Genomic DNA, 144,179 nt, shown 5'->3' on the forward strand with positions numbered 1-144,179 from the left:
CCCCATTCGAGGTGGATCCCCATGGGGATCAGGGTCCTCATGGGGCGGGGAGTGCTCTCCCCATCCCCGCTAACATGGATGAAAATTTCCCCATCCCCATCCCTGCCCCATTCAAGGTGGATCCCCACGGAGATCAAAGAAATGGGGAAAATTTCCATCCCTACATATGACTTCATTTTAACATAAACATGTCTAGTACTTAATAAAAATTGTTTGATCTATGGCTTTGATTTCAGGAAGCACTTAAGTGATTCGTAGAAGAGGAAGTTCTTCTTCATGTTTAAGTAATGCTAGCTTGGTGATTGAAAATTGAAATATACACACACAGAGACTGGTTGGCCTCAGTTTTGACCTTAGTTGATTCTAGGCCTACTAGTTTTTGCCCTAGCTCACCTACTATAAGTCCATAGGCCATGCAGGGTTATTGCCAACTTCGACCAAAAAGCACTTTTAAGTTTTGATTTGAATGCATTATCCCTTTGAGAGTTGAATTCATCATTATTTTTATTTATTTCTAACCACATCTTTGCTTTCTTATCAAGTTGTCTCACTTTTCCTTATCAAATTTGGGGTTTAGGGGAGAGCCACCTCCGTTGTGTACCCCATTTTGCCTAGTAAAGAAAAAATAATCCATGGTAGATCATATGATGCCTGGCTCACTGCCCTCTGACTTGCCCACGGTTTCTTACCAATCAAGCCAATTACCCTTTTTTATTTAAATCTTAGTTCGTAGCCAAACAGAGCCTTAATCAGAGCTATTCATTATTAGTTTTTTTTTTACAAAAAAAAAAAATTAATCTTGACTCTTGAACCTCTTCAAAGTTTTAACAAAGAACCTATTTATTCAAGTAAGTTGGGAAACTTTTTCCATGTTTTTATTTTTTAGATAAATGTGGGATGTAGGATAATGACATTTTCTTTGGAGATTAGCTTCAGTGCTTACAAGACTGTGCCCACACCGTTCATGCAGCCTTTTACAACCATGCATTGGGAATATCTCCATATTTATATGTTTGTTTTATGGGGAGATATTTTCCAAATTCTTTTCTTAGAATATTTTTTTTTGGCTATTTCTCTAAAAAATTCTTACCCTTCTTTCATGTGGTAAATGCTAAATTAATAAAATAAAAATTCCCATTAAATAGGCTTTAAAAACAAAATAAGTATAAGGATTAAAATAACAATAGTGAAAAATTACCTAAGGTTATGTTTGGTTTTAAAAAAAATGAAGGGAAAAAAGGGAAAGGTAGGGAAACATTTACAAACCCTGTATAGGTTTCCTTGTCTTTCCCTTCCTTACCCTACCTTTTCCTTCAAACCAAACATAACCGAAGGATTCGACTATGATATGGAAAAGGGGTTCGACTATGACATGGAAAAGATATAACATTTGAAAAATAATTGACCAATAAAATGGAATCATAAACGTGGTAGCGAATAAGGTGTTGTTTATCAAAATTCATGGGTGGATTTTGATTGGTCAAAACTCTTTCCATACCATATTTTTCCCACATAGAGAAAAAAACAGGTGAAAATGTGATAGGCAGATGATATATATTTTATGGGTTTGATTGATACCAAAAAAAACATAATATCCAAAAAATTTATGACCAATCAACCAATATCATAAACAAGATAGTTAATCTGATGGTATTTGTTGCCGCACAAATTGACCGGGGCAACGAGGTAAATTCACTCTCTAAGTTCCGAAAGTAGGCTAAAGACTTCAGGGCCTCGGAAGAGGTGAGCCGAAGACGAGGACCGTAGGCCGAGACGAGGTATTCCTTCTGAGGACCATAGAAGCCAAGGACTATAGGTTGTTCCTTCGATGATGAGGTTCCTTGAGACCAGGGGTACTACAAAACAGGGAATATCAGAGGCCTCGGGCGGAGACCTGAGGCAGAGGCTCCGACGCTCAAGTTAGCACAAGGTGTAAAGTAGGAGAGGGTGTAGACGAGGTCTTGGTGACAGCCCTTAGGTGCATTGGATCTACCAAAGTAAATGTTAAGGGAGCAAGGTAGGTGCGGGGAGTAAATGAGTGAGCTTTGTTAGAATTCCCTGTTTCGAATCCCTTTTAAGGAAATAGGGCTCCCCCTGCTATGGCTAATGCTATCAGGCGTTAGTGGGCTGGGCCTCCCAGCCCGCGATGGGCTAGGCCAAGCCAACCAACATCATTTGCCCCCCACTTCCTGAGGCCAAGGCGAGGCCTTGGCTTCGGCTGGCAACGAGGGTAGTAGTCGAGGTAAGGCATCGGCTTCGGTTGTTGGGAATAGTGGTCATTATGCCTTTAGATTCATCAGCCATGGCGTGGGTGCGGCTGCCTCGGTTTGGTGGAGGTGTCCCGTATCATGCACAGGCCGATCACGTTAGGGGGCAACCATGCAGGGGACGGTTATTCCAATAGTCATGCATTTTCCGAGTTGAGGGGTCTGCCCGGTGGTTTGTGATGGGCGGGCCCTATAGCTCACTTAGCGGTCTGCCATGGGCAATCTTCGTGGTCCACCTAGCATCATTTCGTTTTTCGAGGGCATGCGCTAGAAGGTGCAGTAGAATTGGTTCGCAGAAGCGGAGGGCTCCTATGACCGTTGGATCCGTATTAATCTGAATCATTGCTTTGGTGTCATTTCTTATTCCGAGGATGAGCGTCAGGTCGCGCATTTAGTTTGGTGGTGGAATCGGAGACGTCTTAGCCGTCAGATTTAGTGAGATCCAGGCTGTCCATTTTCCTTTAAATAGGGGCCTTGGTGGTGACTTCCCCTTCATTTGGAGTTAGATGCCTTTGCTATCAAGTGAACTCATCTCCCCAGCTCTCAATTCTTCAAGACTTTCCACGTTCCTTTGTTCTTTAGGACATTTCTTCTTCACCTCCTTAGGTAATCGATCATGTCATTTTCAGATTCTGGTCTTGAATGCCATGAACTCCCGAACACCTTAGGAGGGAGCTCCTCTTCAACCCCTTCCCCTCTGTCTTCTCTAGGTTCCTTAGCCATAGCCCCCCTTCAGTGGGAGGTGGCCATCCTGAGGGAAAGGTTAGCCCCGGGGGTGCTGAGGGTAGCCGCCGAGGGAATGACTCCCCCATGAAAGCGTTGTGTCGACACCGCCGAGGGAGCCCGAAGGGTCTCCTCTCTCCAAGGAGGATGTTGTGGAAGTCAACGCCAGACCGGTGGGAGGGAGTGCTGCCCAAAGGGTGGCTAACGCTGGTGTTCCGCGTTCGAAGTTTGACAGCTCCTTGGAAGTGAGCTAGGTCAAATCCCTAGCAAGGAGATTCCACGAACCCCGATCTTATGACCTGAGGGTCCCCGATGTGGGCAATCGGCTGTAGACCCCCGAGGAGGGGAAAATCTGTGTCTACCAGCATTTTTTGGAGTCTGGCCTTAGGTTTCCCCTCCCTTCTTTGATCTCCGAGTTGCTGGAGTGGTACGGCATCACTATTAGCCAGCTCATACCCAACGCCCTCAAGACTATCATAGCAATGATGGTGTAGGCTCAGCTCAGGGGCGTGGGTTGAAGTTGAGGTTGTTCCGTGCCATGTTCAAACCGAGGAAGCATGCTTCTGAGGCCAACATGTATTACTTCCACCCAAGAAGGGGGAAGCCAGTACATAACCCCTCATCTGTACACGGGTGGAAGGATAAGTTCTTCTACGTCTCCTGCTCTGAGGGCTGGCGGTTCAAGTCTGACTAGGGGGAGGCATGTGTCATCATCGAGAGATGTCCCCCACCGCTCCGAGATGAAGAGGTTGTAGTTGTACCTCACCTACTTGTGATGGGGACATTCCAGGCTAAGCCGTTGGTGGAGGAGGAGGTCTCCCTAGTCTTCGCTAGGATTAGCCCAGCCCCCCTCGCTAAGAGAGGTTTTGTGGTTAGTACGTCTTCTATATTTTTTCTTTTTTCACTCTAATGTATTAACTGTTTTCCTTTGCTTCTTTGTACAAGTGCCAATGGATGCCAAGCAACATTTGTTGGAGAAGGCTCGAGCGAAGCAAGCCGTGAAGAAAGCTGAAGGGCAAACGCTGAAGAGGCCCGATGATGAAGCTACCCCCCCTCCCGCCCTGGTGAAGGGGGGAAATCTGCAGGTCCCCGCCAAGGGGAAGCAGTCGATGGTGGCACTCCAGGAAGTCGCTAGTGTGGTGAAGAGGCCCTTGGTGGGGGGCAAAAAGCTAACGGAGGCGTCAAAGAAGCCCATAGACGGGCCCGAGGTAGGTAAGAAGAGGCCCGTAGTAGACATGTCGAGGGAGGAGCAGTTGGAAAGGGTGGCCAACACTGATAGGCATGCCGAGGAGGTGGTGCAGAGGTCCACTCCCGGGGAGCCCATCCAAGCCTTCATCAGCCCCTCCATCAGTATAGGGGCTCCCCGAGAGAGTTGAGGGAACCAGGAAGATCTTCCACCCATAATGATAGCTCCGAGAGGGGGACTCCATTCAAGACAAGGGGGTCAGCCAAGAGCTGGTGAATGGGGCCACCCTACCGAGGGATCATTATTGTCTACTGCAAAGCGACCCCAAGGCCATTTGTGATGAAGGCATGTATCACTTGGTTGAGGTAAGATGTTCTTCGGCTTCGCGTTTTCTTCTCTCCCCATCCTTTTGTTTGCTCATTGGTTTTGTTGTAGACCTGTCTGCACTTCATCGGTTTGGGGGACCCGACACGACTGGCCATGTCTCGCATTGACAAGGTAGAGAAGTTAACAAACTTTTTGTAAAGGTGATACAAAACAAGAACTAAGTAATGAATGAAGCCATTTTTTGTATCTATTGTGCTTTGTGCATATTGTCTCTTCCCCCTTCTTTCTTTTTTTTTTCTCTCTCTCTCTCTTTTTTTTTTTTTGAGAGGTCCTTGCCCCTCTAAATAATCAAGGCCATGGTTCACAAGGCACACACAATTCATCCATAATATTCGTTTATTTGCATGCTCGCCTCAAGTAATTGGGATGTTGGGAGCCAAGGCAATGCCACACATCTGAAGTGGGGATCACCTGGCTCCTAAATCTCTTAGGTGTCAACTTAGGCAAGGACGAAGGGACCTGGCACCATGGCCGAGGTCGAGGGCCAAGATATGCCACCAAGGTACTCGGGGAGACGAAGAGCCAAGGTGGAGTAGCACCATCAGGGTGCAGTTCTCCTAACTCGTTCTTACCAAGTGTTTTCTCGGGGAAGGCCAAGGTGCCCCATTGGCAAAGCTGAGGGCTCGATCTCATTATTTTCGTTGCGATGAGTGTAGGTAGCCAAGGGGGTCACCACGCTCTGAGGTGACGAGGCATGTAGAGGCCTCTTTCGCCCTGATGTATATGGTCTTGGCAAGGTGCTTGTCCTAGGGTCGTCATTGTTTTCCATGACGGACCATGCCGACGGGTTGTCCTTCAGAGGAGGGCTTCTCACCTCTGCAGGTACCGAGCATGCATGCTTTTTTAGAACTTAGGACACATTCATCAAATCATTTGAGGTGAAGAGAAAATTTTCTTCATTCATTCATCATTTATCCATAGGTGAATACATTCATTGGAAATGCATTCAAAGGTTCTCCGAGTTCCATGTCCAAGGTACGTGTCTTCCATCCAAATGTTCCAAGTGGAAAGTGTCAGGGCCGAGGACTCGCTTGATCCTATAGGGGCCTTCCCAGTTCAAGCCCAGTTTTCCTACTCCGGGTTTGGGGACCATGACTTTTCTAAGGACAAGGTCTCCTTCTCGAAAGCATCTTTCTTTTACTTTCGAGTTATAGTAGTAGGCCACATGTTGCTGGTAGGTAGCTACCCTAATATGCGCCTACTTTCGGGCTTTCTCCAACAAATCCAGGTTGGCTCTAAGAGCTTCGCTATTTTCTGCTTCACTATAGGCCTCGACTCGAAGCGTCGGCTGGCCGATCTCTACAGGTATTACTGCTTTGATACCGTAGGTCAAGCTGAAGGGAGTTTCTCCCGTTGCTATCTGAGGTGTGGTTCGGTATGGCCAGAGGACGCTGTGTAGTTCGTCGGCCCACAAGCCTTTAGCTCTATCCAACCTGGTCTTTAGTCCATCCAGGATGGTTTTGTTCATAACCTCGGCTAGCCATTTGTTTGGGGGTAGCCCACCGAGGTGTACTGCTGTTTGATGCCGAGGGAGGCACACCATTCTCGGAATTTGGCATCATCAAACTTCTTCCCATTGTCGGTGACCAGAATATGGAGGAGGCCGAAGCGACAGAAAATGTTTTTCCAAAAGAAGTTTTGGATTGCCCGAGCAGTGATGGTGGCTAAGGGCTCAACTTTGACCCACTTTGTAAAGTAGTCCACTACGACGTCGGGGTACTTCCTTTCCCTTGTTTCTTGTGGGAAAGGGCCAAGGAGGTCCATTCCCCACTTACCGAAGGGCCAAGGGCTGAGAGAGTTGTCACAGGCTGATGGCATATATTGGCGTGCCTCTGGCATCAATCACATCTTCGCACCAGTTCGGTTGTGTCTTTGTGAAGTGTTGGTAAAAAATATCTCTGCCTCAATGTTTTCTAGGCGAGGGCCCTACCACCGAGGTGGTTTCCGCGGATGCCTTCATGAATTTTCTTGAGCACATACTCTCCCTCCTCGCGGCGAAGGCATCGGAGGTAGGGCAAGGTAAAGGATTTTCTATATAGCTTCCCTTCAAGCAACGTGTAGTGGGCTGCTTGACACCGGAGTCGTCTGGCCTCGTTCTTGTTGTTGGGTAGCCTCCCCGTCAGTAGGAAGTTGATAATGGGGTCCGTCCAATACGGTTCGACCTCTATGGGGAGGGTTTGGATATCCCCTATGGAGGGTTGAGGTAACCTTTCCACGTGCACAGTGCGGCCAAGGGCCGCGTCTGAGGTGCTTGCCAATTTGGAGAGGGCGTCAGCTCGGGTGTTCTCGGCTCGCGGGACTTGCTGTATGGAGAAATGTCATAAGTGGCAGGCTAACTCTTGAACTTTGGTGAAGTACTTATCCATGCTCTATTCTCTGGCCTCATACTCACCATTGACTTGATTCACCACCAACTGTGAGTTTCTGAGGACTTCGATGTGCTTAGAGTCGAGATCTTTGGCGAGTTGTAACCTTGCCAAGAGGGCTTTGTACTTGGATTTGTTATTGGATGCAGGGAACTCGAATCTCAGCACATACTCTATGACGACACCGTCGGGGGTGAGGAGAATGAGACCCGCTCCACTCCCTTTGGCATTGGATGAACCATCGGAAAAAACTCTCCACACAGGGGGGCTCTTCGACTGGGCATGCTTCTTCTGGTCCACCTCCGTGAGGCCGGATGAGGGGCATGCTGAAGGTGCATTCTACTACGAAGTCAACCAAGGCTTGCGCTTTGATCGCAAGCCTCGACTGGTACTGGATGTCAAACTCTGATAGTTTGATTTCCCACTTAATAAGGCATCTTGAAGTCTCTGGCTTGGTGAGGACGGCCTTAAGGGGTTGATTCATTAGGACCAAGATGGTATGGGCTTAGAAATATGGCCTGAGCTTTCTGGCCGAGGTGACGAGAATGTAGGCTAGCTTTTCCACTTTGGGGTACTTGGTTTTGGTGTCGTAGAGAACTTTGTTGACATAGTATACTGGTCTCTTGACTCTATCATCTTTCACCAAGACCAAGCTTATAGCCTCATCTCCAGCTGACAAGTACAAATATAGAGTTTTTCCTGATGTCGGCCGAGCAAGGAGCGGGGGTGAGGCGAGGTATAGCTTGAGCTCATCGAAGGCACACTAGCACTCCTCCGTCCACTGAAATTTTTTTAGCTTCTTGATGGCGCGGAAGAAGGGAAGACAGCGGTCTGCCAACTTTAACATGAAACGGTTGAGGGCAGTTGTCATGCCGGTGAGTGTCTAGGTCTCCTTTACTGACCGAGGGGGTTCCATGTCTAGTATGGCTTGTACCTTGTCCAGGTTGGCTTCAATGCCTCTTGGAGTGATGACGAAGCCTAAGAATTTTTCTGAGGTAACTCCGAAGGCACACTTGCTCGGGTTGTGCTTCATATTGAACTTACATAGAGTATCAAAGGTCTCGGCCAAGTCCGAAGTGTATGCTTCGGCCTTCAAGCTCTTCACCACCATGTCATCCACGTAGGCTTCAACGTTCCTCCCCATCTGATTCTTGAAAACCTTGTTAACAAGGCGCTGGTAGGTGGCCCCTGCATTCTTAAGGTCGAATGTCATTACCTTGTAGTAGTATGTGTTGTGCTTAATGATGAAAGAGTTCTTTTCCTCATCATTGGGATGCATCTGGATCTGGTTGTTCCCGGAGAAGGCATCTATGAAGTTGAGTAGTTCATACTCTGTAGTGGCATCGATGAGGTGGTCATTGGCAAAGGAAAACTGTCCTTCGGGTAGGCTCGTTTAAGGTCTCACGGATGAAGCTGACGTCGAGTAGCTTATCAACTTCCTCTCATATGGCCTTCCATCATTCTAGTGCAAAATTCCCCTTCTTTTGTCGGACTGGCCTAAAGCTCAGGTCCACGCTCAGCCTGTGAGTAATGATCGAGGGGTCAATTCCGGGCATGTCAACGGTGGACCAAGCAAAGACGTCGACGTTAGTTCTGAGGAAATTTACCAGTTTGGGTAGGCGTTTAGGGGGAAGGTTGGACCCGATGCGAACTATCTACTCTTGGGCTGACTCGTCTAGGAGAACCAAGACGAGGTCCTCAACTCGCTGGCTCCTCTCGGAGGTTGAGGCTTTCCAGTGACAGGGCCTCCTTATTCTTTCCTTTTAGCGTCACCACGTAGCATTGGCAGGCGATCTGCTAGTTCCCACGAACAACTCCGACACCGTGCTCGGTGGGAAACTTGAGGGCTAGGTGATAGGAGGACATGGCTGCCCCTAGTGCATGAAGGGTTGGTCGCCCCATTATTGCGTTGTTGGGAGAGGTAACCTTCATCACTAGGAACTCATGCATCCAGGTCACCTGGTGTGGTGCTGTCCCTACCGTGATGGGTAGGGTAATTTTTCCTTCTGGCCTGATGATGCTACTAGAGAATCCAACAAGGGAAACATCGACAAGCTGGAGCTGCTTTGGCACAAGCTTCATTCTCTCATAGGTGTCGTAAAAAAGGATATTGGCTGACAAGCCACTGTCCACCAAGATCTTCTTCACCATAAAGCATCATCGTGGGGAACTGTGACCCCCTGTAATCCCCGTTGGTGAAGACGAAGGCATGTGGACATCTTAGTCTCTGTGGAGCGTCCGAGTACTTCTATTTCTTCGGGGCAAGCTCCTAAATGTTAAGCTGCCTAGCATAGGCTTTTCAAGCTGAGGCTGAGGCTCCACCCAAGGCCATGCCCCCAGCGATGATGTCGATGACGCCTGCCACTTGATGATGTTGCTGCTACTAGGAGGACAAGGCGTCAGCCTCTCCTTCGACGAATTGCTTGAGGTGTCCGCAACAGATAAGGGACTCTATCTCAATCTTTAGATCGTAACAGTCTTCGGTGTCATGCCTGGTGTCATAGTGACACTTATAGTACTTCATAGGGTTCCCCCTCTTGGGGTTCCACTTCACAAACTTCTCCTCCTCGATTTGCATCAGTATCTGAGTGCAGGTGGAGTTGAGTGGTGTGTAGTCCTTGTAAGCCAAGGCTGGGGCCGATGGCTTCTCGTTGTCTTTGCCGCCATGGTTGTCAGGGTGGTGCTGGTCTCCGCCTTTCCTCTTCTTCTCTGGGGGCCCGTCGTGGTGCTCGGCTGCCCTTTCTTGGTTGTCCCTGGCCAAAGCCTCTTCAACCGCGATGTATTTTTGAGCCTTCTTGAGGAATTCAAGCTTAGTCTTCGGCAGGGTCTTGGCGATCAAGCACTTGAGCGCTGAGCCGAGGCAGAGTCCATTAATAGCGGCCTGCATGGAGACCATAGGGTCGAGGTCTTGAACTTCGAGCTCTTCCTTCTTAAAGCGGTCAATGTAGGACCACAAGCTTTCACTCGACTCTTGCTTGAGTGACATAAGAGAGACTATACTCTTATGGGATCGTCTACTGTTGATGAAGCGAGCAAGGAACAAAGTTGTAAATTGCTCCCACGAGCTGATTGATCGAGAAAGGAGGCTGGAGAACCAGCAGTGAGCAGCCCCCCTGAAGGTGGCTTGGAAGGTCCAGCACGTTGAGGCGTCGGAATACTCGTAGAGTATCATGAGCACCTTGAAACCCTCTAGGTGGTCATCGGGGTCGGTGCTCCTGCCATATGTTTCTAGTGTGGGAGCCTTGAAGTGTGGGGGAAGAGGCTCCAAAATGATTTATGGGGTGAACGCGTCCATGCGACCAGTGGAGTTGTTGTGACTGGGTGAGGCGTCGGCTAGACTCTCCTTAATGGCCTCAATCTCGGCTCGCAACTCAACAATCCCTGGGTCAGTACGAGCATGGGCTCCGCTTCTATCCTTGCGGACTTGGTGGGCGTCGACTCAGACTCCCGAATACTCTGAGATAGGGTCACGTGTTCCTTTGCGGGCGTGACGGTCATTCAAAATGTCCTGGAGTTCCGAGGCGGGAGGGGGAGTGGCGTTGCGTCGGCTCTCACCTCGGGAGCAAACTCCAGGGCGACTGAGATGCCCGTCATCATCCCGGGGGACCTCCCTCCGGCGGCGGTGGTGTTGCTCTAAAGGTTGATGACTATCTTCGGATTGAGCGGGCATGCTTTCCCTTTGTCTAGGACAAATGTTCCTTCGTGGTGAATCCATGGGACGGTTGTTGCCCAATTCTGATGGCTCAACTAGCGAGTTACCATGGGTGAGGGCTGGTGGCTCGACATTCTCATGTCAGCCCTGATCCTCTGACACCCCAGTGAGGCGGTCGATTCGAGAAGGACCTCATGCTCGGGGGCAAAACTTCTTCTATTCGTTGAATAAGGGGTCCAAATGATCGAAGATAGCTTGAAACTGTTCATAAGTGACCAATTGTTCCTGGTTCTCCGCGCCATGGCTTTCAAGCTTAAGAGGGCTTGGATTTAGAGTATGTTTCTTTTTTTATTCTAAAGTGGGGGTCGTCTTAGCAACGCATTCCCACAGATGGCGCCAATTGTTGCCGCATCGATTGACCAGGGGCAACAAGGTATATTCACTCTCCAGGTTCTGAAAGTAAGCCGAAGACTTTGAGGCCTCGAAAGAGGTGAGCTGAAGGCGAGGACCATAGGCCAAGGCATGGTATTCCTTCCAAGGACCATAGAAGTTGAGGGTTGTAGGTTGTTCCTTCATTGACGAGGTTTCTAGAGACCGGGGGTACTGCAAAATAGGGAATGTTAGAGGCCTCGAGCAGAGGCTCCAACGCTCAAGTTAGCACGAGGTGTAAAGTAGGAGAGGGTGCAGATGAGGTCTTGGTGACAACCCTCGGGTTTACCGAATCTCCTAGAATAAATGCTAAGGGAGCAAGGTTGGTGTGGGAAGTAAATGAATGAACTGTGTTAGAAGTTCCTGTTTTGGATCCCTTTTAAAAGGGAATTACCTCTTATTTATACTTGAGCGTGTTGGAAGTAGGTACAGATAAACACCCCGAATGAGAGTCGTACAAGATCAGACGATAGGCCCTGATGAATACATTTGACTATCATACAATTGGCTCCATACGAGAGAGCATAGAGCTGACGCTGTACGTTAAGGGGCTGGGCCAGGTCAGTACCTATAAAAATTCATTCACGGGTACCATATCTTTTTGGCATCATAAATTTTCTCATATTCTACATACACAATTGCAAATAGGGATACTATATACTCTTGACGTCATTCATTACAAGTCAGCAAGAAATCATAGAATTAAATAGTGGGATTCCTTGAATGTCAGTTGCAATAGCACGAACTTCAAATAAGATAAACATTGATTAGTTGTTGCTAATGAAATAAAGTAGATGCTTTATCATGTTATTAGTCTCTAAAACGCAATTAAGGTGTGGATTTGGTGGTTTATCCATGTGCTCTGATAGCTATTGGAACAAGTGTCCTTAAGATCGTCACAGGTTGGTCTGTCCAATCCAATCTTCTGATTCCTTAATTATAAACTTACTCAGAAGAAAAGAATAAAGAGAAGCTAGCAGTGGGAACAAATCACAAATTAACAGAAAAATCTTTCTTATTATTCCTTCCTAATATCCTACCTACCTATTATATATGCTCTGCACATGCTTGGTTGGACCTTAATCTACTATTTCCTTGATTTTCATTCTTGGGTCCCATTTTCATTTTCAGTCATAGAAATTACATTATTATTAATCATTTATTATCTATGATCATGAGAGCTGATAAAAGTTTTTGTGTAGTTTTATCTAAAATCCATAGTGTAAGACAAATTTATTCAAGAATTTAAATAACAAATTGATATGCCAATTGAGCACCTAATCTCCAATCTAGGTGATGTATTTATCATTTTCATGAATATAATCGGTTATATAAAGAGGATGCTAAATATGTTGATGGAAAATTAATTTTGCAATGGTAAATGAGATTGCATATATGACCTCAGACAAAGATCTCCTGCACCTTCTCAAGGTTTTGAGTGAAGAAAAGGTGGAATGCATGCTAATATGTTTGGAGACAATATCTTATTCTAAACCCAACAATGAGATATCTAAGAGTCATGCTTATGCTTATGTTGGAAGGAACAGTGATAAAGGATGGAATTAGAAACATAAGGATCTTATATAAATTTCTTAGAAACCATCTCCAGCCAGAGGTCCTCTCTCTGCATGTGCAGATACAGGGTTATCCACCATTAATTCTCCACTCCTATACGACCAATGCCACTTTGATAGAGCTGGACATGTAAGGGTGTTAATGGACCGGTTCTGGATTGGACCCCGTCCAGGCCAAAAGCAATTTGGACAGATTGAATGGGCCAACAAGACATATTGGATTGGACCCGGTTCATTTATAACAAGTTTATATTGGATTGGGTTGGATTAAGCTAATATCTGGTCTATTGATATAAGATAAGAATATATGTGTCGATAGATTGAGTTTGGGCTGAAACCAATCTAAATCAAAATGAATTTAAACAGACTGGATGGTCCAAACATTGAATCGGATCGGTCTAAATTGGTCCAAAACATTCATTGGATTGGATTGAACCTGATCCATTCATAATGGACTCACACTGGACTGGATTGGATTGGACCAAATCCAGTCCAATTGACACCCTTATGGACAAGGACCCAGATTCACACACAATATAATAAGAAATGAATCTGCTACAATGGGGGGAGTTAAGGAATAATCCAGGGTGTTTTCTTGGGGTATTGAGGAATCATGTGAAAGCATGTGCATTAATGAGTTGGAGAAAATGCCCAAAGCAACAAGCAAACCCTAGCTGGGGAGGTCTGATTGTTGGTGATCAACCCACCTTTGATTGGCCCCATACCCTTGGAGTTGGAAGGCTTGGTGATGAAATTTGTTTGTAGGCCCCACCTTGGCCGCCCCAATTGATTCCATGCACAAATTAAAGGTCACCTGCCCATTTTTTATTTAATTTTATTTTTCAAATAAGAAGCCATCATCATCTGGCCTTAACCTCCTTCAGCAATTCTGCAACTGGGTCTTCTTCTCTGTAATCAAATTCAAAGGAGGAGAAGTTGTTGTCTAGCTTCAAGGTTTTATGAGAGTTGGGTTTGTTTTCTTTAGTATTGTTAGATCATGGGCATTCCTCCAAAATCCTTCTTTCTATCCCTTGATTTGAATGGTGATATCACAGAAAGAAGGGGCTCCTTCTGGTGCAAAATTTTTGAAGTGAGAGCCATGAGAAGAAGGCAGGAGAGGAAATTCAAGCACAGGATGAAGAAGATCTGTGGAGGCCATGGATGGAGCACAAGACCCAGAAGAAGTTTGATGAAGAGAACAAGGCGAATGAAGGGGATGGAGAGAAAAGTTAGAACCCTAAGGAAACTTGTCCCAAATGGAAAGTCCAGAGGCTTGGGAGAGCTTTTTGAGGAGACTGCTGATTACATATTGTTTTTACAAATGCAGGTGAAGGTTCTGCAGGCTCTGGTTAAGGTGTCGACTGATTCTAATTTCTAACCAGTGATTGAGATTCATTCATTTGTAGAGATTGATATTCTATTCTTTCTTTTATTTATTTTTTTTCATTTCAATCATTTTAGAACCAGATTTGTTGTATTCTATTTCTATCTTATCTATGATTTGAAGAGAAACAAGCTTTGTTGTCATGTACCCATTTGAAGTTGTAAATGGATTTTTCTTCTCTTTTATTATTGTTCAATTCTAGGCTTCTAGTAGGAATGGCTTGAGCTTTCCATTTACCAATACAATAAATCCAATGGTTTGTTGCCAATATGGGATCAAGTGGATGATCATGATGCATACCTTCCCTGAACCCTCCTTAAATTGCCGATGGCGATGGTTGAGAATCTGGATTTCTTCCTCATAGAATCCTCCTCACACCCACCTCACAGTATGTTGCAGCCGTACATTGGAAACATCTCTCATATACTTGTATGTTTTCATTCATAGAGAGATGTTCTCAATGCATGTCTGCAAATGCCGTGAGATGGGTGTGAAGAGGAAACCTGAACTCCATCCATGACCATGAGTGAGGAAAAAAATTAAGGTGGGCCTGGGCCAATAGCAGTAATGGGTTGAAACTTGGACTTCACCCAAGCTATGCCTAACTTGACAAAATCATGGTTTTAAATGGGTTTATATTTAAGATGGGCTTGGACTTGCAAAATAATTTGGGCTTGATCTAAACTTTTTGGGCTTACGGTAAGACCCTAGCAAGCCCAACCTTCAACTGAACCCGGTCAAATCCAATTTGAGCCTGACCAAACCGCTTAGCTTAGGTGCAATATTTACTATATAATATAATGACTATATTTGCTCTGGCCTCACGTCCAGACGACTATCTCAAGATTTTGTCAGTCACTCACATCTCCACGTGCTACCCAACTAATCACTGGGTTGGGGTTGGAATTGGGTTGAGCCTAAACCCGACTCAACCCGTCCGAGTTGGACCAATAAAAACGGGTACTATGCCACTCCTTTCTTCCTTCGAGGCGTAGACCAGAGAGTTTCAGAGTTCAGTTCTAACTTCTAAGGATGGAAGAGTGTAGTGTATTCTCCTCCTTTCTGTCTCGAATGGCTTCTTCATCGTCATCCTCTGTGGTTTTGGAACGGAGGGGCATTCCAGGAACTGCATTCGTGGAGGATGTTCAAGCATATCTCACACAATCAGGCTTGGATTTGAACTCTTCCCCCTGCATTTCTTCATGAAAGGTCAGGCTTTTAATTTACTCATGTGTCCGTGATCTTAATCGGTCATTATGTCTTGAGAAGTTCAGTTCAGATTCTGAGTTTCCAGCTTCTACCTACGATTTTGTTGGAGGTTTTCATGATTAGTCGTGTCGTGGTGGTTTTGGATGAATGGACAATTTGATGATTTTGTGATCATCTGTGTATTACAGCAATTTGATTTCTCTTAACCTTGATTAATGGATTGATATGGACGCGCAGAAAATAGTAAAAACTTTTCTTTTTGTCGCTTCGAATATGCTTTTTGCGTTTATATATATTTCCTTCTGTTATTGGTGATTAATATTGGAGTCATAGACATGGGGGTCGAAGCACATCCGGTCAACTAATTAAGTCATTAAATAGTCTATTACCAGGTTAAGTGAATAGCATTTTCTTATACGCAGTAATCAAACAACCATTACCTCGAACTCGGTACCCACGTACCAAAAGCAAAAGAAAGAAAAGAATTTGGACACAATTTCTTCCCAAATCGTTACTTCTTGATTGTTGGAAAGTTCAGTTTCTTCTTTTCTTCGTTGAATATCATTCCATTTCCAAACTCTGATTACTTTCCTTTTTTTTCTCAAGTTAGTTACTGATCTTCAACCTTTAAAGTTGTTTACTCCTAGATGCTGATCTAGTATCGCAGTCCCAGATTTGACACCTATAAATTCTCTAAGTTCCTTCTGCAGGGGAAACAATGGTTACTTTAATGTACAGTTCTATTTAGTGAATTAGGCCTTCTGAGCCTCCTGATGGCTGCTTCTAATTAACAAATTCCTATCCTTATTAAGAATACATTCTCCCACCTAACCACATGCGGATTGCAAGGTCCCAGCCTAGAAACTCAAAAGGAACTTCCATGACTGAACTGTAGAGAAACCTAAAATGAGAGAATATGGCTCTTCATTGGACCGAACTTTTTGTTCCTTTTAAGCAGTGAATCTTACCATATTTTGTTGGATTTCACTGAATTAATAATATGTATGGTAATTTTGTCCAATGTTTAAATGTGCAAGAAGCATGAAATGGGGCACCAAAACCTTTAGATTTGTGTGGTTTAAGCCTTGAGGTGTAAGGATTAAAATGAAATTAAAATGTTAGAGGTGCATGGTTTCTACATGAAGACCACATTAATGAAATGTTGATAAAGTAGACAAGAACCATGGGAATGTTATGAGCTTTAGAGAAAGCAATTGCATTTAGAAACCATTTAATAACTAGAAAAAAAAAAGATTTAAACGTAAAGTAATACCTCTTTAAAATGTTAGAGCAGAGGTACTATTACAAATATATACATAACACACACACACACATAGGCATCTCAAGGTAAAACTTGCAATCCAAATTACTTTATAATGTTGATACTTCCTTCTTTTCATGCACAGATGACCATCTCAAAATTTTAGTCCACTTTCCACTCTCGTCTCTTCTCTTGCTTTCTTTCTCTGCTCACATGCATTTGCACATGCTACTCAACCAGAGCTCCTTTCCACTGCCACTTTTTTCCCCTGTTTCAAATCCAAAAACCGAAAACAGAAAGAGAATAAAGGAAGATATAATATTAAGATGACAAGCATAAGAATGTGAGTTTTTTCTGAGAAGACCTACTTTGTACAAAAACTTTCAAAGGTTAGGTCCATATCTAGTCCACCCCTCCCATGAGCTTAAATAGCTAGGACCAACATTGGTTAATGGCCCAGTATAGGATGGTATAACTTCATGTACATGATGAGTTTTAAAGCCAAAATAAATAAATAGATAAGCATTACCTGGGTAAAAATGGTCTACAGCCCACTATCTCCTGCCTCTGAATGGTCTACAGCCATTCATCATTTCATCCACAATGCCTTTGAATTTTCTTGATTAGGTTTTAATTAGTAGCAGAGAAGGCAGAAAGGTTATCATTCTTGCATCCCTTCTTAAATACCTTAGGTTGTCTTTCTCTATGAATTTGTGGTTTCTGAAACATCTGGTGGAATATAATCAAATCATTAGTTGGGTATATGGCTCATTTCAGGGCCTTGTAAGCTTAGCCTTCCCATTAGAGAGGCAAGATCCTTATCCATGAGGTTGAACTCTTTCTCCTATCTCCCTATCCATGAGGTTCGGATCTTGAATTCTAATGTATTTTTTATCATTTTAATTCATATTTGATCTTATTACTGATCCAGAAAAAATCAAATTAACGAGGTGAGGTAATGACCCTTTTCTCATGTTGATTTGCTCTATTGTCTAAGAGCTGAAAATTATGGGAGAAGAGGTTCAGTGTTCAAAACACATGACCCATATTGAGTTGTTCATTTGGTGCTTAATATGGAAAAGGGACCAGCTTTAATGAATGCAAAGTTTTGTGTAATGCATTCAAGAGTTTGACTTACTGCTGTTCTCATTTTATATCTTATAAAGAAATTCATTGAACTAATTCTAGAGGGAATAACGTCCCAAAGTATGTAAGTTAGAATTTGAGCAATCTATTAACACCTTGATACGTTATTGGCCAGAAAACAAAATGATTCATTTTGGACTTATTTGTTGCCTAATTTGTATATGCTCAGCAGAGGGATTTCGGGTACTTTATCTTCTTGGTCTAGTTTACTGATGTTCAAACTTATCAATCTCACGCCCATAACACAAAACTCAAATGACCTGACTTAACTTTGTACTTGTTGGGTTTGATAAACATATAATTGAACCTGATATTAGCTTCTTGGTATTTTTGAGTCAACTTGGAAGAATTGATAAACTGATTTGGGAAATGGTTGTTTTTTGTCACATTTTGTTGTAGTTTTAAGTTGGAAGATAAAATAGTAAATAGTTTCGTTGTGTCACATTTTGTCACAACGTTGGGAAATGGTTGTAGTTTTTTCAATATTTCGTTGCTTAAACAGACAAATTAAATCAACTTTTGTTTATATTTTCTTGTTAGACATTAAATTTGATGCCAAAATTGGCTTTCAGTTGCATGTTGGATTAAATTAGAAAATCCTCTTCTCTCAAGTGGTATTCATTCTATTGAAGCTTAACAAGTAGAGATCTCCATTTTTATGTTAAATATTAAATAAAAGTTCTTGATGCTCAAGTTGAATGATATCATTCCATTTTTCAAATACATAGTTACTGCTTGGTTTCCCTGTGAGTTTCTTTTATAACTTGCATTGTTCTCTCCGCTCTCATAGTGCTGTTGAAACTCACTTTTTTGCTTCTTGTGTGTACTAGGCAAAGGTACCTGACATAGGGAAGTGCTTAGATAGCAATCTGAAAAGGGTACCAGTGAGGCCTGTTTTTCATAATTGTATTTATGTTTTCCTGCTAGATTGTCATTACATTTTGATACTTCTATCTAATATATTCTCCTAAATTTCATGTCTACCTAAGGTTTTCATATTTTTTCTTATTATATCTTTTCCTTTTGTTGGGAGGGATCTAATATATTCTCCTTACTGTTGACATGGCTTCTCTTTCTTTATCATCTGTTCTATATGTCCCTAAGTTTCCATTCAATCTTATGTCTGTTAGTAAATTAACCAAGACTCTTAACTGTTCTGTTACTTTTTTCCCTTCCTCGTATTTTTCAAGATCTCAGGACGGGAAAAAAGATTGGTGGGGGGCATGAAGCTGGTGGATTGTATTATCTTGACGGTGGTGGATCGTCAGTTGCACTTCAGACTTCACTCACTCCTCTACAGTGGCATTGTCGTCTGGGACATCCTTCTCTCAAGGCACTCAAGATACTAGTTCCGTCTTTGAGTCGTTTGTCAGTGTTACAGTGTGAGTCGTGTCAGTTTGGGAAACATCATCGTGTTTCCTTCAGCCCTAGAGTTGAAAGTCGTATGTTGAGTCATTTTGCTTTGGTTCATTCAGATGTTTGGGGCCCGATCAAAATAGAGTCTTATAATGGTTACAAGTATTTTGTCACTTTTATTGATGATTGTTCAAGAATGACATGGATTTATTTAATGAAAAAAATGAGTGAATTATTTTCCATTTTTCAAAAATTCCATGCTGAAATACGTACACAATTTGGTGTTCCAATCAAAGTTCTTCGTTCAGATAATGGTTGTGAATATTTTCTTACTTCCTTTCAACAGTATTTAGAATAGCATGGCATCATTCATCAAACTTCATGTGCATCCACTCCTCAACAAAATGGGGTGGCTGAACAGAAGAACCGTTATCTCCTTGAAATGGCTCGGTCTATTCTTCATCATATGAGTGTTCCTAAACGGTTTTGGATTGATGTTGTACTTACTGCGTGTTTCCTCATTAATCGGATGCCCTCCTTTATTCTTCATGGTCGGTCTCCCTTCTCTATCTTGTTCCCCACCTTGTCTCCCTTTCCATTAACACCTCGTATCTTTGGCTGTGTGTGCTTTGTTTATAATCTGAGTTCTGGAATAGACAAGTTGGATGCACGCTCCATTAAGTGTGTCTCTCTTAGCTACTCTCAGACTCAAAAATGATACAAGTGTTACAATCCCATTACTCGGAAGTGCTATGTCTGTCTTGATGTCACATTTTTTTAGTCTGTTTCCTTCTTCTCAGGAACTGAAGCATCTTCGTCTCCACCTTTACTTCCTCTTCCTCTTCCGGTCAGTGATCCCGTTCCGAGTGTTCCTGTTGAAGTTGACTCGTCACCTCATCCAGTGCAGATATCTGCTGAACGACCACCAATTCAGCAAGTGTATGAACGTCGAACGACACCGGTCCCTCCTCCAGCTTCTACCTTGTCCGCGGATCCTGTCGTTGCTCCTTTTGCTAAATCCTCAGGACTTGATCTACCCATTGCCTTACGGAAAGGTAAACGTAGTTCTACTCTCTATCCCATTTCCAATTTTGTTTCAGTATCTCACCTTTCCACCTCACATCGCCAGTTTGTTTCACTATTGTCATCTATTTCCATACCTAACAATGTCCAAGAGGCTCTTAGTTCACTTGGGTGGAGGTAGGCAATGGAGGAACTCTCTGCTCTTCAGCATACTCACACGTGGGAGCTCACTACTCTTCCTCCTGATAAGCATGTCGTGGGTTGTAAATGGTGTATACTGTTAAATACTTGCCAGATGGTAGTGTGGAGCGTCTGAAAGCCAGACTTGTTGCTAAAGGTTATTCATAGTTGTATGGAGTGGACTATATGGAGACCTTCTCTCCAGTGGCTAAGATTAGCTCTGTCTGTGTGTTAATTTTCCTAGCAGTTATGTATGATTGGCCCCTATTTCAACTTGACATAAAAAATTCCTTCCTTCATGATGACCTTATAGAGGAGGTATATATGGAGCAACCACCTGGGTTTGTTGCTCAGGGGGAGGTTGATAAAGTGTGCAGACTGAAAAAGGCAATTTATGGGTTGAAACAATTGCCTCGTGCTTGGTTCGGGAAGTTTAGTGAAGTGGTGAAGAATTTTGGAATGAAACAATGCTAGGTTGATCACTTAGTGTTCAGCTATGACTCAGAAGCTAGAAAGATTTTATTAGTGGTCTATGTGGATGATATTGTCATAACTGACAGTGACAAATTGGGGATCGACAAACTAAAGGTCTTTCTGCAAAATCATTTTCAAACAAAAGACCTTGGGACATTGAAGTATTTCTTGGGTATAGAAGTTGCTAGATCAAGACAAGGTGTAAACCTGTGCCAAAGAAAATATGTTCTCGATCTATTGGACGAAACATGACTGTTAGGTGCAAAACCGGTTAAGACTCCTATGGAACCAAATGTTAAGTTGAGCAGTGATACAGGGGAAATATTTGATGATCTTGGAAGGTATAAACGATTAGTGGAGAAGCTGAACTATTTGACTATCACGAGACCAGACATCTCCTTTGCAATCAGTGTGGTGAGCCAATTTATGCAGAATCCTCGTATATTTCACTGGGATGCAGTTCTTAGAATTGTAAGATATCTGAAGGGAGCTCCGGGCCGTGGGCTATTGTATAAATCAGGAGGAAAACTTGAAGTAGTTGGGTACACGGATGCAAATTGGGCGGGCTCTGTGTCTGATAGAAGATCTACTATAGGTTACTGCACATTTCTTGGAGGAAATCTTGTGACGTGGAAGAGCCATGGCACACGCTACATGTGAATTAGTGTGGTTGAGGAATCTCCTACAAGAAGTCAGGTTCCACATGGATAAACCTATGAAGTTGTACTATGACAATCAAGCTGTGCTCCATATCTCATCCAACCATTTTTTCATGAGAGAACAAAGCACATAGAGATTGATTGCCACTTTGGGAGGGAGAAGGTTCTTACTGGAGAGATAAGCACAGAACATGTAGGCTCAGGTGATCAGTGGGCAGATTTGTTTACAAAAGTCTTAAGCTCAAGGAGAGTGAACTATATATGTAGCAAGTTGGGATTATATGACATATTCTTCAGCTTGAGGGGGAGTGTTAGAGTTAGCCGAATAAGGGTAGATTAGTCAACTCACCTTGGTTAAGTTATGAGCTTATGTGGTAGTCTTATTAGAGGTTCTTTGTCCCATACTTAAGTAGGGGCAGTTTAGTCCTTGTACATTTTAATTAGAGCCTAATCACTATTAAGAGGTCGACTGATAGGGTTTAGCTATCTGGTTCGACAGTTCTTTCATCTTCTTCTTCTTCTCCTTCTCTTTCTTCTTCTCCATACTAGTTCGGACTACTGTAGCAACAGTAGAAACAACATCTATATTGATGGTTTTGGAATCCCTAAAAGTTATGTGTTGAATATGTTACTTCGATTATGACACGACAGTTGAGGGGAATCTTTCATCCAAAATATTTCACTATAAAATCTTGCATCTTGAGACAAAGTTTTTTTTTTATAAAAACTAACATTTTTATTAATGATCAAAAGGAAAACCTGAAGTACCCAAGAAGGTATCAAGATCAATACAAGAAAACAGCAAAAACTGACCATACAAGAAAATACTCATATAGACACCCTTGTTACAGCAGAGCCCCAGGACCTGGCATATCCCAGTCAGAACCTTGTCTAGATACTCCTGTTCTGGCCAAAGAATCAGCTAGGGAATTAGCAGATCTGGGAGTCCACTTGAATGAGCAGTTCAAACTTCTACCCAGGAAATATGCTTCTAACCAAAAATCTGAATCTCCATGGAAGGTCAGGTCCTCTTCAGAATTTAGCCAAATAATAATCACCTTATTAGTCCCCTTCAATTAGTATGTACCACCAGTCCTGTGACTTAAGCAGCTTAAGGCTTTGAAGCTGGGTCATCAACTCTTCTGTCAAAGAGTTACAGATATCAATCCAACCTGAGAAGCTCAGCATGATGTTTCCACCTTGGTACCTTACAACCTCCCACACCAGACTCAACAGGATAGCTGGCCTAAAGAGCACCTATCAAAATCAAATTTGAGCCTGCCTGCTTCAGAATGTTGCTAAATAGCTTCTCTTAGCGGTCTACATTCAGATTTGGGAACCTGATAAGCCTGGTATAATCAGTTAAGAATTACTTTTTATTTGTTTAGCTTTTTTGCATTTATTTGTACTTGTATAAGGTTGTTTTGTTTCAATTAATTATTGCAATATTTACATAGGTAGAAATTTACTAAAACATACGTTATACCTACCAAGTTCTTAATCCCTTTTACTGAGCTAGTTAAAGTGTAACTCATCTTGCCCTTGTCTGATTCTGAAACACATCCCTGCATCCATGTATGATTGCTCAAGGTGCATATGTTCAGTTCAAGAATGTTTAACCATTAATAAGTTATCTATTTTATTAAAAAAAAAAAGAAACAGATTGGGTTATGGATCCAACACCAAGCACAAATATGTAGTAAGAAAATTGTTTTTTTTTTTGAAAAGGTAAGGTAATCAGTGTTTTAAAAGGCGCGGGAAGCGTGCCTCCAGGCGAGGCGCTCCCAAAATGCCCCAAGGCGTATGCCAGAGGCACACCTTTTTTCATGAGGTGTGCTAGAGGCATATGCCTCATGTGCCTCATGCACATCTTTTATAAAAAGACAAAAAAAAAAAAGAAAAAAGAAAAAAAAAAGGAAAGGAAAGGAAAGGAAAAGAAAGGGAAGGGAAGGGAAAGGAAAAGAAAGAGAAGAAAAAAAAGAGAAAAGGAAAGAAAAGAAAAGGGAAGGGAAAAAAAGATAAGGGGAAACAAAGTGGTTTGCCCCCTGCCCCTTCAGCTAGCGAGTCCAGACCCTCCTCCCCCTTTTCGATGCAGCCCAATTTGTTTTTTTGAGTCCCTAGGAATCCAAGCTAATTTTGCATTTAAACAGTCCAAGGAGTCCCTAGCCTCTGCCAAGTAGTGGTTCAGTCTCCAAGGTCCCCCCTTCCCTATCCCTTAACCATTTTATGGCATTTGCTGAGTCACCTGCAATGATTAAGTTCTGGATTCCCAATTTTTTTATTATTCTGATTCCTATGAGAGCTGCCATCACTTCAGCCTTTGTGTAATCAGCCAGTCCGATTGAAAGTCCAGCATATGTTACCCCTTTCATCCCTTACTATGCCTCCAATTCCAGCTAAGCCAGGATTTTTTTTTTTGATAGATAAAATATCATATTTCCATTAAATCAGAAAGAAATTACATAATCAGTCCCTTGGGAAGGCACGAGATGTCGCCTCTCCAAACATGAAGCACATAAAATCTTAAAAAACAGAATCTAAAGCAAAATGTTCATGTGTACTAAAACAAAATTACAGCTCAGCCCAAAATAGTGTTTCCCGAGTTGTGCCTTGTTTTTCCAAGCTATTAGCGAAAGCATTAGCTGATCTCCTCACCCACTGTACAGCAACAGTCATATTCCTTGCATAGTTGTCAAGGTGACGCCTAGGCGACTAGGCGGTTTTACAGTGTTGCCTTGCCCAAACACCTATAGTTTTGTATACTAGGTGACCGCCCAGAGACTTAGGCAGGTGCCTAGGCGACTAGGCAAGCACCTAAGCACAAGGCAAGCACCTAAATAAAGTTAAGAAATATTTTTTTTCATATTTATTATTCTAATATTTTTATTGGCTATTATGTTGTTTTAAAATACAACTGGTTACATGTTAACATTTTATTATTGTAGAGAAGATGGGCCGAATGGCCCATAGGCTATTTATTCTTTCTTGTTATTTATGTCTTTCTGTAATGGGCCTTATTCTGGCTCCATCCTGTCTATTTTATGTTCTTTGTAAATTCTTGCCCAACTAAGGGCCTCCTTGTAATTATTCAAATCTATCTTAATAAAATAGTGTTAGGGTGCTAAGAGAATGTTAGGTTCGAAACTCTCATTCTCAGACTCTCATTGCCGAACTCTCAAGCTCTCCTCTCTTCAGTTTTCTTCATGGTATCAAAGCAGGCCTGAACTTCAATATTCTAGGGCTGGAAGCTTAGGCTCGTGTTGCCTGATTCTTGGAGGTCATTGGAAGTGCCCAAGACTAGAATCTCTTGGAGAAGTTGTTCGGTGGCCAGGAAGAATCAGAGAAAGAAGGGAAGGGGAACAACTCGGTTCTGGTTTGAAGCTCGAAACTGTAAGTTGTGCTCAAATTTCTGGGTTAGTTTCTGATGTGTTTGGATTGTTGAAGTGTCCGAAATTTCTGGTTGTTCTGTACTACTTTCAGCTACCATTTAATCTGGTTTAACCCAGAAATTTCTGGGCTGTTTCTTGGACTGTCAAAACTGTCGAAACATCCTTGTAACAAGGCTGTGGATTGTTACTTCTATTTGGCTGTTTTTGGGGGCTGTACGGACTGTTCTTGAGACCTTTTTTTCTTTTTTGACTGTGGGGTTGTCTCTATTGCCCACACTGTGTTTGTAAAAGAGCCTTTTTAGCAATACCAATTGGTATTTACTCTTCTTGGCTATTTCTTTGATGATTACCTTGAAGCCCCAGATTTGAAAAGGAACTTCGATTGAGTGCACAGTGCCTAGAAGTTTTTAGTTACTTCTTGAAGGCTGAACCAAGCTGTTTTTTGGTGCCTCGTGTAGAAGTTTATGCTTGGGTCTTGGTTCTCACAACTTTCGGGTGTAGTTTGACCTTGTGTATTGCCTTCTTGTGGTCGGCTGAACTCAGTTCTTGCTTGTCCTCATTCAGTATACTTGTAGAAGTCATTTGAAATCATATTTGAAGTGTTTTCATGATGTACTCCTCAGAGTTTGAAAACAAGAGTGGTGCTGAATATGGACTGGTTCAGGGGACTCCAAGTGATTCCTTATTGACTGTGACCACAGCTAAACTAGATGGAACTAATTATCTGGCATGGTCACAATCAGTACAGATTTATGTATGCAGTTGAGGAAAGTGGGGGTTCATTTCCGGGAGTAAGAAGGCTCCCCCAGAAGATGATCCATCCTACGAGAAGTGGATGCAAGAAAATTACATTGTCATTGGGTGGCTTGTGAACTCAATGCAGCCACAAATTAACCAACACTACCTATGGATGAATTCAGCAAAGGAAATTTGGGACAGTGTTGCAGAAACCTATTCCCAAAAACCCAATGTGGCCCGAGCATATAAATTGAGAAGTGATGTAAAGAGTTTAAGGCAAGGGGAGAAACCTCTAACTGTATATTTCTCAACCCTGAAGTCTCTATGGCAAGAAATTGACCTAATAGAAGTTGTAACTTGAGACACCACCAATGATGCAGAGACCTACAGAAAATTGGTTGAAAGGAACAGGGTGTTTGAGTTCTTAACTGGACTAAACCCAGAATATGATATCACAAAACAAAATATTCTTTCCAAGGAGTGTGTCTCATTGTCACAAGCTTATGCATTGGTGAGTAGTGAAGAGAGCAGAAGGGCTGTCCAGGTTCAAGGGGCTGATATTAGTGATCACTTTGCGAATATGGGGATTAAACCTAAAGGGAATGCTGGAACTTTTGGTGGCACAGGAAAGAAAGAAGTTATATGTGAGTACTAAAAGAAGCCGAAGCACACCAAAGACAAGCATTGGAAATTACATCATAATCTATTTCCCATTCGGTTAAAAAAAAAAACATGATAGTAAAAGACCAGGAAGTGCAAATGTAGCTGTCGGGCCAGATAGTGACAAGTACTATACTGAAGAGATGTCTACTTCTACACAGTTGGCAGCCATGAGAGCAGAATATGAAAAGTTTGGGAAGATGTTCAGTCAGCTGGGTGATGTGACTTCTCCTTCCAACCCTTCAGGAAATTTTGCTTCTTTTGCATTTGCTCATTCAGGTATAAAGGCTTCTGCCAATCATGCTACCACTTCAGGTAATCTCAAGATCCCTTGGATTATTGACTCAGGTGCTTCTGACCATATGACCAATCTTTCTACCTTGTTTGTTTCATATGACTTGCTTCCTGGACATGATAAAATCACTTTAGCTAATGGTTCACTTGCCCCTATCTCTGTTTAGGGAACCATCAAGGCTACAGATTCCTTGTTTCTACTTTTTGCCCTTCATGTACCTAAGCTAAATACAAATTTGTTGTCTGTAAGTAGTTTAACCAAGTCACTAAATTGTTGTGTAACATTTTTTTCTTCCTACTGTGTTTTTCAGGATCTGGAGTCTCAGAAGGTGATTGGGAGTGGCCATGAGGCGAACGGAATATACCTGCTTGATACTTCGGGACAATGCACTAATCATCTTGGGAATATTGCTCTCGGATCTGTTTCTTCAGAGTCTGTCAGTCGGATTATGTTGTGTCATCGTCGTTTTGGTCATCTGTCTTTTTCTGCCTTGAGTCATTTATTCCTTGAACTGTTTAAGGGAATTAGTTTGTCCAGTCTTCATTGTGAGTCTTGTGAGTTATCAAAGCATTGTAGAAACAATTATCCTTTGAGCAATAAAAGATATTTTCCTTTTAATATTATGTGCTCTTATGTGTGGGGGCCTTACCACTTACCCTCCATGGGTGGCTACAAATATTTTATCCTGTTTATTGATGACTTTTCTCGGTTCACTTGGATATTCCTGATGAAATCCCGTGATGAAGTTCTAAGACTTGTAAGACAATTCCATGAATTTGTTCTTATTAGAATGCTCGGTCAGGGGTATTTTGGTCATTCTGGTGTATCTTATTGAAAGTGAAATGTCTATTGTATCTGAGTTTAAGTTATGTGTTCCATATTCTATGAGGGACAAAATTGTCTTTCTTGTAACTTAAGTTTTATGAATAAAAGTCAAGTGGGTCGGCTAGGAGAGTGACTTTTGAACATCCTCTCTTCTAGTTTGGTCGAACACTCTTCTCCTCTCCTTCTTTCTCTTTTCTTTCTTTTTCTTTCTTCTTCTCTACTTTAACCTAGAAACAACTAGGGTTTATTCACATGGTATCAGAGCATTAAGGTCTCGTGTTCTTTTTCTTGCTGTTGTCTTCTTCCTGGGTTCGCCGCCAGCTTCACAGTAGGTTTCATCATCCTACAGCTGATCTGATTGAAGATTCGATAAAGGGTTGAAAAGGAGTTGTCGTTTTGAGGGCCTGGAGGTGAGAATGCCTCTGGTCGGTGCTGTGGTGGTCGTTGAAGTGGTATACTAGACCCTCTATTCAGTGTACAAAGAGGGTTGGACGTATACAGGTATGGACACTGCTGTCGTGTGTTTAGAAATTGACTGTGAATGCTGATTTTTTTTTTGTGTGCTTCAAAAGTTAGTTGTTGTGGTGCTGGGTGAAACTAATACACATATCAGTCTTTTTTTTTTATGTGTTTTCTTGCTCGCATGTGTGCTGAAAGAAGAGTAGTAGATTGCTGATGTCCACGATAGCAATGGTGTGGTGTTGATTGTGTTGTGGTGGCTGACATATCTATGATTCTAAATGCTTAAAAGTGAACCCCTAGACCTCGTGTATAATCAGTTCTGCAGTATGAATAACAAGTGTTTGATGAAATGACTGAGTAATTTCAGTAGTGGTCTATTGGTGGTAAATGGTCCTGCAGTGTGCAGTCCAAGTGTTTGATGTATTGACTGAATGATTTCAGCTTTAGAGTGTAGTGTGTAATGTGCAGTTGAAGAAAGTGGGTTGGTAGTATCATAAGTGAGATAAGTCTTGTGACAAGTGTAAGATTGTGGTGTATATTCAAAGGAGAAATAATTGAGATGGCTTCAACTGTAGTTGGGAATGACAACAAAACAGGCATCATGCTTTCTTCAGGTTATCTAAGTGTTCAAATGACAACAATTGTGAGAACTATGTACCATGGGCAAAATCTGTGGAGGTGTTCTTGAAGGCCAAGAGGAAAGTAAAACATGTGAGGGAGGAAAAACCTTCCTCTGATTCTCCTGGGTTCAGTGATTGGGAACAAGATGATGTACAGATAATGACATGGCTTTGAAACAGCATGGAACCAAAGATTAGTGTGAACTTCATGTTCCTAGATACAGCAAAAGAGATCTGGGATCATGCTAAAAAGTTGTACTCTGGACAAGACAACACAACTAGGGTATATCAGTTATACCAAGAGTACTTCAATTTGAAGCACGGAAGTCAAAGCTTAGAAGAGTATTATGCAAGTTTGAGGAACATCCGCAATGAGCTAAATGTGTATCACCCTCTAACATCAGATGTCCAGATCCAACAACAGCAACGTGAACAGCTTGATGTGACTAGGTTTCTTGTGGGCTTGAAGGCTGAGTATGAGCCTGTTAGAGTACGGATATTGGGGGATCAGCTCTCCCCTCACTTGAAGTTTTTGCCCATCTTAAGAGGACATCCATTGAGCCGGTGGAACATTCTTCCTTTTCTGATAGATCTGGTTTGGTAGTGACTAAAGGGAGTGGTCGTGGAAGTAGAAGTGGTGGTGGTAGCAGTGGCCCTCCAAGCAACCGTGGTGGACATGTGTTTAACCGGGCCAGTGGCCGGACTGGAGGCCATGAGTCAGGGGGAGGCCGTGGAAAAGGAAGGGGTAATACTCAGAGAAAATGTACACATTGTGGCTTAGAGGGGCACACAATTAATTTCTGCTATGATGTGCGTGGTCCACCCAACACTTGGGCTAACCATGTTACATCTAAGAGTAGTAGCACAATTACTGAAAGCCAGCAAACTGCCCCAACCCCCTCCACACCCACTTGTGCTTTCGGGCAGGAAATGGTGAGTGTACCACGGGCAATATATGAGCAGTTCTTTCAAACATCTCAGCAGAACACAACTACACTTGCCCATTCAGGTATGACTTGTTTAGCTTCCAAAGCCTCACCCTGGATCATTGATTCTAGAGGCTCGGACCATATGTCTGGGACTCCTGACGTATTTTCTTCCCTTTCTCGCACCTCCACATCTCAGACAGTTACACTTGCTAATGGTTCTACATCTCCTATTTGTGATGTTGGTGATGTTGATCTCTCCTCATTGTCCTTAGCATCTGTTTTATATGTTCCTAGGTTCCCTTTTAACCTTATGTCTATTGGCAAATTAACCAAGCCCCTTAATTGTTCTGTAACCTTCTACCATTCTTCCTATGTGTTTTAGGATCTCAAGACGAGGATGAAGATTGGTGGAAGGCATGAAGCCGGTGGTTTGTATTACCTTGATGGTGGTGGCCCTCCAGTGGCTTTTCAGTCGTCTCTTACTCCTCTCCAATGGCACTGCAGACTTGGTCATCCCTCTTTCAAGGCTTTGAAGCTGTTGGTTCTTTCCTTGAGTCATCTTTCATCATTAGATTATGAGTCATGTCAATTGGGAAAACATCTCGAGTCTCATTTAGTCCTAGAATTGATAGTCGTGTCTCAAGTCCTTTTGCTTTAGTTCATTTTGATGTCTGGGGTCCAGTTAAAGTGGTGTCATACAATGGGTTTAAGTATTTTGTAATCTTTGTTGATGACTTTTCAAGGATGACATGGATCTATCTTATGAAAGATCGTAGTGAATTGTTCTCTATTTTTTAGAAATTTCATGCTGAAATACGCACTCAATTTGGTGTTCATATGAAAATACTTTGCTCCGATAATGCCAAAGAATACATCTCCTCATCATTTCAGCAATACCTAGACCATCATGGAATAATTCATCAAACTTCTTATGCCTACACCCCGCAACAAAACCGTGTAGCTGAACGGAAAAATAGACATCTTCTTGAAACTGCTCGGTCCTTGATGATCAATATGCATGTCCAAAGCATTTTTAGAGTGATGCTATTCTTACATCCTGTTTTTTGATAAATCGGATGCCCATGTCAATCCTTGGAAGTCATTCTCCTTTCTCCGTGTTGTTCCCCACTTTGTCTCCCTTTCCTCTCACCCCAAGAGTCTTTGGTTGTGTTTGTTTTGTTCAACACTTGGGGCCTGGAGTAGACAAGCTAGATGCTCGAGCTACGAAGTGTATTTTTCTTGGCTACTCAAGGACTCAAAAAGGGTACAAGTGTTATAACCTTAAGTTTCATAAATAGTTTGTGTGCCCTGATGTCACCTTCTTTGAATCAGTTCCTTTTTTTCTCTGATGTCGGGGTCTCTTCTTCTCCCTCTGTGGTTCCTCTTCCTATTCCGGTTGTGGACCCCCTTCCCGTAGCCTTCTTTGAATCAGTTCCTTTTTTCATATGCCTGTTACTATAGAGAGGCCGCCAATTACTCAAGTGTATACTCGCAGAAGTGCTTCGGTTCCTCCTCCACTTCAGCACCATCGACAGATCCTGCTACTGCTCCTTCTCTCTCAGATCTTCATCTCCCTATTGCTTTGCGGAAAGGTAAACATACTTGTACTTCTCATCCCATTTCGAACTATGTTTCCACTACTCACCTTTCTGCTTCTCATTGCAAGTTTATATCATTACTCTCATCGATTCCCATTCTCAAGACTGTACAGGAAGCCCTTACCTCTCCAGGGTGGTGGCAAGCCATGGAAGAAGAACTCTCTGCCCTACAACATAATCATACGTGGGAACTCACCACCCTTCCTCCTGGTAAGCACACTGTTGGGTGTAAATGGGTCTATACAGTGAAGCATCTTCCTGATGGCAGTGTGGAACGATTGAAGGCACGGTTAGTGGTCAAGGGCTATTCTCAGCTATATGGTGGGACTATATGGAGACATTCTCTCCTATGGCTAAAATTGGTTCAGTTCGGGTGTTGATCTCATTGGCTACTATGTATGATTGGCCTCTCCTACAACTTGACATCAAAAATGCCTTCCTACATGGTGATCTTGTTGAGGAGGTGTATATGGAGCAACCACCAGGGTTTGTTGCTCAGGGGGAGGCTGGTAACGTGTGCAGACTCAAAAAGGCAATCTATAGACTGAAACAATCTCCTCGTGCATGGTTCGGCAGGTTCAGTGAAGTGGTGAAGGCCTTTGGGATGAAACAGTGTCAAGTTGATCATTTTGTGTTTAGCTATAACTCAAAAGATGGAAAAATCTTGCTAGTCGTGTATGTGGATGATATTGTCATAACTGGAATTGACAAGCTGAAAAGATTCTTACAGGACTACTTCAATACGAAAGATCTAGGGAAGCTAAAGTATTTCTTAGGAATAGAAGTTGCGAGGTCAAAACAGGGGATCAACCTATGTCAGAGGAAATATGTTCTTGATCTACTTGAAGAAACAGGGTTGTTAGGTGTTAAACCAGCAGAGACTCCTATGGAACTCAATGCCAAGTTAAGTGTGGATGCAGCTGAAGAGTTTGATGATCCTGGAAGATATAGAAGGCTGGTGGGAAAGTTGAACTACCCGACCATTACCCGACCAGATATATCATTTGCTGTGAGTGTGGTGAGTCAGTTTATGCAACATTCTCGGGTTCCTCACTAGGAAGCTGTTGTGAGAGTTGTTAGGTACCTAAAGGGTGCTCTGGGTCGTGGTTTGTTATACCAAAAGGGAGGAACTCTTGAGATAGTAGGGTACACAGATGCTGATTGGGTTGGCTCTATATCAGACAGGAGGTCAACCACAGGGTATTGTACCTTCCTGTGTGGCAATCTTGTAACTTGGAAGAGCAAGAAGCAAACAGTGGTGGCAAGAAGTAGTGCGGAAGCAGAGTATAGGGTTATGGCCCATACCACATGTGAACTAGTATGGCTGAAGAACCTACTACAGGAGATGAGTTTCTCAATTGACAAACCCATGAAACTATACTATGATAACCAAGCTGTTGTTCACATCTCATCCAATCTTGTCTTCCATGAAAGAACTAAACATATTGAGGTGGATTGTCACTTTGTGAGAGAGAAAGTGATAAGTGGGGTAATAACTACATCTCATGTGAGCTCAGGAAATCAGTGGGCAGATCTCTTCACAAAAGGATTGTCTCGGGGAAGAATAGATTACATTTGTAACAAGTTGGGACTATATGATATATACTCTCCAACTTAAGGGGGAGTGTTAGAATGCTCGGTCATGGGTATTTTGGTCATTCTGGTGTATCTTATTGAAAGTGAAATGTCTATTGTATTTGAGTTTAAGTTATGTGTCCCATCTTCTATGAGGGACAAAATTGTCTTTCTTGTAACTTAAGTTTTATGAATAAAAGTCAAGTGAGTCGGCTAGGAGAGTGACTTTTGAACATCCTCTCTTCTAGTCTGGCCGAACACTCTTCTCCTCTCCTTTCTCTTTTCTTTCTTCTTCTTCTTTCTTCTTCTCTACTTTAACCTAGAAACAACTAGGGTTTATTCACAGTTCTAACCCAATTTGATACCAGGATTAAAATCTTCAGATCTGACAATGCAAAAGAATACTTTGAGAAGAACCTATCCTGCTATCTCTTTGACATGGGGGTTATTCACCAAAGCTCATGTGCTAGGACCCCAGAACATAATGGAGTTACTGAAAGGAAAAATAAGCATATTGTTGAAGTTGCAAGTATCTTATTTGCCTCATATGTTCCTACAAGGTTTTGGGGTGATGTTCTTCTTACTGCTACCAACCTTATAAACCGTATGCCATCCAGGGTTTTGGGGTTTAAGTCTCCTTTCAATCTCCTTCATCCGGACAAGGACCTTTTTCTTGTTCCTATTCGTGTCTTTGGCTGCACCTGTTATGTACATGTTCCAAGTGTCCAAAGGCATAAATTTGAACCCAAAGCTCAAAAGTGTATCTTCCTTGGTTATTCCCCCACACAGAAGGGTTATTGTTGTTTTGATCCAAAGACTGGCACTCGGTATGTCTCAATGGATGTCACCTTTGATGAGCTTTCCCCCTTTTATGGTTCCTCTCCAGAAGGGCATTGTCCACAGGGGGAGGATTTGTTAGAGGTGTTTGCTCTTCCTCTTCCTATCCCTGTTGATTCCCTTGATGTATCTGCTTCTCCTTCAAATGTACCAAGGGTGGATCAGTCGTTCTATTCTCCCCGTCCTAGTACTCTACCTCCTCGTCCTATCATCAATCCCAAGGTGTATCAAAGGCAAAGATCTAGAAATGTGCAAGTTGTTTCTCCTACAATACATGAGCTTCATACACTTCCAGTCACAGAAGAGGCAACAGGTACTGTTTCAGCACCTTTGGAGTCATCATTCCCTGACCTTGATATTCCCATTGCTGTTAGGAAAGGAAAACGGAAGTGCACTGCACACTGCATTTCCAAGCACATTTCTTACAGATTGCTTTCACCTTCATACTTTGCATATCTCTCTTTTGTTGCTTCTAACCTTATTCGTAGGTCTGTGTTAGAAGCTCTTAAGATTCCAGAATGGAGGGATGCTATGAGATCTGAAATCGATGCCCTACACAAGAGTGACACATGGAAAGTGGTGGATTTGCCTGAAGGGAAGGATCCAGTCGGTTGCAAGTGGGTCTTTACTATCAAATACCGAGCTGATGGCACCATTGAAAGGTACAAGGCCAGGCTGGTTGCAAAAGGCTATACACAGACATATGGGATTGATTATTTGGAGACCTTTGCACCAGTTGCCAAGATGACATCTGTGAGGGTTCTTCTATCTTTAGCTGTTCACTTTGACTGGTCCCTTTATCAATTGAATGTGAAGAATGCATTTCTGAATGGTGAATTACATGAGGAGGTTTATATGTCTCTTCCTCCAGGGATGTATGGAACTAATATGAAAGGGAAGATATGCAGGCTGAAGAAATCTCTTTATGGACTAAAACAGTCCCCCAGAGCATGGTTTGAGAGATTTAGAACAACACTTGTTAACTTTGGTTATGTGCAGACACAATTCGATCATACTCTTTTTGTGAAGAGGAGTGGACCTCTGGCAGTATACCTCATTGTTTATGTAGATGATATTGTAGTGACTGGTAATGATGTTTCAAGAATTCATGATCTAAAATCTTTTCTCCATACAGAGTTTGAGATTAAAGATTTGGGGGAATTGAGATACTTTCTTGGCATAGAAGTGGCTCGATCCAAGGATGGGATTCTTATCTCCCAAAGGAAGTATGTTCTTGACTTGCTCTCTGAAACTGGAAAGATGGGTACTAGACCAGTTGCTACTCCTATTGATATGAGTCATAAACTCTCAGCCTCAAATGGGACATTGTTAGAAGACAAATGAATCTTTTAGAGACTTCTTGGGAAACTTTTGTACCTATGCATGACTCGGCCAAATATTGCATATGCAGTCAGTTGCATTAGCCAATTCATGCATGCTCCTCGAGACACTCATATGGCAGCAGCAAAGAGAATCCTATGTTATTTGAAGGGCTCCCCAAGAAAGGGTATTCTGTTTGCCAAGCATGGTCATATGAAACTTGAAGCCTGCACCGATGTTGACTGGGCCGAAAACATTGATAATAGAAGATCTACTTCTGGGTATTGCAGCTTGGTGGCTGGTAATGTTGTTTCTTGGAGAAGCAAGAAACAATCAGTTGTTGCTCGGTCTTCCGCTGAAGCAGAATACAGGGCCATGGCACATGGAGTTTTTGAATTATTATGGCTAAAATCATTGATGGTAGAACTTGGGGTTGAATATAACAAGCCAATGATGTTGTACTATGATAATCAGGCTGCCATCAACATTGCTCACAACCCAGTGCAACATGATAGAACTAAGCATATTGAAGTTGATCGACACTTCATTAGGGAAAGGGTCTCTTCGGGTGAAGTGTGTCTTCCTTTCATCACATCTGAGGGACAGTTGGTAGATTTTCTCACCAAAGGCATTCCCAAGGCAAAACTTCAACATGATACCAACAAGCTTGGCATGATTGGCATCTATGCCCAACTTGAGGGGGAGTGTAGAGAATATGGGCCGAATGGCCCATAGGCTGTTTATTCTTTCTTGTTATTTGTCTTTCTGTAATGGGCCTTATCCTGGGCCCATCCTGTCTATATTATGTTCTTTGTAAATTCTTGCCCAACTAAGGGCCTCCTTGTAATTATTCAAATCTATCTTAATAAAATAGTGTTAGGGTACTGAGAAAGTGTTAGGTTCGAAACTCTCATTCTCAGACCCTCATTGCTGAACTCTCAAGCTCTCCTCTCTTCAATTTTCTTCAATTATTAAGCCACACTAATAGAATACATCTCATTTTCACTTCTTTAGTTCATTTGTTGTCTTGAAAGGGTTTTTCCTCGACTGAAGAGGGAGGAGAACTGAAGGCTTCTAGTTCCAGCTCCATCTCCAGCCCAACTTCGAGCTTCAGTTGGTAAGCTGCTGCTGCTGCTTCTTCTTCCAATCAGCTTCAATGTTTTTTTTTTTCTTTTTCTGAAAAAACAGGGGCTCCACCCCTATACTCCGCCCCTATACTTCTTCTTCTTCTTTTTCTTCCAGCCCAGATTCAATGCTTTTTTTTTTCGAAAAAATAGGGCCTCCGCCCCTATTCTCTTCCCTTATTCTTCTTCTTCTTAAATATATTGTAGTATAAATATAGATTTCATGCCTAGGCGCCTGGGCACCCAATGGTTTCCTAACCTCGCCTAGTGCCTTGACAACTATGATACCTTGTCAACCATTTGTATTTCTTTAGCTCATTCTTGTAACCCCACACAACGATCTCCGGGTTATTTATCCACTCCACCACTACCTTAGAGTCCCCTTCAATCAGCAAGTGCTCCACACCCAATTCTTTTGCAAGGAGGACCCCTTGCATAGCAGCTAGCAATTCTGCCCTAACAGAATTTCCAATGCTCAATGGGCCAGAGTATAGAAGGATAACCTCTCCAGCCTCATTTTTCAAGACACCTTCCATCCTAGAAGGCCCTGGGTTGCCTTGGTTACTCCCATCAAAATTCAGCTTTAGAAAACCTTGAGGGGAGAAAGTTTGTACAGACCCTTTCCTTTGAGAATGAACAACTTGCTACTACTAACCAGTTCCTCCATAAATCATTAAAGGAAAATTGGTGAAACAGTTCCATAGTCTTTAACCACTGTATTGCCCTATTCAAAATGCAGTCTTTTAGGGCCTGGCTGCTCCTCCCCTTCTCTTGGAAGATTCTAGCATTCCTTTCTTCCCAAACTGTCCATATCAAAGCAGTTCTCACACAGCTCTACATTCTTCTTCCTCTTTTATGGGGCCAAGAGAGAGTAAATGGGTTAAACGACATGCTTACTTCTGATGGCATCTCCCACCTGCACCCAAACAAAGAGAAAAGCAAACCTAAAGCTCTGTAGTGACACTACAAGATAAAAATAAATGGTAACAGTCCTCACTGTGTGATCTGCAAAGAGTACACCAGTTAGGTGAGATACAAAGAAAGGGTCTTCTCTTTTGTAGGTTATCCATAGTGTTAACTTTCCTGTGACACACTTCCCAACATAAAGCCATAACCTTAGGGGGAACTGACCTACACCAAACTTATTTGGAAGGGAAAACCTGTTGAGAGGGTGAGTTGCAAAGTGACTTATAAAAGGAACCATAGGAAAAAAAAACCCTTTTGGAAGAGGGGCCTAAATCCTCTTATTTGGCTTTAAGGGGTCCAACCAAATCTTTTCAAGGAGACAAAGCAAATTAGACAAACACTGGATTTCCTCATCCCTTAACCCTCTACGGAAACCAAAATCCCAATTCAAGGCTGACGGGTTGATATGACCCAGAAATTTGACACGCAATTCATAGACTCACAGAAGAATCCAAACCACTAGTACATCAACAGGGAACTGATATTCATTCAGAAGAAAAGAAGATCACTTACAGTAGGTCGGTTCTTCGAGAGACCGCAGGCTCTCCCAAGCACTCTCAGAATTCTGTACTCAACAAAAGTTTATCTCCCCCATCCCCCAAAGCCCCTTCTTATACTCATAGCATAACTGACTCCCTCAATAAATGCCCAGTTGGCCAAGTTATAAATGCCCATACTCTTCTTATTCCTAACTGACATAGCTATAAATGCCTCAAGACTCTCCTTATTCCCTCCAGCTATAATTGCCCCCATGTTCAATTATTTCCCCCCTTAGCCGAAAGTTGACCTTTCCCCTTCCTGGCATATGTAAAGTTAATTGGGGGCCTATCATTACCCGCCACCCAAAGTCTAACCATGTCCTCAAGGTTAAAATGAGGAAATTGGTCTCGAAGCAAGTCAAAAGGCTCCCAAGAATCTTCAAAATTAGGTAGGCCCTACCAATGAATAAGCACTTCCAAACCAGTAACTCCAGGCATAGTGGATGGATGCACACTGCACACTGATATGTCCCTGCACAAGCCAAGCAGCAGCATCGCCCAATGCACAGATGGTGTGTCTGCTTTGTCACCTCTTGAAGCATGTCTATTTCTTCCAGCTTCACGTTTCCAACCTTCAGCCTCTCCATGATCATCCACAGCCATCCTGTCCCCTCTCTGCATGGCGTGCACTGCCCACAACTTTCATGCTTATAGAAGTAAGAGAGCCTAGCAATTGCATCCACAATATCAGTTGACTTGTCCATCACAATTATAGCAGCTGTCCCTAAACCCATTTGGACAGCCTTGAGTGCATCATAATCCATCAGCACATCATCACATATGTGCTTTGGAATCAGTGGAACAGAAGAACCCCCTGGTATCACTGTAAGAAAATTATCCCATCCACCTCTAACTCCTCCACAGTGCCTCTCTATCAGCTCCTTCAATGGAATACTCATCTCCCCTTCAACTGTACAAGGCTTATTCATGTGGCCTGAGACACAAAATAGCTTTGTCCCATAATTGTTCTTCCTGTCAAAACTAGCAAACCATTCAGGACCACGCCTTAAAATGGTGGGGGAAACAGCCACAGTTTCAACATTTGTAACAGTTGTTGGACATCCATATAGCCCTGCATTAGCTGGAAAAGGAGGCTTCAACCTTGGTTTTCCTTGTTTTCCTTCAAGGCTTTCCAACAACGCCGTCTCTTCTCCACAAATGTAAGCATCAGCTCCATAGTGGATATGAACATCAAAATCATATCCAGATCCACAAGCATTTTTTCCCAAAAGTCCATCTTGATAAGCTTTCCTCCTTGCCTTCTCAAGGTTTTTCCGCTCATTTACATACTCTCCCATTATGTAGATATAAGCAGCAGTGGCCCGCATACCAACCCCTGCAACCAGGCAACCCTCTAGTAGTTTATGTGGGTCATGGCGCATAATTTCTCTGTCCTTACATGTTCCTGGCTCACTCTCATCAGCATTGACAACAAGATAAGAAGGACGACCATCAGATACTTTTGGCATGAAAGACCACTTCAGGCCAGATGGAAAACCAGCTCCACCACGACCTCGAAGACCAGATTTCTTCATTTCATTGACAATCCAATCAGAGCCCTTAGGTACCAAGTCTTTGGTTCTATACCAGTCACCCCGCTTCATGGCACCGTTCAGGAAAGGGTCATGCAACCCATTAACAAATGTTGCTTCAAGGACCGACTCCGGTAGGTCACGTAAGGGAGCAGAGATCACCTCGAATTGGCGACGATATCCCTTAATAGTAGAAGACTGATGTAACGAGAAGAGCTACTCCTATAAATTACCCTCTTGAGTCGATCAAAAATGTTCAAGGAGAAGCTCTTTGAATTCTGTCCAACCACGAAAAGGTCACCGACCAACTTCCCGATAATACCACGCCAATGCATCGCTCTCTAGACAAACAACTGCAGCTCGCAGACACTCTACCTGAAGCAATCCATTAATCTCAAAATAGCACTCCGCACGAAAAAGCTAGCCGTCTAGATTTTCCCCATCAAAAATAGGTAACTCCAACTTCCGAGGAAGTGAATCAGGAGTATGTTCCGGCACCAACATCGAGGAAGACATCGGAAATGCCGCACTCTTCCCTTTGTCAGCCGCATGACTCGATGCGACTAAAGGAGGAGCAATGTCAGTCGTAGACAAAGGAGCTGAATAGGCCTGTTGCTGAAGCAACAAATCAAAACGTCTCACCAGATCTTGAACACCTCCTTCCAGAGATTGTACCAAGCTCTCCAGAGAGACGAGATCTTCGAAAGTCCAACTGCTACCTTATCTGGATCGAGTCGCTGAATCTCATTGCGTAAGCCATCCATCTCCACGCGAATTCCAGACTGCAGAGAAGTCAAGCGTTCTTCGAAACCCTCCACCTGCGATGCCACTTCCTTAGTTGTCACCATGGCCGACTCTGATCCCACTGATATGACCCAGAAATTTGACACGCAGTTCACAGACTCACAGTAGAATCCAAACCACTAGTACATCAACAGGGAACTGACATTCATTCAGAAGAAAAGAAGATCACTTACAGTAGGTCGGTTCTTCGAGAGACCGTTGGCTCTCCCAAGCACTCTCAGAATTCTGTACTCAACAAAAATCTATCTCCCCCATCCCCCAAAGCCCCTTCTTATGCTCTTCTCACAGCATAACTGACTCCCTCAATAAATGCCCAGCTGGCCAAGTTATAAATGCCCATACTCTTTTTATTCCTAACTGACATAGCTATAAATGCCTCAAGACTCTCCTTATTCCCTCCAGTTATAATTGCCCCCATGTTCAATTATTTCCCCCCTTAGCCGAAAGCTGACCTTTCCCCTTCCTAGCATACGTAAAGTTAATTGGGGGCCTATCACGGGTTTAACACAAAAGGAAGGAATTTTGAAATAACCTCATTTTTATACAAAGAAACAGAGAACAAGGATGGAAAGAGGTCTTTAAGAGGAACATCCCCTGCCTAAGTGTCTTCCCAAAACCAAACAGAATTACCAGAGCCTACACCATACCTGACATAACTAATGAATTGTGGGGGGAGTTTGTGAATTGCCTTCCATGGAGTTGCTAGATTAGCCCTCCTTGATGCACCAACATCCCATCCATTTTCTTCATACCCATGAATACTCTTCACCACTTCATGCTAAAGCCTCTCTCGCTCCAAAGGCCACCTCCACAACCACTTCCCTAGCAGTGCCAGATTCTTTTTTACCACATTTCCTAAGCCTAATCCCCCTTCCTCTTTGCTTCTACCCACAATCTCCCATTTGATTAAATGATCTTTTTTACCCTCTCCCAGTTCCCAAAGAAAGTCTGTCATCAATTTTTCTAATTTCTTCACTTCCCTAGGCAATATCCTAAAGACAGAGAGGTAGTAGGTAGGTAGATTCGTGAGGGTGGCTTTTATCAAGGTGATCGATCCTTCCACCCAATGAGATATAATTCTTTTTCCACAAGCTAACCTCTTTTCGAATCTCTATTACTGGAGTCCAGAACCTCTCTCCCTAGGATTTGCCCTTAACGGAAGCCCTAGATAGGACATAGGCCAAGAGGATACAGTACACTCAAGACAACTTGCAATAGCCTCAATCTCCAAGTTGACCCCCACTATGCAGCACTTTTCTAAGTTGATTTTCAAAAGGGAGATTTCTTCAAAAGTTTTAATCAACTCCTTCAGGTTTTCCACCTTGTCACTATAGCCCCTATCACAGAAAATCATCAAAAGATGGGTAACAGGAATTTGGTTTCTGCCTATTCTCCATCCCTTTATGATCTCTTCCCTATCGGCTCTAATGATAATACGACTAAGAACATTGGCTCCAAGTAAAGAGGAAAGGTGATAGAGGATCCCCTTGTCTTAAACCCCTACCGGCTAGAAAAAAATCCCTTATCATCCCATTTACAAGGATGGAATAATGATAACTGCTAACACATCCAACCATCCAACTACACCACCTTTCCCCAAACCCACACTTCCTTAAAACCTCCATTAGAAATTTCCAGTCCACCAAATCATAAGCTTTCTCAAGGTCTAGCTTACAAACAAAGCCTCTTTGCTTGGATCTCTTCATCTCCTCCACACATTCATTTGCAATCAAAATATGATCAACTATTTGTCATCTTCGAATGAAATCCCCTTGTACCTGACTAATGATGGAGGGGAGGGCTTCTTTAATCCTCAAAGAAAGAACCTTGGCCAGAATTTTATAGATACTTGTCACCAAGCTAATGGGCCTGAAGTCTTTAGGATGGATTGCACCAGATTTCTTAGGGATTAGCGCCAAAAAAGTAGCATTAATGCCTCGAATAACTAAGTACTTATCTGCAAACTCCTTAAAGACATCACACAAATCATCTTTAATGACCTCCCAACAATCTTGGTAAAATGCTATGGTGAATCCATCTAGACCTGGAGCTTTCGATCTATCTATTAGGAACACCACCTATTTAATAATCATCTTTAATGACCTCCCAACAATCTTGGTAAAATGCTATGGTGAATCCATCTAGACCTGGAGCCTTGGATCTATCCATTAGGAACACCACCTGTTTAATCTCTTCTTCCTCGAACTTCCTTTCTAGCCACCTCTTTTTCTCTTCATCCAATCTTGGCCAATCTGTCCCTTCTGTTTCTCTCCTCTCATTAATGGGTCTATTATAAATCGATTTAAAGTGGTCCATAAACTTCCTGGCAATCTCCTCCTGATTAGTGAACACCACCCCTCCAATCTCTAGCTTAGACACAAAATTCTTTCTCCTCCTCCCATTAGCCACATCTTGAAAAAACTTAGTATTTCCATCACCTTCCTTAATCCACTTGTGCCTTGATTTTTGCCTCCAACTTATTTCCTCTTTTAGAAGTACCTCTTCTAGGTCCTTTTTCAATTGTTTGCTCTCTTCTCTCTCATTCTCAGGCAAACCATTTTGAGATTCTTTCTCATCCAGCTCTTTTATCCTAGAAGTTAGACTCACTTTGTGTTCCTCAATTCTTCCAAATTGATCCCTATTCTACTCTTTTATTTTGGATCTTAGCCTCTGCAATTTCTTGTGAAGCCTTACCTCTTTCCACTTTGTTCCCCTCAGTTCCTCATTCCACCAAATCTTTACTTTGTTCACAAAGTCCGGGTGGATAAGCTACATGTTCTCGAACCTAAACGGTCTAGGTCCACTAATGAAATCCTTCAAACCTATTCTTTTGGGACAATGTTCCGAGGTTTCCCTAGGCAAAGCTCTAGACACCAAGTTTCCCCAATAGCTTTCCCATGCTAAGTTAAAGATAAACCTGTCCAACTTTGACCACAAAGGGGTTTCCTGTAGATTAGACCATGTGAATCTAGCTTGTAAAAGTGGAATTTCCTTCAACTCACAATCCGCAATAAAGCTATTAAACCTCTGCATAATAGTTGTGATGGACTGTTGGGGTTACTAGTTTCTTCAGAAAATCTTAAGACAGTGAAGTCCCCTCCCAAACACCATGGGCCTTCCCACAAACCCTGAATTGCATATAACTCATCCCACATGTCATTTCTTTCCCTGTAGTTATTAGGACCATTGATGTTGGTTAAAATCCAAGTGAAACCATCCGCCACATTCTTGAATTTGATGGACACTAAAAACCGACCTATCAACTCCTCCACTGCTTCTACTACATCTTTCCAGAGTGTAACAATCCCCCCCTGAGGTCTTGGGGCAGAACTCCAACTTACTCCTCTAGACCTCCATACACTTCTCACCCATCTTCTGTCCAATTCTGGCAATTTTGTTTCTTGCAAAAGCACAATGTCAGGCTTTTCCCTTCTCTTACCTTCCTTTTGCTTGCACTCCCCGAACCTCTTACATTCCAGCTTATTATTCTCGTAGTCACCGATCATAGAATACCCCTAATCCATAGGCCACAACTCCTTACCTCGCACCCTTCCTCCTATCTCCTCTACCACTAAACTCTAAATCCCCTTCAATATCAAAAATTAATCTTTCAACCTCAGACCTTTTCTTCTTTTTCTTACTCTTTTTTTCCTCATTTTTCTCAGTAATCATTTTCGCTTCTCCTCTGCCAGCCCTTGCACCCATTTGATCCCTCTCATCAATGGGATCCACAGATAAAGGCTGGAAACCTCCTGTATCAGCATCAGCCCCTCCCTTACCATCATCCCCCACCATCTCACAGTGACTGTCCCCATAACCTTCCTTCTGTCTGAGTATCTCAAGGTCCGTGCAAATCAAACCCCAGATTCTATCTGCCACCTCATCCTTCCCTTCAATACTGCCCTCCCAAACTCTCCCACCCCTTCCCCCTCCATTCTTTCCTTTGGTGCACCTTCCAGATGGGAAGCGGGTACATCTGTTTCAGGCAAAACACACTGATTAGTAACCAAAATCGAATTGACAATGATACCTGGGTGGACAAGGAGAGCACAAAGATTGCTAGGAATAGGTTGTTGGCCAACTACGCTTGGTTCTGGTATCATTCCCCTACAAGGCGACTTCTGCAGAGTGGTCATGGTAAGGCAAACACCATTGTCTTGCCTACCTTCTTGAAAACCCAAACCCTATTCTAGCCTTCAAGGATTTCCAAAAGCACTTCCATCGAAGTTTAGGGTCACCACTCCACTGAGAAAATCTGGTTGTCTCAAGGTTATTTGATGAGGGTGAGGAAGAAGCAGAAAGGGGTGAACATCTCTATTGAGGTCATTGACTGAGAGTCCTTTGAACAGATCTGAATTGACAGTTCAGAGGTTGCAAAGGTAAGAAATGTCTGAAATTAACTCTTCAAGGGGCCTGAATTTATTGTCAAAGAAGCGTTTATTTCTTTCATCCCAAACTCCCCACATAACTGCATGTAGCACAGATTGCCAATAAACTTTACCCCTTTTACTTAAGCCTATGCTTTGCCACTGATTCAAGAAGTCCAGAATGAGCTCTGATATAACCCAGCTGTATCCTGCCATTCTCAAAAAATGAAGCCAAATGTTTTGGGTGAACTTACAGTGAAGGAGAATGTGATCTGTTGATTCACCTTCACTGAAACATAAAATGCAAATATGAGGAGAGAGAGACAGTCTTCCCAAATACTTCTTCTATGGTCCAGATAAATGGAGCTGTCAAAATAATGGAAGTTTAAAAGTTCTGGGTTGTAAGTTTTAAAACAAGGGGGAGTTCTGAATGAAATTATTTTTCAGTTTGTACTAGCCCTTCTGAACCCTTGTTTTGGTTTGTTTATTTTTTTTATCAGTCCTTGTTTTGGTTTGTTTGTTGTTAATTAATTTCTTTTTTTTTAACAAAAAAAGTGACCTCAACTATTATGACTGTCTCTATGTAAGAAGAGAGCAAAACTTGTGAGAGGGTCCCCACCGTTGATGAGGTTTTCAGTGACTGTAGCCTCAGTTCCATCTGAGGCTCTGGGTGATCGATCTGTGTTTCTTATAAATGGCAGCCAGATTAGCAGGCTCTGTGAAGCAGGGATCAATTGTTCCCTTCTTACTCTATTATTGATAATAATTCTTGTTTGGTGGCACAAAGACCCACTACTACTGGTCCATTGGTGGTGCCATGGTGGTCCAAGTAGAGAGCAGAAGGGTGGAGAAGGATGACAGTGCAGTGACAGACAATTTCTAGTGTTTGAATCCTCAGGAAATCATTGATGAATGGTGGAATCCTGTTTGGACATGACTAATCTGGACCCTAAGGAGAAAAAAGACATTGATGCATCTTTTGGTGAGAATGTGATGCCAACAAGAGTATATAGTACATACACAGTTTCCAGTGAGATTTGGCATAAAGGAGAGAGTAGTATGGTGGGAATTAAACTGAAGAATGAGGCTTTAATTCAATGGTTGCTGAGTCAAAGAAAGAAATGCACAGCTTGATGAAACCTTTGAGCTAGGCTAACAAGTTCTTACTGGTAAATTGGTGGATAAATCAGTGAAAGTGACCAAACCTTGGGGATTTTTTTTCTTGTTTGGGGGAGGGGGGTTGGAGGGGTGGAGAAGTTGCTCATTCAGTTCAGAAAATAAAGAGAGGAAGACTGGTGGCTGCAAAGGAGTTGTGAACTTATGATATAGGGTTAGGAATGCTTCCATGTTATCACCTCAGGCAATCAGGCCATATCCAAAGATGTCAAACCCTTAGAATTGGTGTCAGCTTTTGTTACACATTCTCAACTTCTATTTTCGTTTCCATCAGTTAGGTATTCCATTACTAGTGTTTTATATGTGCCAGGTAAATATTAGGTACCATTTATTTCTATTTGGTAGATGAGATAACTGGCTCCATTTGTTAGCACCACATGTTTTCTGTGCATTAGGCATCATCTATTTTATCAAAAAAAAAATCTTTTCTTTTTCTTTTCTTATTTATTACCAAAAGAATTTTATGAAGTATTCTTGTAAGGCTTCCTGGTGAAACCACCTCATACTTCATGAAAGTTGAAACTGATCTAATTATGACCTTTTAAATGTCTAGCCTTACCTGATTGGATGAGTGGTCCTAGCGTCTCTTGGTATCCTTGTTGTCCTTACTGGCAATGATAGTACCTCTTGGATCAAATGAAACAGCCAGAAACTCAAGAGGTTCGCCTTTGGAAGCATTCAGCAATAACCAAAGTGTCACTCCTTCCTGATGTAGCCAAGTATCCCAATTTTTAGCTGTTCTTGTTTCAGCATCCTGTATTAGAGTGACCTTAGTGCACTAGGCACCAGATATGGCACATAAAAGAGTTAATTCTGTTTCTTAACACTGGCGTCTACCCTACTATTACATATTATGTCTATTCTTTGGTAAAGACTACTACATGTTATGTCATGTATTAAGTTTTCAAATTTTTGCTTTTCTTGGACTGATGTATGAAGGTGCTGGTTGCTGATTTTGAATTATCTCTACGTTCCTGAATCAAGGACACAGACACACAGACTGTCTGTGGTTGGGAGGAAATGTCATGCTTGAGTACTCATGTCAAGAGGTCTTCTAGTTGTAACTGGAAAGATTGTTGGCATTTCTTTCCCTCCTACAGGGAAGCAAGTGTAATCTAAATGATAATTTCTGCAGGCTACTGCTTTTTTTGCAAAAGAATCTAGAAAATGCTAAACCCAGCATGCAAGTACTTGTTGCTGACCTGCAGTTCCCAAGGGACCAAGTAACAATAATTCAGGTGCATCTATTGTTAACTGACCTGATCATCTTTTTTAATTTCGTCTGTAAGCTACACAGGTAGGTGTTTATTTCCTTTTTTTATTTTTGGCTCTTGGCTAGTTAATTTCCATTGATCAGGTTACAGTTGCCCGTGTGTATAATTGGGATGTTCATCAGTGCAGACTCAAACAAACACCTACTGCTGTGAAAGACTCCTGAAGGTTATTATTTTACTAGAACAGGTAAAACTGGCTTTTCTGTTTTGTTCTGTTCGATAACTCATATTTTCTTTATTTTTGTCTTTATTTGGAGTAAACATTTATCTCTCTCTTCACAGAATTCATTAGTATATCCATAAAATGGGATCTCTTACTTTGTTTGGTCCAAAGTTATGCTGGATTGATATATACTGCAAACAAAAATCAGTTTTGATATATCAATTTGGGCCAGAAGTAGACTTGAACGTACTTTAGTATTGAATTTAATGATTGTGTGACCTGTAAATATTTGATTGAATCGAAGAGCTAATTAAGTATTTGATTTTCAATGAAGCTAGTACAAGTTGGACCAACTAGGAGAACTCCCTTTCTAAGTTTGAAATCTACTTTCAGTGGAGAGAATGGTGGGACCAGATGCAGTTTCAGCGTGAAAGCAATTTGTCTTCCCCATTGCAATTTGCACTCAATAAAGTGGCATTGTCAGCATCGTCGACATGGGATGATATCGATACCATTTCTATCAGAAGAATTGCAAATATTTGATTTCCTATGTATGAGTCATGGGATATTTTGTATTCAGTCACCTATTTCATGGCTGGGTCAACTGATTAAATCGAATAATCTTTAATTCTTTATTTACAAAGAAACAAAAAAACTGTATTCCCAACTCCCAAGCTGCAAGTTACTGCCTCACAGTTTTGTCTGTCTGCATTTGATGAGTTCCCCTAGTACAGAGGCCAACACTTGGGGGGAGGGTCCGTTTGGTTCACAGTTGGAATGGGAATTGGAATCAGAACCAAAATCTTTTGGAATCAGAATCGGAATCGTGAGTCTATTTGGTTCAGGCAGGAATGGGATTTCATTCCCGAAGGGCAGGGAATGATCATTCTCTTAAATGGAGAAATGCCATTCTAGCAGGAATGGGAATGGGATTCCGGTTCCATTCAACCAAACAGTTGGAATCGGAATAATCCATTACGGTTCAGATTCCAGACCCCTATTCCTGTGAATCAAGCAGGGCCTAAATGTTTTGCAATGCCAAGGGTCAGTTAATTGGAATCAGAATGATCTATTCTTCCTGTCTGTTTGGTTTAGGTGGGAATTGGAACTGGAATGAATAGATTTCCATTCCCAAAAGAGGGGGAGGGAATGATCATTTCTTTAAATCAGAGAATGCCGTTTCACCAGGAATAGGAATGGAATTTCATTCCGCCCAACCATACGATTGGAATTGAATTCCAATTCCATACCCCTATTTTCATGATCCAAAGGAATTCTAATTTGCTATTTCAACCCATGCAACGCTATTTAATAAATGTTTAAGAAGTTTTCTTCTTTTTCTCTTCTGTAACGCCCCAGTCCTCACCCCTCTCTTTCCCCTTTATACTCTTTTTTTATTTATTTTATGGGTTGGTTGATCTATCATCAAACAGTGGAGCGCTGATCTCACCTAATGTTCTTACGATCCAATTGACCGGCATTTGCTCCATGACGTTAAAGTTATAGACAGGCTTCAACAAAAATATATAAAAAAGAACAAAACAAGGGTTATAGATAGGCCCACCCATAACGAAATAGGCTGGGAACCACACCCACTATTCAAATCGCAGCCCCATGAATAATGTAATTTATATAAACAAAGTCAAAACCCTCGTCTCCAGACTCCGGTCGGTGGCATCGGCATCCCATTCCTATCCACCATGTAGGTCAAAGAAAGAATTGGCCGATATTCTGGGTTATATTTATATAGAGAATGAGTCAAAGGCGTTTGGCTGACGCCTGCTGTTTCTACTTTCTACTTTATACACTCCCTCACGGTGCCCTGGTAATAAAAAAACTTTCTATTTGTTGGTATTTATGTGGAGTGTTGTTAAACATTGATAATTGATGTAAAACTTTACTTCCGTCGAATTTTACATCGATAAAATTTTGATAAAAATGATGTAAATATTTATATCGATAATCATATTTCCGATTTACAATGGTTCATAGTTTTAAATTGATCATAGGTGTAATTTTATTTTTATATTGCAATCAAACGCATCTTAAGGCTTTGCTTGGGAACGATCCAAATAAAGTGTGAATACAAATATGCATAGTACAAATCAGTTCATATAAATGCAAAGATGGATTGATTTTGCATTGACAAACTTACCTTCTTCCCAAATAGACAATAAAACGAAATTAAAAAGGGGAAAATACGCTTATAACCTTATTCCATATACAACAGCACACACACACAATTGTGAATAGAAAGACAGATGCACGGTACCCAGGGCTGATGGTGTCGTCAATTGGATTATTTAACCATCTTGTCCTTTTGGGATTTGACCAGCCAAGCCCCCTATTACCTGTACATATCAAAATAAGTGTTGACTTTGACTTCTCATGTGCCATACCTCCTCCCCTCTCATGGGTTTGCTTTTCTTTTCTTTAAAATATTCAAATATTAAATTCCACTGGATACCCGTTGATTGTTGAAGTTGAAGAGAAGAGAACAACTTTTTTCTTTTTATTTTATTAATAGTTTGGGGTGTCACCGCAATTATCTCTTGCGCTTGATTTCGAGTGTATGTCTTTTCTTTCTAGAAGGGTTGATCTTTTCTTTCTCCCCCAGCAGATTACTTGCCAGAAACTTCAACTCAACCCAACCACTCAATTCAAAAGAGTCTAGACACAGTCAGGGGGATAAAGAGGACGTTGAATGCTGAAATCAATAAGTTAGCAACCTTTTAGATTTGTTAAGTTGATTCTAGACATTATTTGTGCCTTAATATCAGTTAACAATGTTAAATCAGAGATTCATTATTACTGCTACTACTACTACATCATGTCTGATGTCGATCAGGAAATGGATGGAATCATAAATCATGTTAAGTAAAGAACCCATATATAATTTTTCTTCTTTCTTTAATGTTTTAGTAAGCTCACTTATTAGGAGCCATGAAAGCGAAATGTGGTCCAATGAATCTTTCCATCTTCATCACCTTTATTTCTTCTTTCTCTTAGATGGATAATTCTGATGTAATTCCATTTTTTGCAATGAAACGATCTTGTGACCTCTGGCCCTCATGATTATGACATATTGTCGACACTTCAACTAAACCCATGTTCAGTGTTGTATGTTAGAAAAGCCTAATTTAACGTCTATTAAAGGGTGATAAAAAACAAGAAGAAGAAGAAAATGAGTGAATGGGGGAGGAGATGCAACCCAAGAGGGTATAGGGCCTCTGAGTGTTTTGTGTGTGTGTGTGTGTGTGAGAGAGAGAGAGAGAGGTGACTAATTATGAATTAGAAGAATTTGGCTTTTTTACAGTCCACTCCACTTCAGAATTGAGAAATTATTTTTCCAAATGTATTCATCCCCGGATCCCCTGCTATAAACAGCATCCCCTCTTGAATTGGAAATCTTTTCTCTTTGACACTGGCCCAAATTGTACGATCGAATTATGAATTCTGAGGTGAACTGAACTCAAATTACCCTTTAGAATTTTGATATGTTTATATGCATATAATAGATAGAAGAGTCTATTCAAATCAGGGATTAAGCAAATACAAATCTAGTTATATCCATTCATTGATGCTTTGATAATATAAATATTTCATTGCAGCTACCTAGCTAGTTTAGATGAGGAGCAGTGGTTAACCGTTATTTATATTTAATCAATGTAAATACAATTCATAGATTCATACCTCAGCTGTCTACTTTGTTAATGAATAGACCCGACTACCCTACTACCCTACCCTACCCTACCTTTGACATAATATTATTCCCTGGGAAACACTTGCTAGCTATGGCCACTTCAGTTGTGTTTGGTTGCAGCACATAAAAGGAAGACAAACCACAAAAGAGAATGAATGATTTCTTTCAAATTTGATATTCAACAGGAAAAACAAATCAATTTTCTAGAACCCCGATTCACCTTTTAGTAAAAAAATAATAAAAAAAAATCATTTATTTTCCATGATCATATCCTTGCAAAACCAAACAGAACTCTTATATATGTATCTATATAAAATCAGATCATATGCGCCTATGGTTTATCTCCTCGAAATCTCTGCCAACCAAACAATAGAGTCAACGTAGGTAACCAAACACATGGTGGGCATTCACGGGGTACAAGTGTCGTGGATCACTCACTCATTCACTCACTCATTCCCATTCATCTTCACATAATCACTTCACAGCAATTAATCTGTAACAGAAGAAACAGAAATAAAAAAGAAAAGAAGATTCTCTGCAATAAACAATTTACAAAAAAACAAATCAGTGTATCATAGGATGATGAATGATGTTCATTTCATCCCATTACATTATATACTTGTAACTTCCTTTGCATATGGCGATGACAGTGGCTTTCCATCACCATAATCTACTTATTATAAACCCTTTAAATGCTGGAGCGCCTGGAGGGGACCATGTCACTATTCACACTTCTCACACATACATTCAGCTGTTTCTTTTACAATAAATTAAAAACATCTCCTCATGGATTAGTTAAACGACCGTTTCCCTCTTTCCTTCGTTTTTTTCCTTCTCCTTCTTCAACCACGTTCACATGAACCAACAAACAAACAGGTGGTGTTCGATTCAGAATTTCGAGAGATTTGACCGGCCGGGGCGGCATGTGTTGTTTGCTCGAGGATCGAGGCATCCATCCATCAGACTCACACAATCCGGCCAAGGAGGAGAAGGTAGGTATCGGCCGATACGTAGCCGTAGCGGAGACTCGTGACCGTAGTCAAACAAAGCTAGGGTTTTGGGTCCGAGAAACCAAGCTGAAATAAATAAATAATTTTTTGTTTAATATAAAATTAAAATCAGAAGCAGAACAGAAGAAGTACCAACCCCATTTCCGTTTCGATTTAATAATGTCTCTTTTGTCTCTTTCGAAACCCCCAAACTTGTCCATGAAGCAACATAGTCAACACTTAATTCTAAATAATTTTATTTTATTTTTTAATTTTTAACTTGATTTCTTTTTTCTTTAAAGAAAAAAGAAAAAGCGCTATTATAAGAGAGGAGCACACTATTACTGCACACAAGATCTCGAGAGCGTGTATTACAAGCAAACGTAGAATATACCGAAACCGCGTTAAAGGGACACGTGCTTTGAAAGCTGGGACAGCTAGCATGGCCGTCCGATCGTACACGTGGAAGGAATGACGCGCTTTGGGGCATTTCGATGTGTGGATTGAGATGATTACACGTGTGCGATTCGGAGGGGCCGATTGGTCGGGCATCGAATTCTGAGACGACGTCGACCCGGGCCGTGTATGGTGGCGAGTTGGTTTCACGAAAAGGGTTTAAATAATTTGCCCCCTTTTTCTGACAATCCCGCTTTTGTCCCTAATCTTTCATTTCAGTGGGTCGACGAATCAAAACTCAAAGCCAAAAAGGCTCGTTTGTTTTGGAATTGGGCCTACCTATTGATTGGCCCATTTCTACTTTCACTGGACCTACTATTGATGGTTCATTAGGATTACGTGGATTGGTTGTGTGTCTGTTTGGACTCCAGAGAGAAACGAAAAGCCAGAACCGAGCGAAGCGGAGGGTGGATGACGCGGGAATCGTGTCAGCACACCATCTGCCTGTCAGACGAGAGACCATACGTGTATAAAACCTTTTTCACACGATCTGAGATAACCTGAAACCTGAACCTCCCTTACTACCGATCTCACCGTTTCTGTCTAATTAATTATGCCTTTCTCTTCGAAAATCTTTTTCACCGACTGGGGTACGGGGTATCCAACTATCCATTTCACACGTTTTCCTTCCTTTCCTACCTTATCTTTCCACGGTACCATTACATCATTTAAATTACTTAAATGCCCTCCGCATCACTGATAAAAAATCAGAAGGGTATTTTGCTTTCGGGGAGACAGTGCAATTGGATGATCTCGATCTCGACTCTCGACCAATATTTGTGGTGTGGCCAACTGCCATGCATGTTCCCTGGCCATGGGCCTCCCTACCGTATCCATATTATGCATGAATGGATATGGATATGATGAACCCAGGGAGAGGAATGTACGTCGCGAGCTACTTTAATAAAGTGAAATGTTTTTTTTTTTCTTTTTAATTTGGAGATGCAAGTTCCAACAAGGGGAGATAGATCCGACAACGCATAGCCCATGCTGTTGTTGACGTTAGCCGTAGCCGATAAAAAGTGCAGTCGCTTTATGTCACCGAGCACGCTCGGTAACGCAAAAGATTACTCGGAACAGGCAAGGGCATTTTTATATTGTGTCCCGAAAGTACGTTATCATCACTATCCCATAAATGGATTGGGGACACTTTGGTCATTCTCTAGTTAAAAAAATAAATAAATGCAGAAAATGAAAAATGAAAATCTTTAATATTAGGGTTGGAATTTAGAGGTGTAAATCGGGTCCTGCCTCGCCCAGCACGGTCCAGTACAATCGTATGGGCCGTGTTGGGTCTGGAGTTTTAGGTTCGTGGGCCAAACCAGCACAGCACGACCGAGCGAGTCGTTTCTCTCGCAGCCCGATACAATCGTGTGGGTCGCCGAGCGGGCCGGGCTGCCCATGGCCCACGTGCCAACATGACCCAGCTTAGCCCATATATATTATTTATATTTTTATATTTTTATATTTTTATATATAATATATAATATATTATATAAGTTATAATTATATAATAATATAGTATATAATATATTAATAAAATAAATAATTATTTTCAATTTTATTATATACTAATTTATTTAATTATTGTATATATTAAAATTTTAAAGTTTTTTTAATTTTCTAAATAAATAACTTTAACCCGATCCATAACCTCAGATTTGGCCTAAGATTTAGCCCAAGGCTAATCTGACCCACGACATGATAGAAGATACACGGACTTAAACCATCGGCCATGCCAAGCCGACACCCCAAATTATCCAGAGGTAAGCGCCGTGCCATGCGTACCGACCCGACATGACCCGTTTTATACATTAGGAGAATAGAGGAAAGTAAAGGAAATAAGGAATCACATGCACACAGACTCATTTTTCCAGCTTTACACCGTGATGTAACACACGTATAACCGGAACCAGTTGGGGAGCGTTCATACTTCATCTTCGAACCGATCCGGTTTAGTGGTTAAAAACCGTTCAAACCCCGCGTATGTATGAAAGCGTCGACCGGATTGTCGGACCGAGTGGACGCCACCTGGCTCCTGCATTCATTACCACCGGCCATTGGATGTTCCGTACGTACTGTTGACCGTTGATCGTCGGTCAATTATTTTTAGAGAACCTAGCCAACCTGTTCTCTTCTCCCTCGAACCTCTCTCTCCATGTTCACACTATAAAATCCAGGCACTCTTGTAGCTCTTTTCTCTCTCTTTTCCTATCTTACAGCGCAAGATAGAGAGCATAGACACAGAGAAGGACAGAGGGGCGAGAGAAATCAATTAACAGCAGAAGGGACAGCAGCAACCAAGCAACCGCAGAAAGAAATGAAAGATCTCTCGTTTTGATCGGTTGATGGAGAAGAAAGAGACAACAATGGAGACAGAGAATTCGATCGGAGCTACGACATTTTCCGATCAGATTCCAACCACTTTCTCTTTATCCAGCATCTTTGACATGTCCTGTGAAGGTGAAAAAGGCTCTTTAGGCTTCATGGATTTATTGGGCATCCAAGATTTCACTCCTTCTATATTCGATTTGCTACAGCAACCGTCGACGCTACTACCACCATCACCACCACCGCCACTACCACCGACGTCATCACTTCCGGAGTCGTCTGAGGTGTTGAATTTGCCAGCAACACCCAACTCTTCTTCGATTTCATCATCATCGACTGAAGCAGCAAATGATGAACAGACCAAAGCAGTGGAAGAGGAGGAGCAGGAGAAGACTAAGAAGCAGTAAGCTTTTTCTTTTCGTCCTTTTTTTTCCTTATATTTTCTGGGACACTGAATTGTAATCTAATTTTGCTTTTCTTTTTCAAGGAAATTGAAAATTACTGGATGCTTGATTTTGTAATCTATTGGATATCTGTTTCAAATATCAAATCTTTTGCATGTGGTTTCAGGCTGAAACCCAAAAAAAAGAACCAGAAACGGCACAGAGAACCGAGATTTGCTTTCATGACAAAGAGCGAGGTCGATCATCTGGAAGACGGGTACAGATGGAGAAAGTATGGACAAAAAGCTGTGAAAAATAGCCCTTTTCCAAGGTACTAACCTGCCCACCTTGTCCCATCTTTCTCTGGTAGTTCTGCCCATTTGCTTCCAGCCAGAGGAATTAGATCAGTACATGACATAGACGATAACGAATAGTCATTTTCTTAAGTGTTTGTTTATGTTTTTCTGGGTTTTGATCATTTGTCTATTTTCAGGAGCTACTATCGTTGCACCAGTGCCACATGCGGTGTGAAGAAGCGAGTAGAGAGATCATCAGATGATCCTTCCATTGTCGTGACAACGTACGAAGGCCAGCACACACATCCAAGCCCAGTAATGCCTCGTGGAAGCTCCACCGGAATCTCTTCGGATTCCGGCAGCTACGGTGCGGCCTTTGCCATGCCAATGCAATTGACGCAGTCTCACTTCCAACAACAGCAACAACAACAACAACCCCATTTCCACAACTTACCACCTTTGAATTTTAATTCTAATATTTCTTCGTCTCCTACTTTCGTACAAGAGAGACGATTTTGCACTTCAGCAGCTTCCTTCCTTAGAGATCATGGCCTTCTTCAAGATGTCGTTCCTTCGGATATGATGATAAAAAAGGAGTAGAAGAAATCCCCATTACTGGTATGTAGTCATCTTACTGACTTACAGAGATCACCCTCAGAGAATAACCCACGTCGATCGTCACATATATATACACAGTCCACTTACCGATACCTCTCCTTTTTTTCTGTTCTTGTCTATGTACCATTTTCTCTCTTGTTTTTGCACCATCACTGTGTTCCGATGGGAGTACTAGTTTCCTAATTGGGTTCTTTGTATTATTCTTGTATTTATGTAGAGAGATTATTCATATTTGGAACTCTAGGGTTTTGTGTTCTTCTTTCTTCTTTCCCTTCACTTGTCTCGCATATATCTTCGTTGTTTTGGTTGATGGAACGTGCATTAATTTCATTTCCAGTGTTGCAGCGAGGGTTTTAGTGTTTTCATGGGTTAGAGCCTTCTTCTCCATGGAGCAAGTTGGATACAACCTTTTCAGCTTTTTCTTTGAGTGGGAACCCTGATCAGGACCCACTTATAGGAAAGTGATGAGACATCTACAAAAATGACTTAGAAACTCGATCAGGTTTCTGATTCTAGGTGCCTGAGTTAAAGCCTAAAGATTGGATGATTATTGTGATTTGTGAAGAACTGGTGATGAGGTATCTAGATATGTATAGGGGGAGTTGCAGAATGGGAGAACAAGACACTGATACAAACTCACTTTTGATCGTGTTGAATATTTAATTTATGGCTCTGATTTCCTCTTCTGGGATCTCTTAACTACTCAATGGGTTTGGATCCATTGAATGAATAGTTATGAGATCATGGTGGAGGTATGGACTTGTTATTTTGTATTTGATGGAATGGATGGTTTCTGTACCTCTTGGGTTGAAAAAGCTATATTGTCCATGTGACATTGTCTTTGCCAGGAATGTTGGGCTTACTTAAATTAATGCCACGCTGCTCATGACTATACATGACATGTACGTAGCTAGCTAGCACAGATCGATCAATGCAGAGCTCCCATAATACTATTACAGCCTCTCTATCTGATGAATTTAGGGAGATCAAATAATACAAATTAAATATTTTCTTTCTCTTTCTCTTCTCCTGATGCGTTCATATGGTGTTTCTATAAATAATTAATTAATGATATATCTCTTCTGCATGTATAGATGTGAAAAAGAGAACAAAATATATTAGTCTATTAGATTAAAACAAAAAAATGTGTCAACCACAGACAATTTGGACGGATATCCATGTGATGTACTGCTTATGCATCTATGTGTATGTGCATTAATTGTTCACATACATCAGTCATGGGTAACAGCAACGTTAAACCTGTAGAGGGGTCTGACTCTACTATGGAATTTATTCAGATGTTCTGCAACCTGGGCTTCTGCATTTTTTCTGTTTACTACGTAATATGACCACAATCATGTTTTCTATTTACTGTTTGAATTAAGATCACGGAAGCGTGAACCATGGAGTGCATTCAGAACTCAGAAGGAAAGACTTATCGAGTACCACCATGGCTTTACCTTTTGAGTTTTGACCTACTCTGTGCATGGATCATGCAAATATTGAAACCTCGATTTGTGTCAATGTGTTTGCCTTGAAAACCCACGTCTACAATGATCTTCTCTATGTTTAGGTTGTGTCTAGCCACATAGCAGTAGAATTGAATTAATTGGGAGTGTAAATTAGGCTGTCAAATAATCAAATTCCTTTTGTTCTATTATTTGTTTTGTTAAACGAAGGGTGAAAATTAAATGAACCAGAATAGTTCCTCTTAAATTAGTCATCAATCATTGCATCTGAAAGAACCAGGAGTTGTATATTTATGATTTATGAACTTCAAATAACAAATAGGAGATGCATACTTAAAATAGGACTTAACTGGGCTCTATAGTATTTGATTTGGATCCTGAGTTTTATGATATTTAACTGATAACGTCTGTGCATTCTCACAACAGAAAGTATCAACAAGGTCGTCAGCTAGTACATCTTCTCAATATAGATGAGGAGGGCTTAATTCTCTAGCCTTCTTTTACAAAGGGAGAGATTAAAAAGAAAAAAAAAAAAAAAAACTCCCCATACTTGTTCTTCTCTTCTTTCTTTCCTTTCTTTTTTTTTTCTGAAGAACAAAAATTCTTTCTGATGAGGGCAGAATTGGCCCTACAGTGAAATTGCGACACATGGCACCTCGTGACAACTAGGCAAACACCCAAGCAACAATTTACCAAGTTGGACACCCGGGCACCGGTCTGGCCGACCTAGCACGGCCTGGCGCGGCCTACGCGACCCGGCCGGATCAGCCTGGCACATGATCCGACCTGACCGACCTAGCCGCCCATAAGACGCCCACCGATGAACCACAACGGCTTACCCCGCGAGCTCAGTAGCTCACCAAGGAGCTCAGTAACTCACCAAAGAGCTCACCAAGGAGCTAGGCAGCTCTCCAAGGAGCTCGCCACCAAGGAGCCAGGCACCTTGGCAAAGCTCGTCACAAGCAGCTCGGCATAGCTCCCCCGGGCAGCTCGCCACTTGTAGGGTAGCTCGATACAGAAGAGTAGTTTGGCGTATCGCAGGAAGATCTCCTGCCTGGCAACCTGGCCCAGACACCGACCCGCCAATTGACACAGCCGTTGACCTGACAACATAGCCTAGACACTGACCCGCCGACTGACACAGGCGCCGACCTGACAACCTGGCCTAGGCACCGACCTGGCCGCCTGACACAAGCGCCAACCTGACAACCTCGAGGAGTTCACCATCGTACCCCGGTTCTAACGGGATATGATGAGTCTTACCGTTTGAAGGCTTTTCACCCACCTAACCCGCGAGGACACCACTATATAAGGACTCCAACCCCCAAAGCCAAGAGGGGAAAAAAAAAGGATGGTAACCCTTGCTCTCTAGCTCTCTCATTTCTCTCCAAGCTCTCTGTAATCAGAATGCTAACTTAGGCATCGGAGAGTCCCCGCCGAGAAAATACCCCTAGGTCCTCTGATTCAGTTCTCGTAGGTCCCTCACCTCCCGCCGCCTACAAAGGAGAGGAAGTCACCTCATGCAGAGGGCAGTCGGGTTGCGCTGCACCAGGGAGCTCCACCATCCTCTGAGTTGCAGGCCGCTTAGGAGCAGGTCAAATGACGAGTCCACCAGGGAGCTCGCCACCAGGCAGTTCGCCACCAGGGAATTCACCATCAGGCAGTTCGCCACCAAGTAGCTCTCCACCAGGGAGCTCGCCACCAGACAGTTCTCCACCAGGGAGTTCGTCACCAAGCAGCTCGTCACCAAGTAGCTCTCCACCAGGGAACTCGCCACCAGGGAGTTCGCCACCAAGCAGCTCATCACCAAGGCACGTCACCAACGGGTCAAATAACGAGGTACTTAGCCAAAAAAAATTTATACATCACAAAAAAATTGATACGTGACTAGGAACGGTTACATCACTTTTATATAGAGATTGAAAAATAAAAGAAGAAAAAGAGAAGAAATTGTTTCACATTAATTTGTAACTTATGAGATTTAATTATGAATATGGGAATTAAATAAGAAAGTGTGGGAATTGGAGAGTACTCAAAAATTAAGAAATACATGAATGTGACTCTTGGAGTCCTAATGAGAGTTAATATTGGAATTGATGCTTTGTTTTAGCTATCAAGAAACTATGCCTACAATATAAATAAGGTAATGTCATCCCTTAATTAACTCAAGTTTTCTAAAGAGTTCTCTAAAAGATTCAAGTTTTCTCTCCGTATATTTTTGTAGTCTTGTATTTATCTCCGAGTTCAGTCTATTGTGCCTCGGCCCACTTACTTTCGCTGCCCCAACAGAAATAATTTATACAAACCCCCTAATAATGTCAACAAGGATCCAAATTTTGTTCATAATTTGCGTTAGGATGTATACGCTTAAAATAAAAAAGAGTTAAAAGTGAATACAATCTCTGGTCAATCCTCTTCTTTGAGTTAAAAGAAAAATGGTTGAAGGGTTGAAGGGTTGAAGGGAAGTTGTAACGTAAATTTGAGCACTTAGTCGTACATGAACCATCAAACTATCAAAGAGATAAAACCTGATAAATTAAAGGGAAGTTTTAATTATTGCATTTTCCAGAAGTCAAAGTCGTAGAGCCCATTTGTTGGAATGCAAAAAATATGTAATTATCTGCGATATCCTGATGATTTTGAGCTTTCGTTCAATCTCTTTCTAAAATTTAAAAAAACACAAACAGTTGTCCCAAGCAATCCCAAATAGCAGTCTTTGTTGGGGTCACAGGAGTCAGGTTGGATCTTGGGAACCTGCGAATGCGATATTATAAATAAAGTAATCGACTAAATGTATGATATGGACCCTCTATATCACAGTTCACAGACAGAGTCGAATACTGCCATGAAACCATGATAATATTCCTACTTCAAATGGTGGCCCATCCTGCCTGGAAATAACACTGTTGAGTTTTCAACAAATCTCTCATGCATATAATCATCCGATCAGTGTCTCAGATTTCTGATTGATATATGTATAGTTCAGGCAGTAAAAACAAACTTCTGTCCAAACTCCACACAGAGGACTACTAGCTAGGGGAAACTGGGAAAGCAGTAGTCAGGGTGAGTTCTTGGCTTGACGGACATCCGGCCGGCCGGTCTCAGACTCAGGACAAACACGGTCTATCTGAAACAGACAATCAAAATATGAAAGATTAAAAGAAGTCAAGGAGACTCGGACTCTAGTGGGGAGTTCTTCATATATTGCTTCATCGATCAGGCAAAGGGTCGTCCAGATTCGATCCTTTGCTGAAATGAATACATGTTGTCGCTTTGGTAGGCGGCCTTCCGGTATGGCCATGTCTGAAGAAGCCCAGATATCTCTGAGCTCTAAAGCCTGCCGTACCGTGCACTGGACAGTCTGGACTTGAGCTTAGAGAAATGGTTATGGTTCTTCAGTTTTGACCATTTCAATGCAATTTACGGCTTACCCCATGTACCCAAGTTCCAGCCAGTTAATTAGAAACCGGCAAAGCAGAACTATGCTTTGGAAACTGGAGCCGGCATGACCCAATGTGGTTTGACCGATTCAACTGTCCTATCAGCACAAAAAACAAGCAGCAAATCCTTCATGGTTTAATTTCAACTTTCAACCATGTTTCAGTGGATATTTTTTCTTTTTTAATATTTAGAATCTGGAAGAAGGTTGAACCGGACGGTTGGTCATGTCCTCCGGGTTTCAAAACATTGAGTTGAGCACAACCCAGATGAGAAAAACATAAAAGTGAGAGGGAGATGAAGGAAGACTGGAAGAGAAATAACATTATCTGGGAGTTTCAAAGAACAGAAATCATTGAATGTTATATATCTTCACCCAGCTGCAGCAACAAGGATCACTGGGTCGAAATTGGATGCACAACCCCTGGAGACCTTTTGTCCACCCACTATGCTCCACTTGTAATATTCCTGGTTTCTCCAGGTCTGATCTGCAGAAGAATTCATGTTGAGATTTCTTTTCTTTTCTTTTCCTATTTTTAGTTGTGCCAATAACAAAATCATTTAGAGCTTTCAACCGTGTGAATGTGATCAAGTTGAGATTAGGTGGCTCAGTGACAAGTGACAACACAGGGTGTAATGGAAAGTTGAAAATAATGTATGGAATTGTTTCAGAGTAAATTATGGGCACTAATTCATTTGATTCTAGACAAGAGTGATACGGTTACATGGATACATTGGATCTTCTTTTCATACGGAATCCATTATAGAGATCTCTTGCTCAAATGACTTTTATCTGGGCATCTTTCTCTTGTCCTCGGGTAACTTCTAATTATTAGAGAAGCATCTTGTGGAGATCAAAGACTACAATTATAATATTAGCTATGACTAGCTATACCTCCATCTTAGGTCTTTTCTTTAACACTGTTGCAGAAAGCTCAGTGCTAAGCTCAGTGCTCTCTCTCTCTCTCTCTCTCTCTCTCTCTCTTAGATGAAGCCATAGATAGCTCTTACAGTAACATTAATTAATTAAAATAGAAAATCATGATCCACCAAAGAGATTGCATATACAATGAATCAGCATGATCTAAATATTCATATTAAATTAGTGGGTTGCAGTAATCCAATTAGGTAGAATCTTTACCTAAATAATCTCTTAGGGCTGAGGGCCTGAGAGGCTGGGTGCTTTTAATAGTGATTTCTGATTCTCTGTCAAAGTTGTGAATCATATGGGTAAAGGTGGTTTTCCTTTTTAATATTGCTCTTTCTCTTAGTATTATTAGAGCTTCTAGAAGAGATTTAATTTCTCCTTCATCATTATCATCTAAGCCTCGTTTCATTTATAAAGAGCTTTATTTATTTATTGGTAAAGATAAAGAGCTCTAATTAAAAAAAAAAAAAAAAAAAACTTCCTCCAGTCCAAATACAAAATTATTAAAGCCCACAATCATAACATTGAGCCAGTTCAATGGTGAGCCCTAATGAGACTTCCTTTTTCTAAATATAGTAAATGTGGTAAAGCTAAAGAGCCCTAGAAGGCCCTTTTACCTATTTTTTCTACCCCTAGACCCACAATAGTTGTGGGGTAAAATCTTTGATATTGGATGCTGCAAAGGTAGGACTAACCCAAGCCCACCTTACCCAATTCTAACTTTCTTTGGGCTTGGGTTCAAATTTTTCAGCTTTGGGCTGGGCCTGAACCTGAAAGCTTGGGTCTACCAAGTTCTTGGACAATGCTTGGGTTAAGATTTCAGCTGGCCCAAGCCCGACCTAAACTTGCATACTAAAAAATAATAAATCACAAAAATACCATGAGCCTTAAAACCACATATCTGGAATAAATATTTATTATGCCATATCCACATCAGGGGTCATTGCTTGGTCTAATGTTAAAATCTTGGGCTCACAAGCATGAGAATGCAGGTTTAATTGGAGTCTTAAAGCAACCATTTCATTTAGGTGTTTTTTCAATAATTGGTCAGGGGGTTGGTCTAAGGCCTGCCTATTCCCTGAAATGGGTTAAAACCCCCAAACGGGTCTTATTTGGCATATCAATGACCTACCAATACAATATATATCGACTGGTACAAACTGATAAGTTGTAAAATTTTGATCCTTGATTCAATCTACCCTTCTCAAGACCCTAAATAATTTGAAAACAACATTTGATAATGCTTTTAGCTACCTATATAACAAGATAATTTGGTTAAGGACTGGCTAATAAAGAAAAAGGTTGGGAGAAAGATAAATGGATGCAATGCAACCAAGTTTAAAGATCAAACAATTCAACCAAAGGTATGTTTATTGAAGTCTGGAGGCTGGAACCATGTTCTTTTGAAGAAAAAGAAGGCAAGTATTCTCTCTGACTTGAGTGGGGCCAACTGATCAGTTTGGAGCATATTATTCTACCTAACGCTTTCCACAACTATAAAATCCCTAAAATTATACCTATTGGAGTAATTATCAGCTTTACAATTTTGAATTCTTGATAAATCCCAAGGTGCAAACTAATTGTTATAAATGTTATAAATGCATCAGGTTGGTTTTTGAAAATGTTATAAGTGCAAAATTTTAAACACCATAATTTTGCGCTCAAATGTCCGATTATGAAGATTTTTTTGGGTAACTTTTCATGATTTATGTGTTTTCACGGTGCCTTATCCCACTATTTTTTTTTCTAAAAAATGCCTTTTTTTTACTTCAAATCTTAATTTTTTATATAAATATTGAAACTAATTAAAATAACAAATATATTATAGAATAGTATAATTATAAATTTTGAATATATTATAATCTAATATATAATTTATAATATATTATATTATATAAGACATCATCATGGGTCGGTCCAGAGAATTCCCCAAATCAATTAATGACTCCCTTTCTGAACTTCTTTCCTTAGAGCTCGGCTTTGGTCCGATCAAAGTCATTCGAGCAGTTTTTACTGTCTTGCATTGAGAATACCTCTGTACTTGTTTACTTTATTTCGTGGGGAGATATTCTCAAATGTAAAGTTGCAAAACGTGTGGGTACAGATTTGGCTAACCGATCTCCTTAAGGGATGAATCTAATTAATCCCCACTTGAACCCTTGATGAATTGGTTTATTAATTTATTTAATTTATAACCTTCACTGAAATCTGCAAAGCGTGTGTTTCCCTCCGGCCGTGAGCGTGTAAACCTTAACCTTTTTTTTGTTCTCTGACAATACAGTGAACTGATATCAATTCAGAACCCATGAAACAAGGCGCATGGTAAGGGTACACTGATGCAGTGCAATCTGGACCATACGTTCATGACTGATCATCTACTGGGTATGGATTTTATAGGTTGGGTTGGATCGGTTTGAGTCATTTTTTCAACTGACTTTATTAATTAAAATCGATTCAAACATAAAGGGTCAATTTATATATATATTAAGCTAAAATATATATATCTAAATGTCTCTTTATATTTAAGTTCAAAATATATATTTAAATCGATTAATTTTTGTGCAAAATTGATTTTTTTTTTGTCAATGTATACTTAAATTTATACAAAATTAAATTAAATATTGTACCATTATATTATATTTGTATTGATTTTGCGTTCTTAATTTTTATCATAAATTACCATTTTTTTCAAAGTTCAAACAAAACAAAAATAAAATATATAGGGACTATACATAAAAATCTAAACCAAACTGAATTATCTCATGCAAATCGAAACCGACAAATGGTTTTGAAAAACCGATCAACTCGAGTTAGATCGTGCCGGTTTTGTCAATTTGACATTGAGTTGAATGCTTCAACAATGGATTCAACAATGGAGTAAGAGACAACAAATCCCCCTCAATATGAAAAACAGTAATCTCTCTTTCAAGTCACAGTGAGAGACAATGGTAGGTAATGTTATCTCTCTTTCAAGTCACAGTGAGAGACAAGAAAAAACTGCCCGGCCCGAGCTCCAGCTGAACGAGGAGAGCAAGTACAAACACGAAGAAGCACATGGCGTTAGGTCTACAGTTTACACTTTACACAACGTACCCATCATGAATTTGACCACTTCTAATGTAAGGCTTGACTATGTCTTTTATTAACCACACACGACACACCATGTATTATAGTACAGAGTACAGAGCTAGAGACCTCTCAACGATCGATCCCAGGAGTCTTCTTATTCCTTCCTTGTGCTATCTATCCATATATATAAAGGAGTGAGAGAAGAACACTTTCAGAGCTCGAGCTCAACAAGGTGTTCTAATTAATTAAGATGGTGACCCGCCACCTAGCTTTCACGCTTCTCATGCTTAAGCTTGCCGTCATTGCGTTATCAAGCACGCGGCCGAATCCTTTGACCAAGGCATGCCTCGGCGGTGGTGATGGCTCTCTGCCGGCCGACGCCTACCAAACCACCTGCCCCCAAGCCGAAGCTATCATCTTCTCGTGGGTGGCGGAGGCGGTGGCCGACGACCCAAGGATGGCCGCATCTCTCCTGCGTCTCCATTTCCACGATTGTTTCGTTAACGTACGTGAGTCATCGAATTAGTTTTTAGTTTTAGCCATTCTTAACTTATTATAACACTAGACAATGTGGGTGGTGACTGGTGATCGAGGTCGAGGATTAAATGTTTGTTTGTTTGTTTGTTTGTAGGGATGCGACGGCTCGGTGTTGTTAGATGACACAGAATCCATGGTGGGTGAGAAAACAGCTGCACCCAACTTGAACTCGCTGAGGGGTTTCCAAGTGATCGATGCCATAAAATCCGACCTCGAAGCGGTGTGCCCTGAGACTGTATCGTGTGCTGATATCCTCGCCGTCGCGGCACGAGACGCCGTCGTTCTGGTACGTAATGTTGAATTGATATCGATCGATCATCAGTTTCCTTTAATTTCCTGCTGCAGCCAGGAACTTACGTAACGTCGTCGGAGATTACAGTCAGGTGGACCTGGATGGGAAGCTCAGACGGGGAGGAGGGACAGCTTGAGTGCCAGCAAGTCAGCAGCAAACAATAACATCCCTGGCCCCAATTCCGACGTGACAACACTCGTAACCAAATTCAACAACGTCGGCCTCTCCCTCAGAGACATGGTCGCCCTCTCGGGAGCGCACACCATCGGAAAGGCTCGATGCTCCACCTTCAGCTCGCGCCTCAAGGGCAGCGGTGGACCTACAGGTGCTAACTCCGGTGACGCAGGGGTGGACTTAGACTTCCTTTCATCACTGCAGCAGCTCTGCTCCGGATCTGATAACACAACATTGGCAATGCTGGACTTGGCAACACCGGCAACCTTCGACAACCAGTACTACGTCAACCTTCTCTCAGGTGACGGACTGCTTGCATCTGACCATGCTCTAGTTGCCGGAGGAGAAAGTGGGACACGCGACATCGTTCAGTCCTACGCAGACGATCCGGTAGCCTTCTTTGAGGATTTCGAGGTGGCCATGCTGAAGATGGGGAGCTTGAAACCGCTTACAGGAGAGAGCGGCCAAATTCGTAGGAATTGCAGGAGTGTTAATTGATATTAATATCGAATTAAAAGTTAAAAACAGCAGCATTAATATATAGCATTAATGGCATGCGCTCAGCTAGCTTAGCGTTTGAAGTGGTGTTCTACTTCTAGGCTGCTTCTAGCTCTAAAGGAAATCTGATTTCCAGTAGTATGTATGTAATATGCATGTTGTAGGCTTCAAAGTTGTGTGTTGCGTTTGTTTCTTACTTGTTGTTGATGTGGGTTTTATTAATCTAATTAATTAATTAATTAATATATATATATATATATATATATGAGGGTCTTCTGTTTTTTTTTTTTTTTTTTTGATTCATTAACTTTGCTTCAGCACATACTGATTTTTGGCACATATAGGCCCACGTTTGGACTGGAGGAATTGAAATATAGAAAAACAGCACTGATTTTTTAGCCACATTGAGAACATCTACATGTTACCACTCATGGGGAGAATCGTTTTCATCATTGGTCATATTATCTAATGTTCAAGATGATTTCACATCATTGCACTGCTGAAAGTAACTAGCTGTTTTCTCAAAAAACATCAAGTTTGATGTTGCTTCAGACCACACTTTCCCAATTTTCAAGGTATGGTCTGAAGCAACGTTAACCATACTAAATAAGAGGCCGTTTATATGGCACCACTTTCTCAGAAAACGGCACCAACGCCAAACACCCACATCTCTTCTCAGAAAATGGCTCAAGCTTAGGACTGCTGTTATTTGAGGGTTGAAATTTAAATTTCCATTATTATTTGAGGAGTCAAGTTCAAGTTCAACTTTCACCAAATTCAAAACCAATTAAAGCTTTTCCAATACATCAAGCTAGCAAGCATAGGCTTAGTTTTCCTGACACTTATATTTGGTATTGGAGTTTCCCATATTTTAATTTTGGGTAAAATATCAAAACCTCTTCTAATGTTTCTGACAATCATAAAAACCTCCCCTGTAATTTTAAAAATCTTAGAATTACCCCCCTTACTAGTTAGATCTAATTTAGAGGGGAGGTAATTCCAACCTCCCTTCGTCAATGGCGCCGAAGGAGAGAAAGACCTAGATCTGATAAGCGGTGCGGGCAAGTATTCGAGGTCGCAGATGTACAAGCACAATTTCTAGGCTATCAATGCCAATCTTAAGAATGGTGCCATCTTTCTCCGATCCCAAACCGCCGGCAGAACCGAAGACAGCCGAGAAGCCACCAAATCTACCAAGCCCAGGGGAGCATTACTCTTGGGATGGTGTTGGTTCTTCTCGTTGGGAGGTTTAAGGGGGAAAAGAGTTGCTTCAGCTGTTACTGGACCCTTCGAGATCAATGGTGTTCCCCTAAGGCGTGTGAACCAATCTTATGTGATTGCAACCTCCACCAAGGTTGACATTTCCGGGCTAAATGTTGAAAATTTTGATGACAACTGCTTTACAAAGTAAGATGCATGAAAAAAAGAAGAAAAAGAGGGAGTAGTGCGAGTTATTTGAATAAGAGAAGAGAGGAAAAGAAGGCAATCCCACAGTAAAAGAAAAGATAATCAGAAGTATATATGTTGGTGTAATACAAGCTGTTGAGGGTGTTGGCAGCTAGGTTTTTAAGGCGGGCATGAAACCCCATGAGCTTGTGTTCTAAGGAAACGTTTAAGACTTCTTCTTTATCACCTTCATATTTTTGTTTGTTGAGCATTAGCTTTTTTTTTCTTTTGAAGAATTGGGCATTAGCCATTTAGGAATCAGACATTTCTTCTAGTTTTAATACCCAATGCAAAAAAAAAAAAAAAAGAATTGAAAAATAATAAAGTAACTTTACCTGATAAACTTCTTAGATGGCATTCGAAATTTAGAAGGGGGAATATGGCATTTTAAATTATGTCCAAAGATACCCTAATGAATAGAAAGGGCAATTTCATAATTTCCATGTCTTCATTACTGGGGTAATGACAGAAGAGAGATGGTTACAATTTTTTTCAAAAGCACAAAGGGAGGTTTTTGTTAAAGTAAAACTTCAGGGGAGGTTTTTGTGATTGTCATAAACTTCTGGGAAGGATTTTATATTTTACCCTTTAATTTTTCCACCTTATTCATGCGTATTGCATATCCAAAGTGTTATATATATATATATATATATATATATATATATATATATATATATATATATATATATATATATATCTTAAAATTGCGCTTTTCTAAAACCCTTTATGTTCATGATGATTTGAACCTTGGATGTGTATAAAGCCCTTTAGAATTTTCTCACCAACATGATTTCAATTTCTACCATTTCAAAGCTAAAATCTTTAGTCAGGTTTCAATTTGGATTATTATCAAAAACTCTCCCTTAGATGATAAACGTCACTTGCAAGATTACCACAATGCCTTTCTGTCCGTCTCTACCCTCTAAAGAAAAATACCTTAAGGGGGTGTTCTATAGTGTGGATGAGAAATTAGTGGTCGTGGATTAGTCCACACCACACTCTGTGACAAAGACCAATCCACACCACACCACAGTCTATAATTGTTCTGAACTATGGATAGATTGTATGGATTGGACCAGTCCACACCCACAGTGATGTTTTATAGGTGTGGTGTGGGCTAGCTTTTGATTCCATGTATCTCATATACATTTATAGGATATCTACGCAGTTGATCATAAATGTCTAATTTTTGCATTTTATATGGTAAATAAATTGAAAAAAAAAAGGCATTAATATGTAGACAAAAACTACATTTTTAAATAATTAAAAAAATATTATTTTATTAATAAAAATATTAAAAAATAATATTTAAATAATGAAAAAAGAGTTGAGAAGTAGAACCGTCAGACTTGTGTTGGAATTAATATTAAAAAATATTACTTTATTGATAAAATATTAAAATTTTAAAATTTAAAAATTATTAAAAGACTAAATAAAATGAGGGTAATTAGACCAATGTAACGCATGTACGTTACACTGAAACCTTCGCACAAACTATCCATGCCATAGTGTGGACCATCCATGAGAAAATATTATAGATGATAAATTGGGGTGTGGCTCGTCCTTGTCTACGCTATTTTGTGGATAGGGACCGTCTACACATAACAAAACACCACATCTTGCCATGGACAGGACCAAAACGGTCCTTTACACACTACTGAATGCCACCTAAGTCGGCATTGTTCATTCATACAACCAACTCCATTTCATAGTTATCTCACTCAGAAACTTACAGATGCCCTCTCCCAAAGTTGCTTTTGCCAAAATCCTAAGGCTAAGTTTGGGAGTGCTTAAAATAAGTGTTTATACGAAGAAGCCCAAAATTTGGGCTTATTTTTAAGTGTTTATTTCCTTTGTGGCCTATCTTGGCCCACCATATCATTTTTAAAATACCTTTACTACCCTTACCCTTGTTTAAAATAAGTGCTTTTCACCCAATGCTTATAGGCCCTTTTGATTTCACTTAGAATAAGAACTTCTTTTTATAAGCACTTCTTTTAATTGTTGGGACCACACATTAAATGGTAATTAAGTGCTTGTGCATGTTTGGTAAAATGGTCAGCTATAAGTGCTTTTCTTTTAAATAAGCACTTAAACAAAAAGTGACTTGGGAGTAGCTTTTTTTCAGCACTTCTTGGAGAAGTGCTTATTCGAATAATATGGGATGATTCAGTCCCTATAATTTTTGTAATCCCCATTATACCCCCAGAGGGTTTTCTTCCCTCATCCTTCCATTCGAACATAAGGAGACATAGGGGCAACACACCAAACATCTTGGTGACCAACAACCACCGACAGTGAGGAAAACGATTAACGATCAAGTCATTTTTCTATTTTCCACCGTTTTATGCATTTTTATTTTGATTTGAACCGGTTTTGTGAACTTTTTTAACACCTAAAACTTCTTTTCTTTTTGTGTTCTCAAATCTGTTTGGGGGTGTGTTTAACAGCAACAACACACCGTCCAAACGCTGATGAATGAAGGTTAGTTTGCCCAAACGAACACCCTCCATGTTTGATGTTGTGTTTTGGTTTTTTTTTGGATGAATATTTGGTCGAAATCGATTTTTTTTTCAGATTTTCATAGATGAAATCCGAAATATTTATGTTGGGTTTATTGTGCATTGTCTGTGTGGAATTTTTTTTGGCATTTTTTGTTGAAGATCATGCAAAAAATATGCTGAAGTATGTGTTTATAAAATTTTTCTTGATTTGTTTATGAAATATATATAGGCGACGCAACACAACCATTTATACTTTTTATATTTTTTTGTAGTTTGTAGTCACGCCCTACGAGATCAACATGTTGATCTTCACCTTGTAATATGGAAAAAGATTAATTTGCCAAAGTGTACTTTAAGGTGAGATCTAGTGTTGCAATTGATTCGGATTCAGATTTAAGTTAACAACCAAATCTAGGATAATTAGATCAGATGTCGAATACAGTATTGGACTTTTGGAGCCTATTGGCAACTCTAATGAGAACTACCACCACAACATTCTGGGACATTTTTGCCTTAGGCTCAGTTTGGAAGGAGTACAAATGCATAATTCTATTTATATAAGGTTAACTTTGTTAGTCTCAGTTCGGAAGGAATATAAGTGCAAAACCATCTAATTTGTATTATTTTATATCTGTGTACCGTACATATTTGTATTTATACTCCTTCCAAACTGGGCCTTAATAAAAAAATAATAAATGACCCAGATTGATCAAGATATTGGACTTGTAGAAGGTAATTTTGTTATATACGAAACATTCTGCTAATGGGGGCTTCTAGAGGGCTTTTCGAAAAGCCAAGATAAGTTTAACAGAATACAATAAAATTGGATATAAAAACCAAAAAATTGGATATATAAACAAAATGCATTAAAATGGTCAGATGGATCGAATTGACAAAAGGGAGAACTGGTTCACATTAAATAACAGTTGTATTTTATTCATATAATTTTAATTTTCTTGAACGACCAGATTCTGAAATTAAGCGTGAGGAAAGACGCAGATTTCATGAAATAGCAGTGCGGAAAATTGTAAAAGCAAGGGGTAGTGTGCCCCCAAAACCCCAAATATCCATGCATTAAGCAAAAGAGCATTTGAGCTGCAAATCTGCAAACTGCAATGCATTTCTCATATCTCAACTGCAATAATACGCACGCTACGTGAGAGTTCGGTTCGGTTCTGGTCAAAACCCCCCATACTTTTATTTTTTACTATTACCCATTTTATTTAAGTGATATATATATATATATATATATGGCACAGGGAAAAAGAGACTAATATTAAATGACGTTGATTTTTTTTTTCTTTCTCTATTTTCATTCGTTTGAGCAGACGAATGACCGAGACAAATGAACCTCCTCAAGGGGGTTGATGGCTCAAGAAAGTAAAATATTGCCGTTACACATTCCATTTTACCCCACTTAGTTGCCAAGCCTGCCTTGGATCAAGACTGGTTGACCACAAATCGGTTCTGGGGTAATACTTCCTCTGCCAGTATGCTGCCTGAGATGCGCCTTATTTTCCCCTTCAAGTTCCTGCTGATAAACAATAATTCCACCACAATTAGAACAAGGAGAAGAACATAATATTATTAATCAGTGCACAATCTTGTAATTGTAATTTTATACATAATCACATAAAGCAGATGTGAGCGAGAAACGCCTAGTAATTAATGACTATTGGGTCCAACCAAATGAATATTTTAACCACTGAAAATGTCAATTTTATTTTGAACTGAAATGGACAATTTTCCCAGGAGTTGCGAGGGCCATCCAAAGCCTTGACCCACTAGTGATTCCATGCAGACAACCATCATTGATGAATAAGAACTGAATGTAGTTAAAATTTTTTATCATGCACCAATCAGCTGGACATCAAAGACAATGTCAAAACATCCCCTGAATATACCTCATTTTTCATTAGAATCCTCAAACCGTATATTGTGACTTTATCCCTTACACTAACTTCTGTGAGTAAATTTTATAGCCAGAAGAGGGAGACAGTAAAAAAACCTGCTGGCTTGCTCTTCCACATCCAATCCTGCACAGACCGTACCCCCTGCAATAGTTGCGTAAGAGTAACTTCAATAACACTGAGATAAAGATTTGGAGAGGTTATCAATGGATTAACACTATATACCTGTTGGAAAGAAGCAGGATCAATGACTGACCCAGCTGCTGCTGGAAGCTGTCCATAACCAGCAAGTTCCTGCAGAGATGCAGTATCCAACTGATGAAAATTGCCTTGAAATTGGATTTGATTCCCAAAAGAATAGCATCAATGGTAGTCGCAGGATTGTTATTAACATTGTTTCTCATGTGCTGTAGAACCATAGACTGTTCTATAATTTCAGTCAAAGCAACCATTTGACTATCAGTTTTTCCAACAACGTTCTCCAATCTGGCAAGTAATAATCATGCAGCACATGATTAATGACCAACAACTTCCCTCCTGTAAGCACAAGCCTAGAAATCTGGAATGAATTAGGACATTTTGCCAGAATGTGACTGCTGAAGCATCAACACATCCAGACTCGTATTACAGCCATCCAAGAAAACGCAAGGTGCAATTTTGGGAAATTCTGATTAGTACCCTGTACTTTGGGCCTAGTGCCACTTTGGTCCCCAAACTTTAAAATGTGACAATTCAATACCCAAACTTTCAAAACGTGCCAATCCAGTACCTGTCATTAACCAGCCGTTAAGTGGCATTGAAAAGACACAAATGCCCCTCAAGTGTCATTTGATTATCTTTATTAACCATCCAAACATTAACAAAAAATGAACAGTCCCAAATCCTTTTCTATTCAAAGAAAGTTGGGGTCATGACTCAGTGGGCATTCTGGTTACCCCAACTTTCTTGAATAGAAGAGGCAAGGATTTGGGACTGTTCATTTTTTATCAAAGTTCAGATGGTTAATAAAGAAAATTATATGACACTTGAAGGGCATTTGTGTCTTTTCAAATGACACTTAATGGCTGGTTAATGACTGACTAACAGTAGGTACTAAATTGGTATGTTTTGAAAGTTTGGGAAATTTTCTGATTAGTACCCTGTACTTTGGGCCTAGTGCCACTTTGGTCCCCAAACTTTAAAATGTGACAATTCAGTACCCAAACTTTCAAAACGTGCCAATCCAGTACCTGTCATTAACCAGCCGTTAAGTGGCATTGAAAAGACACAAATGCCCCTCAAGTGCCATTTAATTTTCTTTATTAACCATCCAAACATTAACAAAAAATGAACAGTCCCAAATCCTTTTCTATTCAAAGAAAGTTGGGGTCATGACTCAGTGGGCATTCTGGTTACCCCAACTTTCTTGAATAGAAGAGGCAAGGATTTGGGGCTGTTAATTTTTTATCAAAGTTCAGATGGTTAATAAAGAAAATTAGATGGCACTCGAAGGGCATTTGTGTCTTTTCAAATGACACTTAACGGCTGGTTAACGACTGACTAACAGTAGGTACTAAATTGGTACATTTTGAAAGTTTGGGTATTAAATTGTTGTGTTTTAAAGTTTGGGGACCAATGTGGCACTAGGCCCAAAGTACAGGGACTAATAATCAGGAATTTTCCCTGCAATTTAATAGGCAGCACCATCTGCCCATTGCGAGTGACAAACATACTTGGAGGTCCAAATATCAAGTTCTACACTGCTTCAAATTTGATTGCACTCCCACCTGATACAAAATCTGCACCTCATTTGCACTCATAGGCATCAAATTTTGCACCACTTTACTCCAACCTTCATTTCTTCCATATAAAGTGAACTTGCATTCCCATGCATTTGCACAAAAAAGTGGAGACCGCTTTGCATTCCCATTTTCCCCTCCACTTGCTTCTCAAACAAATGAAACAAATGAAAACCCAAAAAAAAAAAGTGAACCACAAAACCCCCACTCAATTTGTAATACCATATATTTGCACCAAAAAATGGTGCCTAAGGGACTTTTCCTTCAACAACTAACCATCATTTGGACTCTTCAAGGGCATGATCCATTGACTGGTCAGATTATGTCAAAACTTTAAAGCTATAGTTAGCATTAAGGATCCAGGTTGACAAGAGTTTAGTAAAAGGCTTTAAATGGAGGAATGGGGCACCATGTAGCCAACCCCAAATAGTTAGGAAAAGGCTGAGTTGAGTTGAGTTGGAAAAAAGAATAAGAGGCCTAGCATTCTAGAATCTCATGGTGTATAACAAGTGAAACTTGCAGAATTTTTATTTTCTTTTAAATATGGGATAATGTACATTCAAATCACAAATAGAGGACGAAATTTCCATCTCCCTCCCTTAGGACATATTTGTATTAAGTTGGGGAGGGGGGGATTTGGTCAATGGGAAAGTTGACCAACTTTCCTCTAGGAGGGAAAAATGCCAAAACACCAGCTGACAAAATTGCCCCTTGTAAGAATGGAATATATGGGTAAAAATTAAATTGCCTAACTTACCTGAGTAAATTTCAAATTAAAAAAACACAGGTAAATAAATGCATTTACCCAGGAAAGTGTTACCTGGGAAACACTTACCCAGGTAAGTAACTTACCAAAAAACAAACAAGGCCTTAAAGCGCAAGAGGTGCCCCTGAGAAACAAGAAGCCTCTGTAAATCATGTCCCCCCCCCCCTCCCTCCCCTTTCCACCTCAGAAAAACGGTGGGGTTTTGAATGTGTCATGTCAATTTCTGTGCCATTACATTGGGTTTTGAATACATGTCATGCAATTACTGTGTCAAGTTTTACACTGGTTCAAATATGGAGCCTTTCAACAACTACAGTATTTCTCACTCCAAAAGCACAGTATGGAGGATTTGAACATATCAATCAGAAAAGGGGGACATCTTGAGTTTTTATGCTAAGAATAATTCACACAACCTAAAATGAGCTTAGAAATAAGGTTCGGGCTTCAAAGTTGTATCAGAACAAAGCTCTGAATTTCCATCTTAGAGAAGACAAAACTATCATGAAAGAATTTATTATTATGGGATATCCCTGCCACCAAAGTGACAGCATGGATTCAAGATATTAGATGGAGATACATGCTAACAAGCGAAAGGACATTAGGAGCTCCTACTAAAAACGATGGCTTTTTAACTAGGAGCAAAAGGTAACTAAGATGTGCTAGAAAAGACCATGCAAATTATTAGGTTGGTCCTTCACCCTTGTCTTATTGCTTTTCCGTTTTAGGGATCTAATCTGGATCAAATTTCATTGCTAAATTGCATAATATGAAAGGAGAAATTGACTTGAACCTGTGAAAGTTACTGTTTAATGTCCACTAGATAGGTACATTTCTAACAAGATCACTTACACACAGAAACTGTGTTTACCTAGTGGTTCAACAACACTTGATCTACTAAAATTTTTTAGTATAGATGTCATAGTTCCTTGAAATCTTCAAACTTGAGACGTTAAGGTCCCTTTTGTTCCAATAAAAGCTTCAAAATTCAGGTTTCCAATTGAGTACATTACACTCAAATTAATATCTCTGTCTGTGTGCATGCTTAAATTGGCAATATATAGGCAATATATATCTTTACATAGAAAACCCAAAGCACCTAAGACTAAATTGACCTTGAAATAGTAATACATAGTAAAAGGAGCCCTTAAAAAGTTACTAAATGGAGATGAATAAAAGCACATTTTTTAATAGCAACCATATTACATGATCCATTAATTAATTATGTAAAGACAGGAATATACCTGAACACTTTGATGGCCAACAACACCAGAAACCTGATACTAGAATCAAATTTGTGAAGTTAGGCAACAGAAAAAACGAAAACATTTACATTTATAATAAATCAGGTGATACAAGACTAACCGGAGAAGATAAAGAAGGTTGCTGCACTTGTAACTGCTGTTGATGGCGAAGCTGTGTTTGGAGTTGCCCTTGTGGTGTTTGAGAAACCTGTTGGGCAGACAGAACCTGCATGTGTGGTTGTGTCTGTGTCTGGGGTTGCTGAACTGATGGTTTTTGTTGCTGCTGTTGTTGATTTTGCTGCTTCTGTTGCTGTTGTTGCTCAAACAAGGTCAACTCCTCAGGCTTCTCCCACTACACATCCATTTCAACAAGCATTGGTTATATCTGCTTAAGATGGACCTAAGATGACAAAAGAGAGAAACAAAGGAGACACTTACCCTGCTTTCACCAGTCACACTATTATAGTAGTACTTGTATCCTTCAGGTGATGTGTGCTCTGTCCAATTACATGTTGAAGGAACTGCTGCCTGCACACTTACAGGAACAGTGGAAGCAGCAGACGTGGTTGAAGGTGTCAGAGCAGCTGGGGAAGTTGCAGGAATGCTGGTGGCTACCTGTGATGCAGCTCCAGTCCATTGAGGCTGGAGGTAAGATGTTTCACCCACAAATCAATCCAGCAGCTTTTAAGATTTCTCGGCATCAGAGTACCAACCTAAGCAATCTCATTTGGATAATATATTTCTTGGCATCAGAGCACAGTCTCTTACAAGGTGTTGTTTGGCTTTGATTCAAATGGAGGTGTGCGGGAGTTTTTGGTCTCGAGGGTTAAGGGATGTCTAAGTGGTCCTTGGTTGAGTTTGATGGCTTTTGGTCTTTCAAGTCCAGTGTATTATTTCTTTTTCGAGTGAATTTTCCTTTTACTATCAAAAATAAAATAAAATAAAATCAGAGTCCAGTCTCTATTAGCAGGTCCAGAAAGATGGACTTTTTAAGTCCCAACCAGACATATTTATGGGCTTAATTTACATAGGCCCACAGGATCATACATAAGCTTAGCAATTGGACACATTCAAACATGGACTAAAGCTGGCCATAGATCCCATATAAGTTAGGCCCAGACATGCAACCAGGGCAGGCCCTAGCCTAGCTTGTGAGGAGGGCTGGGCTCGGTGACAATAACACAAAGTCTAAATCTGCCCATAAAAAATCCTACACAAGTTGTGTCCCAGATAAGACCATCAAAGTGATTGGTCCAATTACACAAATGTAATAAACCATATTTTTATCAGACTGGAAAACCACCCTTGCTACTCAAAAGACATCCTCATTTAGCATGGACATCTAAACATTGATGGATCAGCCAAATCTGTAGTACCTGTTGTTTAGTAGCTTGGGAACTCTGCTGCTGAGTCATATTTTGACTTGGTGGTTGCATCAGATGCAACTGTTGTTGCAAGTGGGAGAATGCTTGCTGTGATGATTGAAAGCTTGCCTGTAGAGTTTGCGTCTGTTGAGAAAGCATCTGAGCCAAATGAGAGGGTGACTGCTGTAAAGGCTGAAGTAATTGTTGCCGGACGGTAAGAGCAGAAAGCTGTTGTTGGGTTGTTGTGGCAGAGACAGCTTGCTGTTGTAAGTTTAGAGGGGTTTGTTGTGGTGCAGCAGAGGAGGTGCTCTGTTGACCTTGAGGCTGAGATATGGGCAGCTGAGAACTCAACCCAAATAACTGTTGTGATGGCAGTGGTTGACTGAAGGATGGACCAGAAGATTGAGGAATCTGTAGCTGACCAAGTTGCTGGACTGATATCTGGGACGTTTGTGGCTGTGAGTAAGTTGGTGGAATTTGTTGAGGGTGTAGTTGGTGGGAAGGTGGCAAATGCTGCGGAGACTGAAGAGGCTTCTGCAGTGGTGATATTTTCTGACCAACCGCTTGAACTTGGGGCACAGATGGGTTGAAATTCTAACATAAAAGGCCAAAAATCACTTCAGAATTAAATAATTGAGAATCAAGTGAGATCATAAGAGCAAATACATTTCAAATATCCATAAAAAAGTATAATCTAATACAGTACCTGTTGTGAAGTTGAAGAAGGTAAGACTGAAAGCCCCGGAAGAGAACCATTTGCAGGGCCACCAAGCAGTCCCAGGGGGGCACCCTTGAGAGAAGATCAATAAGACAGAATGAAAGTAAAGTCTTTTAGTTTAAGCTGCACATTTTTAAGCATTGCCAAAACTCAAAAGGCTCAAGCCATACCTGGTTTTCTAGCATTCATACAGGGAGAAGTGGAAATTAATACATACCAAAAAACTGATTAAATGTAATGAACAGAACTCAGAAGCACATTTTTTAGTAAAGTTACAAATTATCCATGGCTCTGTCCTCATTTCTATATGCAGATTCATGCTAATACATCTTGGGGCATGGCCAACCAAGGGCCTAATTTATTGTCTAGGCAATAAACCAGCAGCAATGCAATTTAGGCTGCGCTTTACCGGCCCAACCTCATTAAAACTCAGATTTTCAGTGTGAATGGGCTGTATTACAGTTGAAAAAGATGAAACCAAATTGAACCTGGTTGAGATTGAGCAATCCAAGCCCCCACTAGGCATGCATGTTTCTGCAAACACATATACATGGAGACAGATCTTTTATCAGTCAGATGACACTAAATGACCAGGAATCTTCCATGTGACAATGTATTTGGGCCTCAAAAACAAACACATGCAATTGTCAAGCATCCACATGTGGGGATGGATCTTTTAGTGGAGTCTAAGGACTCTAACTGACTACTTATCTTCCATGTGGTAATGTATTTGGGTCTAAAAAGGCCCTGCATGTTCCTCTCACCACCCTCTATCCATGGGGTGGAACTGCTAAATATGAGAAATGGGACCAAGAGAACTACATGATTACGCCTTGGCTTTTGACATCCATGTTATTCTCTGTTAAGCAGAACTTTGTGGGTTCAAACAGCAAAAGAAATATGGGAACAAACAAAGGCCACTTACTCAGAACAAAGACATTATGCCAGAACCTATCAGCTTCAAGCAGAATCCTCAACATGTAAGCAAGGGAAAAGGAGTTTATTAGCTTACTATTCTGCACTCACTTCAGTCTGGAAAGAATTGGATTACTACCAAAGTATTGAGTCGGAGTGAGAGAGATGTTAAAGCCTATAAACAGTTGGTCTCTCAGCAGCGTGTCTTTGCCTTTCTACTAGGGCTGAATCCCATGTATGAACTTATCAGAGTGCAGATCTTAGGCAGTAAGGACCTCCCTTTTGTCCAAGAGGTGTATGTTCTAGTGCAATCTGAGGATAGTAGGAGAACAGCTATGAATCCTCCTGAGGGTGAGTCTATTGCTCTAGTGGTAAGATATAACCCAAGTTCGGAAAAAAGGGGGGAAGGCCGGATAAGAGTGGATGATAAAGATAAGTTGCCGTGCACCCATTGCCAGAAATCCAGGCATACCCATAAGACTTGTTGGGAACTGAATGGGAAACCTAAATGGGCACAAGAACTAAGCAAGAAATCAGCAAAGTAATGGAACAAGAAACCAAGTCAGAAGTTCACTTCAGCAAACTTAGCATCTCAAGAGTCTTAGAATAATCTTTCTACTATGAGTTCTACTCAAGGTTGCCCTCCTAGCTCTGATCTCAAGGAGGATATTATTAACTCCTTCGTGACCATTTAGGGCACTTCGCCAGGCAGATTCTGGATTCACACCTACGATTTCTTTTGCTTCCTCCTCAGGTAACTCAGCCTTCGTTTTCCATGTATCTACTGACACTCTGGAATCCCCATGGATTATTGATTCAAGTGCTTCAAACCATATGACTGGTAAGTCAACCCTTTCCAATCATACACCATTCTCTCTAGCAGAGATAAAGTGAAATTAGTTGATGGCTCCTTCTCCTCCATTACTGGTCAAGGATCTAAATCTCTACCATTTGGCCTCTCACTATCAAATGTCTTACAAGTCCCAAAGTTGCCTATTAATTTGTTATCAATTAGCAGTATTACCCATTCTTTGAACTGTTCAATAATCTTTTTTCCACATTCTTCTGTTTTTTAGGATTTGACCTCCAAGAGGACAATTGGCAGAGGAAACATGATTGACGACTATGTGCTAGAGACTAAAGTTGGTGTTGAGATCTCAGAGTCTTCGTGTCAGTCAAGTTATTTTGTGGCACCATCGTTTGGGCCATATGTCTTTTGAGTCCTTAAAATACTTGTTTCCAGAATTATTCAAGACTGTGTCAGATGATGATTTTCAGTGTCGAGTCTGTCAATAGAGTAAGCATTGTAGAACTTCATTTCTTTTACGTAATAAAAGAGCAGATTTTCCCTTTTATCTTGTGTATTCTGATGTGTGGGGCCTTGTTAATATTCCAACTAAGAATGACTATACGGGTTTACCCTATGCACCTTCGACAAAAAGTCCCTAAACTGGTGAGAGATTTTCAGAGCATGATTTATACTCAATTTTAGATAGAAATTCAAATGTTTCAATCAGATAATGCAAGAGGACTTCCATAGTGATCTCATAGAATTTTTTGCATCCTATGGCTCCCTCCACCAGAGCTCCTAAAAAAAAATGGATGCAGTCCTAACTACTGATTATATTATCAACAGGTCGCTATCTCGGTTACTGGGATATAACTCCCCTCATCAAATCCTCTTCCCTAAGGCCACATTATTTCCTATACCCATGCGAGTCTTTGGTTGCCAACGCTTTGTTCATGATTTATCCCCTACTCATGGTAAGCTTGACCCTAAGGCTATTGTTTGTGTTTTCCTTGATTATCCTCTTTCTCAGAAGGGCTATCATTGCTTTGATCCTACTTCTAAAAAAATACTTTTTGTCCAATGGATGTCACCTTCTTTGAAAATGTTCCCATTTTCCCTTTTTCTCCTCGAGGGGAGAGTTTAGGTGAGGAGAAATAGAAACAAACACAGGTTTTATTACCTTCTCCTCCTGACCCTCCTCCATTCCATGTCTTCCACATACAACGATACAAAAACTAAGGCTAATAGGGTTCAACAACTGTGGAGAAACCTGAAGCTATGCCACCAATGCCATTGGACTCTCAAATATTAGATCCCTCACCCCATCCAGGTACCATTGTTCCAGTTGATATTCCCAAACCTATTGATATTGATTCTTCAAGTTGTGATCTGGACCTTCCTATTGCAAAAAAGGAAAGGTGTTAGGTCATGCACTACTCACCATCCTATGGCTCATTTATTATCTTATGAAAACATCTCACCCTCATTTCATGCCTTTCTTTCTGCCATTGATAGTACCCCTCTTCCTAAGAGTGTTGCAAAGGCCTTACGTGTTCCTAAGTGGACAGATGTAATGAAGGAAGAAATCAATGCCCTACATAAAAATCGAACGTGGAAGTTGGTAAATCTTCCCAAGGGAAAGGAACCTGTGGGGTGCAAATGGGGTAGAAAAGGGTTTTACGCAGGTCTATGGGTTGACTATGCAGAGACTTTTGCTAGTGGCAAAGATGAATTCTATCTGGATTCTTCTCTCTTTCGCAGCAAATCTAGATTGGCAACTCCATCAATTAGACATCAAAAATGCCTTTTTGAATGGTGATTTGGAGGAGGTGTACATGATCCAACCTCCTGGGTTCTGTGCTAAGGGATATGAACAAAAAGTATGCAAATTGAAGAAGTCTCTATATGGTCTAAAACAATCACCAAGGGCTTGGTTCAACAAATTTCATCAAGCAGTTCCATAGATGGGTTTTAAACAATGTCAGACTGATCACACTTTCTTCGTGAAGAAAGAACGGGGAAGAACAATAGCCTTGATTGTTTATGTGGATGTCATAGTCATCGTTGGTGATTGGGTTTGTGTCTTAGAGATTCAAAGGGTAAAGAAGGTCTTGGCCACTCAATTTAAGGTAAAAGATCTAGGACCCCTTTGTTACTTCCTTGGGATTGAAGTTACTCGCTCTCAATAGGGTATCTTCACTCCTAAAAGAAATATACCATAGATCTCCTAAAAGATACAAGAAAACTTGGAGACAAACCGGGCAACACTCCTATAGATGTAAATCACAGACTCAAGGACTGCAATGATGAGCCCATAAAAGATGCAAAGCAATACCAAAGGTAGACTCCTGCACTTATCTATGACCAGGCCAAATATTGCATATGCAGTAGGAGTCCTTAGTCAGTTCATGCATGCTCCCAAGGTTGCCCACTTAGAAGCAGCAGATCAGGTTCTCAAGTACCAAAAGAAATTCCCAGGGGCAGGCCTCCTCTTCTAGAAGCATGGACATATGAAAGTTGAGGTTTTCACTGATGCAAATTGGACAGGCTCTATAGATGACAAAAAATCTACAAGTGGCTTTTGTACCTTTGTGGGGGGAAATATTGTTACTTGTAGTAGTAAGAAACAAAGTATGGTGGCCAAAAACAAAGCATAGAGACATGTCTCATGGAGTTGCTAAAATACTGTGGATTAAAAACCTGTTAGGTGAATTGGGGTTTTCCCTTGATGGCCCCATGTCACTCTACTGAGATAATAAGGCTGCCATCAATATTGCAGCCAATCTTGTTCTCCATGATAAAACCAAGCATATTGAAGTGGATAAACACTTTATTAGAGAGGAACTAAAGAAGGGAGAAGTGTGCACTCCATATGCTAGCTCCAAGGAGCAACTTGCAGATGTTCTCACCGAAGGATTGAACTCCTTGCGGCATTATGGGGATGATTGATATCTACACCCTATAGAGAGGCTGGGCCGAATGGGCCCTAATGATTTATTTTTATTAGTATTGTTCTCTTATATTGTTTATTTATTAGTAGGCCTAATTCTTATGGGTTTGTTAACTCTTTTTTATTTCTTTTAAGTAACTGAAGAGCTGGCTATCCACTTAAGGGCAGATCTGTAATTAGTCTTGATTAAACACATTTAGTAAAAGATTAGACTGCTAGGAGAGAGGGGATTGAACTTTCTCCTTCTTCTCCATCTTCTTCTTCTCTCTACTATTTGCTTCTCCTCTCCTTCCTTTTCTTGCTGAAAGTTTATAATTATTTACAGATTTATTGATCTGAATCACATCTTGGTATCAGAGCACCTCTTTCTTTCTTCCTTTTTTCTTTTTTTTTCCCCATAACCCTTCTATTAGAAGTGTATGGAGAGATGAGTTGTTGATTGTCCAAAGAACTTTTGTGCCAAGTTAGTAGAGGGTTTGGAGAGATAGAATCTAGCTAATTGCCAAGAAAGTGATGTTGCTGATTTTTTGCCCAAAACCCTAGCTGACTAAAGAGTTTACATTTACAGGGTAAGAAGACCGTTTGAATGTGGCGCACAATGCTTAGGGAGTTCCTTTTGATCTCTAGAAGAGGGTGGTTGAAGTTGGAAAGAGTTTGAGAAGATCTGGTAGGAGCAGTTGACTCTTTTCTTTTGTTCTTCCGTGGAGTCAGGTACAGTGAAATCCTAATTTTGGAACCTATAGGTACTAGACTGATCTCAATTAGGTCCACATACACTAAAATTCTTATTTTTGGATTTTCGTTTGGTCAATGGAGCAATCTGAAAGTGAGTTAAAGCATATTCCAATGTCTAGGGTTGGTCTGGTAGATTCCATTTTAATTGGAGTGACCACAACTAAATTGGATGGAACAAATTACTTGGCTTGGGCACAATCTATAAGGATTTATGTTTGTGGTAGAGGTAAACTGGAGTATCATACAGGTAGTAAGAAGAAATCGGAAGAGACTAATCCAACATATGAAAAATGGATGTAGGAGAACTATACAATAATTGGGTAGTTAGTCAACTCTATGCAGCCTCACATAAATCAGCATTACCTCTGGATGACTTCAGCCAAGGAGATTTGGAATAGTGTTATAGAGACATTCACAGAAATTGAATGTTGCAAGAGCTTATAAGTTAAAGAATGATGTGAACAATTTAAGACAGGAGGAGAAGAGCGTAGCTATTTACTACTCTTTGAAATCATTGTGGCAAGACATTGATGTAATGGAGACAATTGTATGGGAGAGTACCAAGGATGCGAAGACATTTAGGAAGCTGGTAGAAAGAAACAGTTTGTTTGAGTTCCTCACATGACTCAACCTTGAGTTTGATGTTACAAGACAGAACATTCTGGCTAGAGATTTAGTAACTCTTGCTCAGGCATACTCTGTGGTGACAGTGAAGAGAGTAAGCGGAGCAAGTACAATAACAATGACCACCTCCATAACATTTTGTACATGTTGGAATAAAGCCAAAGGGGTCGACTGAAAAGAAAGTGGTGATATGTGAATATTGCAAGAAGTCGAAACATACCAAAGACACCTGTTGGAAGTAACATCCAAATCTTCTTCCAAAGAGGTTTCCGAACAACAATTCTAAGAAGAATGGTCATATTGGAAAGCCTAAAAATGCAAATGTGAATACGGTACCTGAAGGTGGGAATAGGGAAAGTGAGGATAAGTCTACTATGAAGCAACTAGCAGCAGTGAAGGCAGAATAAGGTATGGGAAACTTATTAATCACTTGGAGACTACTGTTGCAACATCCAACTCCTCAGGCAACACCTCTTCATCTGCATTTGCTCACTCAAGTATTCATGCTTCTGCAAACCATGCTACTGTTTCAAGTAATCATAAAAAAATCCATTGGATTATTAATTATGGTGCATCAAACCATATGAAAAGCATGCCTATCTTTTTTGTTCATATCAGCTCCTTTCTAGCTAAGAAAAGATATCCCTTACTAATGGATGGGTCTCTTGCTCCCATCTCCGACAAGGGGGATATCAAAGCATTTGACTCCCTTATTTTATCCTATGTTCTTCATGTTCCCAAACTTAACACCAATCTTTTATCTGTTAGTAGTTTGACTAAATCCATGAATTGTAGTATAACATTTTTCCCTATTCATTGTGTTTTTCATGACCTAAAATCTCAAAGGACGATTGGGAGTGGCCATGAGGCAAACGAAATATACTTGTTGGATACACCTAATAGATGTCTTGGACCACCTATTGGAGTAGCTTTGGAGTCTGTTGATAGAGTCATGTTATGTCATTTACGTTTTGGTCATTTGCCTTTTTCTGCTTTTGAGTCATTTGTTTCCAGAAATGTTTAAAGGAATATCTCTATTGTCTTAATTGTGAATCATGTGAACTTGCAAAACTTTGTAGACGTTCTTATTCACTGAATAAGAAAATATCAGTTTCTCCTTTCCATATTATGCACTCTAATGTGTGGGGGGGCATACCATTTATCTTCCATGGGGGGTTAGAAGTATTTTATCCTTTTCATAAATGATTTCTCTCACTATACTTGGATTTACCTTATGAAATCCCGAGATGAAGTGCCAATTATTATTCAGAAGTTTCATGAACTTATTATTACCCAGTTTAGCACTCATATCAAAATATTCCGATCTAATAATGCTAAGGAATATTTTGAGAAGAACCTTTCATCCTACTTTGATGCCTCTGGGGTTATTCACCAGAGTTCATGTGTTCCTACACTCCACAACAAAATAGAGTGGCAGAAAGGAAGAACCGACATGTGGTTGAGGTGGCAAGAAGTCTCCTCTCTGCATCTCATGTTCCTATTATGTTTTGGGGGGATGTTGTCCTTACAGCTACATATTTGATAAACCATATGTCGTCCCAAGTTCTAGGTTTCAAAACTCCCTTTGGCCTTCTCTTTCCCAATGAGGATCTCTTTTCTCTTCCCCTCCGAGTTTTTGGGTGCACTTGTTGTGTCCATGTTCACAGTCACTAAAGACATAAATTTGAGCCTAAAGCATGCAGTGTGTTTTCTTAGGGTATGCCTCCACACAAAAGGGAAATTGTTGTTTTGATCTAGTCCGTGGCACCCGTTTTGTATCTAGGGATGTCACATTTGCAGAGTCTATTCCTTTCTTTGGCACCTCTCCTGAGGGGGAGCATTTGGATGAATTGTTTTCTATGTCCCAGTTGTTTCTCTTCCAGTTCCTCTTGAGTCCTCTATTGAGTCGTCTACTTCTATTGGGTCTCCTTCTGTTGAGTCTCCTTCACATGTTCCAGCTCCCCCTCCCCCAACTCATCCTCCCACATTTACTTCTCATCCTATTCTCCACGTGGTACTGAAGACAAAGATTAAGGTGTGAGCAAGTTGTTTCCCCTCCTTCAGTTGAAACTCTTCCACCTCCCATTACTACTAAGGAAATAGGTCAACCCTCCTCTACCCCTTCTAATACCTTCCCAGACCTTGATCTTCCTATTGCCCTTCGCAAAGGCAAAAGGAAGTGTACAGCTCATTACATCTCCAAACACCTATCCTACAACCTTCTTTCCCCAACCTATTATTCCTTGCTTGCCTTTGTTTCTACACATGATGTCCCTAAGCCTGTCCTAAAAGCTTTATCTAAACATGAATGAAGGGATGCTATGATGATTGAACTAGATGCTTTGCATAAGAACCATACCTGAGATATTGTGGACTTGTTTGAGAGGAAGGAACCAGTTGGTTGTAAATGAGTAATCACTACCAAGTATCATTTTGATGGTACTATTGAGAGATTCAAGGCTCAGTTGGTTGCTAAAAGTTATACTCAGATGTACGGTGTTGATTACCTAAAGACATTTGCCCCTATGGCAAAAATGACTTCAATTCAAGTTTTGCTATCTCTTGCTACTACTTTTATTGGCCTCTTCACCAATTTGATGTTAAAAATGTCTTTTGAATGTAGATTTACATGAGGAGGTTTATATCATAGTTTTCAAGGCACCTAGGTGAGGCTAGGCAACAGGGGGCACCTTGTCACCTAGTGCCTAGGCGGGCACCTAGGTGATGGATTCTTTTAAGTAAAAACATGTATCCTAGGGTAGTTCCCTAGGTTCCATAATCATATTTCCTTGATAAATAACCATAATTTTCATAAGAAAAATATAAACTTCATGTTAAAGTATAGAAAATCAACATATTCCAACATATTCATGAGAAGAAAAGGAAGAAAGAAAATAAAATTAAAAAATATAGAAGTTGAACCCATATTTCTGTTATAGGAAAAGAAGAAAAGAAAAGGTGGAAGAAGAAGAAGAAATTAGTATATAAACATGCAAATTTAGTAAAGAAAAAGAAGAAAATGTGTTGATTGGACAACATTTTGTGTTCTTCCTTACTTATTGGTTCAGGTTTTGAAGTCTTTGAGGGTTTAATACAGCATTTAGCAATATTTGTGTTGATTAAACCCTAACAAATAAGAAAATAATAAAAAGAAATTAGTATATAAACACACAAAATGAATATTTTAGTTTAAAAATGTCTATTTTATAATTATAACCTCAAAAAATTAAGAATACAAAGTTTTTTATAACACACTAGAGAAATCTGCTTGGCGATTAGGCAAGGTGAGCCTCCAAGGGTGCCTTGTCACCTTGACAACTATGGTATATGTCTTTACCTCAGGGGTGTATGGAAAGGAAATGCAAGGGAATGTGTGTAAATAGAGGAAGTCCCTTTATGGCCTCAAATAGTCTCATAGAGCATGGCTTGAGAGATTCTAGGCTGCTCTTGTTGCATTTGGTTATACACAGACTCAGTCTAATCATACTTTATTTGTTAAGAGGATAGACTCCTTGTCGACCTATCTAATTGTTTATGTTGATGACATTGTGGTTACTGGTAATGAATACTTTGGAAATGGCTAATCTCCAAAGATTTCTTAATACTGAATTTGAGATCAAAGACTTGGGTGACCTCTGATATTTCTTGAGAATTGAGGTTACTCGATCTAAGGATGGTATTTTCATCTCCCAATGCAAGTATGTCATTGATTTACTTGCAACAACTGGTAAACTTGGTGCTAAACTGACTTTCACTCCTATTGACTTGAATCATAAGCTCTCAACTACTGATGGTGAACTGTTGACTAATAGGGGAGTGTTTCAAAGACTGCTTAGGAAGCTATAATATCTCTACATGACTCGGTCGAATATTTCCTATATAGTGTCATTAGTCAGTTTATTCATTCCCCTAGAGATACACATTTAACAGCTACAAAAAGGGCTTTGTGTTACCTGAAAGGTACTCCAAGGAAGGGTATCTTGTTAGCTAGGCATGAACACATGAAGTTCGAAGCATCATTGATGTTGACTGGGCTGGATGTATTGATGGTAGGAAATCTACTTCAAGATATTGTGCTATGGTGATAGGGAACATTGTTTCATGGAGAAGTAAGAAAAAGTTTGTAGTGGCTAAATCCTCAACTGAGGCAGAATATAGGGCAATGGCACATGGAGTTTCAAAATTATTGTGACTTAGGTCACTTTTGGAAGAATTGGGTATTGATTGTGAGAAGCCAATGATACTATATTGTGATAACCAGGCAGTTATTAACATTGCACATAATCCGGTTCAACATGATAGAACTAAGAACATAGAGGTTGACAGACATTTTATATAGGAGAAAGTTGCTTTAGGGGAAGTCTGCTTGTGCTTTCCATTTGTTGCTTTTGAAGAACAAACGGCTGATTTTTTGACAAAAGGTGTTCCAAAAGGGAAGTTGATACATTACATAAGCAAGTTGGGTATGATTGCTATCTATGCTTAGCTTGAGGGGGAGTTGGTATTTTAAAAGTGTAAGGCGAAAGGGCCAATTTGGGCCCGAGGCGCAAGGCGTGGCGCGCGCCTTTTTGAAGCAATACGAAAAAATACAAAAAGAAAAGTTAAAAATAAAAAATGTTAGAAAATTCAAAAAATGCAAAAAAAAATCAAAAAATATTAAACAATATTAATAAAAAATAAAAACTTAAGTTTTAAAATAAATGTTTTAAAAAAACATATTATCAAAAATTAAAATACATAAACATAACATGTAAAGCGTATTCAAATGAGAATTTAAAAATAAAATCAAACATATAAAACATTTTCAAGCATGTAAAACCCACAACCTCTTTTTTTCCTCAATTGCATTACTTCAAGTAGCTAATGTGATGTAAAACATATTACATTCCCAGTGATTTATTTTTATTAGTATTGTTCTCTTATATTGTTTATTTGTTAATGGGCCTAATTTTTATGGGTTTGTTAACTCTTTTTTATTTCTTTTAAGCGATGAGCTGGCCGCCCACTTAAGGGCAGATCTGTAATTAGTCTTGATTAAACATGTTTAATAAAAGATTAGAGAGCTAGGAGAGAGGGGATCGAACTTTCTCCTTCTCCCTTTCTTCTCCATCTTCTTCTTCTCTCTACTGTTTTCTTCTCTTCTCTCCTTCCTTTTCTTGCTGAAAGTTTAGAATTATTTACAGATTTATTGATCTGAATCACAGCTCACCCCAACTTGAGGGGGAGTTATGTAATGTTCAGTTGTTATGTGCCGCAAGGGCACTTTTGATCTGAATCACAGTTCTCTCTAATCTTCTTCTTCTTTGAAATCAGAGAGGACGAATAATGTGGAAGGTAGTAAGAGCAGCAGTGATCTGAACTATTTGGGAGGATAGGAATCAAAGAAATTTTAATGATAAAAGCAGGTCCTAGGAGGAGTTGATAAAAGTCATATAAGAGTTAGAGCTGCACGTTGGTTAAAAACTTTGGAACTCTTTCAAACATTTTCAGTCATTGATGTAAGAACTTGGACAGAAGTGGCATAAACAGGAACAAGGAAAGAAAGGGTGCATCTGAATTGGATTCCACCAGCTGATAACAAGACAAAGCTGAACTTTGATGGTAGCTCCATGGATAATCTGGGGAGAGCAGGTCTAGGGGGTGTGTTGAAGAACCACTTGGGCTCGGTGTCACTTTGTATTCCAGGCCAATTGGAAATGGTGACTCAGTTAGAGATCAATTGTTGGCATTGCTTCAAACCTGCAAGGACTATGATTAGCAAAATAGCTTGGAACCCAAGAGTTGGAAGTGGGAGGGAATTAAAATTGTCATTTTTTTATGAATAATGAGTGAATTTATTTATAGATTAAAAGCATAAAAGATAGAAAATTCCCACGATGAGGCACGAGATGCAGCCTCGGATTAAAGCAAAAAACTACAGTTTAGCCCAAAACATCTGATTCCTATGCACCCTTTGTTTCGCTAATGAATCTGCTAACCCATTTGCTGATCTGCTTTCCCATTGGAATTGGACTGACATGTTTGTAGTTAGCCATTTGAATCTTCGTAAAGCTCCTTTATAGGACTAGGCTGCTGTTTCTGGTTCTTTTAACCACTGGATCACCAGCTTGGAATCACCTTCAATTAACAATTGTTCACAGTTCAGTTCCTTGGAAAATTCAGCTCCTTGTAGCATTGACTGAGTCCCCTACTCCTATAGGGCCAGAGTATAAGGCAATGATTAGCCCTCCAGTATTTCTAAACACTCCCCCAACACCCGAAGGACCCAGATTGCCTAAACTGCTGCCATCAAAGTTGAGCTTAATGATACCCTCTTGAGAAGGTTTCCATTCTGCTAATGGTTTAGGTCTTGTACCAGAGTTTTTGGCAACCGCTTCCCAATTTCTCCAAAAATCATCAGAGGAGAATGGAGAAAATAGTTCCAGGGTCTTGAACCAATTAATGGCTCTATTAATTAAAATTATGTCATTTTGGACAAGGAAAATCAATTTATCTCCATGGACAGGCATTACTTTAGGGAGATAACTGACCTTTCAAGGGAACTCAACACCACTTTCAATTAGGTTAGAAGAACAGCTAATGGAATGGCTGATGTATTGGATAAACAGGGGGTCAATAGACTTTAGTATTTTTTGGGCAAAAGCTTAGATCTTTGTATTTGGTTTAAGTTGGAATGCTCCAACATGTTGCAACAATTTTAATTCATCTTGATGCTTAATGAAGTTTTTTGCTGATTAAAAAAAAATTCTGGCACTTGACACCCTATCCTAGACATGTAGATGAAATACCAGGTGGACTGGAACCTAACCTCTTGAATTTTGTGCACAAAGTTCCTGCTCTCAGACTTTACTATAGTCATACACTTATCTACCCAAGACTTTACCATGTTCCAAGAAATGGCCCCTAGCTATATTTTAAAATAATAAATGTCCCCAAGAAATACCCCTACCAACCTAACATCTAAAAATTAAAAAAAAAAACATGCACACACGCAAAAAAATTAGAAAGTTTAGTATTAGCTATCTGGCTTCTGTATTAGCTATATTTTAAAATAATAAATGTAATTTTCAGTGACATGAATTCTGTAACTTTACAATCCAAGCATCTATGAACATGACATGAATTTGGCACCATTCCATTATCATTGTATTTTGCACATACAGGTTAAAACCCACTCTGACTCGATTAGACCCAATTCATAGAAACTAGGATTGACATTCAACTCTGCTAGATTAAGTCTAAATATTCAACACAACTGGACATATTCCAACTAGCTGTAAAATCTGATCTCAGTTTCATGCCCATGGCTCAATGTGTTGGAGCCTGGGACAAGCACAAATAGATGTTACTACAATATTGTACTATTTAATTAAATGGTCATCACCCAATGTTTGTCCCATCTATCTGGGGCATTGGGAGGGGTGGACTGGATATGGACCTAACCTTCAGCATTTCCTTGCACAAAGTGGCCACTCTCAGACTCAAACCTGCACTTTCATGCTTATCTGCCCAAGATTTTGCCCTTGCATCGAGGGATGACCCATATTGTACCTTTATTAATTATTACAGAAAAAAAATTAAAAGAAAATGCATACACTTTCACATGCTTATATAAACAACTAATTGCATCGACTTGTACGTACTACCAATTACCAAACAAGGGATCACTCATTAGCATAGTTCAGGGGTCGAGGGACTTCACATAGTCCAAACAACTGCTCTAACAACATCATGCGATAAAGGACAGCCCAGGCAGGTGCACAGCTAGACCAAGCAACCAAAAATCAGTCCTTATCACACCAAATAGGGGCTCTCCTTTATTGCCAAGCCTTGCAGTTGGGAAATTCCAAATAGCTAGCCCAGGCAACTGCATTTGACAACACTACTACTGTCTATTAACATAATACTAGAACAAGCTGTGCAAATTCAGTGGCTCGACATACAAGGACACCTTGGCTAAAAGCCAACCAAATGATGTGAAAACCACTGCCCCATCCAAGGCTCACTTTTTGTCTAGATCACTTGTCAGCTTCTTCAAGAAAGTAGAAGTGACTGATCACGAATTGTCACTAAAGTGTAATCCTTTTGGCATGAAAGTAGCAGGTCTAGGTAACTGAACAAACATTTCATGTAGCCTGGTGTTGCGTTCAAGACAATAACTACTATTAGCATTATAAGCCTTCCTGGATAAATGCTACAACAATGTTTATCAGAAGAAAAATTACTTACTGTTGTTGAAGGCATTGTTGGAGCACCAGGTCTAGCAACCAAATTACCCCCAAAACCACGAGGACTTAACTGGGAAGATGGCCCCAAGTTTCGAGGACTCATTGGATGCCAAGCATTAGGAGGAACATGTCCACTCATTGGTTCACCAAAATTGGGTGCTGGCCTGCAATGGATGAATGTCAGAACACGAGTGGAGTATCCAAAGCCCAAAGGAGCTCAAAATTGAGAATCGGAAAAATGTGACTGGATTGAGTCCTTAAACTTTATTTCAAAGTCATGAACAAACCTAACCCCCAATGGGGCTTGAGATCGGGGGCCAAAACCAGGACCTCCAAATGCAGGACCACCCCTAAGAAAGCAAGGAAAAAAATAAGAAAGAAGAAAATGAATTCCAATAAGAATAATAGCTCTACAGTATTTGAACCATAGGAAGAAACATCTAAAAGGGACTCTGGACATTCAGCTTACATGCAGTGGAGTAGTACAAAGCATCAGTAATTCAGGAGCTGAAGAATCAAATCTGGAATTTTCTGTATTTCTGTATATTTGGACAGTATGGGAGTTTTCGTCATTTTCACCAGTCCCATGTGGGCTTGGGCCATACCATCTTGTTCCTCTAGCTTAGTAGTGTTTGTCTTTCAATTTTCAGTTTATTTACATTAGTAGATTGTGTTTCTTGATGCACGAGATAAGGAATGGCGTTTTTGTAATTATGCTGAACAGTATTATAAATAGATGTATTCTATTCCCTTTGAAGCTAATGAATGAACGAATGAAGATTTCTTAGAGCAAGTTAATGAATCTCTCTCTCTCTCTTCTGTTAGGGGTGATCACATTAAATCTCACCGAACCGAACCTGTCCTATATGTTTAAGTAATTATTAATTAGTCCCTACCTATGTTGATATATTTTGTTTGTGTTTTGTTTGAACTTCAAAAAAAAAAATTATTTATGATAAACACTAAAAACATAAAACCAATACAAATATAATACAATGGTACAATATTTAATTCAGTTTTGTATAAATTTAAATATATATTGACAAAAAAATCAGCTTTGCATAAAAACTAAAAGGAAATAAATATAAATAAATATTTAGAAATAGATATCTTAGTTTAAAATATATATATATATATATAAATCAACTAAACCAATAAACCGACCCTTCATGTTTGGGTCGGTTTTGCTTCAGGGTCGGTCGGTTTCGGTTTGGTCAATAAGTAAACCAACTAGATCGAGTCGGTTGAAGAAAATGACTCAAACCGACCCAACCCAACCCGTTAACACCCCTATTTTCTGTCTTCTGATAGTTTGTTCCAGCCCTACTGCATCAATCAGTCTCCTACTTAAGAAACAAATGTATCAATTGTGTTTGTTCTTGTGTATATACAGCAACTAAAATCCCATGCCAATCATGTTATTTCACACACATGGAAGAAGAATCTGAATTTAACTGATTTATTGAAAGATGGCAGACAGATATTTAATAGTTCTTCTCAACCCATGCATGCAGAAGACATGATTCTTACATAGTTGTCAAGACATTGCTAAGGAACCTATGGGATCGCCCGAGGATTCAGGATTAAGAAAACTTGCCCAGGCAACAAGAACCCCACAGGTCACCTAGCCTTGCCTTGGCTCCTTGAAAACCATGGATTCTTGTATGCTTAATTGCTTATACAACTCGGTGTACAAATTTAGATATATGCATGAAGAAAGAAGAAAAATCAAATCAATAAAAACCTTGCTTCTCCAACACGAGGCCTCTTAGGATCAGCAAATCGAACAGTTAATGGCTGATCACAACCCTATGTAGCAAAAAAAAGAATGCGATAAATGGTTATCCTTTAAAAATGGAACAGGGAAATGATAAATGCTGAAGATATAAATGAAAAAGGAACGAAAGAATAAATAAATCTTACTCTCATCAAATAGATTCCATTAAGAGAATTTATAGCGGATACTGCCATATCTCTATGAGAAAATTTAACAAACCCACAACCTTCAAAAGTGTTCAACATATCAGAAACAAGATAGCATATACATCTCAAACTATGATTACAGAATAATAGAGTTCAAATAACAAGAAACACATTGTGAGATTGGACGAAGCTACAAAAAAGATTCCACATCAATTTTAAACAAATGTGTAACCATCTAGCCTGAATAATTCTTTTCCCAGATGATACTGTATGACCCATGAAAGTGTAGTTATCAGAATCTTGTTTGAGCAAATATCACAAGGAATTAATAAAAAGGAAGCACCAAAATAAATGTCATGGTACACACCACGGCTTTGCTTCAATTCATCACGCATAATGTAGACATCTTCAACACGACCATAAGGAGAAAATATCTGATACATGAAATATTGGTTATAACCACAACAAACTAACATTAAAAAGGTATGCAACATGAATAGTAAAGAAAACGGATGATTAAGCCTTTTATGTTGCTCAGATGCCATATATGGCAGCAACAAGCTTACAGTTTCTGAGTCTGGACATTTTTTTCCAGAAATTGCCATACCACCCCAACAGTAGAGCTTTGAACATGGGACTTATAAATTATAACCAACTAATAATACAAGTCTTATCCAAATGCAGCAAAGAAAGAAATAAAAACATAATCAATGTTTACTCTGACTCAAACCAATATACAAACATAAATACCTACATGAATACATGCACATATGTATGTACTAAGTTTATTCTTTGGAGGAAAAAGCTTCTAAGTGCAAAAAAAAAAAACATTAAAGAACAAAGAAAAGCAGAAAATAAGACATTTTCTATGTACAAAAGATGGAGCAAAAAATGTCATATGTTGCATACTTCCTCAACTTCCTTTTCTGTAGCTTGCTTGTTCAAGGAACCAACAAACAGCTTGTGCTCAACTGTACCTACCAATAAAAGAGCCACCATCAGAAGAGATGCTAAATTAATGACTTAGACTAGTTCTAACTATCAGAAAAAAGAGCAAAGAGCAAAATGAGTATAATTTTAGTTGTCAAAATAGTTGGAAACCTAAAGATACCGTGAAAGAATGACATAAGACAATTTTCCTGTCAAAGCATGTACTCTTTTCCTTGTCAAAAAGAATCAAGAACATAAAAGCATAATTCTTTTTGTTATCATCAACAGCAATCATCATTCCATTAATGTATAAGAGGAACCCCACACTACAAAAATTTTGCAGTGAGGAAACTAATACAACAGCCAAGCTTGACAAGTCAATAAATAAATAAACTGTCACCTTGTTACAAGTTGACCCTGAGTCAGCTGCCCCATTTGAAAGATTCTTCCTAGTTACCCCATCTCCTGTTAAAGGTTTGGCGGATGGGCAATTTAGTTAGCCAAGCCAGATGTCTGATCAGATTATAGAGGATAATGCCTTTTTTCCTCTCTTAGCAAGAATCTAAGGGTGCATGGACCTTCAGTTCTTGTTAACAAGAGGCCCCCGTTTTTCTGAAAAACAAAAGGTACAGAAGGACTTTTCAGTGCCTATTGCCTGTCGAGGCCTTCTCTGTAGAGCAAGTAGTGAAAAGCTCAGATAGGTGATGCAGGTGTTAAACAAAGAAGACCATTTTAGTGCCTAATTCACATCTTTCTTTATCTTTTGCGCTTTAGGTTCCTCAATTTCCATTTAATTTAATATCATCATTATCATCATCTAAGCCTTGTCCCAACTATATGGGGTGAGCTACATGAAACCAAGCCCTTCTTTTATCAACAGAAATTTTGTTTTATTAAATTAGTTATATGTGAAAACAGTACAATTTGATGACAAGAATGTCATCCCAAATATCATAAGCTGGATTACAAAGCAGCCCAGTACAAATGCTGCCTTGCAACCCCTTGTTTAGCTAGGGAGTCAGCTAACCCATTTGCACTCCTCCTTACCCACTTAAATTCAGCATTTAAATCCTTTGCAATCCTTTCAGCTTCTCTGAAGACATGTTTGAGAGTCCATGGAATATGTCTATTACATCTTACCCATGAAATAATTACTTTTGAATCCCCTTCCACCTCCACCTGTCTAAAGAACAATTGCTTTGACAACAGAAAACCCTACAGCAATGCCAACAATTCAGCCTTCAAGGAGTTTGCAGTACCAATTGGCCCTGAATATAAATGCCAAGATCCTGCTCTCCAAATTTTTGATTGCTCAACCTATTCCTGCCATACCTGGGTTACCCAAGGAGCTCCTTTCAAAGTTCAATTTTACTTTGCTGCCTTCTAGGGGATTCCACTCCACTCCTTTCCTTTCTTTTTCTCTAGAAGGCTTTAATGCTCCTTCCACGTCCTTAGAATGTTAGTAACTGAAAAACCCATAGAGCAACCTTCACTTTTTTTTGAAGAGTAAAAAGAAAAAATTCATTAAAAAATAAACTTAATACAATCATCAGGGGGTCATGAGGCAGCACCCAGAACAACAAAATCCACAACAACAAAGTAGCATCCTCAAAAAGATAGAGATGGAATACTACATAGACATCAACAGAAAACAAAAACCTCTCCACAAAACACACTGAACCTCCAGCACTGCTCCCTTTTCTCCTAGCTGACAGGAAGAAACCTCCTCGGCCTTCTTTTCTTTAGCAATTCCACCCCCCTTTCCTCTTCATCTAACCCAGCAGTTGGCTTCAGAATTTCCTCAGACACCTTCATTGATTGAGTCACCACCCCTGCTAAACCTTCGGACTTGGTATATATCTTCTCCCCCTCCTTCGAGCCTTTGAATTTCAAAATTATTTTCTTATAAAATCTCTTGTATTTGTTTGTTGGACCAGTCCCAAACAGTCCTTTTCAGTCTAGAAAAAAATTTTGTAGCATGCTCTATATGAGAAATATTTGCAACCCGGACCTTCTTCAACGCCACCTCCCCCACATAACTATCTCCCGAGCTTCTCTCTTCAACCCTTTCACTGAGTACCTTAACATCCTCTCTTTCTTTAACACTCCCTTCCTCTTTCACCCCTTCCACCACTATTTCTCCCATACATGCAACCTCTTTCTCTTTTCCCTGTTCTAGCCTTATAACAGCTTGGGAAAATGTAGCACTCCTCCCTCCTTGAGAAGGCTGAGGAGTCCTCTTGAATCTCAACCCAAAAGGAGCCAAAGCTTAAGACACAACCTACCTGTCAACTGAGCTCCACCTGGTCATCTCATCTTTCCCATCACAGAGCGCCTTTGAAAAACATGCACCAGCCTGCACCTCACGAGTAGCAAGACCGTCAATCTTCTTCCAACCTGTCTCGAGCGTGCACCGTCCTCTAGAACACTTCTTTCTTTCCGGCACTGTCACACCTAGCAACCTTCCAGACCCATTCCTCATTATTCCTTCTTCGAGCTTTAGGTGGGTCTCTCCTCCTTGTAAAACTTGAAGACTTGAACTTAAAGCTCTTTCTTTTGAAGACCTTTAATCTGCTTGGTTTTAGACAGTCCCACTCCTAATATTTCCTTGCTTCGACAAATAGAGGTGGTCCCCACTCCCTAAACTGCAAACCTTTAAAACCTTAGCTGCCCCGTCTAAAGCATCCCCACTCTCTGAACCAACTTCATTAAAGACCTTGAATGACTCTTTGAATACCTCCTCAGGCCACCCAGACATGGTGACCCACCTTTTCATTTCTCTCTCATCTCCTTCCACATGTCCCACTGTTGCCTTCTCCCCCCCCCCTTGTGAAATTACTTTTATATCCCTTTGTCTTTCCTCCCCATTGTCTTCAACCTCCGCCAAGAGACCTTTCGTCTTCCCCTGCTTCTCAGACCTTTGCACCTCTGATTCCCTCTCTCTCTCTCTCTCTCTCTCTCTCTCTCTCTCTCTCTCTCTCTCTCTCTCTTTTGAAAGGAGCTAAGGTAAATTCTATTCATGAAAATAATCATACAAGAATGGAGGGAACCACAGGCCAGTTCACCCCCAAAGGATATGATCATAGATCCCACAGACTAACTGAACTAAGCATCAAAAACAAGTTCTGATTACAAAAATCAGGGATGATAGAAAGCCAGGAAGCAAGTCTGGACACAATACACTGATTAACAACTCAAGCTCTTTCTTCCCAGCTCTCTTCTCTCCAACCGTACCTTTTCTCAGCCCTGAAAAAAGCATGTTCCTCTCCTGCATAAACTCTCTCTCAGATTAACCTTTACCTGTGAACCTGAGCACCATGATGTTGGGATAGCAGAGGCATCTTCTATTTCCACCAGCAACCTTGCAATGTCTAATTTCTCCCACCTCCTATTTTTGTCATCAAATCCTAAAAACTTACCACTGTGGTCTCCAATTGCTTTAAAAGTAGACGTACACCATACATGAAGGGGAATTCCCATGACTCCAATCCACATCGCTCTCCTCCTCCGCCCATTGTGAATCATACCCGCTGTTGGAAACCACCAACTTAATCTTAAATCAAACTCCCTATTTTTTCCTCTCTTCTGCTTCCAAAGCCCACTCTGCAACTCTTCTGCTATGGAACATAAATAAGAACAAACCTCCATTCAGTATTCTGATACACCGAACTCTGTTCTTCCCCCATTCGGATCTCGCCCAAGCTTCCACTTTTTCTTCTTCCAAATCCAGGCCGACAAACCTTCCAACCAAACTCACGTTAAGGACCTTCAGCTTCTCCACCAACTTCCTCATCTGACTCGCCTCAATCTGCACCACCTTCAACCTCTCCACCACCATCGCGTTAAGGTTCATCACTTCGACTTTGTTGGTTAGCCCTAACCTTATATGTCATGCAACAAAACAAGGAATTCTATTCTATTACCTCCTCCAAAGTCCTACTCTTTCTAGTAAATATTCTGGTATTTCTCTTCCCACACCACCCAAGTAATTGCTGCCTTAGTGGCTCTCCACATCATTCTCCCTCTTTTCTTCAGTTGTCTCAAGAAGTTTGAGTTGAAGATGTCCACCACCTCTTGAGAGGGTCCCGCCTTCAGCCAAAAGGAGAACAGAAAAAGTCCTAAATACGAAGTACAAAGGAACAAAAGATTAGTAAATGGGAGAGGGTCTTCTCCACTACCCCTATATAAGAAGCACATATGAGGAGAAAGGCAAGAAGAGGGCCTTCTTTTCTGCAGACCATCACATGTATTTACCTTGCCAAGGAATATTTCCCAGCAAAAAGTCTGAACTTTTTGTGGGATAAGATTACTCCAAATTTCTTTCACCGGATAGTCCTCCACTTGAGAACTAGGTAAGGCAAGATGCTTGAAAAAGGAGGAACAAGTGAAGAGTCCAGCTGGGGAGATTACCCAAATTCTAGAATCTTCCAGGTTTGGGTCTGGGAAAACTGCCTCCAAAATGTCAAGTAGGTCAATCAAAGAAGTACATTCGTTTTACCTTAGGCCTCTTCTACAAGTTCCAATTGAAACCTTCCCAATCTAGACACAATTTCACCCTTAAGGTTAGAGAGGGAAAAAAGTTCAGGAAATTGATCTTTTAATGGTGTTTCCCTTATTCAAAGTTCTTCCTAGAAATGGATTTTGTCACCCCTTCCCACATCATACCAAACAGATCTAAGAAAAGAAGGATATACCTCAGGAATTGCCTTACAAGTAGAAGCTAAAGTTGAATGAGGAGTAATTTTAGCATCCCAGCCATTATCCTCCAGACCATGAATTCTTACTATTACCTTATTCCACAGCCTCTCTCTTTCAAAATGAAATCTCCACAACCATTTTCCCAATAAAGCGGTGTTTCTAACATCTACGAGCAATGTTTCCTAATCCTAGGACCCATTTCTCTTTTGGCTTACTAATGTGTTCCCATGTAACCAAGTGGTCCTTTTTTTCCTCTCCTGGTTCCCATAAGAAGTCTCCCATATATTTCTCTATTTGTCTTGCTACCCTTGTCGAGATGCAAAAGGTGGAAAGGAAGTAAATAGGTAGATTTGCTAACGTGGCTTTGATCAAGGTGATTCTTCCTCCTAAAGAAATATAGTTCCTTTTCCACAGGGCTAGTTTCTTTGCAAATGTTTCCACCACTAGCTTCTAGAACCCATCAAACCTAAATTAACCAACCAAGCCCTTAAAATGTTTAGTTACCTTTTACACTCCATTCTGTTTCAGGGTCTAAAGATGAAGAAAATTGTGGCAAGCATGAGTTTTGTGGTTTTTACTATTTCCATGGTGATCTAACAAGTATAGTGTCATATATTTGTCCTTTTCATCTCTCATCTCCTCATCAATTGCATTTTGATTTGGGTCTTTCATCATTTCAAAGTTTGAAGCTTCTTTGGAGTCTCTCATGCATGAAGCATCTCAACTTAGCAAAGCATCATAACATGTCATTTCCTCTTAGAGTCAAGAAGAATTGTTTGTCTCATTTATTTCAGTTGGTTCATTGTGATGTATGTGGTCCTTTCCAATGCAACCTCTTGTTTGAGGCTTTGGTGTTCGGTTAATTATTAGGACAATAATTCTAGAATGACATGAATTTATTTAATTAAAGATCATTTTTTCATAAAAGTTCAAACCTAATTTCAGTCTACAGTACGTATTTTGCAAATGGATAATGTTAAGGAATACACTTTTCAGCCTTTTAAGTAAATATTTTAGTAAACATGGCTTCAAATTTCTTGCATTACAACTCTTCATCATAGGCCTTTATTTTCTAACCATCTTCTACTTCTGGTTATGTTTTTTGTTCATCAGTTTGATCCTAAAACAAATAAACATGATCCTAACGCTGTGAAGTATGTTTTCTTAGGTTATTCTTGTTAGTAAACTCAAAAAGGGTAAAAGTGTTACAGTCTTTAGCTGCCTTACCATTTTGTTTGTGTTGATGCTAAATTTTTATGAATCTGATCCTTATTTTTTCTACTCTAAGTTCCATAGTTTTGATGACTTTTTGCTTCCTGCTCCAGTTCCTATTGAAAAAGGTTTATCTTCTCATGCTACCTCCTAAACCATCAATTACACAAGTTTATACATAGCAACACAACAATGCCTTGCCACCATCTTCTTTGTAGTCAATGGAACTTGAACCTACTTCTGAACTTGATCCTTCTGAAAACTCAGAAATACCCATTACATTCCTCTACATCCCTATCCAATAAAGGCCACCTAAATTTGGATACCACAGAATTTTCTCACCTTTTCGAAGTATTGACTTATTGTAATGAATTAGTGCTCAGTCTATACAACAGATTTCACAGTTCGCACAACCTCCCCTCTCCATACCATTCATCTTCCAAAAAACCTTACTTTCCATCCTCAATTACAAAACTTCATGTATGATGTATCCTGTTAACTCTTTATGAATCTTAATTAAAGGAAAATAAAAAAATTAAAAAAAAAATCATTAGATGAAGAAACCTCTCCAGAAACCTACTATCTAAGTGCCCCATATTTACACACTACCACCCTTCTTTAAAGAGCATATCTTTCTTTGCCCTCCCATTCTTTTTATCTTACCAAGAACTTCCATTACTAGCACAAACAACAAAGAGAAAAAGGATCACGTTGTAGGGTCTAGTTCAGTTCAGTTCAGGTCTGTCAGACCTGCCCTCAAGTTGGTGAATAGACATCACATAATTCCAAATAGGAACAGATAAAATCAACCTAAGAACACCTCAGATACTTGGAAAATAGATAGGCAAGCTGCTTCTTAACATTAATATGTTTAGTCCTCTTATTAAAGATGGAGTTAGATGCTATATGAATAATTGCTTGATTTATTACAATGAACACGTGTAAGTAAACTCATAGAGATGTGTTAACTCTTCTAAAAGACTCTTTAGCCAAACTAGCTCACAACTTATGTTGTATTGCCTTGACGCCTTGTGTTCTGCTTCAGGACTCAATCTAGCCCATCACTTTGCTTTTTACTCTTCCAAGTTATAAGATTTGCCCCTAATAAAGTACTATAGGCTATAGTGTATTTATGCTGTCAATAGATCGGGCAGGTCTGACAGAAACAAACTGAACTAAACCAACCATATAGAGTCTGGGTCTGGATTACTTGTCAGAAGGGGCCATTGCTTAGTGTATTGTTAAAAATATCAGGTTATCAAGAGTGAGAATATGGGTTTTTAGTCTGAGAGTTGCCACATTGGGCAAAAAATGCCCAAGTTAGAGCCCTATCCAGTTTTTTTTTTTTTTGAGAAAAGGTAATGTATAATAAGAAACAAAACAAAATATACAAGGCCCTGTTCAAAAAGAATCTGTATAGGGCCCTACCCAATTCACCCCTCCCAAGACTGTAGATGGCTGGGACTAACATTGGGTAATGGCCCTTTGTTGTGTACATGAAAACAAATAGGTTTTGTTTTATCAGTTACAGAAAACTTTCATTGAATTTAAATACAAAGGTGGGAGGAGGTAAACTCAAAAACAAACAAGTTATCAAGAGTGAGAATATGCCTATTAGCTGGGATTAACAGGCATAAGTACTAACATACATAAAAAAACAATTCTTTTTATGGACCATTGTTTTATATTTTATATGTATGCAGGACTAGCTTGGTCTTTGTAGATCCCAGTCAATGTTTTATAAAATGGATGTTAACAGTGATATGAACAATACTTTAGACTCTCTTATTTTCTTTATTTTCTTCTCTTTCTTTATTGTTGTATTTATTTTTTGAACAATCTTAATTGCTTATTTATTGCAGATCAAAACAGAGTTTGTTGATTATCTACCTCACAAACAAATCAAGATGATCACAAAAATATAGACCAAAATTAACTGTAACCATTGACAATTAAATTGGTTTTTTAGGTGGACTTTGAAAACCATGCAGTAGAAGAATAGAAAACATTTTAAGACTAGACATGAATAGACATCTGATAGTGAAATGCATAACAGGCATAAGTACTAACATACTAACATACAAAAAAGGTTCAAAAACAATAAATTTTAAGTTTCAAATTATCAAAAAATAAATAAATTTTAAGTTTCTAAAAATTTACCAAGACGCTCCCGTTCTCCATCAGCATATCTAACTTGGATTGGACCCATTCCCTGGAAAAATTAAACATGAATAGATCAAGAAATAGAACCACTAGCCTGGTAACTGTCAATACCCAATGGTAACATTAGAACTCACCCCAGGCAAAGTATATTGATTATGCAAAGCTCTAATAGCCCTGTCAGCTTCTTCACAAGTTGCGTATTTTATGAAACAACATCCTGTACAAGTAAAGATTCACAACATGACTCAATTAGGCTACTGTTTCAGTCATTATCAGTACAGCATGAATATAGTTAAATGACCAAGAATACAAGCATTCCATTGGAAGGCTACTAAAAGACCAACTCTGAGATAATGCAAACTACCCCCTCTGACTCTCAAGTAACATTAAATATGGGTCATAAAGGACAAGGAGAAAACTTTAATGCAAACAAGATAGGATTTATTGGGGATGCACAAGAATCCCATTTGTGGTCCATAACTCCATACCAAGTATATAAATTAAATCTTAAGGATTACTTGCGAATGGAGACAAGTATGCTGCCGGTATGACCCTAAATGCACACTCCCATTATACCAAATATCTCAATATTTGTTAAAAGAAATAAAGCCCCATACCTTCTGTTATAGGAGAAAGCATATGCCTTGGGTCATTTAGTTGCAATACCCAGGGTAGCTAACCCCAAACAGTTGGGATTAAGGCCAAGTTAAGTTGACCCAGATTACATGGTTACTGTTTCATGTCAGACACTTCAACTTTTAGATTGAAATGTTTGACCAATGTTTTAAAACACAGAGGCAAGGCACAAAGTGTTCCACTACCTGGAGGCATGAAACATAGTTCATAATGCAAAAAGCACAAGCCTCCACAAGAAGAGTAATAGTAAGCTGAAAGGAGGCATAATCCTTATCCTCCTCTGAGGCATACCAGAGGCGTACACATCAGATGCATCCATGCTTCTAACATGCTCATCAAGGTGTTTTGGGCATGCCTTCTAAAACAATGTTTCCATCACCCTATCCATCCATGTCTCATTTCTGAGTAACGTAGCCATATAGAATGCACCAAGGCAAATGAAATGAAGATCAAGAAGCTTGTGGTTAAAGGTGACTCTAAGATGGTGGTAGGGTGGCTGCAGAACAAAGGAAGGCAGCTCTGTGGATCTAAAGGAATAAATTAAAAAAGCTCAAATGGTTAACAGCAGGGATGCAGGTGCAACATATACAAAGATTGACCAACTCTATGGATGATGCATTGGTAAGACAAGGGCTGGCTAGAAGCCAATTATTTTGGGCTGAATTGCAACGTTATTCTCATGGGGAAGGGAAACATTGTTTTCTCTTCAATGATGTATAACATTGTACATGTACTATATTTATAAGGATTTAATAATAACTAATTTATCAAAAATATATATATATATATTTGAACAGCATGAATTAAAATGTATTGTAAATCATACAACTATCCTATAAATGAAAGTCCCTTGAGATCAATAAAAAGTCAAGAACCATTATTGGAAATTATACAACTATCCTATAAATGAAAGTCCCTTAAAATAGGTCTGTATCCAGTCCACTCCTCCCAGACTCTGGATGACCTCTTTTTTTTCTGTGGGATTCAAATTATCAGATTGAACCCAAACTTTATCTCTTAGATGGCCAAGTAATGGGGAAGATTTCTCTAAAACTCGTGGAATGGGAAATCAATGCTTTTGGCTACTTTAGAATATTGTTAAGACAAATTTCACATGAAAGAAAAATGTTATTACTTCACCAAAAACAGGGGAAAAAAAGAAACTAGCAATCTATTACTATCAAAATACGTTGATAAGCCAAAAGTCAACCAAACTCATTTACCTGCACAAGCAAAATGGAAAAAAAAATAGTAGAATTTGAAGATGACACCTGAAAGTGCATTTTGATAGTAATAATAGATAGCTATTTTCTATTACACGTGAAAGTGCATGGAAATTGATTCCATACATGGCAGTTCCAATTACTCCAGAAGCTGTCATAAATAATTACTTAGGTTGATAATATCCAACATCTACATCTCAGAACAAACCAACATAACGCCCAAGCACTAAATAACATTTTTCAAAGGCTCCAATACAAGTGACTCCCTTTTCACGAAGCACACATCCCCAGGCTGTGTGCTATCAACTTTTACTCCACTCAACCATCTTAACTAAGCAAAAGATAAAAAGAATCATGCCAATCAACGCATGCTAACATATCTACACTGTAGAAAAGAAAATTGTATGTCATCCTAATGCTAATACCCAAAAACCAATACCCTAGGCTATTTCCACATTAGAGTGATAACCCACAAGTTATTATATCAGCATTGAACTTCCAACCTTCATGATAAGATTGGACCTACGTACCAAAATTTGGTGCCTGTTAAATTGTTAGATCATTAATACAGAAAACACAGATATACTAATTACAAGAAAAAGAAAAAATAACACAAACGAAAGAAGATAAGAAGTAAATCCTCACAAAAACAGTCTGTTAAAAAACCAGTCAATGTAATTTGAAATTGGTTAACACCTTCTCTTGGCAAAAGGTATGAGACCAAGAACCAAGTATAACAAATTGGAGAAGCACCATTCCTTTTTAAATAAAAATAAAACCAGATATTATTAAAACAAAAATAACCAATACACTACAATGATAAGAATGTCAAGGAAACACTCAAACAAAAATATGATACTCAAAAGAAAATCCCCAAGCCCAGAAATCAGAAGCATTCTCAACTACACAGACTAACAAACAATAGCCAATTACATAACTTTCAACCACTTCACAATTTCAGATGCATAATCCACAACTTGAGAAGGAACCACCAAGAACAAGTTCTTCAACAAATTCCTCCATTCTCTCCAGAACTCCACCAAGCACTGGTAAGCACCATTATTTGGTATGATATGCTAGTTTAAATGGTAACAGTGAATTTCGTAACATAAAATTGATGACATTACTTTAGCACATTAACATGGTAAAATATTATTTAATAATGACCGAAGGCCACCCAGATTTGACTTGACACTCACAACCCAGTCTGTGGTTATAATTTCACAAAATTGTCACTTGTCATGCAAAGAAGAAATCTTTCTCAACAACCATAAAGACACACAATAATGGGAGTTGGCAAAAAAGCAATTACTTTACCAACCTTTTGCCACAAATGATAAATATAACCCCAAATCTCACAATTTTCAAATGTCAGTATATCCTAACATGGTTCGCATTATTTTCTTTATTATTAACACAATCAATACCAAATGCCTTCGTCATTTGACTCATGACTTACAAGTCACAACCCAATCCTTGATTATCATTTTACAAATGATTTGCAATCAATATGCTCCATGCCAAATTGATTAAAAAAAAAATCCACTATATAGCATGTACCAAGCAGATTTTAGTCCCTTGCATCCAAGCTTAACACCATCACCAAGAAAAACTAAAAAAAGGAAAAAAAAAAAAAAGAAAAAGAAAACTTGTATAATCTGAATATAATAAACAAACAGCAAACCCCATAAGAAAGAGAAATCAAACCAAAATACTTTGCCATGATCATTCCTTGAGCATCCAACTCCACAAATCATTAAGGGAATATCCAAAAATAAAATTGGAAATAAATCAATGCAAAAACCCTCTAATGAAATTGCAGAACCACTTCTTCAATAGTATCAGCATTCAGACAAAAGGTGATTATAAGTTATAACCAAATCCAGGAATAAGAGATTTAAGAATTCGGTCGTAAGAGCACCTATCCATGTCATCTGATGATTAATCGTCTGAATATTCAATAACATAGTAAGACAAAATTTGACCACATCATCACAATCCTTCCTTGCTTTGGATGAGACATAAATTCGGCCAACATGATAAAAAGTTTCTTATCTACCTACTAAGAACTTCCTAGTCTCAACTACAAATTATAATACAATTCAGGCCTCACCCATTATCATCTTGTTCCATGCCTAATATGAAACAAATTCTAATACACAATTCAAGCCATATGTATATATAATCCCTACTCACCTTGCTCAGTTCAAGAAGAGCCAGATCAGTGATATAAGAAAATAACCTTCTTGACTGAATACTTGAATAGCCTATGCAAAATGATACACTCAAGCTTTAAACTACGTACACAATTTATTTCTCTTCTACCAAGAATCAAATTCAATGTTTACGGATTTCTTGGCAAAAGTATCTCAAAAGAAACACTTTTTGAGGAAAAACTTGACAATGTCATAAAAAGGAGTCTATTCACGTTAACCAGCAGTTTTTTAAGTTAGAAAGTTATATCATGGAGGAGGAGGAATGAATAAGAAGATATTTGACAAGATTTTGGTACCAAATAAGAGATATTTGGCAAGATTTACAGGCCAATCACATTTAATAGGACCATCTAGATATCACAGACCATCCAACATCATCAGAATCGTGATTGTTCTACATGGACATTACAGTAACCATCCAATATCATCAAAAATCCATATATTTACTAGGACATCACAGGACTACCCAATATCATCATAGTTATAATCGTGATACATCAACATCACATGCACCACCCAAGATCATCAAAAAGATTTTGTGCCATAAGGGCATTGCATGTCATCAAAGGAAAGAATCTCTCCCTAGTTACCAAGACAACAAACCACAGAAAGCCCCCATGTTACACATTTGTGGTAAACCCATTTAACAGAAATCATCAATGTATTACTATGTTTGTGTACAAGAACTGCACATGGCTAAACATCTTGACAAATAAAATGCTACAGCTATGGCAAAAGCCATTTCCCACTACAAAAGACTTGCTACATCAACAAAGGTGAAATTTCACCACTGCAGCAAGTGGTGCAAGAGCAGGATTTATTTGCCTTCCCATTTTCTGCTTTGCATAACCAGTTTTTAGTAGATTCCCATGGTCTTGCCTTCTTCTGGGTTCACAGGAAGGACGAAGGACATAAACGGAAGGTTGGCAACCAAAACAACAACCCCAGATATTGTTGCAAAAAAATAACTGAGATGAACATGAGCTTAGTAGTGTTCCCATCAGCCCCTCAGGAGACCTGAAAAGAGAGAGGTTCAAATCACAATCAATTCATAGAAAATGGCATTTGTGCATACCTTGCTGCTGGCCAGTTCTCTTGTCCTTGATCAGAGCAACCTCAATAACATTTCCATGTTCCTCAAACAAGGGACGAATCTGACATAAAGGAAGAATTACTCAATCAGAATAATGAGAAACCTTTTAATAAGACCAAAATGAGAATGAACAATGGATACAAGACAAACATGAGTAACATGGAGTAAAAAAGACAAAGCATCCAAAAATTAAAACAAAACATAAAAATCTCATTCTGTAAGCAGAACAAGAGCTAATACAATCAGGCAGACAGAATAACATCCAAGTAAGCATGGACATCTACTGTTTCCAGAAGCCAGATGACGTTAGACAAACTTCACTTCTAAAGAATCCAGATCAATAGATTCTCCAAGTTTCAGCTCAAGGAATCAAAAAAGGTGTTCACTTTCAGTCAGAAAATAAAGAAGATGGACAATTAAAGTAATATTATTAAACTAAGAGAGAAACAGAAAGTTGAGGGAAAGAATTCCTTAAGAACTTTCCCTCAACTATATATTTCTCTCGTATTTTCTACCAAACCAAACATCCTAAATGATCTCAAATGTCACCAATTAACCTACAAAAGTAAAAGGAAAGCGCATTCCTTTAAAGGTTAACTAGGCATTAGCATCAATATAAACATGAAGAGTTCTTCTATGGAACTTATTGTGGAAAGTCTTGTGGTATAAGAGAATGTTATGTCCTTTCTTTTTGTGTAAAACCAAATCAGCATATTTCAGGCATATCAAAGAAAATCAAATAATTACTTACATCTTCCTCCCTTGCTGTCCTTGGAACAGATCCAACAAAAAGTTTGGCAAAAGTGCTACTATCAGTATTATCTGAGAAGACAATGATATCAGTACTTTGACAGAAAAAGATAGGAAGAAGGGAGGGGCAAGGATTGTGAACATGCAATTTTTGGGGAACTATAAATCAATTGTCGATAAAAAAAAAAAAAGTAAATTTAACTGAAATTGAATACAAAAGCAAGTGTATCTTGTTTTATGTAGAACTCAGAAAAGTAAAACCACAGAAGTATCAAACTAGAAGAATGTTCTGTAACATGATCTTTCCTATTATCTACAAAGTACCACCAGAAAGCGCAGAGATAAATGAAGCAAAAACTCAGCTCCTTGCACCAAGACAATAATGTCCTCATGTAGTAAAACAGGAAATGAATTTAGGTAAAACATCCAAGAACAACTCTACCCACATTAACATGTGGTTATGTTTTTGCACCAGGCAACACCATTCTCTCATATAGCAAAGGAGTACAAAAAATTAATGTATTTTTTTATAAATTTTATTGATAGTCCAACATAAATATCTTCAGATTACAAGGAGTATTCACTATCTCTGTACAATATACAGCATATTGCTGTACCCCTACTCATAAGGAGTTGTGTAACACAAACCAATTCTCATTCCAAATGGTACTCTCCCCGAGTGGCTTTAAATAGAACAGATTGACAAAACAGCATCCATATGGATGATGATTATGATAATACTCTCCCCAAGTCAATGGTTCCTTCCCATGCAAAAGAGTCAGAAAGTGTGATGGAAGTTCCTGGAATCCAATAACAATTAGCACACAATGATCTTGCTAGCGGTCTTGCTTTTCTAATCTGATGCCTAAGCTACCACGATCCTACCATATTTCCATCCAACCAGTTCATAACCACCTGTGATTCCCCTTCAATTATTTAATTTTTAAATCTGCTTCCCTTGGAGCACTGCTTTTGGTTCATCCCTTACCAACCCCTATTGGACCAGAAAAGGCCAACAGGACCTCTTTTTTGTGATTTCTGAATACACCTCTTATTTTTTTTAATAAGTAATAAATACTTCTGAATTCATCACTTATACCTGAAGGCCCCAGGTTGCCAATGCCGCATCCAAAAAAATAACAATTTCTATTTTTTGATAAGACATCAAAAAAAAACAATTTCATTCTAGTAGAGGTACTTTTTATAAGTACATCCTAGTAGAGGTTGTTGCTGCGGTTTTTTTTTTTTTATCAGCAACAGAAAACAGAATTTTATTAAAGTTTCTTTTTGGTTTGTCAAGGAGAGAAAAGGATGAGGAAAAAAAAAGCATATAACCATCAGAGGTTAGCTCCTTCCTGAAACCTTCTCCAACCAGTTCAATACAAACAAGCAAATCAGAAGATGCTCCCTAAGGGCAGAAGTTTTTGCTTTACTCCATGTTTCAGATCAGCAAAGCAATGGGGATTGCAACATTTAGAAGTGAAGGGAGACTCCAAACTGGTAATAGGCTGGCTGCAAACTATAAGCTTGGGGATGTGGCTTTTCAGACATCGGCTAAGAGAAATCTCGAGCTTAGCAAAGGAGATTGGGGTGAGGCCTAACTGGGCAAGAATATCAGAAATGCAAGGAGTCAATAAGCAAGAGTTGTTTTGGGTCTGTTTATGAGACTGTAGGGTTCTCCATCCAGGCCTTGGATGGTGGCAGTTGTAATTTTTATCCAATATTATTAATGATAGATACTGTTTCCCATAAAAAAAAATGCATCTTTCAAGTCTTTGACTAAAGCTTGTAATACCATATGCTAAAATTAAGACCCATGAAAATTAATCTTGGTAATAAACTGTTACTGTTACAAAACTCTTATGGAAGGTACAACAACTGCACTGCAGTACAATACCAAACTAGAGATATTATCTATTTATCATTGCTGCTAACTGAAAGATGGAGATGGCATAAACATGGTAGAAGATTGAAGTTCCCATTTTCAAGGGCCAATGTGATGTAACTGGACAAACAAGAATCAACAGATAGTGGCTTAGAACTCAAGCGTCATTGGTTTTTTTGTATGGATAACCAACCATCATTTATTTATCCAATTTGGAATGGAATAGTTCGAGCATCATTCACAAGTAAGAGATCTTTTTTCCCAATTGATTGTTCAATTACGAAGCTTATTTCATGCAGTATGTTTTTAAGTCAGCCATCATCCAGTAGTGTAGCATAGTATTGGTCAAAATGATGTAAAAAGTATATTCATAACTAATTTAATTATTAATCGTGATGCATGACAACAAGGCAAGTAACTTTCAAAATCAAAGCTAGTAACTACGAACTTCACAAAAGGAAGGAAAAAATTGTAACAAAAGTTGTTATGATGATATACCAATTGAATAGAACTTCTCTAGATTATATCCTCATTTGCAAGAATGAGAATTTCACCGAGAACATGTTTCTAATGCATAATTAAAAAAAAAAAGCACTAAATCATCAGAATAGAATCATCCAATATGAAGGCATCCCATAAATGGAAAAAACTTATTGAACTACCGTAGCATATTAGCCATGTTTCAGATGCCAAAGTCAAGAAAGCTACTGCCAATCAAGAGAACGAAAGGGGAAGAATATCCAGAGAAAGATGAAAACAGAAACCTAAGAGACATAAATGAAGCTCAAAATGACCAACAAGAGTAATAAAGGAGGTAAAATTATAGTTAGCAAAGACCCGAGCCGTACATACAAAGATCACCAAAATAATAAAGGAGGTAAATTCCCATCATTCGAACTCCAAAAAAGAAGCAAATGCGTATTAATCAAGCAAAAAGTAACGGAATTCCAACCAACTAAAGAACGAACTCTTAGAATGCCACCCTACCTGGAGACCCTCCTCGGCCGGAAGAGGGAAAACCACGTTTCTGACCTGAGAGAGGCATCTGATGACCAGAGCCATAACCACCGCCACCTCCAGGCGGGTTATTGGGTGGACTGTTGAAAGGACGGTGCTGGTTGTGGTAGTGGTACCCTCCGCCCGAGAAGCCGCTTCTGTAATTAGGGTTACGGTGGTGGTTGTGATGGTTCATGGGGCTCTCAGACGACCGAGAAGGCATTTTCGAATGTCGGTTGGGGTAAGAATCTGGATTACTACCAGATCGTTCTCGTTCTCTTTCTCTGTGTCTATCCAGCTTTGCAGATAGGATGTCACAAATTAAAAAATGAAAATTGGAGGCCCTCACAAACCCTGAAACGGCTAGATGAGTGGACTTGCAGGTACAAGGGCGCGAAGACGCTCCGAGACCCCAACAGCAACAAGAAGAGAGAGAGAGAGAGTCCTCTTGCAAATAATAGAAAGACCAAGGACGTATAGTCGCCTAGTCGGCGCGGCGGGGACCTTAAAGACCTTGGAGGATGGGAACGTCCTTTTCTCCTCACTCGGACACCAATTTTGGTCCTCCAAACGAAAAAAGTAATGTAGAAAGCTGAAGGCCTGAAGCCTGAAGGCTGAAGCTAAATATTCTGTACACGTGTCTTATTTATATTAAATTCGAACTTCGAAGTGTGAATCGGGCGGGCTGGGCTGAGTTGGGTTTAAGGTCAACCCAGCCTAATCCCGGGCTTAAGCCCGTACCGAACTCGATGTCAAGTCCAATCTCTCCAATCGAGCCCTCTCCAAACTGATAATTTTGACATGTTCCGGTTGGGCCTGGCCCAAGTCGAGATTGGATTGGTGACATTGGTCAATTGGGTTTAATAGTTTATGCATGCCTATTAAGCTAAGGCCATGTTTGGGAACGTTTATGTTAAAAAAAATTGCTTATTGAATATGTGATTATTCCAATAAGCACTTATTTGTGTTTGGTATCTAACTTTTTCAAATTCATATTGGGTGTTTGATAGTCTTTTTCTTCAATAAGCCTTTGTGACTATTTTGTCCTTCATTTTCTTATAAATTTTCAAAATATACCCTATGGGTAGGGGTGTCAATGGGTCAATTTTGATTAGATCCAATCCGATCCAAACCTTATCAAATTGGATTTCAATAGTTCATTATAATTATTGGATTGGACCAATCCAAAATAGATTGGTCTTATCAGTCTGAATCATACCTAAACCAAATTCTTAATAATCCGATCATGAGGCTAATCCCTTATCCAATTTGAAACCAATCAAAACTTTTATAAAAGTATTTTTATAAAAGTATTTTCACAAAAGTACCCTTATGAAAGTACTTTTATAAAAACACTTTTATGAAAGCATTTTTACGAAAACACTTCTACGAAAGCACTTTTATAAAAGTACTTTTGTGAGTATTTTTACAAAAGTACTTTTATGAAAGCACTTTTATATAACTACTTTTTCAAAAGAACTTTTATGAAAGAACCTTTATAAAAGTACTTTTAAAGTACTTTTATGAAAGCACTTTAATAAAAGCATTTTTATAAAAATACTTTTACAAAAGTACTTTTACAAAAGTACTTTTACGAAAGCACTTTTATAAAGGCACTTGTGCCCTTTACAAAAGTACTTTAATAAAACACTTTTATGAAAGCACATTTATGAAAGTGATTTTATGAAACCACTTTTATAAAAGCACTTTTATGAATAAAAGTACTTTTACGAAAGTACTTTTATAAAACTCTATTAGGGATAATTTTATAAGTGGTATTTTAAAACTCAACTAGGGATGATTTTGGAAGAAAAAAATAGAATAAGTGCATATTGTATAAACACTTAAAAAAGCTAGAAATTTGGGCTTAAAAAATAAGTCATTTATTTTTAAAATAAGTACTTATTTCATGTTTATTTCCCAAACACCAATAAGTGCTTAATGGTGTGATCCCGACCCAAATAAGCACTTGTTTTTAAGGGGTTTGAATATGATATGGAAAAGATACAATATCCAAAAAACAATTGCCCAATGAACTGGAATCATAAACGTGGTAGTGAATAAGGTGTTATTTATCAAAACGCATGGGTGGGTTTTGATTGGTCAAAACTCTTTCCACACCATATCTTTCCCGCATCATAGATTCTCCCCTCTCAAACATGGCCTAAATGTACAAAAAAAAAAAAAGTTGCATCAATCTATTTAGTATCAATAATTTAAATCTTTAAATATAAAAATCTATATAATTTTCACTTATGCATACATACGTATATGATATGACAAATTTATACAAGGGTGTTTTTTGTCTTTCTGTTAGCGCTGCAACTTGGGTGGGATTAGCCCAGACCCAATCTAAAAAATGTCAAGTTGAAAGTTCCAAGTTAGGGTCACGGTTAGGATATTATCCAATTTAACTTTAAGTTGAATTAGGGTTGAGGCCTTGGCCAATCCTATCTAATCCAAATTTGACTTAGGCCTCATTTGGTTAGTAGGAATAGGGGTCTGAAATCAGAATCAGAATGGGCTATTCCAATTTCAACTGTTTGGTTGGTTGGAATCGGAATCCAATTCCCATTCCTACTGGAATGATATTCCCCATTTAAGGGAATGGCCATTCGCTGCCCTTCCCTTGGGAATAAAGTCCCATCCCTGTTGATTTCAATTCTCATTCCCATTCTTATCTGAACCAAATAGACTATGGGAATAGACCATTCCGAAGGATTTCAATTCCAATTCCAACTGTGAACCAAATGGACCCTTAGTTTATCTATGTTAACAATTTTAAGGCCCTGTTTGGTTCACGGGAATAGGGGTTTGGAATCAGATTCATAATGGGTAACTCTAATTCCAACTGTTTGGTTGGGTGGAATTGGAATCCTATTCCCATTCATGTTGGAATGGCACTCCCCCGTTTGAGAGAATGGCCATTCCCCGCCCCTCCCTTGGGAATGAAATCCCATTCTTGCTAATTGAAATCCCCATTCTCATTCCTGTTTGAACCAAACAGACTATGAGAATGGACAATTCCAATTCCGATTCCCACTATGAACCAAACAGACCCTAAGTTTAAAAACAAAAATTTCTAAGAGCATGATAATTATGTCCTTTTACATATAATAATGCTAAAACTAATGATGTGTTTGGTTTGAAGGAAAAAGTAGGGAAAGGAAAGGAAGTGAAACCTTTACAGATCTTGTATAGGTTTCCCTGCATCTCTCTTCCTTTCCCTACTTTTTTTTCCTTTAAACCAAGCATAGCCTAAGTGACCTCAATCCTTAAATATAGAAAATATGAACAATTGGCAAAAGAAACTAGACAAGTTGTGCCAACCTTAACGCAACCCCAAAACTTTGGGTGATTTTGTATTTGAAAATTATTATTATTATTCTTGTTGCTCTTGTGGCATTATGAAAAGGGTTATTATGCATCTTTAAATATAAACTTATGGATTTTTTTAAGAGTGACTTTAATCCTTTAATCCTCTAAAAGAGACCTTTAAAAAAGTGAGAATGGATTCTTCGTAAGGTGCTCCCACTTGTGAGCTTAAGGTCCTAATATATAGGTTTAATCGGGCTTGATCAGTGGGATAGGGAATATTTTGACATTAGATTTTAGGAAATAATGATGTTTTAAAAACTGACCTAGAGACTAAATTGTTTTTACCTTCAGGCCATGGGTCACTAATTTGACCATCTGGGTTGGACATCCGAACACAAAGTTATGGCTTTAAAAAGATTGCACATATATTGAGTGTGCAACCCATGTCCAAGTTGAATGGGTCAACAGTTCAACTGCTTGGGTTGGGTTTTAGCAAAAACCAGACCCAAAATCCAAGACAGGGGTGACGGTTTGAATGGCTCAACCAGAAGGGTCAATAATGGTTGAAAATTATGAAAAACTTATTATCAGGAAAATAGTATTTTTTTCTTTCCTATTTACTAGACTTTTGTTTATCTTCCTTCATAATTGTAGCAATTAGACCTATTCATCATGGGCCATATTGGGTTGGAGTTGGGTTGGGCTTGTATTCGTATTATGAGAACACATTTAGGCCCAAGCCTAAGCCCAGCCTGATCATCGAGCCTAGGTCTCGAGCCCAAGTGTGGTCATGTAGAAAGCCCAAAACTCAAACCCAAGCCTAAAGCCCATAAAAAAATTAGGAAAAATATCATTTATTTTTTATTCAATAAAGAACAGATTTATTTACATTAAAAGACTTCAAAACTTAAAAAAAAATGAAAAATCTCACTATGGATTAAAAAAAGGGAAATTTTCCGATTAGTACCATGTACTTTTGGCCTAGTGCCACTTTGGTCCTCATACTTTAAAACGCGACAATTCAGTACCCAAACTTTCAAAACATGCCAACCCAATATCTATTGTTAACTAGCCATTAAGTGGCATTTGAAAAGACGCAAATGTCATTCGAGTGTCATCTAATTTTCTTTATCAATTATTTAAACGTTGATAAAAAATGAACAATCCCAAATCCTTGCCTCTTCTATTCAAGAAAATTGGCATCACTACAATGCCCATTGAGATGCGGCCCCAACTTTATTGAATAGAAGAGGCAAGTCTTTTTTTTTTCTGATAGGAAAGAGGCAAGGATTTAAGACTGTTCACTTTTTGTCAAGTTTGGATGGTTAATAAAGAGAATTAAATGACACTCAAAGGGAATTTGTGTCTTTTCAAATGCCACTTAATGGCTGGTTAACGACATGTATTGGATTGGCACATTTTGAAAGTCTGGGTATTGAATTGTCGTGTTTTAAAATTTGGGGATCAAAATAGCACTAAGTCCAAAGTGTAGGGTACTAATTGGGAATTTTCCAAAAAAGAGCACAATCTATACTATATATAAAAGTGGAAATGATGAGTGGAAGTTTTGTTGGACTAAAATTATCCTCCATTTCATTGTTTGAGAAAGGGTATAAAAAGTTATTTTTTGTAGCCTTAATGTCAACACTTTTATTGCTACCCAAATGCCCATATTTGTCTATTTAGTGCATCTCTAATTGTAAGGGTTGAAAATGTAAATTCAATTATTATTTTCCACCTCATTTAATCCCCTCTCATTAAGTCTTATAACTTAAAGTATTAACTCCCATTTTCTCTTATTAAATCATATATTAAGTTATTTTTCACTAATATATGACATCGATTAGATTTATGCCAATATTTTTAACAATAAAAACCCATATATTTTAAAACTAACTTAATAACAAAACAATTTTTTATCAAAGTGGTGGCTAAGAAATTCAACCATCCAAATCAAATTGGTTAACATATACAGTCATCGTTAGGTAATACAAAATTTAAAATATAAATAAATATAAAAAATTACAAAATGTAGAAAAACTAGACACATTTATGATATTTTTATTAATGAAATTAAAAAAAATAAGTGTAATAAATAAGAATAATTTTTATTGATAATGAAAATTAAATACATAATTTGGAATTGAGCAAAAATGAAATTATTTTACTATTTGGCAAAAATCAATAGTTCAACTTTTGGGTCAAATTTGCTAGCGTTTAATGCCAAACAAATAAATCAATAAATCAATAAAAAATAATAAAATGCAAAAATACAAAATGAAAAAAATGAATAAATTTTGCAAAAGAACATTCAAGTGCATGTATAATATCATATAATTATCATATTAAACAAGAGGTAAGTGTGACATGTCAAAATTATTTTTACACATAGAAATATAAAAAGAATTATAGAAAATTTGAACACATCTATAATTTTATATTTACAATACCATTAAAAATATGAATAAGATTATGGAACATTCTTTTAACTAAAATACTCAATTTTGAATTTAGTCTGAATTTAATTGTGAGATTTAAATTGTAAATTGAACTACTACTTAGGGGTGTCAATTGGACTAGATTTGGGCCAATCCGATCCAGTCCAATGTGTGTCAATTACAAATGGACCGGGTCCAATCCAATCCAATAAATATTTTCGACCATTTTGGATCAATCCAATTCAATGTTTGGACCGTCCAATCTGTTCAAATTCGTTTTTATTTAGATTGGTTTCAATGCAAACTCGGTCCATTGACACCTATATTCTTATCTTATATCAATGGACTAGATATTGGCTTAACCCAACCCAATTCGATATAAATTTATTACGGACGGACTAGGTCCAATCCAATCTAATAAATATTTTGGACTAGATTGGTCCAATCCAATATGTCTTGTTGGTCCATCCAATCCGTTCAAATTGATTTTGTGCTGGGCAGGGGTCTAGTCCAAAACCGATCCATTGACACCCTTACTACTACTTTTTCATTATTCGAGTAACACCTTAGCTGGCTGAAGTTGCCACATGATCTACCTTAGTGGCTAGTGACTTCGGACTATGTTGACACACGTCACCACAACCATGTCATGAAGAGGCCTCACGAGGAAGCAGAGTCTCGCACGAACAAGGAGATGTGGCCCATTGGGAGAGCGGGACTTCTTGAGAACCTCGGTGGGCAACCTCATCTTGACAATCCCACGGACCTCATCCAACTACAACATGGGTGTTTAGTCTATATAAAGGCATCTCCCCCTCAAGGTAGGCTCTCTGGGATCTAGCACACATTACTCTCTTCAGCTTTGACCAGCTCTCTACCTGCTCAACCCAACCAGTCTCTCTCTCTCTCTCTCTCTCTCTCTCTCTCTCTCTCTCTTTCTCTCTCTTCATTATTGACTTGAGCATCAAAGTGCCTATACCTATGGATAAATTCCTTGGGCCTCTGACTCTCTCTGTGCTTGCAGATTACAATGCACGACCTCATCCTTCCACCTTGACCTCATCCAATTGGCAAGACTATATGTTGCATATTTGGCTCGGCCCACCTCGGATCGAACAACATCATTCACTTCATTTAATTATCTCTATTTAAATCTTACATGTATTTGGTAAATGAACAAAAAAAGATACACCAAAAAGACAAAACATTACAAAAAGAAGAATCTAGCCAAGTAGGTAGGCTTATCAATGATACTTGAAGCTTCACAACTCGATCGGATGATATTTGGATGAGGTTTTGTATGTAATCAGATTTAGATTTTGCAATCTGCATCTTATTAACAATAAAAATATAAAAATATAAAAACAAAACCATCATTATAATCATATAAAATTGCCACATGCATGCTTACTAATATATAGAAGTGTGGATCTAGTGCGAAACTTAATTTGGACTAAAATTACCCTATATTTCTTTGTTTGAGAAAGGGTTTAAAGTCTTTTTATGTTAGTTTGAATGGCTACTAAAATGCACATATTCGTGTATTTAGTCTATCTCTAATTGTAAGGGTTGAAAATGTAACTTTAATTATTACTTTCCACATCATTTAATCTCCTCCCATTAAGTCTTATATTTAAGGTATTAAATCACATTTTCTCTTATTAAATCCTATATTTAAGTTATTTCTCACTAATAAATGTTACTAATTAGATCTCAGCTAATGTTTTTAACAATATAAACCCATATATTTTAAAACTAACTCAAAAACAAAACTATTATTTATTCAAGTGGTGGCTAAGCAATTCAACCATTTGAATCAAATTGATCAACCTATAAAGTCATAGTTAGGTAATAAAAATTTTAAAATAGAAATAAATATAGAAAATTAGACACATTTATGATACTTTTATTAATCAAATTAAAAATAAGTGTAATAAAAAAGAATTATTTTTATTAATAAATAATGAAAATGAAATACATAATTTAGAATTAACCAAAAATGAAATATAAATTTTAATAATAAATAGTTCAACTTTTTGGTTAAATGTGTTAACCTTTAATGTCACAAATAAATAATGAAAAAATATACATAATTTTTGCAAAAAAAAAAAACATTCAGGCACATGTATAATATCATATATTTATCATATTTAACAAAAATTAAGTGTAATATATCAAAATTATTTGTACATACAAAAATACAAAAAAAAAAAAGAAAAAATTGAACACATCTATAATTCTATATCTACACTACTACTAAAAATATGAGTAAGATTGTGGAGCTTTCTTTTGACTAAAATACTCATTTTGAATTTAGTCCCTATTTAATTGTAAGATTTATATTATAAATTGAACTATTACTTTTCCCATGATTCATTTTCCTCTATTTAAATTTACATTTTTTTGATAAATGAAAAAAAAATATATACCAAAAAGATGAAATATTACAAAAAGAAGAGTCTAGCCAAGCAAGTAGGCATGTCAATGATACTTGAAACTTTACATTTCGATCTAATTATCACATATTTGGATAAATGTGTTTATGTAATCAAATTTGGATTTTGCAATTTGTATACGATTAATAATAAAAAATAATAAATAAATAAAAATAAAAGTTTATAACAAATTTTGGATATATTATTACTATCATTATCATCATTTAGAATTATCACGTGCAAGGCACGTACAACTCACGCCCATTACCCCAACCCCACAGTCTCCTTCACTCTCTCTCCTCTCCCCCTTCCCACCACTCCATCTCATCACCCTCTCTCTTCATTCCTCTCTCTTCCCATTGGGTTCTCTCTCTCTCCCCCACAACTCATGCCTCTCACTTTCTATAACAATCTAACTTCTCTCCTTAATTAGATCAATATATGTTTTATCCTCTCCTACCCTTATATCTCTAATTCCCCTATATTCTCTCAACTTTCCCATAAAAATAGGGCCATAATTTATTAAGGTTTTCCAAATCAAGCAATATTTATATCTATAGACGTGATTTCAAGCAAAGAGAGGAGAATTCAATGTTTCTTATATATTCAAGCATCTTCCATTATTGTTAAATAATCTATTCTTAAATAATCCATTAGTTAGGAAAATTATTAAAAAGTTTTGGAAAATATTCTACCAAAAATTATGAAATAATTATTTCAGAAATAATCCATTATTTTACAAATATTAAATAATTTAATAAATACCAAAAATTAATAAACAATCCATTATTTAATTATTTTTGGTTATTAATAAATGTTCAAAATTTCAACATTTAGCGTAATTTGCATTAATCATTGTAATTTAGTAAAATTTCACTAAAAATTTAAAATAATAATTTATTGAAAAAAGACAATACTAATTTGCATAATTTCCTAATTTATATAAAATCAATAATTATAGTAACAATTATCAAATGATTTAGGGAAACACTTTAACTAATAATCCATAATTATATTTTAAATAAGTAATTAAAAAAATTAAGAAGTTAATCTATGAAAAAAATTTCTCCAAAACTATTTAAATAATAATCCATTATTATTATTACTACTACTACTATTGCTATTATTATTATTATTATTATTATTATTATTGTTGTTGTTGTTTATTGTTGTTGTTGTTGTTGTTGTTGTTATTATTATTTCAATAAATAATTATTAAATAATTTAGGAAAATTATTAAGTCTATCCACACCGATCTAGACCACTCGGTCAACTTCGATCATACCTGGTTTTACATTAATTAACAACAAATGGTTTACTTTTAATTAAAAATAATGTAATTTACCATAATTACATTAGTTTACTATAATTACATTTACTTTGATTAACAGTAAATAATTTAGGCTTAAAAAGTAAATAATTTACATTAATTTATTGTTATTGTAAACAATTAACTTACTATACATTACTACTAATCAATAGCAATTTCAATATTTTTTTGGAAATTATCATAAAATATTTTAACTTATTGTTATTTAGCTTACTATTAGTCAATTAGTTATAGAAAATTATTAGAATTGTAGGGATGCTAATTTTCCTTGTAAAATTGTGGCCCTACCCTGCCCTGCCCTGAGCGGGGTAATTTTTTTCAAATCTTAAATGGGGACGGGGTGGGGATAGGGAAAATATTTTTGCCCCAAATTAGGGATTGGGTTTGCATATAATTCCTGAACCAGATGGTAAATTAGTAAAATATCCATAGATTTAATATTGATTTTTAAAATATCTCAAAGTTTTCCTCATATTCTTATAGTCCTAGGATCCCATAATTTCATTTATAAAATACCCCCAAATTGTCATAATCTAATTCCTAAAATACCCCCAAATTCCCATAATCCTATTTGTAAAATATCCATAAATTAGATTTTTCTAGGTGGTTGCCTCACAGTGGGAAAATTTTGGGGATTCCTCATCCCCAACGGGGAATGGGTGCCTCGCCCGAACCTGCCCTGCCATTAGGGTCGAGGTAGGGATGGAGTAGAGTGTCTTGACTTATGGGGGTGAGGGACAAGGAGGGGTATCCCACCTTAAGGCAACCAAATATTAAATGAGAACGGGGTAGAGGCAGGGTGGGGAAAGGGAAAATATTTTTTCCCCAAATTTAGGGATGGGGTTTGCATATAATTCCCGAATTTGATGGTAAATTAGTAAAATATCCGTAGATTAAATATTGATTTTTTAAAATATCTCAAAATTTTCCTCATATTCTTATAATCCTATGATTCCATAATTTCATTTATAAAATACTCCTAAATTATCATAATCCAATTCCTAAAATACCTCCCAAATTTCCATGATCCTATTTGTAAAATATCCATAAATTAGATTTTTTTTAGGTGATTGCCATAAAGGTGGAAAATTTTGGGGATTCCCCGTCCCCGACGGGGAATGGGTGCTTTGCCCCGAACCCGCCCCACCATTGGGGCCAAAACGGGGATGGGGTAGAGTGTCTTGACTTATGGGGGTGAGGGACAAGGAGGGGTGCCCCATCCTGTGCATCGCACGGGCCCCCTCTAGTTCTTAGTACATAGCATTTTAGTGACATTGAAAATTGATAACATATTGAACAGTGGTTGCATTTTCTTAAAGCAATTGTTTTTGGGTATTTCTTAAAGCAACTGTTTTTTTCTTGAGTGAAAGTAAGGTAAAGTTAGGCTATGTTTGGTTTGAAGGAAAAAGGTAGGGAAGTCTATACAAATTTTATATAGGGCCATGTTAAAAATAAGTGCTTATGAATAAGTGATAAGCACTTATTTCCATTTGACACCCAACTTTTTCAAGTGCTTATTTAAAAAATAAGCAATTATTTTGTATTAGGCGTTTGGTAGTCTTTTTCTCCAATAAGCACTTAAATAAGCATTTGTGACCATTTCATCCTTCATTTTTTATGAAAATACTTTTGTTAAGTTACTTTTATAAAAACACTTTTATGAAAGTACTTTTATGAAAACACTTTTATGAAAGCATTTTTATAAAAGAACCTTTATAAAATTCAACTAGGGATAGTTTTATAAGTGGTATTTTAAAATTCAACTAGGGATAGTTTTATAAGTGGTATTTTAAAATTCAACTAGGGATAATTTTGATAGAAAAAGTTGAATAAGTGCTTATTGTATAAGCACTTAAAAAAACTGGAAATTTGGGCTTAAAAAATAAGCCCTTATTTTTGAAATAGGAATTTATTTTGAGCTTATTTCCCAAACACCAATAAGTGCTTAATGGTTTGCTCCCAGCCCAAGTAAGCACTTATTTCAAATAAGTACTTATTTTTAAACACTTGCAAACATGGCCAGTTCTCCCTGTCTTTCCCTACCTTTTCCTTCAAACCAAATACAGCCTTAAATTAGAAACAAAAAAAAAGCAAAAACAAGTTAGTTTCCATGTAAAACAATCTATGTTTTTGAACGCTGCAATACTCCCTCACACCCCCTAATGGAACACAGACATGTCAGCAATGGAAATAAATTCCAAACATCATGCGAATGAGTTCAGATCTGCGCCCCACAAGGGGGCGCCCCACTGTATCCCACAGCACATCCCCACTGTGTATTGGGAACATCTTCTGATGATGACATCATCGGAACTGATACTATCATCGGGAGATGTTCCCAATGCACGACGGGGATGTGCTGTGGGACATTGTGGGGCGTAGATGTGAACTCCATGCGAATTGCTTTTTAATTAATTTCCATAGTTATAGCTAGCATGCCCATGTTTGATTGGTGGGTCGCAATTTCCACACTGTTCAACAAGCAAGTAAATGTTGTATTCCTTTTGCTCCTAGCTGCTAAAGCATTTTTTAAGTAGTACTATTCACATAGGCAGTGTTTGGCATCGATGTCATTGCTCCAGAAAATGGTGACACATCAGTGCCATGTTGGAAAAATCGGTGCTCCAAAAAACGGTTACATGTTTGGAACCATTTTTCCATAAAAAACGGTGATCCAAACCATGCCTCAGAAAATCGATAAGGTGTGGTATGGGGAAACTTGATGTTTTTTCAATTTGGAGCTCGTACCAATGAGGACATGATGTGGCAGTGACATGGACTACCTAACAGCAACGTTTCCAAAAAAAAAAAGACATGTATATGGCATCAATGCCAAACATATATATAGCTTCCTCTTTCTGGTTCATTTTAATTAATTGTACTTTTTATCTACCTATTGAGGTGAACATATTGTCCTCCAAGTGACAGAGTGGGAAACCACTTATTGTCCTCCAAGAACAAAGCGGAAGAACAATTGTGATATAATAGGGTGATCATGGATTCATGGCGATGCAATAGCAAGATCTAATTTTCCTTGGGGGATAATTTTAGTGCAAGATAAATTACTTTCAAAGTCAAGAATCTTAGGGCCCATTTTGTTCAGGGGAATAAGAGTATGGAATTGGAATTGAAATCGGAATGCCAATTGTTTGGTTGAGTGGAATTGGAATCCCATTCGTATTTCTGGTGGAATGATATTTTCCCATTTGAGGGAATGACCATTCATTCTCCCTTCAATGGAAATGAAATCTCATTCCAGTTTATTCCAATTCCCAATCCGATTCTTGTCTGATCTATTCCCACATCTCTACTCACGAAACATTATTACAGCTACGCATTGGGAATATCTCCCTTGTCATCCATGAGATCGGCTTCAGTCAGAGCTAGGCTCATTCGAACAGCCTTTACAACCTTTCATGGGGAATATCTCCGTACTTCTGTGCTTTATTTCATGGGGGAGATATTCCCAATGCAAGGCAGTGATGGCTGTTCGAATGGACTTAGCTCTGACTGAATCCAGTCTCGTCATCCATGGGGAGATGTTCCCAATACACAGCGGTGTTGCTTTGTGGGTAGGGATGTGGGAACAATTTGTGAGTAGCAGATCTGGAGTGCAAACAGACTATGCCCATAGACTATTCTGATTCCATTTAAATGGATTTCATCAATTTCGGTTTTGTTTTGGATTCCAATTCGGATTCTGACTATAAACCAAACGAACCCTTAAACTTATATTGAGAGAGATGGTACTTATCACGTATGAGTAAATAACTTTTAATTTCATCAAATCCAAGATTCTCATGTGTTCTTGGTCAGGGGAACTTGTGGGCACTATTTGGGCTCCGATCATATTCCTTGTGAACAGGCTTGCCCATTTGCAAAGAGTCTAAAGGTAAAGAGTCATTTGATAATAAGCTGAAATAGCTGAATTAAATAACAACATCTTGCTTTATCTTTAGTGAATAAATTATTAAAGAAGTTGTAGCTCAATGGCTGAAGCTGAAGTTGCATTAGTGGTTATTCATGTAGTAATGGTTTAATTTCTTTAGGCTAAAAGTTTATAAAATACAGGGAAAATACAGCTTTCTCGGAGGTGGTTTACACTGGAGTACTGGACCAGCTGGATCACACCCAGCACCAGGAAGGATGGCTTGAGAAACAATTTCAGCCCTAATCCGTGAAATTTGTTAATAGCTTATTGTTTTAAAAGAAAATAAAATCCCTAAGAAATGTTACCTTAAGGCTAAGGTTATGTTTGGTTCGAAGGAAAAGATAGGAAAAATAAGGAAAAGATAAGAAATTTATACAAAGTTTGTAAAGGTTTTTTTTTTAACTTTTTCTTCCTTTCCCTACTTTTTCCTTCAAACCAAACACAGCCTAAATTAGTGACTATCACATTTTGCATATATTTACTAGCATTATTTTAACTTCAGGCTCATTTTGAAAAAAGTACCAATGCAAATATATATAATATAAATACATACAAAATATAAAGTTTTGTGCTCTACATATTTGTACTTGTACTAATTCGTCCAAACTGAGCCTCAATTGCTAATGAATCGATCGAATTCATTCCTCTATTCAATCCAGCATACATAAATAGGAGAGAGAGAGGGGGGGGGGGTTTAACAACTAACAAACCAGTTAAAAGCAACCATTATGAGAGATGAAATGAGGAGTAAAGGAGTTAGGATATATTTATTTATTTTGGATAGAGGGAGCTAAGATTTTGAGAGAAATAAAGTGGGAGTTACGATAAAAAAATATACAAATGTTTTTTAATTTAACAAAAGTACACAAATTTCGTCTTTTTTTGGGACAATTTTTTTAAACCAAAAATTACTTTCTTTAAATATACCCTTTATAATATTCAAGAAACATTCATTTTGCACTTTGCTGGTGAGAAAAATATCTGCTCACCGGAAGCTTAAGTGGGGATAGGAAAGAATTTGATGTAAGTAGGGGTGATAATTTTTCACCCAACCCGCTGAATCCACCAGTATCTAATTCACCCAACTTGCTTATTTACTTGGCGGATTGTGTGATCAATTCATCATCCAATCCATCCATTTAAATGGGTTGGGTTGTGGATAATCATTGGGTTAATTATTATTGACATACGTATTAATTCCTTAGCCTTTTTTTATTTTTTTTCATTTGAATTAAATAATTTATAATTAATGTATTAATTTTCTATTAATAATTGACTAAAGTTAGTTTTGTCTTGAATCAATACATTTCACCCAACATAAATCCAAATCAATTTGACCTGAGTCCGGACTAGTTCAATACGGTTTGACCCAACCCAACATACACTGATTAGGGTCGACTTGAATTCGAAATAGACCCCGGGCTGGATAGGGGTATTATCTGAATTCAATTTGATATATCCAACCAATATGTTGATTTGATGGATTTCACAATGATTAATTTGAATCCGAATCCGCTGAGGATATTCAAATTAATCTGTCTGATCTGATATAATTGCCCATAGTTATATAAAATTTAACAAGTTATTAATATATGAAAAAATAAATATATAAAACTGTCTATACAAATATAAACAAAAAACATAGGCACTTTCAACCTTTTTTTTTATTACTAGTGGAGAAGCCCGTGTGATGCACGAGTGAAAATGAATGAAAAAATAACAATTAAAACTATAACTAAATTCATTAATGCAAATCAAGTATAATAAAGAATATACAATTTGGGATGAAAATATCAACTTGATCCAATTTGGGAAGAAATTGGATTGAGGCCATTAAAAAGTGATTCGATTGATGTTTGACAATTTATAATTATTTCTTTTCTATTACTTTCTCATATGTTTGTATGCATGTTATCTACTATCTTTCGTGCCTTTTTTTTGTATTGTCTCTAATTTGCACTTTTCACTACTTTATCAAAAAATATAAAGTGGGTTGTGTTGTGTCAACACGACATGATTTTGTGGGTTGTCTATGCTTTAACAGGTCATGCCATACCAACACGTGGTCCTAGGTGGGTCGTGCCCTACCTAACTTGGAACTCTTCAAAGATTACGCCTGTAGCACAAGCCCAATTGGGCTCAACCATCGGTCAAGGTGTGAGAGGCATGCTTTTTTATTAAAAATTTGAAAAAACAATGAATAGTTAAATAAATTAACAAAATAGACAAGAAATTGAAAAATCTTAAAATTTTATTCTTATGAATTTTGATGTATACAATTGTTTATACATGAAATAAAAAAATTACAATATAATTTGAATAAATACTTGTTACGTGATGGGCTACGGGCCTATACAGCATGGTCCACATTTTTGTTCTATATCGTGCTGATGCACGAGCCTCAAAATCCAAGCCCAACACAACTCGGGGGTATGGGCTAGCCCAATTGCTATAGTAACTAGGTTGTGTTGGGTATAACCCACTTTATAGTTTCACATTTATGAGAGATCAAACATTGGAACATCAAAAAACGATGCAGGTAAAAATTAAACGATGCAACTTTGGTTGATAGTCAGTATGTTAATGGTTAGCATTCATTTTTATTGGAAAAAACTTTGTTTTAGTGTACATCCCATTTAATGAGAGGTTAAATAACTATTGGAATAACAAAAAACATAGAGGGTAGAGAGGGATCGTGATTCTATCTGATCCATAGTCTGATCCTATTTTATCAAATTTCGATATCTTCATTACAGATTTTTTGATCGGATCCAATTAAAAACTGAATTGGATTCGGATTACCCCTATCCGATTCAAAAGGATCTAATATGTTATTTATATTTTTATAAGTTTTTATATTATTTATTTATTTTATAAAAGAACATGTATATGTGATGAAAGTAGTTGAAAAGTACTTTCATTTTTTGTTCTTTTTTATTTAAATTGTTATATTTTCTTTTTTTAATAATTTATTATTTTGAAAAATTAAATCTGATTGGATCAGATTCAAATATCCAACATCCTTATTGAATTCGAATCTAAAACAATATTTGTGAGATCTGATCGGATTGGATTGGACCTATAGTTTATCAGATTGGATTCGGATATACCCTGATTTGAATCCAATTCGATCCATTTGCATATTATAAAAAGGGAAAGTGTAATCAGGCTTTTTGACGAAACATTGTTACCATCCTCATTTTTATTATATATTATAGAAATATATAATGGTTATAGAGAAATTAGGGTACAATGACTAAGGAGGGACAATAATGAAAATATAAAATACTATATAATATTATAAAATACAATTAGAATTACAATGATTAAAGGGGGCAATAATATAAATAGATATGTAATTGGAATAATAATAACTAAAGAAGAATAATAATGGAAATAGATAATCAAATTACCCATCTACCATTCTATTTTTTATATGGTAATAGAAATAAATAAAAATATCTATCTTTATTCCTCACTTGAATTGTTGTGTCATAAAAATTAGAGTATAGGGGCTGATGGAGGGTGATTTGCCCCGACCTCATCATAGGGGGACATGTAGGCGTGACTCAGCATAAGTGACAGCTTAGCGTGACTAGTTCGCCAAGGTCCAGCGTGACAACTCAGCATCGGATGACACTCCAATTATCCCGAGCTCCTCCCAAGGAGCCTCCGAGCTCCTCCATAGTAAGGAGTCGCAAGCTCCTCCTCAAGAAGGGAACATCCCGAGCTAAGATTCTTCCATAGGCATCCCAAGCCAAGGTACTGCAAGACAGGGATCTCCCGAGCTAAAGGCACTTCGGGGTGAGCTTGGGACCCTCCTAATAAATTCACTTTGACAGGCCTAAGTAGGCCGCCTCGGGTAGAATAACCTCGGTATGGCACCTCCAGCTTGGCACAGGGTAGCTCAGTGCAAGGTAGCTCACAGGAAGACAACTCGGCGTATCACAGGAAGATCTCCCCTGACAACCGTACCTGTCAAACCTGGAGCCTTGCACCCACATCTCTCGCCAGGCGGCGGCATGCCTGCCAAACTTGAGAGGTGTCCCCCGCTTGACAGAGCTGTACTCTACAGCAGTGACTTGCGCAGCCCTGACAAGTGACGACTGCGGCAGAGAATCAGAGGCGGTTATGTCAGATTTGACAGGACACCATTATATAAGAACTCCAACCCCCAGAGAGAAAAGGTAATTGCATTCATGCTATCTGCACTCTAGGTTTCTTCTTCTTCCCTGTAATCTTCTCTCTCAGAGTTCTAACTTAAGCATCAGAGTGTTCTCGCTGAGAGAGCTCATCAGGAATCCTTCATTCTCTTCCTCTCAGGTACTGTCCATCGCCAGCTTGGAGTGTGACCCCCTGCCAGCTAGGAGTGACCAGATTGCACACCATCATTTGGCGCCGTTAGTGGGAACACTTCAAAAATCCTTCTACCAAAACTTTGCAGACTTCAGTTCTCAGGGTTTCCTCCAGCAACGCCGGACGCAGTGCAGAAATGAACACCACTGGAGAGCAACTCCAGGTCCTAGCGGTGTGTATTGGACAATTCACTGTCCCCCTCTCTGCGGATGGGGTTCCCATTCTGAACGTGCCTCAGACAATGGCACCCGTGAATGCTCCACTTCCTTCCACGGTTGGAACAACCTTCACCGAACCCTCCCTTGTTCCTTCGGAAACCGCTCAAAACCAGCTTGAAGAACTGGTGCAATGCATGCGAGCTATGCAAGTTCAGATGCAACAGGTCCAGCAATTCCAACTATATCAACAACAAGTGTTGCACCAAGTTTCTCAACATCACTACCAACAATAGTTTCCTCCACTACCTCAGACCCAGCAGCCACTTCCTCCTCGACATTCGGTCGCACAACAAGCCAGGCCTCGCCATCAGAACGAACGTCCATCTCGCCCGGGAGAGACCTCTCAGATCCAGAATACTCTCAAGAGTCAAGTCTCATCCCATGGGAGGAAGGAAAGACTAGTTACCCCTGCCTCGCCGCACACAGTTAGGTCGGGAGGGTCCCATCCTACCAGACCCGCATCACCTCAGCTTTCCGAGTTTATGGAGTACAGGTTCGAGGTCTTGGCCGCAGACTCCAGACAAGATCCCTCTATCCGCAGCCATCACTATCTATCCGTCCCCTTCCCCGCGAAAACTGTACCTGATAATACCGAGGCCAGCAGCATCAATGCGGAACCCGCAAAAAAGCAGTGGAGACATCGCCGAGCTCGCCGAACTGCAATGAACTACTTGCCCGAACTCAAAGAAAAAGAAGATGTAAGCTGGGACGAAGCGAAATCCACTCTGCTCCTCTCTGTACCATCCCCTCTATCTCCTGAACTCTTGGCCATCCCAATGCCCAAGGACTTCAAACTACCTCCCCTAGACAAATATGACGGATCGTTCGACCCAAATGACCATGTTGACGCCTTCCAATCACAGATGCACTTGGCAAGGGCCAGTAAGTCCTGCATGTGCGTGGCTTTCTCCACCACTTTTAAAGGAGTGGCCCCACATGGTACAGGAACCTTGTGCTCGGATCAATAAAAAGCAGGGCGCAATTCATTCAAGTCTTCACTTCTCATTTCGTCACTAGCAAGCGGTGCCCGAGAACCCAGGAGAGCCTCCTTGGCATAGTCCAGAGGGAAGGAGAATCTATCTGGAGTTACATCAAGCGGTTCAATGATGCTTGTTTACAGATACCCGATCTGGACACCGTAGTTTGGCTCACAACGGCCAAGAGAGGCATCACGCACAAAGAGTTTAAGTGGCACATAATAGTCAATTGGCCCAAGATGGTAACCGAGTTCCTCAAGCTCGTAGACCAGTTTATAGGGACGGAGGAGGAAATCAAACAGAAGGGTAAGCATGTCCCTGAAAAAAGAAAAAGGGAAGCCGAGTCCTCAACCTAGGGGGACAACAAGAAGAAAAAAGACCCAGCTCTCAGCCTTTCTGAGCTTCACCAGTAGAGATGACAGACTACACGCCCCTGAACACAAAGCGGGCTGAGATCCTTATGGTGATCTAGGATGCCCCATACGTGAAATGGCCACCCTGGCTAAGAGGGGACCCTAATGTAAGGAATAAGAACTTGTATTGTAGCTTCCATAAAGATCATGGTCATAGTACCTAGAGTTGTAAAAACCTTCGTGACGAGATAGAGGAGCTCATATTTTGCAGATACTTAAGAATTTTTTTACAAAATAATAAAAATAATGCAGGTCGACAGGGGGAGCAAAGTATAAATGCTCCCAAATCCACCAGTAGGTAAGAAGAGCAGCAGTAGAGGCAGCCCTCGGAAGAGAGGCCTGTTCAGGGGACTATCCATGTGATCGTTAGAGGATCGATTGTCGCGGGCTACACCTCGGCTGCAGCTCAGACATCAGCCCACGAGGTCGGAAGGGAAGACCAGAACCCCCCGAAGTGGCCAAGGATGAAAGACCCGATCTTCTTCACGGAGGACGACGTGCACAAGGTCCACTACCCCCATGATGATGCGCTTGTCATAAAGATAAGGATTAACGACTTCGAAGTCAAGCGTGTCCTCGTCGACTCTGGCAGTTCGGCGGACATTCGACAAGCTTCAGCTCCAAAAAAGCAACCTCAAGCCCGCAAGTACTCCCTTGGTGGGCTTCAGCGGAGAGGAAGTCAGGCCCCTGGGAAGAATCACAGTACCTGAGCTTTACTACGCTAGGCCAAGTGCCGACCTCCACAGCACTTGGCCTGGGCGACTCCCAGGGGCCTTAATAGGTCGGCCCATCACCCACGCCCTACGTGCGGTGGTCTGCATCTACTATCTGGCGATGAAGTTCCCTACGGACTTCGAAGTTGGGGTGGCGCGAGGTGATCAGCTTGAGTCTCGCAAGTGCTACGTCGCCGCCCTCAAAGGGAAGGCCAAGGTGGCAGACGACCTCGAGCCGGAGCGACATGCGGAGCAGTGTGAGGAGTGAGCTGTGCCCATAGAGGAGACTGTCTCCGTCCCAACTTCGATAGAGGACACAACTCGGACACTCCAGATCGGCGCTTCAATCGAGGAGACTCTATGATCACAGTTAGTAAGTTTTTTACTTGAAAATTTAGATTTTTTTACATGGTCCGCGGCATAAATGCCCAACATAGACCCGAGCGTCATAACTCACAAGTTGAATACTGATCCTGTAGTTAGGCCCGTTAGACAGAAGAAACGCAACTTAGCCCCAGAGCGCTGGAGAACAGTTGGCGAGGAGGTTGGGAACCTCCTCGCAACCGACTTTATCAGGGAAGTCCATTACTCGAGCTGGGTGGCCAACCCTAATTTGGTAAAAAAGGCTAACGGTAAATGGCTCATGTGCATCGATTATACCGACCTGAACCGGGCCTGCCCGAAGGACTGCTTCCCACTCCCCCGGATTGACTGTTTGGTGGATGCGACCTCAAGGCATGAGTTGCTGAGCTTCTTGGACGTCTATTTGGGCTACAACCAGATCATAATGGACCCTGCTGATGAAGAAAAAACAACATTCATAACCGAGCTAGGCCTGTACTGCTACAAGGTCATGCCCTTTGGGATAAAAAATGACAGGGCTACATTCCAAAGACTTGTAAACAAATTGTTTGAGCCGTTGATCGGTAAGAAAGTAGAATGCTATGTAGACGACATGGTCGTCAAAACTCAGATTTCAAGTGATTTAATAAAAGACTTACATTATGTTTTTGAAATTCTGCGTAAGTTTAACATGGAACTAAATCCAAACAAGTGTTCTTCGGTGTCACCTCGGGTAAATTCCTAGGGTACATCGTCAACCAGTGTGGCATTTAGTCCAACCCAAATAAAATTAAGGCTATCTTAGATATGATACCACCCCGGAAATTGAAGGAGGTTCAGAGGCTAAATGGTCGAATAGCCACCCTGAGCTGCTTCATGTCCATATTGGCAGATTGCTGCCTGCCTTTCTTTAAGGCGATTAAAAGAAAAGGCTTTGAATGGATCGAAGAATTCCATCTCGCGTGCAACGAGCTCAAAAAGTACCTTGCCAGTATTCCAGTCTTAACCCGACCTAAGGAGGGTGATGTTTTGGAGCTGTACCTCTCTGCAAGTGACAAGGTGGTCAGCTTAGTACTGATAAGAGAAGTAGATTGGGTCCAACGACCCATCTACTATGTTAGCAAAGTGTTGTAGGGTGCAGAGACGAGGTATCTAGAGATTGAAAAGTTGGCGTATGCAGTAGTCATTGCAGCTTGGAAGCTCCATCCGTACTTCCAAGCTCATACCATCGTCGTCCTCACCAACAGGCCTCTGAGGCAAGTCTTGCTCAAGCCTGAGGTCTCTGATAGGTTGACAAAGTGGGCCATCGAGCTCAGCGAATACGACCTCCAGTACAAGCCGCGAACTACTATCAAGGCCCAAGCCTTAGCTGACTTTGTCGTGGAATGCACTTCCAGCACCGAAGTCCCCAGGCTAGTCGAGCCCGAGGCCCCCAAGTCAGATCAGCCCGAGCTTCCTAGGCCGGTTGAGCTCGAGCACCGTGAGGTAGCAATCGGTGTAGCTTCTCTCCTAGTTAGATCGAACTAGAGCTGGGATGAGGAGCCCCAGATCCTTCACGTGGATGGCTCGTCCAACCAGCAGGGCAACGGAGCTGGAATCGTTCTGTATGGGCAAAGCGGGGTGAAACTAGAGTATGTGTTATGCTTTGAGTTTGCGATATCCAACAATGAAGCGGAGTATGAGGCGTTAATAGTCGGGCTAGCTCTAGCGAACGAAGCGAAAGCCAAGCACATCGTCATCTGCAGTGATTCTCAGCTCGTAGTCAACCAAGTTACTGGTGAATATGAAGTTCGTGAGCCAACCATGATCGCCTACCTAGCCAAAGTCAGAGAAGCTCTGCTCAACTTCCACTCTCATTTCATCAAGCAAATCCTGAGATCTGAGAAAGTTGAGGCCGGTGCCTTGTCCCGGTTAGCCAGCACCAGTGATAATACCACGAGAACCGTGCATATAGAGAACTTGCCTTGGCCTAGCATTCTCACGGGGCAGAGGAGGTCGCTCTTGTCATTCAAGCAGAGCCGAGCTGGATTGATCTGCTCGTGAGCTTCCTGCTAACGGGACCCTCCCTGTAGATTGCAATGCCGTTAGAAGGGTAGAGCGTCAGGCGGCCAAATACGTCATAATAGACGAACGACTGTACCAAAGATCTTACACACTCCCCTATCTGCGCTGCTTGCGACCTTCCGACGCCGAGTTTGTGCTCCGCGACACTCATGAAGGCCTGTGCGGTAGACACTTGGGGGGCAGGGCCCTCGCCCAGAAAGCACTATGACAGAGATACTACTGGCCAACGATGAAGGCAGATGTGATCGAGCTCGTTAGAAGATGTGACAAGTGCCCGAAGCACGCCAACATCCAGCACTAGCCCATCGCTGACTTGAAGTATCTCACTAGCCTGTGGCCTTTTGCACAATGGGGGATTGATATACTTGGACCATTTCCACCAGTAATAGGGCAGAGGAGGTTCTTAGTGGTGGCAGTCGAATATTTTACTAAGTGGGTAGAAGATGAGCCTCTCACCACGATCACGACCCAGAATGTGCAGAACTTTTTTTGGAAGAATATAGTGTGCCATTTCAGACTACCTCAGGTACTGACGTCCGACAATGGTAAGCAGTTTGATGACATTAAATTCTAGAACCGGTGCAAAGATATGGGAATTCAATAAAACTTCACCTCGGTGGCGCACCCTCAAACAAACGGCCAAGCGGAGGTCACGAACAGAGCCATTCTCCGCGGAATGAAGGCACGCCTCAACCGAGCTAAGGGATTATGGGTAGATGAGCTACCCAGTGTACTATGGGCTTATCGGACCACGGTGAAGACCGCAACAGGCGAGACCCCCTTCAGCCTCACTTATGGCACCGAGGCAGTCATCCCAGCTGAGATTGAGGTTCCTACGCTACGTTTAGAAGTGTATGACGACAAAACAAACGAAGACGAGCTATTCACCAACCTCGACCTACTTGATGAGGTACGGGACCTCGCATACATTAGGACCGTGACCTACCGGCGGAGAGTAAAGTCATGGTACCTGAGCCCGGTGTTGGTAAGCTTGGGCCAAATTGGAAAGGACCCTATCGAGTAAAGCGAGTACTTGGGGAAGGAACATATGAGCTCGAAACCCTAGAAGGGAAACAAGTACCTCGGGCTTGGAATATTGTCAACTTAAGACAATATTACCTATAATTACTGAGTTGAGTGGACCACAAGTCTCTCCCAAAGCCTAATGGCTAAAAAGCTGAACTAAGAACCCCGGTACCTAGTCGCCTCTTCGGCATGGGCGAACTCCAGGAGAGTGGACTATTAAGTCACTCCCCCAGCCTAAGGTCTAAGACGCCAAGCTAAGGATCTCGGTGCCCAGTTGCCTCTTCGGCACGGGCGAAGACCTGAGGGCTAAAGCACCGAGCTAACAAAAGACCTCGGCACCACATAAGACCTAGTCGCCTCGTTGGCATGTGATAAGTATGTTTAACGCCATGGCACAGACAGCTCGAGTGTGAACTCTATGATGCATAGCCCGTCTCGACATACGATTGGTTAAACCCGTTAGGGACAACCGATGTCAGCTTTAGTAGCCCGAGTGCAAACAGTTCGAATATATACCCTACTATGTTGCTCACCCCGGTATACTTCCAGAGGTTACCCCTACTAAGTACTGGAAGACAGTTCGGGGTAACAACAGTCGAGAAACCTCCACTTCGGGTACTTGGCTCGATAACTTAACAGTTCGGGGTAAAATAGTTACTTCGGCAAATAAAATAATTGCACAACACATGGCAAAAAGTGTATTTTTCATTACAAAATGAACTCCACTACAAAAAAGTTTTACAAAAGAAGGAAAAACTGAGCTCGCAGGCTCAAAGTACAAGAACCGCTCGAACTACTAGGAGGACTTTTCGCCCGGGGCTTCCGTAAAGGTACCAACCTAATCGGTAGCTTGGTCTATAGTGCCGACCTCCCCGATGTCTTCGTCTCCCTCCTCTTCAGAGTCCGGGTATTCGATGGCTTCGCAGGCTACCTCTTTTGTGATTCGCGAGGTGGTGATGGCGCTCACATTGAGCTGTGGGAACTCGTGCTTAATCAACCATCGACTGAGCTTGAAGCCTTTGCGGTAGGCATCCACCATCACCTCGTCGAACTCCTCAGACATAACGTACTCTTGAACGACCTTGACTTTGGCCTCCTCCATGGCATCAAGAAGGGTTTCGGTTCGCTCCTTAATGTCAACTTCGAGATTCTTGACCTGACGCTTCAAAGTAGCTTTCTCACGCAATAACTCCTTCTTCTCGTGCAACAACTCCTCCTTTTCGTCCAGCCATTTCTCTTTCTCTGACCTCAGAGCTAACACATCTCACTCTAGCCCGTGGATTTGGCCACTAGCTAGCTCCAACTCAGCGTGAGCTGCGCGGGCTGAATCCTTGGCAACCCGAGCTCGCTTCAAGTGCCTCTTGAACTGGAGGGTCAGGGTGTGCACGACAGAGTTCACTTGCCAAAAGAATGCCAGTTAGTACCAGTAAAGCAACAAGTACATAAGTTACAAGAACAACGAGACTTACCACCATGGAGTAGGTAGCTGCTCGAGCTCCGAGCTGAGCGGGTGTTAGCTCGGTCCATTCGGAGACTTCTTTGGGGTACGCAGCCTCCTTTCTCTTCCGAAGGCTGCATTGTGGATTCAGTATGTTTCGAGTTGCTCCCTCACTTCCCGAGGTAGAGATGGGAGCGGGCTCCCTAGTCTCAGGAACGGGCTCCGCTGTCGCCTCAGGCTCCCAAGGTGGAAGGTTCTCCGACTCCTCCAGGTCGATCACAGGAGCATTAGTAGGCAGCTCAGGTTCGGGAGTAGGAGCCCGCAGAGATTCAATACGGGCTCTCTTTGTAGCTCGCCTCTTTCTTCCCTTCATCTTTCCGAAGAGCTTCTCTGCACTAAGTCGCTCCATAGGACCTGCAATAGAGTTCGACGTCAGTAATGCTACCAAGAAGAAACTAGCTGCCAAAGAAAAAATGCTAACTCTAAACAAGGCGACCTATCGGGACTCAAACTGGGCTCAATGAGCTTGTTCTCGACAAGATAGTCCTTGTAGTCGAAGCTGAGCTCTGCCTAAGATTGAAGTACCTCACTTGTTTTCTTGTCCAGCCTAATGCCGAGGTCTTGAATGGCCACCCACCAGTGAGTAGGGAAGGGCCACCCCATAGTGTCACGAACTACAAAGTAGCCCCATTTCCAGGCCGAGACTTTACTAGGAAGTTTGTGTAACAACTTAGAGCCTGGGCGGGGGGACAGGTAGTAGGTCCGTCTGTGCTCGGGGAGAATGCTGGATGCATTCTTCTTTATCGATAAGATGGAAGAAAAAATGTCAAGATCAAGAGGGAGGGCATAGTCGAAACAGAGGAAAATTGTACCGACCACTTTCCGGACTGAGTTCAGGTGGAGCTGATCTATAGTTACGTCGAAGTGATTCAACACTTCAACGATGAGAGGGTGCAGTGGAAGGCGGAGCCCAGCCACGAGCTGTTCCCCAAAAATCACGATCTCGTCACGACCGTGCTCCTAGGGAAAGTCGCCCGTGGGAAGATGGTAGGTGTACTCCCTAGAAAGGTTGTATCGGGCTATCAGGCTCCTAATCCTATCTACCGTCATGGTAGAAGGACCGAACTTGTCCGGTATCCGACCTCGATTAGAGGTAGATGCCGGGTTACCCGAGGTCTTACGCACCTCGTATGTGGAATGTTCTTCGGAGGCACCGACTTGAGCCGAGGTACCCACCTCGGTCTCGTCTAGGCGACTATCCACTGGAGCCGGGGCACCCACCTCGGGCTCATCTAATTGAATGTCGAAGCTATGGTCTGACATAGCTATGAATTGGGAAATGGGCTATAGCTACGAAGTTGAAATTGAAAAACTGGAAACAAACTGAAAGGATCTAGGGAGACTTACCTAAGAAAATGCAACGATAGGAAAAGAGACGAACTGGAGAACCCGAGCTGAAGACCTTAGATGCGACCTCAAGATGAGTGCTAGTGAGCTTATGGCAGAGAAAATGACGGGGTCCCCCTATTTATAGCCAGTATGCCTGAGATTCAACGGTTGAGATCAAGACGATCTAACGACCCTCAAGAAAATTGGCTGCGCGACCCTCGAGGTGAAATCGGTTTAGCGCATTTTTTGACGTCCACGGAGTCTATAAATCGCATCACGTCCACGCGTGAATTGTACACGATCCGAGTTATTCTTGGTTGGGCCGAATGACGAACTGGTCCGACCGGCGAATTCTGACGAGGCAGCCTAGACTTCAGGCCAAATCCACTCGTCACATCTTGAACTCCCCGCACCAGGTCAGGACCCCTAGCTCGAGGAGTGGGGGGAAATTGATGGAGGGTGATTTGCCCCGACCTCATCATAGGGGACACGTGGGAATGACTCAGCATAAGTGATAGCTCAGCGACCAGTCCACCAAGGTCCAACATGATAGCTCGACACCGGATGACACTCCGATTATCCCGTGCTCCTCCCAAGAAAAGGAGCCCCTGAGTTCCTCCCAAGGAGCCTTCGAGCTCCTCTACAGTAAGGAGTCGCAAGCTCCTCCTCAAGAAGGGAACACCTCGAGCTAAGATTCTTCCACAGGCATCCCAAGCCAAGGTACTGCAAGACAGGGATCTCCCGAGCTCAAGGCACTTCGGGGTGAGCTCAGGAGCCTCCTAATAAATTCACTTCGACAGGTCTAAGTAGGCTGCCTTGGGTAGAATAACCTCGGTATGGCACCTCCAGCTCGGCATAGGGTAGCTCGGTGCAAGGTAGCTCGTAGGAAGACAGTTCGGTGTATCACAGGAAGATCTCCCCTGACAACCTTACCTTCTAAACCTGGAGAGGTGTCTCTCGCCAGGCGTCGTCGTGCCTGCCAAACCTGAGAGGTGTCCCCCGCTTGATAGAGCTGTATTCTACAACAGTGACCTGTGCAACCCTAGCAAGTAATGGTTGCGGTAGAGAATCAGAGGCAGTTATGTCAGATTTGACAGGACACCATTATATTAGAACTCTAACCCCCAGAGAGAAAAGGTAATTGCATTCGTGCTATCTGCACTCTAGGTTTCTTCTTCTTCCATGTAATATTCTCTCTCAGAGTTCTAACTTAAGCATCGGAGTGTTCCCGCCGAGAGAGCTCCCTGGGAATCCTTCATTCTATTCTTCTCAATTACCGTCCATCACCAACTTGGAGTGTGACCCCCTGCCAGCTAGGAGTGACCAGATTGCGCACCATCAGGGGCAATAGTGGAAATAGAAAATCAGGTAGGGGTAGGATTGGAAATATAAAATCAGGGTGTTGTAGTCTAAGGTGTTTGCCCAAAATCTACTTGTCTCATTCTCTTTAGGGGATACGATTGGAAATATGAAATCAGGGAGGGGGTAGGACTGGAAATATAAAATCAGGGTGTTTACTTGTCCCATTCTCTTCAGGGGATACGATTGAAAATATGAAAATCTATTTGTCCCATTCTCTTCAGGGGATACGATTGGAAATATGAAATTAGGAAGGGGGTAGGACTGGAAATATAAAATGAAGGTGTTAGATAAACGATTCATCCATTTCTTCTTTTTTATAAATGGGTAAGATATATACATATTTTTTCATAAAACAACATAAATAATATGAAAAATTAAATTACAAAAATTCATTATAAACATATCTCAAAGCCTTATTAACGTTCTTTGAGGAGGGGTGGTTGACCTCCTTGGGTGCCTACTCTTACTTCCAAGATCAACATTTCCTCGTGGGGCAATTATAGTTAAGGGCTACTAGGGTTTTTCATGGGCACACATACATTCACGGGGAACTGTCCATGAGAGAGAGAGAGAGAGAGAGAGAGAGAGAGAGAGAGAGAGAGAGAGAGAGAGAGAGAGAGAGATGAAACAAGATTGGATTCAATTTCGAATTTCATGATTTGGTCTGTTTACACCCTTATCCAAAGGTTCACCTAGACCCGTTGACATTTCCCATCTACCACAAAATTCATCTTTCTTTTTCTCCTAGTCTTTTTTTTTGAAAATTCATCCATATGAAAAAAAAACAAAAAAAAAAAAACAAACAAAACAAACGAGATAGATATATTTCAGCCAAAATTTAAAAACTTTATGCAAAATTTCAGGGTTTCATGAATTTTTTTACGTTAAATTTTGAATATAATATTACAATAACATAAAATCAATAATAAAAATAAAAAATACTAAAAAATATTAACACAATCTATACTACTTTAAAAAGCACAATTGCCTCAGTAATATTTTTGGAATTTTTCGATGACAATATTTACCCTTTTATATTTAAATTATTGATAAAAAATGAGGGCAAAAGGGTAATCAATTATTAATATTAAATGAGTTGAAAAGAGACAAATTATAAGACATTCAATGCATTCAATTTCCTTTCATTAAATCCAACAATTAAGGTATTAATTTGCATTCACCTTCAATAAATCATATATTTTATGCATTTTTATTTATTTTCATCATTAAATTCTTTTAATTAAATCCATACATAATAAATTAATAATTCCAATAACATAAAAACATACTTTTAACATCTATCTGAAAAAAATAATGTTTTCATCTAGGTAGTGTTGAGAAATTAAACCATTTCGGGTCAAATGGGCCAATTAATGTTGTCACAATTAAATAATAAAATTCAAAAATAGATAAAATGCAAAAAATATAAAAATTAAAAGAATTGGGAACATTTTTAACACAATATATTCGACATATTAAACAATAATAAGTATGATAAATAAGAAATGTTTTTATTAATGATGGAAACGGAATGTAAAATTTAAAACCAATTAGAAATAAAACTATTTTCCTATTCTCTCTCATTAAATCTCATATTAAGGTATATTCTCTTATTAAATCCATAAAAATAATTTTAATATTATAAAAATAAATATTCTGAAAACAAACTATTTTCTTCCCTCCCAATGGTGGGTAAGCAATTCAACCATTTTGGGTCAAATGGATTAATAAATAATGTCATAATTAAATAATAAAAAATTAAGATATATAAAATATATAATACAAGAAATAGAAAGAATAAAAAGAATTGGACATATCTCATTATACTAAATAAAAATACATATGAAATGTAAGAAGTAATTTTATTAATGATGAAAATGGAATGCCAAAGTTAAAATCAACCTATAAATGAAATGATATCATAGTCAAATAATAAAATTTTTAAAAATAAAAATAAAAATAATAAAAAAAACTCATGATGTCAAATAAAAGAATATCTAAAAAATTATATATTAATTATGTCAAACAAAAATTAAGTATGATAAGTAAAAAATATTTATATAATGTAGATGATATATAATTTAAAACAAATCCGAAGGTAAAGCTATTTTCTTAATGATCCAACTTTTCAAAGAAACTCATGATGTCATAATTGAATAATAAATATTTAAAAAAGGATAGAACACAAACAATGAAAAAAATTCAAAATTTTGTTGCATTTGGGAATATTTATAATGTTATATATTCATCATAATAAATAAAAATAATAGTTAAAATAAAATTTATTTTTATTTATGGAAAAAGTGGAATACAAAATTTAATAATAATAATTATAATAATAATAATAATAGTAATAATAATTGTTGTTATAATTTAAAATTTCCACATGCAATGCACATGCGTATTTACTACAAGCATTTGAATTTATTTTTAATCATATTGTTATGTTTGTTAACGTTCAATTTTTATCGTAATTATGATATATCTAAAATTCAAATACTTAATATGAAAAAAATTTTGCACATGTGCTTAATTACTAATAATGTTGAAAAATTCAAAACTATAACGTGTAAACTTCAATTCCAATTAATTTCCTTCATGTCTTAACTATATGACTTAATAGTTAATTACTCATCTGTTTCATAGACACAGATTAGATGGGTCAGTTGTGGAGGAGGAAGACAGCCAACACATTGCTAGCTGTGGTGTTAATGGTCGGCAATAAGAGTTTGGCTGTTATCCAGTCATATATAACTTATAATTGCAGAAAAGGCACAAGTTAAAATCAGCAATTAAAACCTAGGGTTGTATTTGGTACTATTGCAGTTTCTACCTGAAACCTTATTGGGTTTGGGATTGATCATTTAATATGTATGAGAACCACTTCTAGAATGATTGGACTTCCATCAGTTTTAACTTTTGACTTTTTTACAAACAGCCTATCAGTAGCCTCAAATAACAGTGTTATATGTGCTATTTAAGATAGTGCATGCCTATATATATACATAGGTGGCATTCACTGATTGCAAGAAAGTTGAAACTGTTTGGCCATGTAAGTTGGTGAATAGTGACGGTGATTATGATTATTCATTAACCAGCAGTAGTGTTATTTAATTTTCATGGTGGATTTGTGGGGTGGGGTGGATGGTTAGTTGAGAGTTGGGACAATGAAATAATGGGGTGTGCCCTGCCTATAAGTCTACAAGACTACAACTACAACAGACAGAGAGAGAGAGTGTCCAGTCAAACCGAATAGACTTTTTCACCTTCTGTCTTCTGGCCATGCATACACGATAATTAATTACTACTATATCATGTGGATTAGAGAAAAGGAGAGTCTCAACTACATGCATTAATTCATTACTCCTATCCAATCTCTATCTCTATCTCTATCTCTAGCTGCTATTGCACTATATAAACCTCTCCATCAATCCTCTAAACCATCGAGCGATCCAGCATTGCTCTCTTTTGATAAATTCACCAATACTTCTCGTTTAAGAGAAAAGGATGGCGAAACCTTTCAAGAATGCTGCAGTGTTTAGTGCAACGTTGCTTATGGTGTTGATAATGGTTGGAATAGCAGAAGGACGCAGAGTCGAGAGAAAGGCTCTTGCCGATGGCCTAGGTGGTGGTGCTGGCGGAGGCCTTGGAGGTGGTGGAGGAGCTGGGGGAGGATTTGGTGGTGGCTCTGGTGCTGGTGGTGGCGTTGGTGGAGGGTTTGGTAAAGGTGGTGGATTCGGTGGCGGTGCTGGCGGAGGCCTTGGAGGTGGTGGAGGAGCTGGAGGAGGATTTGGTGGTGGCTCTGGTGCTGGTGGTGGCGCCGGTGGTGGTGCTGGTGGTGGCATCGGAGGTGGTTCAGGTGGAGGTGCAGGAGGAGGATTTGGTGGCGGAGCTGGTGGTGGTGCTGGCGGTGGTGGAGGAGCTGGTGGTGGTGGAGGAGCTGGGGGTGGATTTGGTGGTGGCTCTGGTGCTGGTGGCGGCGTTGGTGGAGGATTTGGTAAAGGTGGTGGATTCGGCGGTGGTGCAGGTGGTGGTGGTGGCGCCGGTGGTGGCATCGGAGGTGGTTCAGGTGGAGGATTTGGTGGCGGAGCTGGTGGTGGTGCTGGCGGTGGCGTTGGTGGAGGAGCTGGTGGTGGTTCCGGTGGAGGAATGGTGGAGGATTTTAAGTTTAATAAGTTTGAAGTCAATATTACAGTAAACTATGTAGTATGAGTTGAATTGAGTGCCATGCAGTTGTTTCGTTTCATGGACAAGGAACCAGTACGTATATGCTTCTGAAATTCTTAATTCTACGGTAATTTAACCGAATAAAGAAATATCAACTAGGGTGCTATTTCTAGCTAGTAGTCAATCAATGTGGATTTCCTCTCCAGAAACCTGCGTCTTGATCGATGAAATTTATCAATCTAGGGTTTAATTAATATCATCAGCCCAAGCCAGAGAATGGGTCGGAAGTTGGAATATCACGATGAAATTTATCAATCTGTGTATATCTTAATGACAATTATACCGACGAGAGAGAGAGCCACAGAGGCATACCGATCGTGTCTAAGCAACACTGATATTTTTCTGTTACAAGTTATGAACAGGCAACCATTCGTCGCCGTTGATGAAATCTATAGACATGAACGGAGCAACCTCGTCGTCGGTGAGTTGTCGCGACCACGGAGCACGTTCTTCTGTTTGAGACCCTGGCCCATGGCAATGGTACTCCGCTTGGAACAGATTTCTGTTCAATTCATCACCAACTTATTCATTAAACATCATGCAATGTCTTACTAATTTGATCAGAAATACATATATAAAAAACATTAAATCTTACTTTGTGCTGCCATCGTAGCTCCAGTTGGTCCAGCCCTGTGGAACGATCGTCCTGGAGAGGTAAGTCTTGGCGAAGATCACCCTCGAGTAGGCCCCCTTTGCTCTCCCCAAGTACACCTCACCAATTCCATAGACCTTCCCTTTAATGAACACAAACCCACTGTCTTCTTCCGCACGTCGCCTGTTCTGTGCGGTGATGGATCCGCTTATCTTTACTCGTGAATCGGAATTCACAAAGATTTCACAGCTCTGCATGCACATCGA

General features: G+C 39.6%; 7 protein-coding genes, 2 long non-coding RNA genes and 1 pseudogene across 18 annotated transcripts in view; 5 read left to right on the forward strand and 5 right to left on the reverse strand.

Moving 5' to 3' along the window:
- Positions 1-9,312: 9,312 nt before the first annotated feature.
- LOC148861258 (uncharacterized) lies at positions 9,313-10,101 on the reverse strand. The gene has a single exon (XM_088985027.1). It carries the CDS (start codon positions 10,099-10,101, stop codon positions 9,313-9,315), a length of 789 nt encoding a protein of 262 aa, XP_088841153.1.
- Positions 10,102-13,581: 3,480 nt separating this feature from the next.
- LOC148861259 (transcription factor UPBEAT1-like) lies at positions 13,582-13,962 on the forward strand. Its single transcript, XM_088985028.1, has one exon. The coding sequence runs from the start codon at positions 13,582-13,584 to the stop codon at positions 13,960-13,962; it is 381 nt and encodes a 126-aa protein (XP_088841154.1).
- Positions 13,963-14,969: 1,007 nt separating this feature from the next.
- On the forward strand, positions 14,970-47,143 carry LOC148861260 (uncharacterized). Of its 3 annotated transcripts, none has more exons than XR_016094921.1 (4): positions 14,970-15,177; positions 46,168-46,270; positions 46,372-46,493; positions 46,804-47,143. It is a non-coding gene; the product is annotated as an uncharacterized LOC148861260 (long non-coding RNA). The 3 variants fall into 3 exon arrangements; XR_016094923.1 differs by lacking the exon at positions 14,970-15,177 and adding an exon at positions 45,524-46,081 and having other exon boundaries at positions 46,434-46,493; XR_016094922.1 differs by lacking the exon at positions 14,970-15,177 and adding an exon at positions 45,959-46,081 and having other exon boundaries at positions 46,804-46,942.
- On the reverse strand, positions 37,539-39,020 carry LOC148861261 (NADH dehydrogenase [ubiquinone] flavoprotein 1, mitochondrial pseudogene; annotated as a pseudogene).
- A 6,611-nt stretch (positions 47,144-53,754) lies between the features above and the next one.
- On the forward strand, positions 53,755-55,504 carry LOC148861262 (putative WRKY transcription factor 48). Its single transcript, XM_088982463.1, has 3 exons — positions 53,755-54,351; positions 54,519-54,662; positions 54,825-55,504. Exons 1-3 carry the CDS (start codon positions 53,966-53,968, stop codon positions 55,225-55,227), a joined length of 933 nt encoding a protein of 310 aa, XP_088838589.1. The 5' UTR covers positions 53,755-53,965; the 3' UTR covers positions 55,228-55,504.
- Positions 55,505-64,278: 8,774 nt separating this feature from the next.
- LOC148861263 (peroxidase superfamily protein) lies at positions 64,279-65,846 on the forward strand. The gene is made up of 3 exons (XM_088986672.1): positions 64,279-64,654; positions 64,781-64,972; positions 65,066-65,846. The coding sequence occupies exons 1-3, from the start codon at positions 64,400-64,402 to the stop codon at positions 65,648-65,650; spliced, it is 1,032 nt and encodes a 343-aa protein (XP_088842798.1). The 5' UTR covers positions 64,279-64,399; the 3' UTR covers positions 65,651-65,846.
- A 5,025-nt stretch (positions 65,847-70,871) lies between these two features.
- LOC148861264 (flowering time control protein FCA-like) lies at positions 70,872-111,960 on the reverse strand. Of its 8 annotated transcripts, none has more exons than XM_088983003.1 (19): positions 111,336-111,960; positions 108,465-108,535; positions 107,696-107,774; positions 102,680-102,762; positions 102,543-102,594; positions 94,452-94,513; positions 93,910-93,976; positions 93,543-93,622; positions 93,364-93,428; positions 91,907-91,969; positions 91,621-91,783; positions 77,366-77,449; positions 76,672-77,253; positions 75,734-75,937; positions 75,417-75,647; positions 75,296-75,328; positions 71,736-71,804; positions 71,609-71,654; positions 70,872-71,131 (listed from the first exon to the last, which is right to left on the reverse strand). In XM_088983003.1, the coding sequence occupies exons 1-19, from the start codon at positions 111,565-111,567 to the stop codon at positions 71,124-71,126; spliced, it is 2,274 nt and encodes a 757-aa protein (XP_088839129.1). In that variant the 5' UTR covers positions 111,568-111,960; the 3' UTR covers positions 70,872-71,123. The 8 variants fall into 8 exon arrangements, with proteins under 8 accessions (XP_088839129.1, XP_088839128.1, XP_088839126.1 ...); XM_088983002.1 differs by having other exon boundaries at positions 70,872-71,134; XM_088983000.1 differs by having other exon boundaries at positions 75,296-75,334.
- A 23,637-nt stretch (positions 111,961-135,597) lies between these two features.
- On the reverse strand, positions 135,598-136,757 carry LOC148861265 (uncharacterized). The gene is made up of 2 exons (XR_016112564.1): positions 136,375-136,757; positions 135,598-136,303 (listed from the first exon to the last, which is right to left on the reverse strand). It is a non-coding gene; the product is annotated as an uncharacterized LOC148861265 (long non-coding RNA).
- A 5,765-nt stretch (positions 136,758-142,522) lies between these two features.
- On the forward strand, positions 142,523-143,445 carry LOC148861266 (uncharacterized). Its single transcript, XM_088983005.1, has one exon. It carries the CDS (start codon positions 142,602-142,604, stop codon positions 143,304-143,306), a length of 705 nt encoding a protein of 234 aa, XP_088839131.1. The 5' UTR covers positions 142,523-142,601; the 3' UTR covers positions 143,307-143,445.
- Positions 143,446-143,538: 93 nt separating this feature from the next.
- Positions 143,539-144,179, reverse strand: part of LOC148861267 (putative pectinesterase 67) — a 1,667-nt gene continuing 1,026 nt past the window's right edge. Inside the window, exons 4-5 of the mRNA XM_088983004.1 lie at positions 143,917-144,164; positions 143,539-143,823 (exon numbers count right to left, since the gene is read on the reverse strand). Coding sequence (XP_088839130.1) covers positions 143,667-143,823; positions 143,917-144,164 — 405 coding nt within the window. The 3' untranslated portion in view covers positions 143,539-143,666. The remainder of the gene's footprint in view (positions 143,824-143,916; positions 144,165-144,179) is intronic.

The sequence above is a fragment of the Nelumbo lutea genome, chromosome 4 (assembly GCF_056320005.1).
Source record: "Nelumbo lutea isolate HS-2025 chromosome 4, American lotus-T2T, whole genome shotgun sequence".
Lineage (NCBI taxonomy): Eukaryota > Viridiplantae > Streptophyta > Magnoliopsida > Proteales > Nelumbonaceae > Nelumbo > Nelumbo lutea.

Excerpts from the sequence above, each read along its gene's own strand:
- LOC148861258 (XM_088985027.1), bottom strand. The coding sequence starts at position 10,101 with ATGATACTCTACGAGTATTCCGACGCCTCAACGTGCTGGACCTTCCAA.
- LOC148861259 (XM_088985028.1), top strand. The coding sequence starts at position 13,582 with ATGGGCATTCCTCCAAAATCCTTCTTTCTATCCCTTGATTTGAATGGT.
- LOC148861262 (XM_088982463.1), top strand. The coding sequence starts at position 53,966 with ATGGAGAAGAAAGAGACAACAATGGAGACAGAGAATTCGATCGGAGCT. Across the intron at positions 54,352-54,518 it reads CAGGAGAAGACTAAGAAGCA|GCTGAAACCCAAAAAAAAGA; the intron begins GTAAGCTTTTTC and ends ATGTGGTTTCAG. Across the intron at positions 54,663-54,824 it reads AAAAATAGCCCTTTTCCAAG|GAGCTACTATCGTTGCACCA; the intron begins GTACTAACCTGC and ends GTCTATTTTCAG.
- LOC148861263 (XM_088986672.1), top strand. The coding sequence starts at position 64,400 with ATGGTGACCCGCCACCTAGCTTTCACGCTTCTCATGCTTAAGCTTGCC. Across the intron at positions 64,655-64,780 it reads TCCACGATTGTTTCGTTAAC|GGATGCGACGGCTCGGTGTT; the intron begins GTACGTGAGTCA and ends GTTTGTTTGTAG. Across the intron at positions 64,973-65,065 it reads CACGAGACGCCGTCGTTCTG|TCAGGTGGACCTGGATGGGA; the intron begins GTACGTAATGTT and ends CGGAGATTACAG.
- LOC148861264 (XM_088982995.1), bottom strand. The coding sequence starts at position 111,567 with ATGCCTTCTCGGTCGTCTGAGAGCCCCATGAACCATCACAACCACCAC. Across the intron at positions 93,429-93,542 it reads ATGGAATCTATTTGATGAGA|GGTTGTGATCAGCCATTAAC; the intron begins GTAAGATTTATT and ends TTTGCTACATAG. Across the intron at positions 91,784-91,906 it reads CAAGCCCCATTGGGGGTTAG|GCCAGCACCCAATTTTGGTG; the intron begins GTTTGTTCATGA and ends CATCCATTGCAG.
- LOC148861266 (XM_088983005.1), top strand. The coding sequence starts at position 142,602 with ATGGCGAAACCTTTCAAGAATGCTGCAGTGTTTAGTGCAACGTTGCTT.